Source organism: Neopsephotus bourkii, unplaced genomic scaffold (assembly GCF_033783945.1).
Source record: "Neopsephotus bourkii isolate Nb327-2 ecotype Australia unplaced genomic scaffold, CSIRO-AGI_Nbou_v1 NB_1574, whole genome shotgun sequence".
Taxonomy (NCBI): domain Eukaryota; kingdom Metazoa; phylum Chordata; class Aves; order Psittaciformes; family Psittacidae; genus Neopsephotus; species Neopsephotus bourkii.
Genome location: NW_026902050.1, coordinates 697246 through 841424, shown reverse-complemented (window position 1 = coordinate 841424; position 144179 = coordinate 697246). Strand labels below are relative to the sequence as shown.

Sequence of the window (144179 nt, the reverse complement as noted above, 5' to 3'; positions counted from 1 at the left end):
GATACATGCAGCCTCTTAAAACATTGTGCTCTTTTTCTACAGAAAAAATGTCCGTGTATTTGTGTGTGTATGTATTTATGTATATACATGCACACAGGGAATTTTTAGAATTATTTTGTGTGCGTACCATACGTTAATGTTAAACATAAGCAGCCTTAAAGAAATAGGTGTTGATAGGTGCAAGACGCCAACTGCAATTTTTAAGGTGAAACACACTAACATACGATGGAAATGAAGTTTCTATGTTTTGTTTATTAATTATTGTTTTGCAATTCTCGCTTTTAGGATGCTTTAAGTTAGTTGGGAGGTTTCCATTGCAGGCTGATGTTAACCTTCTTTTAGAAGGTAATGCACCACTTCAGGTCAGTGCTGCAAATAGTGTGTTCCTGTGTCTGACAATGGGTTCAAAGTAAAGTTTAAAAACCCTAAACACTGGTGATGAATATTAATGTGCTACTGTAACCGCAGAGAGGTTTCATTCATTTTTTGTCTCTGTCTTGACACATGAGGGTTTATCCCATGTGCAAAATATCTTTTTCTTTTTAATTGCCACTAAATTTTTGCCTTGATGGTAGCTTCTGCTGTGTAATGAGTTTATTCTTTTACACATTATTGTACCTGTTCAGTGCAAACAATCTGTATTGCTATTTTAATTAAATAAAACAAACAACAAAAGACAGAGCAAAGTAGAGACTCGAGGAGCACACAGCATGTCTCTCTTTGCAGCTGGTCTAATCTGATGTTCAGTATTGCCATAGCAACAACACCAGAGGAGATTGAGGGTCGACTGGAGCCTCTTCCTGTTGATCACGACCAATGGATTCCTAATGCAGAACCAGCACTTCAAGGATGTGATTTCCATCGCTTCTTTAGAAAAAAATAAAACCCCAGGCCTTACCCTAGTTTAATGTTATGAAGTGCTGTGTAAATGAAGTCAGCACAAAATTGTTCATCAGAATGGAACGTTTTTTAAGAAAAAGTTTGTTCCATGTTCAGGTTCATGCCTTTTAATGATCTGTTAGAGAAACTAATTTTACTGTTTTTTATTAATGAATTAACTAGCAAAAAAATTATTATGTTAAACATAAAACCAAATTGAAGCAAAAAACTACTTTTGGAAGATTGTTGGAAAGGTTTTGCTGTGAAGAGACTATGATCATTCTCAGTCTCGCAAAATGGAAATTACTTCAACTTTTAAAATATTTTTCTGATAAGCTGTAATTAGGTTCTACACTTCCTTTTATCATTTCTCTCAGAATTTGCATTTCCATTATAAATCTGTTAATTAAGAGAATTATAAGTTATCCTAGCCTAGATTTCTGCCCTACCTTTGAAGTTCTGAACCAGGAATATTTCACAACTTCTAGTTACTATTTGTTGTTCTTAGTGATGTACCAGTATTAATATTAGATTTTTTTTTTAAATCCATAAAAAATGTTGAGGTAAATATAAGATACCTTGTCAATATTTTAAAAGAAGAAAAGAAAAAATAGGTCTCTGTTGAATGGAAACCATTTCCAGTGATATGAAGGTGATTGAGAGTAATTTGCATTGATTTATAAAGCAGAAATCATGTTTCAACAACCTGACAACCTTCTACAATTAGATAACTGGTTTGGTGGATGAGCTGAGAGCAGTCAATACTGTTTATCTTGAATTTAACAAGGCTTTTGCCACTTCTTTCCACATTATTCTCACAGACAAGCTGATGAAGTATGGGCTACATAAGTGGACAGTGAGGTTGACTGAATGCTCAACTGCAGCATGATACCCAGCTGGAGGCCAGTGGTGTACTGCACTGGTCAATACTGAGGCTGATAGTGTTCAAAATAATGATCTGGATGGTGGGTCAGAGTGCACTTTCAGCAAATCTGTGAATGACAGAAAACTTGTTGGAGTGGTACACCAGATGGCTGTGGTACTATTCACAAGGGCATCAGTAAACTGAAGAAATGGGCTGACAAGAATCTCACATAGTGAAACAAAGGGAAATGCAAAGTTCTGCTCCTGGGCAGGCACAACTGCAGGCATTGGTGCAGGCTGAGGTCCAACCAGCTGGAATGCAGCTTTGCAAAGAAGGCCCTAGAGGTTCTGGGGGGACATTAAATCGAACATCAGCCAGCAATATATCAGGAAGGGTGTTGGCAATGGATGGGGGGATGTGATTCTTCCTTTCTATTTAGTACTGGTGAGGCCACATCTGGGGTGCCATCTCCAGTTGTGGGCTCCCCTCTTCAGAGGGTAGTATAATAAAGTGAAAAGCTATCCAATCTTTAAAAAGATGCTATGGTTGTCAAGATGACTTGAATTGTTTATTTTTTGGGCAAAGCAAATAAGGTTAATAAAAAAGGAAGGTGCCTAACTGATGCTCATTTGTGACATTGCAAATATCTTCCTGCAACAGTTTTCATTCCAAAATCCAGTGATTTAGATGTCCACTTCGTACCACTTAAATATCATCCCTTAAAATAATCACTGCAAAGATTCCATTAGAAGTCCTCAAACTGTGGAGCATCATTTAGCCCTGCTGTGCTGTGAATATTACAATGAAAAGACAGAACTTGAATATGGCAATGAAAAGACAGAACTTGCAACCTAAAGATTGACCCATCTTCTGTTTATTTAACCTTGGAAAAAGTAATTCTATATCAGACAAACAAAACAAAAAAAGAAAAGAAACTAGGAATGAAAAACTGTAGCACTGGTAGGGTGATTTCAGATTATATTTAGTTTGCTCAATGATCAGAGACTTAATTTCATGTTTGTAAACTAATATTGTAGTATAATGTAGGGCAAAAGTATATTTAGCTTTTCTACTCTTTCGTGAATCCCATCTGTACCTTTGTAATCTGAAAATGCAAAAAGTTGTCCATGAACAACAAAAAAAAGTTCTGTAAGATATTAAATTTATGGTGATCACCTTCTATCTGAATACTGGAAATTCTCTGAAGGTGCTTGGCAAGTGAAGGAATTCATAGCTGTTAAATTACATATGCATCAGCTGCAGTCTGTGGTTGACAAGCCGTGTTTCAATCCATAAGTAACAGCATCCAGAAATATCCCATGCTGATCTGTATTCTGTTAGGGAAGGTCAGCCAAGGCAAAGCCAGTTCCCAGATTCCTGGGCAGTAAAAACTGAAGGAAGGACTTCTTACCTCTCTCTCTGTAACTAAGCATTTCTTTTCTGTTAGATGGCCCTGTCCAAATCACTTTTGGTTTAACAAACTTGATCTGCTGCTTCTTTCCAGTTTGAAAAACACCTTAGACTCTCTTAAAAAGTGAAATATTATTTGTGTAGTTGTTGGAAATATGTATGTGAATGAGTAAGGATTTTCCAGGCTTTAATATCTTTTCCCCCTCTCTTGTTAATGGGACTCATACTCCATGATACGAAGAAATCCCTAGGAAACCTAGCTTTTCATGATGTCTGGCAAACCTCCAGAATGTTTCAGCTTCTTTACAACAAGAAATAAGCTTTCTGATGAAACCCATCTTTTTGGATGTGGAAAGGAGTTTCTGTCGCAAAAATCTGCTCTTCCCTCCAAGACAGGAAATACAGGAATATACTATTCCCTCCAAGATAGATTAGTTCCATAGTTATTACTTCCAGTTTTATTATTAATAAGGCATGATGTTGATCATTTTCTTGTTTCTTATTTAAACAATATGGTCATGCAGTTCTTTCTAGTAGAGGGTTGCGCTCCTTTTAATGTGTAGAATCTGTTTCCTGAACTCTTATTTATTTAAATGCTCAAACACTGCATTCTGTTTTAAGCTGTCATCTAATACCATTCGTTGGGAGAATTTTTGCAAGGATTCTGTCCCATTCAGTCACCTGAAAGAAGTAACAGAAAGAGCCAGGCCTGAAAAAACATCCCTCCAAATGACCACATATCTGGGAATGGAGACATCTTTAAAGGATGTCTGGAAACTGAGTTCAGTTCTTCTCTAGAATTATAAGGGATCCATTTTGCCTGTAAGGCACAACCCAGTGAAACATGAAGTTCAAAATGCAATGCCACAGCAGGAGCAAATGACAGTGCATCTGGATTCGGAGGAGTGCAGATGAAAGCTATCGTTTCTACCATTTGAGCAATGATGTGGGGCCTGTAGAGTTTTGGACTCTAATGATCCAGATGATAGGCTGGATTCTGTTTCAATGCAGTCTGGAAATGCAGAGAAGAAGGTCTCAAACTGCAGACTCCTGGTGTTGGATATTATTACTGCTGAACTGTTACTTCCCTGCATTTGTGAAGTGTGTGAGATGCCAGTGAAGAATATAGAGATGCATTCTTCCTTGCCATCTCTATTGGTCTATATTAAATCAATCTTACTGTGCTCCCATTTTACCTCAGTGGTTATAGTGTTGTAAGTAGTTACAAATTTTATTAAGCAACTACAAGTAGTGTAAGGTTTTATACTGAAAATTGATCTGCTAGTATGATCCTAATTATTTCTTTTCCAATGCAATCAAAGGGCTCTTCCTCTCCTAGTAAATTCTGACATGCTACCTCTAGCAATACTCAGACCGTTATGTGACATGTATTTGGAGAAACAATGTGGGTTGGTTACTCTTGCACTTGACACAGTGCACAGATTAGAGTCTACTCTTGAGTTGCTGCTTACATGGGATTACCATTCAGTCTCGACTCTCAGTGTCCCAAGCCTCTTGCTGATTTTTTTTTTTAATTGGATATGTCAGAAAGATTTAATAGCACTGATGTCCAGAGGGGATTTTCCTGCAAAACCAGGCCTGAACTTCTGAGTGTTTCTAACTGTCTTAAATTCAAATAATTTCTCAAGTTCTTTTAGGAAGCATACGGTTCCAGTGTGAGGTAATTGTTTTCCATCTGGACACTGTCTGGTGGTGGTATTTGCTGTAGTCATAAGTAAATAAATGAAAGTCAAATAAATGAGCACACATCTGAAAATAATTTATTTGCTGATTGATGGGTGGTAAATAAACTAGCTTCTTTCTTTGGCTAGATTAACAATCAAAATTGTGGAATGAGATATACACCAGCATGCAAAAGTCTGAAGTTCAAAGGCAGAATATGAGAAAGCCTCTAGGGACACCCAGAAACACCAAAGAAGTGGCAGACAAATTCCAGTTAATGCTGCCTCTGACCTCAGCAAGCCCCTAGCCGAAACACTTTAAAGCATGCTAAAGCCTTTCTTGAAATCCTGCTCTGGTTGTCTATCTGACCTCTGTTTTGATCAGCTCTCTGTAGCCAGTCTTTCAAGGAGAAGAGTGATACGGAGACCCAGAAGAAGTTCACTTTTAAAACTGATGATTCTGTCAAGGATGGACAGGAATAAACAAAGCAGAGATGGAAGAAAGCATGAAAAACGGTTGTGGTTGTGGCTCTGTGGAGACTTGTCAGACTCAACTCAGTGTTTTCACTTGTTCAAGGCGATATTTTCCCTTTCCCTTCTTTGTCCATGTGAGCTCTCAGCAAAGCAGAATTATCACATGAACCTTCTTATTAGTCTTATTAATATGCACTTTCACACTAAGTTGAATGTTTCTTCTGAATAAGTTCATCTATTTATTGCTAAGGTTCAATAGAAGAAAAGGGGACTATCAGAATTGTGTGAATGGGCAGCCTTGTATCCTCCAAATACTTCAAACCCATCTTCGGAGCACTTGCAGTGAATTAGGGAAAATGCCTGTGAAAAATGACTTTTTAGCTTGAACATTTGTACACTTACTGAACTGAATTTCAAACAGAACTCATTCAGATGTCAGACTCTTGCAATTAAAAACTGTGCTTGGCTAGCTACTTAGTTATTGCACACTTTATGGTGTGAGCTGCAAATTAGCTACTCAAAGTCCGCAGTTCAAAGGATTTGCAGGCCTAGAATTATTCACTGAACAAGATTGTGAATAATTTCAAATAATGAATAAATTCAATATACTTTTTGTTCTGTCCATGCATAGCCTCTGAAGAGGGAGAGAATAAAAAGAGGAAATCAATCAGATAAATTATTCATTGAGAATTATTTGTTCAGCTCTAATGCTTATGTACTTAGACAATATTTTCATTGGAACAGACTCTGAAGAGCTCTTCAAACTGCATATATCTCAGCCACAATTCATCTGTAAAAGGTTTTGAGGTTCTTGTTAAATGCAGATGCCTAAACCTAGTTGTAGGCAGTAGGATTTATCTGATTTTATATTCAAGTTCTTGACTAAGTTAAGCTACTCCAAGAATTATTTAACAGGAATTGTTTTGTAGAAGAATTTCTTTGTCCTTGCTGTTTCTCATTTGGAAACAACCTTAAGTGGTCATCCCAGCTCTGCTTGCTGCTGTCTGTCTGATTTGGCCGTTTCCAGTCCAGTGTGGCAACCTACGTGTTTTCTTTCAGAAATTAATCGTTTTCATCATGTAGTTAAGGAAGATCATCATCAGTAAATCTACCCCTATTGTGAAGAGCTACCTTTCTGTACTAATTGTCGTTATTGGAAAGGAAACTAAGATCAAGGGATTCAGTGACACATACTGTTCAGATTAACATGCTAAGCACCAAATACAGTTCTTCCTAAAATATGTTTTAGTTGTTAAAATAGCTTGTCACAATAGTAACAGATTCTGCTATTTATCTGGTACTCAGTCAATGCTGTATCTATTGAAAAACAGAGGTTGAGCCTTGAAGGGGATGTATTTTTCCTGCTTAGGGTAACCACACCTCCTTCAATATGAGTACCTTTATTGATCCATTGGGTCAGTGAGACCATTCAGCCTCTGTTCCATCTAAATACAATGAGAGAATAGAGAGTAAACCAGTGGATCTTGGGCACTGAAAAGGGAAGAACATTAGATAATGTAGAACAGATATTTGCTCTCATACTAATGACTTTTTAAGTAACTAAGAAGTTTTGTTGTTCTTCCTTCTGTCAAGAAGTATTCTGTTACATTCTACTTTACTTCTGAAAGCCAAAGAATTGTCTGTCCAAAGGCACAATTCAGGTAACTGTTAAATAGTGAAATACACAAATGAAGTAAAGCAAATGAATGAAGTAAAGCTGCTTCTTCTTGCAAGAAAATAAGATAGAAGTTCTCTTGTAGATGACACTTGTTAAATCCTTGCTGATTGGGAGCTGGAAAGTTATGTTGGCCTTAGCTCTGCTGCTGAGCTACCATTGACCATTGATCAAATCGCTGAAGTTCCTTTTATACTATCATGAGATGTTATGTTAAGGTTTTTCACTTACGTTGATGTAAGAATTTGGGAGAAGGATTATCTTTTATTTCATAATGTACAGAGTTTAACACAGTAGGGGCATAATCTTGATTGGGGTTTCAATGTGGTACTATAATAGACTTAATAAATAATACTTGACAGCAGTCTGAAGATGGAGGTATGGAAGGAAATGAGGCATAACTTTTGAATAAATGTTAATTCAAATATCAGAGATGCAAAGGAAGTCACAAGGTAAAGTCAAACTTTGTTTCTCAGGGCAATTCCATGATCTATGTGACAATAACAAAATGCAGTAAAGCATATTTCCATGGTTCTTCAGACCAAAATGCATGATGTAAAGATTTTTTTCCATGAAGTCTGTAGTCCAATTATCACTTCTTGTCACTTTCTGTCAGTTTTGAAGTTTCTTTATTTGATGACCATTTATATTGCTTAAGTTACCTATTGGCTCCTTATGAATCTTCATTTCATGAAAAACCTGCTTGCAATCGAGACAGATTGCCTTGAAAATATGTTACGAAATCAAATCTTCTCTTATTTTGTCGAGAATATTTAGAAGAAAAATATTTTTTAATACTTTATTTTTCTATAGTTTCTTTCTATTTGTGCCATTCAGTGTACTGTGTTGATTTCTTTTATTCCATTAAAAGAAAAAACAAACCCAACCTAGGTTTGCAAAAGTTGAAAAAATGAAGAAACAAACTTTTAGATTGTGTGATTTCCTGCAAACTGAAAAGTGGGTGAGTTTCCTATTAAATATACAGTAAAATGTCTTTTTTTTTTTTTTTTTTCCATAAAACTGCACATCTGATGGCACTTAGGTTGTGCTAATATTATTGTGAGGTTGCTGTCGGGACCTGTATCTGTTTCAATGTAGTTGGCAAAACTGTAGTCATGTCTGTTCAACAAGCACTAGGTCATGTTAATAAGTACTGTGCTCAGGTATACAAGGATTTTAAATGAAATTAGATCTAAAGTTCTCCAACTGTCCATCAGGCATTTGACAAACACTTTCTTCTTCCTTCTTCTTGCTAGAATGTTTTCCATTTTTTGCATTTTTACCATTTTCCAAATGACAAATTGGAAGTGTGGCCAGCTCCATGACTGGTGCATGGGAATCCTCTGGTTTAGTCTGCACACATGGTGTGTGGCTCTTCACTCTTTACGTCACTGAGGCTATTTCAGTGTGCCATTTAGGAAAAAGAAAAAAGGCAAGCAAAAGATAACACAAGACATTTTAAACTAGAACAGATAAATTAAAAAAACTTATTAAGATGCAGTTAAGGCTCTATAGTTGCTGCATACAGTATTCAGCAGAGAGCTGGTATGCTGGAATGGGTCTCCTCTTTCCCTTGGTATCACTTACTGTAAGTGCCTGGGGAACACCATGAGCAGCACACAGCTTCAGAAATACTTGAACGAATTTGATTAATTTTGCCAAGTGTTGCAAATGCCTGAATTTGCCGATTAACTTTCTGTTACTGTGTAATCTGTCAGCAGATAAACTGTTTGAGCAGACTGATTTTAGTTTAGTGATGGTCTGTAGGGTGAGAGAACAGGCCATTTGTAGGGGACCCATGCTGGAGGATGAGGTGAGCTTTGAGCTGTGTGTGACTCACCTTGGAGAAGCAAGTGCGTAACATTTGCATTGTTGCCAGCCTTGTAGCTACCCTTGACCTCTCTGTCTTGGCAACAGATTTTTACTGCTTCTGTTGTCAGGGGGCTTCTGTGACTGAGAAGAGATTCCAGGAGAATGACTGCAAATGACCTAGCTCCATAGCATACACTTGGCTGATGTCAAACATGAATTTTGTTGGAACTGGGTCCTCAAATGGAAGTTGTTTGTGCTTTTACTTCTTGTTCTTGATATCTGGGGTGGAATCAATGTTTTGCCTGAATCAGACACACTGGTTGATGACACAAAATTAACATCTCTGGTGCTGTTCCAATTCTAATCACTCATTCAAAGTATTGTTAAGAAAGTTTAAAATATAGCTTATGATTGCTGTACTCAATTATTTGCTTTAAAATTATATTCCAGCTGCTGTGATGCCATCAAAACTTTGAAAAATGTTCTTTGTTTGTGGTAGGTCCTGCAATAGTGTTTTCATGCTAGAATTAGATATTTTCTGTGAAAAGATTATGAAGGTGTTTGGGAGATAAATGAAAAAGAAGGCTATTTATGTTTTAACATTTTGGCAGTTTGGTCAGTGTAGGTGAAGCTTGTTTATAATCAACTGAAAGAAGAAATCCAATATTACACAGAGCAAATCCTCTAGGAAAAATATCAGGAAACAAAAACCACCCTTACTTTAAATCAAAATGAAACAAAGGTCAAAAGTTGTTTGTCAGAGACTCAGGAAAAAGACAACAAAAATGTATTTTTAAATCTACCTTGGGAAATTAATACTGAGCTAATTTTCAGGCTCGGGCTAGAAATATAGCACGTTGTCATTTTAGAATAAACACCAAAAACAGATGCCACAATTTCATAAAATAAACATGCAGTGAAAGGGTAACACAGACATTAGCAGCAAACTGAGACAGTAGCCAATACAGTATGATGAGAAGAAATACTCAGTATGGTGTGATGTGCGATAGAAGCCATTAGCCATATGGTACAGTGTGAAGAGGGCCTCTGTGACTAAGTAACAGTTGTATGTTATGTGGTTTATAAAATAATTATGCAATGGCAAGCAACTCTTTTATAATTATTGGCAGTTTCAAAATATTTCTGCTAATCTGGAGGCATTTACTCAGTTGATGGATGCAGGCAGTCTGCTTCTTGTGTCTCTGTGTAGATAGTGTGTTGCATCATCCTACTAAAGGCACTGACCTTTTTAGACATGGTTACTAGAGACTGTATTTGTTTTTATTTTTCTGAAAAGCCAGGGAATATCTGCATAATACATCGTGGCTGGCTTGGACACCCGCCAAGGAAGGACCCAGTCGCTACCTTTCTGTTATTCACTGGCACACTGTTGTTACCCTTCCTTTATTCATTGCATCTCTAGAAATTTAAAGTGTATCACTGGAAAACCTTAGTCCTCTGCCACTCTGGATGGTGTAAGGAAATGATAATTTCAGCAAATTCCTAGGTTTTAGATTTTTTATGTTGTTTTTTTTTTCAGGCTTATATGAGAGTCTAAAAACTACCAGCAACTGAAGAACATCAAACAAATATCCTTAGCTTAACCAGCAAGAAGACAGCACTAATTTCCTTTTCCTTTTCTACTGCGCCTCAAGCAAGCATATGGAAGACAAGTGCCTGTTAGATATTTGTTAAGTGCAGCACTTTTGCTTTGAAATGGGAATAAAGTAGTAAAGAAATTAGGTTTTGGGGAATCTATTCAGCTGCAAAATCTGATAGTAAGTGAAACTTGGCATGCAGAGTAGCTAGAGGTGCCCAGCTCCTGGCTGCTCAGCTCCAACATGGGAAGGTGAGAGGTTATGTAAATCCTCCATGCCCTATGACCCTTCTGTACATAAAGCAGTTGAATGGGAGTAAGGTAGGGACATGGGACTGAATGGCACCAGCTGGGACATCAAACTTAATCCCCAGAAGCAAAGCATAGATGCACATCTTGAAGAGGTCCACAAAAACATCTCTTCCTATCCCCTTGACACATACTGCAGGCCACAAAGCACTTCCCAGCTTCCCCCAGTAAACTTTAGATCTACCGTAAAAGACCAAAAGCCCCAATTGTAAAATATGACAGGAAGAACACAGGAGAGATCAAGGGCATTGCCAGTATAATGGTCTTTGAACATCCTCTGTCTGTCACACCCACATGGGTCAGCTCTTGCTCAGTCCTGGAGACAGTACAGATCAAACATGCTTTTTATTATATGCATCTGGTATATTGCTGCGAGTGCTCTAGAACAGCACATGTATAATTTCACTGTAGTAGGTAAGTCTGCCATCTAGGATTTCACTTTTGGAGTGGTTACTCAGCGTTTTCATAGTGCAGGTAACTGATGCGAGGTATAGCTATTGAACTAGCCTTATAACAAGGACATGTTATTAGAAATCATAGAAACTAAATCTGCTGCCTGCGAGATTTCTGAGAAGACTACAGTGCACTAAAATAAACATCTGGCCTATACAGAAGCAGCACAGGTGTAATTTTTTTTGCTGTGACTGAAAACATTTTGAAAGAATGCAATCCAATGACATGCTATTTGCCACATTTTAAAAACTGAGAAGGGATGTGTTCTTAAGTACAATGCAAGGATATAAATAGGAAATTGTAATATGCAGAATAACACACACGTACATATATATGCGTATATACATACTTTTTCTTATGAGAAAAAAGTGATTGTTCATCGATGAAAGCAGCTGGCATGACTGCTGAACCAGTTATTTTATTTTATCTGGTATTACTAGTGAAGATACCACTTTCATTTTTGCTGGCATTTGTAGTGTAAATGAGGAGCAACCTATTGTAAAATGATGCTACTGAGATCAAAGGAAGCAATTCCTACTACCAAGCTAAAATCATTCTGGGGATATGTTTTTGATTATGGTTAATGATGTAATCAAGCCAGTAAACTGCCTAGAAGTTGGAGTTGCAGCAGGCGTACAGCCTGCCCATTACAAAGCACCTAATCGACAATAATACAGAGGGAAAAAAAAGGTGTGATGTAGCGAACAAGATGCCAGTTAAATATTTACTCTAATGGTACACAAAACTGGACAGGTTTGATTAGAATACTTATGCCTATCTTCTTAAGAGGAGAATACTGAACGGTTGAGGGTTTAGCACAGAAAAAACCCCAAAAGCCAAAGGTGGAGAGCAAAACCAGAAAAGGTCATTTTTAACATCTTTGATTTCATTCTTTAAAGACCAATTACTTTCCTGTCCCCTGTGGGAGAAAAACATTCTTCTTCTTAATAGCAGAATCATTCTAAGACTTCTATGATTCATTTTATATTTAGCAGATTACAGTTTTGGAGTCATCAGGAGGAGCGAACCCAGCAAACTGACAGACCTGAAATCATGTCCTTTGATTGTAATTGACAGGGAAAGCGTTTAAGGTAAAGAAAAAAAATATTTTATTCATCTTTGATTACACTGTGATGTGATTTGGTGACATAATACAGCTGTGAACTGAGGCAAGAAAGGCAATAATTCCTGCTTGAGGCTTTGACATGATGTAGCCCTTTAGTCTTCTTCAAACCAATGCCTCTAGCTACAATAGTCCTCTTGATGGAGTCTAGACAAATAGATATACAGACTTTTACAATTTAAAAGGCAAACAGGTTTAAAATAACATTTCTCTAGGCCATGTATTTTTGTATTAAATGACTAAGCTGATACACATTTTTATCAAAATTAAATTTAGATAACCTGTTAAAATTATACATTGGATAAAAACTAATCACTTCAGAAGGGTCTAAGAAGTAATATGAAACTATTTTCACACCTACAAAACAACTGAATCAGAAGCCCTCACTAGAAGTCAAAGGTGCATTTATCAAGTTCACATGCAGAGGCTTTATTTTAAGTACTATATATGTCTTGTGGATACCTTAACTTTCTTAGTTTTCTTTGTATTTCATTCTCAAAATATCACTTTAATATTCTTATCAATTTACTGTATCAGGATCTTCAAAAGCACTTAACAGCACCTGGGTTACAAAACCCTTGGGCGTCTCTAAGAGCTCAAACTCTCTGTCAGGAAGAATAAAAAAATGTGAAAAGAAAGACAGTACAATAAAAATTTCATCACCAGATTTTAGCTGCCATAGGTGTGTGTGATGCTGAAGGGTGAGTCTGGCTTATATCAGTTACCTAAATTGGATTAACTTGGTGGGTTTAGACTGGGTATCCAAAGTGATATATGAGAAGTGCCATGAACCCAGTTATTACGAAGTTTTTCAGAATGAAATTCCAGGAAGTTTAAAATGTCTTGCTCATTACTGAAATGTGTGGGTAATAATTAAGAGATCGTGCATTTATCATTACAAAATGTGTTGCTCAATTCCAAAAGGAAAGTGCATTTTCATGATCATGATCAATTCTTGCTAATGATTGGGTTCCCTCTACCACACTGGGTTTTTAGACATCAGCAGTTAACCTATGGGAATAAAGAAGATGTTAGAAAATTATGTCACATCTTCAGGATGTGTATTACAGGCAGTTGAAAGACAAGTGATTTGGTAGTCTTCACAAATACTTTCTGATGAAACTGCAAATTCAGTAGCTCCCACTATCTGATATTTTTTATTCATGCCACTTTACAATTGTTTTTTAAAAGCTATTTTTCTAAAATACTTTGCAAATCCTTTCTGTTGTCTAGTTTGAGCTACTGTATGTAGTTATGAAAACATAAAGCATATATGCAAAAGAATAGTGTTCTAAGAAAAAAACACAAATGTTGTGAGAAAAAAACCCAAAGTTCATCATCAAAGTTAATCATCACCTTAAAAAAAAATTCAAAATTTCTTTTTGGATCTGTAATGAACTTTTCTGTATCACTGTTCTTTTCCTTTTTGTAGTTACATGCAGAAAAATAACATAGTTGCATAGAAGAGCTTCAGTTGCATAGAAGAGCTTCATCACATAGTAGTACCAGCTGAGCTGTTTTCCCTAATCTCTTCCTTTTATAATTGTCACTATGTCTAAACCACAGTGACCAGTTCTGTAAATAAAATCATTCAGACTCCCTGCCCTGTGTAGATGAATTGCTAATGATTTTAAAGTTAATTCAAATAGTGATGATGAAACTAAACAAGTACCACTAACTCAGACATAATCAAAAAACAACTGGATACTGTTAGGAATTTTACCTAGACATTAATTGTTCCAAGTCTGATGACCTAGTCAAATAAAATGCCGATATCTTTCCAGGTGTTTTCTTCTCTGTTGCAGAATGTTTAGAACTTCAGTTATATGATGCTGTTAAGGCACCTGAAAAATAAAAAAAGAAAAAAGCAACAAATCCAGTTAGAAAGCTTCAGGTGAGCTGAAAACTGTCATAACGACAAATGTGTAATGATCCACCCAATTTAATCACAGTATTTCAGAATTACTAAAAGCAGGATAATACCTGCATTGTGGAATGAACCCTTCAATGATCCCAGGTCTAGAAAAGGTAATTTAGTACAAAGGCTTGAATCCCTACTTAGCTCTTCTACATTCAAAGTTAGAATTACCCATCCACCAGGGTGATTGTCTGTGGAGTACACTGCTTGAGTTTGTCCTAGTCTTGAATAATTGCCAGTGTGCCATAAGAATGATATTCATGGCTTGCAAAATGTTAGGAGGACACGAAACTCTTTATCTATGTTATGCAAATCAAATAAGAGTGGTTTTTTTTTGTTGTTTTTTTTTTTTTTTTAAATCTGTTTGGTTGTTGATATTACAGTTTCAAAATCCAGAACCAAGTCCTTGTGGGAGGCCAGGCTTAACACAAGTGTTACGACAATGAAAAAAGTAATATCTAATAGTAGCATTTAATGACTAATACAGGTTTGGTTTTTTTATATTCACACAGACCTGCATGCTAATACATCTTGCAATGCTTTACGCTAGCTATTGTTATGAATAGGCTTGGAGATTCCAGATAGTACTCATGAAGGACATTCCACTCAAAATGAGGTATATCTTACTTTACTAATGCTATTGCAACATTTGTCAATTATATATATAAAATTAAGAAATACTGATTAAACTATATTAGCATAATTATCTTACATTTTTCACGGTCCATTTTTTATTTTATTTACAGTACAAAGAAAAAAAACACCCTAAAAATAAATCTTAGATGAAATTTATAAAGTTATAGTTAAAGAAACATTATCCCTAAAATTACCATTTGAATGATAAGCAATTTTGGGAGTAATTATAGTGCACACTCTACATTCAATGCATTCTGATATATGGATAATTACTTCTGGTAATATGCGTTAGTTAGATTTTATAACAACAATAACAATTTATTGCAAAATTAATTCCTTGGCACAATTTAACATTTATTGATGTGAAGTCAAAGTGAATTGATTTTATTGCAGACCACTTGTGATATGCTTTCCCTATGCTCCTGTCCTAATTGGTTATTATAGGTCATTTTGGTATTTAGTTTTAAAAATAAATTAATTTGGTACCAAGGTGCATTTAGTAAAATGGCAAGATATTTACAGCTCATGTGGTTTTATTTAAATAAAAAATGGTAAGGTAATGCAATCATCTTTGGTTATAAAGTGATGGATGAATTGAAAACATTTCTGAATCAGGTCAATGGTAGTGATGATTAGTGCATTGTTAATCAAGTTGCTGAGATTGCTATCAAAAGCTTTATCTCTTTCACTCAGACTGGTGAGAGGATCATGAATATTAAAGAGATTCAAATAGATCTGCACTCATGTAATATGGAGCACTACAAATGAAAAGGCTAAATGAACCCAGACTGTGACTTTATGCACTGATATATCTCTTAACTAAAGAGGAATGCCTAATCCATTTCTATACTTGTATTAGGCTATGTACATTGGAAGCATACAAAGAGAAAGTATTTCATGTACCATATTTGTTTTATGGGCTAAATACTTATTTACCACCCTATCAATGTGAATTAAAAATAGCTTTGAGAAAGGTTGTTTTTGGGTTTTTTGGGTTTTTTTTTTTTTTTGTAGAAACTATAGCTACTATAAACAAAATTTTAAATTCTACATCAGTAAAAATCCAGGATAGTGCACTTGAAATCAGCAGCCTCGTTTCAATTACACTGCTCTTATTTTATGCCTATTTACCCAAAATTAGGATTTAGTCCACTGTATAGTTTAATTATATGTCTGGAATGCACACTCACTTTAAATCTTAGAGAAAATATAACAAATAATGTATGTAATTACAAATGGATGGTGAAAATGTGTGGACAGTGGAGGCCTGAAACCTGCAAACATGCAGGTACATGCTTAATTGTGTGCTCCTGAGAAACTCCATGGAAGTTCAGATGGATTAAACAGGGAGACAAAACTAAGCAGATTAAATTTTGGAGGTTCAAAGCCTTCATTAAAACTAGTTCTTCATAATAAAATATATTCTTCAAAATAAAATATAAAGAACAAAAATCCCAGATGTACAAAACAGAAGGAACCACAATCCAACTTAATGATTATGCCTAATTTACAGCTAATATGTTAGAAAGGAGTTAAAATGGTAGCTGCCTTGCTATGGCAAGATACTGATTCTAGACTGAGTTCTTTTAAAGCTGGTTTAAGTAAGTGTTAAGAATATTTAATTTTATGTTTGTAGAGGCAGTAGAGATACCTTTGCATTACAGCAGTCTGTAGTAAAAATGCATCTCAGTTTGTCACAGATGTGCTTCTTTTTTTACTGCTAAGTATAATAGGTAAATCCTGATAAAAGTACTTTACAGAAAAGGCATGTAAGTAAGGGTCAGTGAAATAATAGCAATACAGTTATCTTGGTAGTTTTCTCTGCTGTTTTGTGAATGCACTGTGGCCATTGATTATAACACTTTCCAGTAATATATAAATTATTTACATAGAATTTACTAAACTTTTACTAACGGAAGCAGCAGGAATACTGAAACTTTAAAGGTTCTTGCAGCTAATCCTTGTTTTGCACATACACCGTGAAGACCAACCTGTTTTGGAGTGGATGAGTATATATAGACAAATTATATAGTGTGTGATTATATTTAAAATCATACCGTACTACACTAGTGGGGATTAATAAACAGCATAATAAACTGATTACTTTTCCTTTGTATTTCACATTCAACCGTGGTTTCCTTTGCATAGGGTGTAAGAAATAAAATATATGGCACAGGAAATCCCAGATGACAGCTTCTGAATCTGAAAATTTACCTTTTATCTGAGAGAAAAAAGCACGAAAACTTCACTAGCCAAAGCTAGTCTGCTAATTTATGTAGACCACCCTGAGCACACTGCACGATGGAGACCACCAAAGTCTCTTGTTACAGTTAAACTACACTGAGACACAGACCCTCATCCGTCTGTACCTCACTCCTGTTTAGTCTCTTCTCAGCATAGAAGCGTGCCATTAATGACCTCTTTGCCTGGCTGAAGCAGTTTTGCCACACTTGAACATTGTGCTGTGTGAACACATTCCAGACTCTAAGTAAACATATTAAAAAGCCCCACAGCTCTCTCATCATCTCCCTGACATCAGGATTTTTTACATCTTATTCTGAGGGAAGACCATGTTAAGGAAGGTGATTTTATACTTTGATCAGAAAAAAATGGAATTCCCAGGAGAGTTCATGTCTTTAAGGAAGGAGATACATCACTGTGGGTGAGTGGTCAGGAGAGATTTGTCTTCCATAGCCCTAACTCCATTTTTTATCTCTGAGTCTAGAAAGCTCAGAGGACTGGAGATCTCCTGGGACGTCATCCATGGTAGCTTAGCCTATTCTGATGGTTGGCTTTGAAGATGAGGAGTAAGACCCTTACTATAACCAGATATTCAATGAAGAGGCAGGCAGGCATACATCATGGTAGCTTCCCTTATTAAGTGAGCTTCTGCATTTTAAGCAGCTGGAACTCTTCAGGTAACCTCTTCATTGGCAAATCTGGTGTAACACCAGAGCCTTCAGTGAATTTGCCCTTATGTTTACCATGGCTGGAGGTAGCCCAAAGCACATAAACTTCCTTTCCATAAATTTGAATTCTGGATCTGCTGATATGCTTACCCCATCCAGCTGGGCCTTGTTCATCTTCACTGTCTCCCTGTCACCTAGCAGACTCAGCTGTAACTGTGGCAAAGTTGTGCCACCATTCACCTAAACCTTGAAAAAACCAGATACTTAAAAATGGATCAATAAGAAGATGAAAATAAAATGCGACAAGCTTTGTACACATAAGATGCATTTCAGAGAGTGATACAAATTCATTACACAATGAAAAGCAGGCAGAAATGCAGCTTTAACACCTGGGCTCAAACTTTTTCCATCATTACTGCTGGCTGTTAGCTAGCTGTCAACTGACTAAAGTTAGTCAGTCCCTCTGTCTTTTGTTGTCTTTGTTAATAGGAAATACTACAACAGTCCATGTAACTGGATGTGAGGAACTAGTGCTTAGTACTACTACATAGATAATAAAATATAAAAATACATATGTAAAAAAAAATTTGGGCCTGATTTATCCTGGCTCTTATTCAACAATAAATCTAGGTTAACTTTGCTAAAGTTGGCAGGATTAAAGCAGTGTACATGAATGTGAGGAATCATGTCCCAAGTCTAGAACATGCTAAATTAACATTTATGTGCTATTCTGCCTGAAGAACACTTCTGGCTCCTAAGTGCTAAGGTATTTGAAGTCATATTGGGAATCCACAGAGCAAGATATAGCTTGCATCTAATCAAAGAGTGGAAATAGTTGCTGAATACAGAAGCAGCAATATGCAAGGGGAAGAGGGAAGGAGGGAGACTTTATGATAGTTCCTCAAGGTAGCTGTGACAATCTCGGGTGTTTCTGGTTAGAGCTGTGTTTTAGTGTATCATTATTTTAAATCAGCATATTTCATATATGTGAGTAGGAAAAAGTTTAAAAAGCCCTCTCTGTCCTGCAGAGGATCCTTAAAAGATGAAGAACAAAACATTCATAAATCTAACCTGAGAAGGATTATTAGTAGAAATAATGAAAGAAAAATGAAAGTGTGGCTAGAAAATGTTGGTAATGCTGGATCAGCTCTGTATGCGTTAATACATGCAACTGTTTGAAGTTTGTAAGAAAATATAAGTTCTGTAGTTATGCTTAGTGTACAGATCATTAATCTAAAGACGTCTGAACAAGGGTGTTACCTTTGCCAATGATATTCTCTCCTTCTACCCATAAGATGAAGACCTTAAGAAAAGAAAAAAAAAAAAAGTCTAAGTCCACTAGCAAGCTCACAGAATTAAACCCAAATTATTCTACCACTTTCAAAGCAATGCCAGTGTTGCTAAACAAAGCATTTCACAAGATGTTGAACAATTATAATTGTATTTGATAATTAAGCAAATCTGGACTAAAGGTATAAATTCGCATAAAATAATGAAACTCCATGGAAGGAATGGAACTTAACTGATTGATATTGAGAGCTGAAGTTATATATTTACTTTTTCAAATTGCATATTGCTTGAATAAATCAGTTTCATTCAGGTTCTCAAGGACCAAGTTCTAGTCACAGTGAAGAAGTCTGACTTTATTTTTTCATGAAGAAGCAGATGGCATAACTAAAGAAGCAAACAGCATAACTAAGGAAATTAGTTATGTTTTCTGCTCTTGAATTTCAGAGGGAGCACTTTCAGAAGAATCAGTCTTATGAAGGTGAAAGATTGGAGGTGTTAAATTGTACTACCACACTTCAGTTTATGCTTTTTTAATGACATATTACTACTCAAAAGACAAAAAACACATGTGAAAACCCTCAAATTCAGTGGCATATGCTACTGGATCTTACTGAAAAGAGGTGTATGTCCAACACTATAGCAAGACAGATGATTTTTAATAGTCCTTTGAGATGGAAATGTCAAGAAATTCTTGTAGATAATGTAGTTCTCATCCAGTTCTTAAAACAAGCATTTAACAAGTTCAGGGCTTTATATAACCTAGGATTTGGCCAAGTCATTGTCCTCTGAGAAATGAATGACAGATTTATTCTAGTTCAATATAAACGCTTTTCTAGTTGCATCAAAAGGAAGGAATTTTTTCAATTTGAAAGGAATTTTCAAAGAATAATCTTAAGTATGACACAGTGTCAAAGGAAGCATGGCATTTTATTGTCCGGTGTTCAAAGGTTAGCAAGGCCATAAAAATTGTTTTTATCTGATGTTTAAGCCTGCAGTTTGTGAGTTAGCTTCAAGGCTGACAGAGTTGTGGCTCCCCCTGAGCCAAATTTGATCATTTAGCAATAAAGCAGCATTTGCAGAAATTCCATTACTTGCTTTGGGCATCACTATTTTATTACTATTTTCTCCTTGTCTTTTTTTTTTTTTGCTAACATAGTTCAGTATTTGTTCATCATTATCTATATTTATAAACACCACATTGTGATCTTGTTCCATGTACAGCTTTTTTTCCCCCAATACTTCTAATATGTTCTTCAGAGGAGTTAACTGTAAGTACATCTTTCTTGGAAAAGGCCTTCCAAAGTCTGTTTGCCTGTCACAGTGTTTGTGAAGAAGGTCAAGAAGATCTCAAGTAGCTTTCTCTTCTTTCACTCTAAAACTGCCTTTCCTGCACATTTTGTATGTGTGAGTCCATTGCTTATGCTCTTCAGTTGGCTTCAGGAGAACAATGAAATATGAAACAGGCAACAGTAGTGTCCTGAGTTCAGCAGTAGCAGTCATTTTTCTCCTTCTTAGTAGCTGGTGCAGTGCTGTGTTTTGACTTTCAGACTGGGAATAGAGCTGATAACACCGATGTTTTTAGTTGTTGCTAAGTAATGTTTACTCTGACCAAGGACTTTGGGAGCCTCATGCTCTGCCAGGCAGGAGGGGAAGCTTTGAGGAAGCAGAGACAGGACACCTGACCCAAACTGACCAAAGAGATATTCCATACCACAGCACGTCATGCCTAGTATGTAACTGAGAGGTACCTGGAAGGGCAAGGGACTGCGGGGTTGGAGGAGGTATTGGTCAGTGCTTGGTTGGGCTGGGGGGGGCGAGTTATTGGTTGGCAGGTGGTGAGGTGTTGTATTCTCTTCCCTTGTTATTTCTCTTATCATTATTATTATTGGTGGTAGCAGTAGTGGTTTGTGTTATACCTTAGTTACTGAACTGTTCTTATCTCAACCCGTGGGAGCTGCATTCTTTTCGATTCTCCTCTCTGTCCCTCCAGGAGTAGGGTGAGGCAAAGAAGGGGGGGGAGCGAGTGAACGAGTTGCCTGACTGATTTTAAACCACGACAGTTCTTTTTGGTGCCCAACGTGGGGCACGAAGGGTTGAGATAATGACAGATCTGACCGGATTAATAGTCACTTGTCACAATGCTGATTTATTGGCTCTCAGGGTTGTTCCTCTTGATCTCACAGCTTCAGAATGTTGTAACTTACTTAGAGCCGGTATCTGCTGTGTTAGTGTTTATCAAGTGTGGGGCTTGGGCTAAGGTTCCTGTCTCACTGTACTTTATGGCAATGACTTATAATACGGGCGGGCTCCAGCAGCAGGGTGGGACGGACGTGGCCATGGACTGGTCCCTGGCCGTCCGGCTGCTCCTCACTGTCCTGGCCCTCTCCCTCACCTCCGTCTGTGTGAGGCCGCGGGGAGCTGAGGGGGAGCGGCCCCGGGAGCTGGCGGTGGTCGAAGAGGCCCGGGAGAGCGGCCCCGGGGACCAAGCGGGAGCGGGAACGGGGCCGGAGGCCGCAAGGAGCAGCTGCTGGTGAAGGAGGTCAGGGAGGTCGAGGAGCGGGAGAAGGCGGCTGCCAAGCAGCGGGAGAAGGCGGCGGAGGAGCCAAGCCCTGTGGGCGAGCCCAGCCCCGTGATGGGCGAGCGCATTCCCCAGAAGCTGCCCACCGAGCCCCAGGAGGATGCAGGAGACCATGCAGCATTTCCCAGCAAGGCAGAGGAGGAAGAGGTGGACTCAGGAAAAGAGAAGCTGGTGGTGGGAGAGCCGGCAAGCACAGCAGCTACACCAGCCCCAGTGACAAGTACGGCAGCATAGTTTGAGAGTTCTGAAGGTTTTGAATGGCCTTTGGGTACCCTTGGGACCTGCCTGGTGATTGTGATGGGGATCAGCATGTTGGCACACACACAGAGTGTGTTTTACCCACCACCATTTTGTCTGATCTCAAAAGTTAATCAGAGTCAGGTTTGGGTCTTGTCTGGGATTAGATGACAATATAGGAGGACCAGGAGATTTTCCCCAAGGCTGGACAGTCGTGAGTGGCAGGGTGTGTGGGACAGCATGGGCAAGTATCTAGTCCACTGGGCCCCTCCAGTGCTTAGGAAGTGTCAGAGATGTAAGGCAGCTGTATGGAGTCCCCAGCAACAAGCTGCAGAAACTGCTGAAGGGGACGGTGAATTATTTTGAGCCTTGTGGGCCCATGGCACTTCAGGCCAACAGAACAGAGATGCAACTTAGAGATGGACTCATGATCGAGGGGTGGACTTAGCAATGGACGCTATTGCCCAGGTTATTCACGAGTGTGAACACTGCACACAGCCTCTCCTGCTCTGGAAGACTGTTACAAGAGATGGAGCCTGACATCATGGAGCAGATGGACTCAGCAGCTTTATAGGGACTGGTCCATGCACCACGATAAGAGTGCACTGAGTCAGGAGTGATGGTATATTGAAAATGCGGGATCTGAGCATGATGTGAATGGTATGGAATAAGGGGTGGATAATGTCCTGGGTTCAGCAGTAGCAGTCATTTTTCTCCTTCTTAGTAGCTGGTGCAGTGCTGTGTTTTGACTTTCAGCCTGGGAATAGAGCTGATAACACTGATGTTTTCAGTTGTTGCTAAGTAATGTTTACTCTGACCAAGGACTTTGGGAGCCTCATGCTCTGCCAGGCAGGAGGGGAAGCCAGGAGGAAGCAGAGACAGGACACCTGACCCAAACTGACCAAAGAGATATTCCATACCACAGCACGTCGTACTCTGGATGTAACTGGGAGTTACCCAGAAGGTCTAGGGCACTGCTGGGTTGGACGAGGTATCGGTCAGTGCTTGGTCGGGTGTGTGTGTGTGGGGCGAGTTATCGGTCGGCAGGTGGTGAGGTGTTGTATTCTCTTCCCTTGTTATTTCTCTTATCATTATTATTATTGGTGGTAGCAGTAGTGATTTGTGTTATACCTTAGTTACTGAACTGTTCTTATCTCAACCTGCGGGAGTTGCATTCTTTTCGATTTTCCTCTCCGTCACTCCAGGAGTAGGGGGAGGCAAAGAAGGGGGGGGAGTGAGTGAATGAGTTGCCTGACTGGTTTTAAACCACGACAAGTAGATAGGTGAAAACTACATCTACTTCCAATGCATCGCCAAACAAGACAGCTAATGCTGACGTCTTGTAAAGCAGCAAGCAGCAGTGTTCCCCTCTGACTCTGACTTTAGGAATCTTCATTCCTAAAGATCTATAAATGATCCTTATAGATCATTTTTTGTTCCTTGCCAGCCTTGTTTTGCATGGAGAAACCAGGCAGTCTGTAGATAAGAAAACTGGAGCCATCAGACAGGAAACAGCAGCGTGACATAAGGGAAAGCATAATCTCTGCCAGTATGTACAACGCAGGTGTAATGGCATTTCTGACAAGTGAAAAAATACCATGGTAGCTATCCTCAACACTAAACCAGTTAATAATAAATAAGGAAAGAAGAAGAAAATTTGAGCCTGCATTGAAATCCTGTGGAACACCACAGTGAAATTATTCTTCCTGAATCCAGTTCTGCTTGTGAAAGCAGTCAAGCCCCATATAAAGAGTGTTCTTATTTGCAAGCAAAGACTATGGCATTTCCTTGATCATGAAAATCCATTGCTGTTCTTTGCTTTTTGCTTTGTCTTTTTTTTTTTTCCTGTCAAAGCATGATTGACCTGTGTCTTGCATGCAAAACCAGGGTTAAGCCTTTGGGCAATTATTTCCTTTAGCAGATGACGTCATCTCATCAATAGATATTTCTTGACCATCAACAAAGTGATTAGTTTACTTTGGACTTCTTAGTTCAAAAGCATGTGTAGAACTGAGGGCTTTTTTTGCTTTTATTTGCCTTTTTTTTTTTTTTCTCCCACAGCACTGCTGATACTTAAAAAAGTCTGTTTAATCCATTCTGTCAGCAGTCTCATGAGTTGATGTCTCTGCTTTAGGCTTGTGTTGATTCTTTGGCCAAACCTTAAAGCTTCATGGTTTTTGATACAGCACTGAAACAGAAACTTTGATGCTTGTGAATGCTGACTGCATGAAGTAAATAATGTGAGAAGGGTTTAAATGTCTTAATTTCTTATTAAGCCTTCCAATCACATATAAAACTGAAGGCAAAGAAAAGTCACATGATAAGGAAATAAAATCCTATAAACTGAGAATATACTTAATGTTTTTAATCCCCATATCACACATCCAGAGTCTGTTCCACTCCATGGGAATACTTATCCTGATGTTCATACCTCACTATTTTTAATAAATAAAATATTTCTGTGGCAATCAGTCTGCTATCTGGGGATACACATGCACCTTTTATTGCAAAGAGGTAGACATTGCAAAAACTGAATACTAAGTTTATGGAGAGGGAAGAAAAAACACTATGCTCATACTTCATGGATAATCCAGTTCAGTTTGGAAAGACTTAGTGTTAGGAAGACTTAATGTTCCTCTGCATCAGGAGGTGTATTTTTGTCTTAATGCGTATAGTTTACATGTCAAAGGACATAACTGAAGGTGAGACGCAGAGTGGGATGAATTATTTAGCAAGGAACAAGATTAGTATGACATACAATGACAAAAATATTTAAAAAACCTCACATAAGAAACCTTATTTTTCACAAGTTGTTCTGTTCAGAATACTGGGGTCTCATGCGAACACCCTCCGTGTCTTCAGACTGTATTCTATCTTTGTCATAGTACTGGCAACTTCGCAATTACTTCATTCAATAGGACTTGTAAATGCACCCTTGTAAATGTCTGCCAACACCGGGCAGAAACTCCACAAAGGATATATGATGGCTTTGGCCTTGGTCCTTCTGAACCAAGGACATAACCAACAAGCTGCAACAACTATTTCCCTGAATAAATCTTGGATAGCTACTCTGTCAAGTACAAGACTAAATGAGTAGCCCTAACATTTCCTGATAGGGAGAAAAAAAATAGAAACAATCAGAGACTGGCTGCCTTTGTAAAAAATGTCTCAGACAGAACTTTGAAGGAGGAAAAGTAGGACATAAAAAAAAAAAAAAAATGCAAATAGTACCCTAATGATAACAAAGGAGTCACCATATCTCTAGGGGTTCAAGATGATGATCCTGATGGCTGGCTCTAGTGCCTTCCCAAGTGAAGAGAATAGAAATGATATTTTCAATATTTGTTTGATTTCTCTGCTTGCTTTTTTTAATTACCTCCTCCATTATTTTTAAGAGGTTATTAAGAGTAGTGGAGTGCATAAAATAATTTCCCATGTATCACTCTAGATCTGCTTTGGGGTGCATAGGAGAAAATGATGATTTTCTTGTGATGGACTATTTCTTTTCTTCCAGGTCTCTCAGAAAGCTGGGACTTTGTTTAACCAACATTCTCTTCAGCTGGTGGTTCTGCTCTGACACATCTTTCTATTTCCACAGGCCTTTTCCAACAGTCCAAGGGGTTAATAGAAATCTACTAAATGCCTTTAAAATACATTTCACGTGTTGTTGTGTCTGTTTCCTGGTGTGAATCTCTTTATTTTACTGAGCCTTTTAGACATCAGCTGCTCCCCTTGTACTGAGCATTTGTAATCCCTCTGATTTGCCTGTATCACTGGCACAGCAGTTAGATTACTAAACCTTTGGGTTTGTGTCTTGTTTTATATATGATTTAAAAATTCCAGAAGAAGTTAAATATTGCTGCTGGACCAAAATGGGTTTGAGTCGATTTTGCTGGTGGCCAAGACCCATTCCCTGCAGTGACAGGAGACTCAAGAAGGAAGAAGAGAGTGTGGTTTTGCAGAGATGGCGTTCAGAACTGACTGCTCAACAGAGGTGATTCACTTAAAGTGGTTTTCTTATTTTATTTTGATTCCAGTTATTTTCTTTAGTTTATTTGCTTGAGGCTGTGTTCCCTTCTTTACACAACTACTCTTTTATGCCCTCTAATGGCATTCTGCTGAACTTCACAATGAATGTTAACTATCAAACAAAAATGACTTTTTCATTATAAAGTAGACATATGCTTTGTATTGTGTCATTCACATGGAAAATAACACACACACCAGTGTACTATATTTTTACTTGATACAGATCTTAAAATGTATTCTGAGAATCTTTTTCTGGCTAGCACTTCATGGCTCAGATATAGCCAGGCTATTGCCTGTTCTCCTTTATGTATGGGTTGCATATCACAGAAAGTAGAAGGATTACTTCACTTTAGTGGATGCTTAGGAGACAAAGTCATAGACCTGCAGGATGAAAGGATACTTGGGATGTAGGAAGGGACAGGATGTAACCTATTAAGAGTAATAAAACTAGTATTTTTCAAATGGAAGGTTCAAAGAGGTTTTCCATTGCTTCCTGGATGTATTGCCCTGTTTCTGGGTGTTTTAACCCAAAAACCCACTACAAATGGTACAGTTTCCATATCTTCAGTGTACTTGAAAACATTAGGTTTGAAAGCTTTTAAGTTCAGTTTATATCCCAGGTCAGAAAGAAACCTTTAAAAACAGAATTTAGAGTGATTTTATTTATTTGTTTGTTAAAAATCAGGAAATTACAATGGAGCAGTGACAGTGAGAGGAAATGGCAGACTATTGAGTGACCACATGGCCAATGGAATGATAAAGGGTTCTGGCTTTGTTAGAGCACATCCCACCATGGAAGGCCAGGTGATATAACTGTCCAACTGGTTGGGATGTTCTGCTCCAAAGCATCACATATTGGTGCACAAAAGGTTTAACAAACTATCTGAGTACCTTTGTTCACCATACATCCATTGCTTTATTGTGTTTTCTGTCTAGGTAATTAACATGAGCTAATTAGCTTGGGGCTCCTGTGTTACTGTGGGAGAAAGAAATACTCATTTCCACAGATTTTTCAATCAAGCCCTTGTTCTGAATTAAGTATTCTGCATCCTTGTAGCTCCAGAATTGCTTCTGTTCACTTCTTCAAGGACAGGACACAGCATAGAGATACACAAATACTGTACACACACAGACTGTAAGGCTCTAAGAAAAAATATGGTGTTCCATTTATGCATGGCCCAGACATCACAGTTATGCTCAGGAAGCATAAGATTTAGTTCCCTCAGTGTAGGTAGGTAGTATTTTTCTTATGGAGTTAGTGCTGCATAAACAAACAGCTCGCAAGAAGGTGCAAAAATACTCAAACCATGTATCCTAATACATAAGTCTTTAGACAGCACTGGTAAGCTTTGAAAATGCGAAAAGGCAATCTTACAAAGAAGAGGTACTGTAAAACAATTGTCTTGACTCTTTCAATGCTCCTGTATATCTTCATTCCTAGACACCTTGTTGTAAGTTGATACTACTATGCCACTGTGAAATGAATGCTGTAGCTCATTATTTAGTTCCTGAAACATCTTTAATAGACAGAAACCCCCTTATGTTGCAAATATATAGGTAATGTAAATAAGTTTGATCTTGGTGTTTTTTTCTGATGTTACAACCTCTGTTTCCAGAACATCAAGATCTGGAGGACAAAGCAGGTGTTTTGTCATTGACCTTAGTGAGAAAGAGATCTCAGCCAGGGCATTTCACTTTTAGGCTATCTAAAGGATTCCGCATGTGAGCTTGAACTTCTGAGACTACTATTAAGATTGTGCTTTTCTGCTCCTCATGTTGTTGTTGGGTTTTGTAGAGGGAGTTTATGCACTCTCTTTCCTGTATTTGGGCAAGGTTTTCTTTGCTTGTACTTTGCTCAAGAAGAAGGATGGTTAATTTTCTACCAGGGCAAAGGTCAAGATTTTTCGTCTTTCCAGTATTCCCAGAAGAAAGGTGCTTTTGTGAGGTTGCTGATCCTGATTATTCAAAGCATTTATCTGCTCTTAGTGTACTACTTTTCACAAGTTTTCTGAAGAGTGTATTCTGCTGAGTAAGCAAGTTGCCTATAGTGTAACTTTATAGATCTCACAGTGCTCTATCTGATGCTTCCAACTTTCATTGTCACGTTTTCTGACTTTAAAAATAAGGAGGTAAGAGTTTAAACCAGTAATTTTGTATTCCACTTGCAAGGAGCATAATAAAACATTTCACTAGAGCCATGTCACTTTCAAGTTCTGTCTGTCTGAACCCATTAAATGAACAATGTTTTGTATTAGAGGGTGCACAGGAATAACACAGCAGTCCTCTTGTCCTGACAGCCCCAGAATAAGTGAGATTTTGTAGTGAGGAAGTGAAATATGTCCTTCTGGATTTATTGTTTGGTGGGAGGAGATGAAAGATGTCATTTGAACAAACTTCTCTGATTGCCACTGTATGTCAGATGGTTCAGTGACAATCACACCATCTTCCTGTCTAACAGAGAATCTTGGTCTATGTATGTTGACTATTTGGTCAAAGTGCTTTCTTTGTATGCATGTCTGGTTGCACTATCAGGTTGAGCAGGAAACCTAAATATCTATAAATTTCACATACAACCTCAGCCTTTCTGCAGGCCTATCTGGTGCTTCTGTCATTCCAGAAATGTGAGGACTCAATATCCAGAACAGCTCAGGATCAGGGAGAAGATAACATGCCAAATATGGCTATTCAAATTTAGTTGAAGGCACTCCCACTAATTTCCATTATTTGTTTTGTTTTTTGTGTCCATATGACCAGGGTCTCCTCCCAGTAGTTATCCACTCACAAACATGCCTGAGCCACTGCTTGATGGCGTTCACTTAAAAACATAAACAAAAAGAAACAGTAGTTCAACATTTTAACCTTATTTGGTGCCTCAAGGGAGCACTTATAACCTTGTGGTAATTTAAATAACATAGTGTGGGATGATGGCAGCAGAGAAGACAATGTATATAGCTAATTTTAAGTGTATTTGTGAGAGCAGAAGGCATATTCTCTCATTAACTTTGACTTTATAAATGAAGACTTGATAAAATATTTTGACATGCAGTAGTTGTATCAATTAAAGTCTGACAGAATCAGTTGCTATTTTGTGCTAGAGTAATGAAAACAGGATTTTTATTTGAAATTCCTCATAAGTATGTGAAGGCACTGTTCTGAGTTTTTTCCCTGTTTTAGAAAACAATTAATAAAATCAAAGTCTATCTTTTCTTTCAAATCCACTGAGGTTAAAATAGATTAGCATTCACTTAGTTCTCATTGTATAACAGACAGCTGAATGCATTCTCTCTCAAACAGCAGGGGAAAAGTGAAGAAAACGCAATTTAATTACAGTGCTAGTGTTAAACCCAAACTCGTTAGGAATGAATAAATATTTCTGTTGAAATTCTCTGGGTTCTGAGATTTATAACTTGGTGATAAGATTCTCCTAGGGCAGAATCTTACTGTACAAAAACAGCATGGAAACAAAAGATAGATATTTCTCAGAAACAGAGATGTAATAACTGCTAAAAAAGCAAAAGAGGATTATATTAATTTTATTGCAGTTTCGTGATTTCGGATCCATTTTATTATCAGAGCAGGAATTTTAATTTCTCTGCAGGCTTTCTGTGGCACTCAGCATTGACTCAGCTGCTGTAAATTGCATTATTCCACTGAAGTCAGTAGACCAATAGTGTTTAAGCTGTAAATTTAATACACATTTCCAGAGGTATCCCACTCCCAGAACGTCAGCTGGTTTCTGAAAATAAGAAGAGTTCTAGCCATCCAAGCAATGTTTTTATTTGGTAATATCTTTCTTACGTTAGCATTTAGACAGACAGCCATGTAAACTGCATAGACTCTGAAACTGACAAATCACTATTAAGGTTTATGAGTCCAAATAAGTTTAACATCAGAGGCATATATGTGCTATTTTTAAATGGTGGGTCTGCCCATTTCTCAAAACTTGCAAATATTGGTGCAGTTTCCACATTTCAGTTTGGAATTATGCAAGCACCAAAACGTCAGTATAAACCAAGAGTTGCCAAAAATGGCAGGATCCTTTGAGGCATTATGGCTCTCCTACATAGGAAAGACATTTTTCAGCAGTCCCTAATTTTCACAGTGAACTCTGTGACACTTGCATTCCCTAGCTAAACAAATAAATAAATAACCTGGGATAAGTTAAGTATGTTTTGGCTCCCTGAACACACCTAGTTGAGCTTTAGTGCAGAGAAATAAAGATTAGATTATTAGACTCTTATTATTTTAAGAGTTATTAACATTTTAAATAGTAACAGCAGCATGGGTCATCAGGAGCTGAGGAGCTAATTTTGGCTCTGGCAACTGCAGAGACAGAGCCGACAGAAACAAGCCAAAGATTATTCCTTTCAGCATCACAGTCCCTTCTTTATCTAGAGGAGCAGAAGGAGAAAGGGTAATTCATCACACCACAATAAATTACTTCTGCAGTCTCCTTATCTAGATAATTTTTGTGGAAATGTTTGCAAACTTTAAAAGGGAAGGGTAAGAGAGCAGTGACATAAACTAGGTTCCCTCTTTTTCAGCTGCTGGAGGAGACTGGAAACCCTTCAAATAACTTGTAAGAGATTTGTTTCTTTCCTCGGAGGGTTGACACCCATTCTGCTTTGAGATTGACTAGACTTGTCATTCTCTAACAAGTCTATTTAGGCTTGTCAGAAGTTGATGAGCTAATTATGGCTCATTAGATGTAGAAGAGTCTATATTTAAGCTCATTTGGGGTCGGGATGTGAAAGTTAATGACATAGTTGGAAGTAGAGGGAAACTACTAAGGCTGCAGAGAATCTATTCCTAAATTCTGTGAGTTTTCCAGATGCTTCCTGGACCAGAGTGGGAATGCAAAATAAGGTGAACTTTAGCAGAAAACTTGGAAAAAATGGTCTCAGTTCCCACTTTTACAGAATTTATATGGGAAATAGTCTAGTAATGAAGGAGATAAAGAGCATAGAACTAAGGCCATCCTCAGAAAATACAGTGTTTGGATAGTCTTCAGGCTGGGGAAAATGGGCAGGTCCTGTCAGAATCACTGTGGTTGTTAGAACTCGTCAGAACTACAACAAAAATCCTCTCATTCAAAATAGGAATATTCTGGGTGAGAAAAGCTTGAAGCAAATTAAAGGCTTGTATTGCTCTATAACTTCAGAAACATTTAATCTTAACAATGAAAACAGTATTTTCATGTTTAGTTATAAAAAAGGTTGTGCTGAGTTTGGCCTTTTATGGTCTTTCAATTTCCACGGGAAAAAACCTCTCTCCTTTCTAATTTCCATACCAGGCAAGCTGTCTATTGAGACAACCACATAATGATTTGATCTTGTGTTATTCTCAGGGCGTTCAGCAAGTCTGCATTGAAAGTTCTCAACACTTTCTGAGAGCCACTGTGGTTGAGTTTTTAAGACATCCCTACACGAAAATGCTCACTAAACGCTAACATTTAATAAGTATTATGAAAGACAAAGTGAAACAACAATAAAAAGTGATCTAAGCACTAGCAAATCACACTGTTTCCAAGTTGGTTGCAGTGGTGACCTGAAAACACAGGTCAGAGCACCCAGGTAGTCAGGATGAGTTAATTTAAGAAGGGCTGCGATGATCTTCATGCTCTCAGAATCCTTTTGCACCTAACCCCTGGTACCCACTACGCCACTCCTCCGTGTTTTGCTGCTTGAGGCCCAGAAACAGAATGCAGTGCTGTTTTACCTTAGTTTATATAATGACTTCATATGATATTACATTGACTACACAAATGACAAAATCTGGACAAAATAAGAATCTGGCTTTAATTTGCACCGTATTCATTTGTGTCCTTCTGGGGGTGTCTGAGTGTTAGCTTCTGAGTAATTTTTATTTCAAGATGAATAATTTCAACAGATATATTTTATCAGTTGTTTCTTGAGTGAGATAGCACATCCTATAAGTGCAGCATATGTACAAACATTTGTGCTTCTGCTTTCCCTTGAGTACTGCACATTTAGGTTTTTTTTTCTTTTTTTAGCATCTCTGATTGTTTTGATGATAACTACTATACTACTGTATTTGATGTTGATGTCCTCGAACAGATTCATTTAAACTGGTAGAAGTCTATAAGCATAAAAAGCAATATTACTTCATGAGAAATAATGCCAGTCTATCAGGGTTATCGTATCATTTCTGGTGGAATTGTTTTTCTTAATGCACAAGCTAAAACAGTGCACTGTAGATGATTGTTGTTGCTTGCAAATGTAACCCTTTACAAAAGTGTATTAATTTAAAGCTATATAAGCAGAGTTTTGTAGAGAATTATGTTTAATGTTTTTTCACTGTCTTTTATTTTTTTATTTGTGTTTCTATTCACAGTTTCTTTGAAGACAAGTGAGGAGAGTATGTTTGAATTAGTTCACAGATTCACTGCTGTACTGCAATTTCATAGGAATTTTAGGAAACATCTAAAGTAATTAACGGTTTTGTTTGAAAGTTTGCATGAAATGAAAAAAGAAATAATATCCCTACAACTATGAAAATATGCAATTTTTTGCACTAAATATACTTGGTGTACAGAACAAAGTATGCACACATTTAGGTTTATTTCCAATTACTTTCTTAGAAATCTGTACATCATCAGTAACGTTACAAATAGTTTCCCTAGATGTATAGGATAAACTAAAATAAAAAAGAATACCAAACCACGGGTGTTTTCCCTGAATCAGTGATTTTTACTGCTAAAACATTTCAGCAATGTATTTAATTTAATCATATATTTCCTACTCTTCCTACAAGTATGATTAAATCGATATGTAAGTAAATTAAGAATGAAATTGGCGGCTTTCTGTTCTATTTGTGAATTTTGAGAGAAAGGTTTACTTAATTTATTATGTTGTGGATATGCTGTAATCTGGTAGATGTATAAATAGGGAGCTCAGTATTTTGAAGTTGTGCTATGATATGAAAAATGGCCATCTTTTTAAATTATGGGATCTATTATTACAATGCCATCCTCTAATCTGCTACCAATTTATGTCAGCTTTCTGCATTCGAAAAGGACTCAAATCCTCTCTAAAAGTAGGAATCAGCTGAAGGTTTGTCTAGGCTTCATGAGCCCACTGCAATTAGGCAGCATGTGAATGTGTGCCATATGCATTTATTGCTCTTCTAAGCATGTGTTACTTTGATGTGTTAGGTTAGAAATCTAACTCTTTTTCTTGGGCAGCCTTCCTCCTGGGTCTTTATACTGCTTAGCAGTTGAGTCCAGACTTTGAAACACAGCCTAATTTAGAGGCGGATGCTGCAGCTGCTGCTGTCATTTCAGCTGATTTTTTTTCTGCTTTGATGTCAGCTTACGAGTCTCGATCGCTGCATCGGTCCTACAGCCACAGCAATTCGCCTAACGGATTCCACATCAATTTAAGTGTGTCTCTTCACCTTTAAATCTAATTTGGGCAGATCAACTCAGTGAGGACACACCACCGGTTTAGTGAAATGTTGAGTTCTCACAGAATATATTCTTCCTGGTCTGGAGGAGACACTGAAACTGCATTGGGTTGTTATGTTTAATGCCTGATTAAATGATGATGATACAAGAAGATTGATGCTTTTTTTTTTTTTTTTTGACAGAAGGAGGATGGGATGTTTTGCCAGTCCTGACTCATCCTTTGCATTAGCAGCTGTACACTACAAAGTGAGGTTTTTCCTCTGAAAGCTGCACTGTTTCTTTTTAAGATCTTACATTAATGGTATTTTTCCTCCTTTCCATAATTCATTTCCACGATGATGGTATGTGCAAAGACATTCTATCTCAGCTCCTCTTGCACTTGGGCCATATTTGGTTTTTCTTGATGCTCTCTCTTTCTGTGGCTGACATGAACTCAAGGATTGCAGGAGCCTTGATCTTTTCTGATGCCTTTGCAGAACGGTTTCTCTCAGTGAGGTTCCCTTGCACAGGACAAACCCTGCCTTCAGATGTGTGTGCATTTTCTCATTGATTTCAGTGAGGAGCAACTGAAATAGGGACATCTCAGCCTTCTGAGGCCCTTATTATTTGGCTTTTAATCTTCTTTAAGAATATAGACAAATAGTAGTTGTCTGACCCTTTTTAATAACTGAGGTCCTTGTGTCCTCTAGTATGGTGGCTACTTTTTCTGTAGTACAGTGGTGTTCCATATTAATTAATTTAATATGGAACAATAGACATTAATTCTATGCATTTATTTTATGGTTTTAGTCCTATTACAGATACCTCTGCTGTACTAATTAGATTTTCTCAACAGTGTAATGACATGTAGGATATTAAGTCTTTCCAGTACTTTCCTTACTACTAACATATTTTGTCAAAACTAATTTTTTGTCAAAACAACATTTTGGGTAGACGTTTTTTTTCCCAGTAGTACATTTTACTTTCAGTTTTTCAATAATGGGAGGGCGTCTTTTTCTAGGTTAGATACTATTAGAAAATATGAGAGACACAATGGGTGAGAACTTTAAAGGCTCAAGAGACTTAAAATTTCGTAAAGTTAAAATACTGAATATTTGAGTTCAGAAATTTCAACCGTTCTTAATAACAAGTGATGCTAAGCAAAGGCAATAAATTCACAATGATTTTCAATAAAGTACAATTTTTACAGCAACAAATTAATTCTTATCAGCATTGGTATTGACACTACTAAGAATGTTTAAAAATATTAGAAAAAAAAAACCCCAAACAAAATTATCCTGATCTGACATGACGCAATTGCAGCTATGAAAGACTATGCATACAAGTAGTCTTATTAAACCCTGGGAACTACAGCTTTGCTTATAAGCTTTTCAGGCAGCATCCTTAGGATGCTGACTCTCTCTTTTTATTGTGGGTTTGACAGTAGAGTAGGGGATTTGTAATGTTTTCTTTGTAGTGACAGAAGCTCCTTGCTGCTCAGTCTGTTAGAGAGAGAATCAGGTGGAAGCCAAGAAATCCTCAATCAAAACTATAGAAAACGTTTCAGAAGCTGAAAAATTAAACAAAAAACCTTCACTGCACGTCAAAAGCCAATTTGGACTATTTAGTTTTAAAAAATAATTTATCCTTTTCAACTTCAAAATCAGAAGACTGTTCACACCAATGTCTGAGAAAAGAAGGATTGTCTATGATGCTTCTGGAAGAGCAGCTGTATTATTAATTCCAATAAACTCTACCACAGTGATGAGAAACTGAGCAGCTGATATGTACTGGATCTATAAATGGGTTATTGGAGGTCTGGACAAATTGTTAAGTGTGATGGTAGGCAAAATTATCTCCCTGTTGCACAGTCTGTTGTAACAAGACAGATAAGGAATAAAAACGTATGCAGGTTGCTCAAGGTTTTTTTTTTTTTATTACACTTCAAAACAGCTGGTTGTTTCTGAGATACTCTGTTTTCATAAAAGACACCATGAAGAGGGAGGAAGGCTGCAGCACAAGATGAGCACTGTGAATTTGGAGGTCCTTCAACAGCCTGTCTTGAGGAGGGGGTATAGTTACATCACACTGTGGCAAACCCAGATGACTGTCTGAGCCAGAAAATCAGGAAAAAGCATTCCTGTGCTGGTGCTGAAGGTTTGGCTCTAAGCAGACACAGAAGACATGTTAGGAAGCAGTGGCGTTTTTTGCAGTGTCGGGTGCTCAGGAACATGTGATATACAGAGACTGTGTACCACTGAGTAACAAAGAGGCAGAGGTATTCTCCAGAGCAGAAAAGCATCCTTGCAGTACTGATGTTAGCTCCAGAAAAACTCAACAAAAAACCACCACTGATTCATGACGAATAAAATTTGTTAGAAAACATAACAATAGGACTGTTTCTTCAGAATCTGTTGTTTCATTGACAATGAAATACCTTACAATAAGTCTGGTTTCAACGTTTTTAGAATGTAATTACTTATGGTTTAAAAATACACATGATTAAGATTAAGTATACAAACAATGAGTAGGAGTCAAGACAAAGTATATTGCTGGGAACAAACCCAAGTGTTCATGTTCTGAAATTCTATATGTATTGAAAAGTCTATGTCCTGTTCTGCTGCAGTCTCAGGGAAAATTGTCTGTATTTCCTGAATCTGGAACATAAAAACCATCAGGAATTGGTCTCGGCAAGGTGTGGAATAATTTCCATTCTTGATGATGTCCTGGAAGTCACCTGGAGCCTTCAGAGATCAGCCCTAATGAGAAAGAATATGACCTTATCATATCAGGGCTTCACAACAGTCAAAATATAGCTTGACCTTCAACAGTAAAGCATGTCCCTTAGGCTAAATCCTAACAAGTCTTGCCTTCAAACCAAGGCAAAAGGCCAAAAATGCTTATCCAGGGAGCAGTGATAGAGTGGGAAAATGAGAGGATCTTTTTTTGGTTGGCAAATATCGTAGTTTAACCTCTATGTTCTTGCTGTGCCAAGCCATATAATCTCCAGGAAGCAGTCCTTTTTAATCGGCCAAGTGGCAAGCTGGCTCAGTACCTGTCAAGACTAGTATTCGCTGCCAGGAATTTGGATTAAGGTTTATATGTACAAGATGACATACCTCTCTCCTAAAGCAGTACTGATTTAAGTGAGTCACAACCAATAGCTTGATGTTACATGACCCTTGAGACCCATCCTGCATCTCACTGAGCACAGGTGTAGCAGGTTTTTGATTTCCCAGTCTGTGGGTGTATTGAAGGATGCAGGAAAACAACGCAAAGAGATATAACTAATACTACAGCAGCCAACATCAAACAGCGAATTAAAAAAATCAATTTCTTGTAATAGTAGGAACTTCTATCTTTTTTTTTTTTTTTTTACATTTGCTTAGCAGATGCCTGTTTTTGTTAGATTTTAGATCTTTTTTTTGACAGTCAGTTTTTGAAGAACTGTTTGATAATATAAAAACTCATTAACAGCGTTTGGAAGGTTGTAGTAGGAAGGAAAGTTCTTTTGTTCTGAAAGACACTGAGGAAAGAAAAGTTATGTGGAACTTACTGCAGATAGACACTGTTTCTGTCTGAAGAATTTTTTTTTTCCTCTGGTCTTTTTGTTCTTATATTCAGGTATTTATTTAATCTTTCTGTTTCATTAGAAAGAGTGTTTTTTTTGATGGGTTCACCAAAAATACATGAAAAAAACATATTAATCTGTGGAAGAAGAAAAAAAAACAGCAATTTTTTTTAAAGAAATAGTTCTTTTGCAAGAAATCCTAAATTCGTTAAAATGGCTATATATTTTGTAAAAATATTAAAGTATATAATATTTTTTTCTCAATATTGAGAGATACTAATATTTTTCCCTTGAGAAATATTTCTCCCTAGAGAGATAAGAGAGCATCTCTATGTAAATAATAAAAGGTTCGCTTTGTCTTTACAATGGTCAGAATGAGCCACCCAGTCTTTAGTTCTCATTTGCCTTCATTTGCTTTTTACTAAGGTCTCCTTCAGTGTGGTTAATAACCAGCAAGATCATCAGTCACTTCAAAGTGCTTTTGCATTCCATAGTTTGTTTTTTCTGCAGTGAGCAAATGGAGAAATGATCTGGTAGAAATCAGTTACATTATGACTCATCTTTTATGTGACCTCCTTAAGAGGCCTTTGGGTAGCACATGGGCTTTCCATACAATTATATGTAACAGTTGGCTAGCAAAATATCCTTTCCTGCACCATTCCTTGGCAATACTGAAAAGTCATTAAAAGCGTTTATTTGAGACCCAGAGAAGTGGAATTTTCCCTGATCAATGCTTTCTTTTTCATTTGGGTTAAAGACAGGTCACTTTGCATCTAGACCGATGTCTTCATGAGGAATAGTTGAAGTGACTTCAGATATGGTCTTCATAGAAACCTTTGCTTTCTTCTGTCAACCAGAAAAAAGTCTGAATCATAAAATTGAGGCCAGACAGCTAAAAGGTATGGGACTTCTTCCTCCTTGATGTTATGCATTACATCTGCTTTCACTGACCCGAAAACTACACAGCCATTGTGTTTCACTGGTGACAATTTGCAATCCTTAAGTTAATATGCATTAAGACTGTGCATGTTAGGGTTATTAAAACAAGAAGCAAGCCCATGAAAACGAACCCAAAGTACCCTAATCCTGGTAGGCAGAATTACCAACAAATTCCCTGAAAAGTGCAATTTTTTCTCAAAGATAACACTTGTTGATTGACTTTGGTCAATGAGCATAGACATGCTTGCTTATTCATAAGTAAAAAGAGTACTCGCTTGTTCCCTCAAAAGGAAGACATTTTTCCACTCAGGCTTAAAGATGATAGACTTTCTTGAAAGTACAGACATTTCCTTGTCAATCTGACAAGATACTATGTCCAACACTTCTTGTGTATTCCCTTCTGTTCCCACCTCTTCCATGAAGCACAAGTGGTGGTCTTGATGCATGTTTCACAGATGTTTCCCCCAGTCAGCTCCTTGGTTGTTTTTCAAGTGGCTTCTTACAGCAAATGTTTCCATGTGTGTATGCTCCTTGTTTCTGCTGACACCTTTTCTTTCTATAAAAACAATCTGCTGCTGTCTTTCAGATCTAGATAGAGACCATCCCATACCACAGATGCTGCATTTTTTTAGATTTTTTGGCATTGGTACACATGGTCAGCAGGCAATGCCTCCCTCCTGTCTGTTCCTCATGACTAACAATGTTGATGTTTTGTTCTTTCAATCTTATTTCCCTCTGTTACCCTACAGGCTCTCCTTTTATATATATATATATATATATATATATATTTTTTTTCTTTTTCCTGTTACTCCCTGTTTTCTTTGTACTAGTGGCCCATATGGGATCTCTTCATCTCTCACTACAGCTTGGAAGAAGAAAACCTCACACATTAACTGTTTTACCCCAGTAACCACAGGCAACTTGTATGCCAACTTTTGCTTGTGCTCCGGAGCTAAAAAAAAAATTTGACTTTACATTTGCTTTATACACACACACAAGCAAAATTAAATTCACTTTCTACAGCTGCTCACAGTACTGGTTACTGACTGACTCTGAAGAGACATGCAGAGATCAGACGCTACCATCGAGTTGATTGCCTTTCTAGTTTGCATGTAATAAAAGTTAAGCTAAGATTGTCTAGTCATTTCCATTCTGAAAGGTATTCTCATTTGCCTGCAATAATCTTTGCAATCAAAATTTTTCATATCCACTTATGACTGTGGCCACCAAAAGGTGACTGTAATCCAGCTTGCTTCAGCAGATTTTTGATACAAAAAGACAAAACACCTTACTTTCTCATAACTGCATTATTTGGGACCAAAGGTATTTGAAATTGCCATAGTAAAACTGAAGAATTGTGTTCAGTATTTTGCTGAATAAACTCAAGGCCTTGAAAAAAATTATGAAAAATAGTACATACTACTGTATGCATCATTATCTATACATACACATTTGTGCATACGTATATGCACACACACATTGATATATATATCAGTGCTGCTTTATGAGTATGGCAGGATTCACCTAGACAATTCCTTTTTCAATTTTAGCTTCCTTTTATTTTTTAGTATGCAATAATATTTTAATGTTTCTCCTCATATATTAGTGTGTCATATAGAGAGAACATTATCAGGGTTAGTAGTGGAAAATACTATGCTCTTTCATTCTACAAAAGAATTAAAACATGTTATCCACTTAGCTTTTCTTTATTTTCATAAAAATATTAAGGATGTTCTGAGAGAAAACTGGGAAGATCTTTACTTTGTCACTTGAAGTAAATTTAGGTTTTGAATTAAATCAGTGATGGTCCTTGACAGTCTTACCTGTAAATGTAGGGTAATTTTCATTCTTTTCTGGTATATGTATCTCCACAGAGATACATGAATACTGCCAACTGCCTTAATGAATTTGCATTTCTCACCCCTCTTATTCTCTCTTCAAGAACATGTGGTTGAGCACATTTTCACACAAAAATATTCTTTGACAGTCTTAAAACTCTTTTTTTTTTTTTCCCTATGTGGATAATGGAAACAATATTATATGATTTTGGTAAGTCACAAAATGCAGAGTCAATTATAGGTACAGACTGTATTCAAATATTTGTTCTTCACTTTCAGAAACATGGGCCAAAAAGGGCTAACAGCGGGAACAAATCATGTGATCTGATATTATTAACATAGGGTATCTTCACTTTATGATGCAGTATTATTTAGGATTCAAGTATAACTTCTCAGCTACAGCAGGGTGCATGATTCCTGAGTAGCTGTGGACTACATCTGACAATACTTTTGGAATGGCATAGAAGGTGCAGGAATCATGGTGTCTTAGCCTGAAGTTTAGGGAAGTCTTAATGTTGCAGACTGTTTAGATATCTATGTGGGAAAACCATAACTTCAAAAAATTATGATGAAAAATGTATTTCTGCTTTTAATGAAGGAGAGTGACACATGGTTGATGGATGAATCAACATGTTCATTACTCCCTTCCCTCTCTCAAGTCTAGCATGGATGTTTCTTACATTATGCTGGCAACATGTCCAGGCGCAGGGAAAAAACAGCCTCAGACCTTTTCCTTTTGTTTTCTGATTCTGTTTTTGTCAGTGCTGGGCCATATCTTCAGTGGATAGAAGACCAGTGAGTCAGTCCTGGGTGCTCTTTCAGTGCCCTGACTAATGTATGCATGATCATATATGCATTACTCCACATTAGGCTTAGATCTTCATTTGTCTAGGATTTCTTGAAAATACTCAAAACAGCAGCTTCCAACTTTGGGATTTGAATGATGGCCCTCTCTATTCTAAATGTATTTAGACTAAAATTGTGAAATTTTTCTCACACCTGGTTTTATTATGTATGAGTAAAGAGATACAGCTCTATATGTTTATCCTCACCTTGACTGCTATTATCTCCATGATTATGATAGCTTTTAGGAACCTCTTAAAGAAACTACTTACAAAAAGCTCTGTAGAAATGTCACACAACAAACAAACAGCCTCATCTGGCAAGAGCCCAATAGTAAAATGTTGTCCAGCTTGAAGCTAGCTGTAAAACCTTGACTGATTTCTCCAGGAACAGTATTTCCTTTGAGGTGATGAGCACAGTGAGCCAGGTGGGTAATGCAAGGAATGCATGTGCTTTCAGAAGAGTGGAATAACAACTAAAATAACCACAGTTTCAGCAAAGTGAAAAATAGCACTGAAAAGAAACAGGGGTTCATCAATATTAACAGAACTGGCAACATATTATTTGCCTAGCCAAAGATATTTGCATCAATATATAAAATAAGGAAATGTGAACCTACAAGTCCTAGGGAAACATTTGCAGCTGTGGAGAGCGTTAAGATTTGTTTTATTTGGTGGGATGAGAGAACAATGTGCAGAGAATAAAAACAACTGAGTTTTGAGAAGTGCCTTGGCAGCATTCAAACATTAGCAGTTGTCATCATCATAATAAGATAGAGGAAAACAAGTTTGTTTTTTTTCTTTAATTTAGTTTTTTCTTTTCTTTTTTTTTTTTACAGTAAGAATTGTCATTATATAAATGTATATTTTTCTATTAGCATCTTTCAAATCAAAAATGATGTTTCACGACATAGGTAGGTTTGTGTTTTTCTGAGTAATATAGTTTTACTAATAACCTTTCCAAGTAAAAGGTTCTGCCTGATTCAGTTAAACAGACTTTTTTTTATAAATTTGATTAAACAAAACTCATCAGTCCATCTCTGAGCCGTGTACCTGATTACACATAGGTATATGCAATATGTTATATGAAAGCAGTTTAGCTTGGATCGCATTGTGGCTGTAACCAAAGTGGTTTAGAGATAACGAGCTTGCATCCCCGAATACTTAGGATCGCAGTCTACTCTCTAAACTGATGATGCAGCAGCTGCATAATGCAACAATGTAATTTATTCATGTAATATGTACAATATTGCTGTAATAAAAAGCCCATTGGCGGTTCCTCTATTTCTCTCTATGAGCATCCTGTATTAGTAGCTGTGTAAGTTAGTCTTTCAGCATCTTCAAATTCTGGCTATATATAAATATCAAGCCACAATATTTTAAAAAGAAAAAACCCAAATAGTTTTATACATTGTGAATTGTGAATCTGCTCATGCTGAATTGAAGGCTACAGCTTTTTTGAACAGTGCAATATATAAATAGATCAGAAAAAAAAGTAAAAGAGACCCTAGTTATTGAACATTTTTTTTTAATCACAAATTCATGTAATGTAAATTTCATTTCCAAAACAAATGATGATGAAACAATGAAAAAAACAACTATTTTGTGTTTTCATGAGAAAAGCTGAAAGTCCACTGATCTTGCCAGTTTTCATTCAGTGGTGTTTATCATATGAGTATTTATATTAAATGTACATTTCTCTGAAGTAAATTTTAATGGTAACATATTAACTTTCAACAAGAGCTACATGTAAAGACAGTGATGAAGAGCATTACAACAGGCTGCTTCGAAATTAATCTGCCAGTTTAACCCAGTAACCGACATGCATACTAAAACACTGATGTGAATTGAAAATAAAATAACCACGCTTGACAGATATAATAGTTTAAGTGATTTCAAATTAACCACATCCCACTGACCGCAAGTGAAGAATGTGTTCATTCTCCTGCAATGAAACATGCTCTAGGGACTCATTATACAGAGTAGAGTAAGTAAAACCAGAGTGGAGTAATTGATGCTGAGGAGGAAGGAAGAGTGACAGCTATTTAATGATTTTCAAACTTATACATAAAGATATCACAAGCACTTAATATATTATTTTTCTCTCTCCAATCTAGAAATATTATAGGCTTAAATCTGTATTGTGCAGTAATTGCAACACTTGATATAGCTGTTAGGAACAGTAAATCATGACAAAGATGCATCAGGCAGTACATGAAAAGAGTGAATAACAAACCACTCTGCTAACATGTGCATCTATTATGGGTGCTGTATTTCAGTAGAACAGGTGAAACAGAGTCAGGGCTTATCTATTGTCCTAATTCCTCTGCCTGTAATTGCTTTTCAAATGGTAATGATTCCAGCTTAAACATTATGAAATCCATATTTACATGATTTGGTCCCTTCTTTTCACATACACTGAGGTCTTTAATTGCAGACAACCTATAGAATAGAAGATACACATGAACATAGTAATCCCTATCCTTTTCTTTTTCACAGGGAAGAGTAGCAGTTGCATATTCTATGTGTCATCTTTATGCTCTGTAACAATTCTTGTTTAACTCTCTAATATTCTGTATCTATGAGTAAAGTCTCACAAGCAACATGATTCTCACAAGCCAGAAGGTAAGAATACTTGATTATTAGCTACACAGTTAGCTGGACATTAATGTTCACCAGTAGTAGTACTAATAGTACTGCTGCTGGCAATAAAAGATGTAGTATTTTCTACAAAACCAACAAAATGAGAAACACATTAAAATCTCCATATAGAAGTATTTCCTAACTGGAATTATGTTATGTTTTTATGTATACCAGGAAGTGATTTACCAGAAAGTGATTTGCATTACATGTAACAAGGGTGGGGAGTCTAGGAGGAGCCATAACACAGTCATTACAAAATTTTTGGCTTATTTGACTTTGTTACCAATGGGGTCATAGACAAACTGTAAAACTTTTTCATTAATATGCCATTGCCACTCACTAACTCTACTTTTTAAAGTTATTTTGGCCACATTGGTTATGTGCTGTAGAAGGCAATGTTTTCAGCAAATAACATGCTTACAAAGATGATCATTATATGGTATCTTATATTTGATGACAGAAAGAATTTGAATGGTGTGGGAACCACTAAGAAAAGTTTCATTAGTATGCACAGTAGTTGTCCTAACTGATCCCTAAAAGAGGAATAAGAAAGCATAGTGTGGCTTGTGGTGTGCCTGGATGTGACACTCACGCATCCTGCTGAGGTCTCTGAGCCTCCGGACATTTGTGAATGGAGCAGAATTGGTCTGCAGGAGGACTTGTCAGTGCAATTGCACTGTCAGGACTGTATAAAGGCACTCACATGTAAGGGCTGGGTTTCTGGGTTTTGATCCAACAGGACAACTAACTCGTGCTGGTACTTCCAAAGTTGAGTGCAGGTTGCCAGATCCAGTTCTGACAAAGTCCTATTCCTTTCCTGGCCACAATGAGGATAATAATGGTTAGGAATGGAGAAGTGTCAGAAACCTGACTCGAGAAACCACCTGAAGTGGCAGAACTGAATCGAGAAACCCTTGAGTGTTTTGAGATCTACCTAAGAAAAGCAATAATCAAGAGGTATTGCAGCAGGACATGGATTCCAGCTGATTAAGGCTTTCATTTTTCCGTTGTTTGAACATCGCATGCTTGCTTTTTGTTAGATTATTTCATTATCCAAAGATAGCATCACCATGATGGTATACCCACTCTACACTAAGTTTAACTTTTGTTCAGTGACTGATTCAGAAGGAATAGGACCAATCATTTTAGGCATTATCTACTCTGGAGTGTAAGCAAGTGAAATAATCTAGTGGAATGCAATTTATAATGGGAAATTTATACCTTCTCTAATATGAGTTACCTAAATGGATTAAACTATCATTGTAAAAGGACCAAGTTTCCCACTGGCACTTTTTTTCCCTCCCATGTTCCTAATCAGCAAAGCGAGGACAGAAATACTCCTTTTGAAAGAATAACTTGTTGTGGTGTCTGTCTGCAAGTTGGAGATCTCTCATGGGAATGCTTAGGAGACCTGAGCATATATGTGCTGCTGTGAACTAATGAAGTAACAGCAGCTGGAAAACTGAATCTTCAGCAATAACTTATTATTAACAAGGACTTGGAGCTCTCTTGACTACCAAAAATAAAAGAAAAAGAAAACAAGAAAAAAATAAAAAGAAAGAAAAGTGTATACATGTGGGAATTATTCTTGTTCCTGAAGTGTTCAGAATAGATCAAACTTACACTGAATAATGATTTATTCTGCTGCCTCCGGACTGTGATCTGCAGGTTCCTTGCCTTAAATATTTTTTATGACTTGTTTGAACATATTAAAAGTCAACACAAACATGTATTTAAGCATATTCCTAATGGTGATGAACTTATGCTGAGGTATTAATAATCAGTTTTGTGTTGAAGTAGCTTTGCTAAGTGTTGCAACGAGGGGACGTTTTTGTCTACTTTTAGGAATCACAATCGTTTTCTAATTAGAGAAATCTGTCAGAAACCAGTAAAATAATTTAACAAGATGCAAATAATCCTCCTAAGTATCATTTAAATCATGTTGAAGAATGCTGAGTATGTTGTGGAAAGGTTAAACTGAAGCTAGACACAGCCATGACTGTTCAGCAAGGAAAGACTTTCATAAAAATAACTTCAAACTAATCAAAAAGAAGAAACATGGGAGCGAACTCAGTTGGTACTATTAAATCTCTTTACTTAAAACCTCAGTATCAGGGGAAAGTTTCTTGTCTTTCTCAGCCTCCAGCCCTATTTAGCAGCTTTTTTGCAGAAGAATCAAGAAGGGAAAATAAAGCCATAATTAATGGATTGTGTAACCCTTACTAGTATCCATGCCTGTGAAATGCAGCTTCTCATGTATATTTTCAACCCTTTCATAAAGTCTATTCATTCAGCAATTATTATCCAGCCACATACCTAGGTGGGGGGAAGGAGCTAAGAACATGGATGCTGCAGGTGCCAGAGGGGCTATGGGCAAATTTCTTTGTTATACACCAAGGACACACTCATCTCTACAGTCGACCCAATCCTGAGCAACACTATAGAAGACCCGATACATTTGGACATGAACATGGCATGAATGCAATGCTGCAAACAAATCAGTCTCTTACAACAGCATATTATAGAAGTACCATCTGTGCCAGTGTCTGCAGGTGAAACAAATGCAATTTTCAAATTAAAATCCCCAAAATGCCATACTACAAACCACAGCAAAAAACCCTCCTTAGTATTAAGGCTTTGCTCCTGTTCTCTCGCATCATTTTCCTGTCCCACCAGTGATGCACACCTTTAGGCCAAACATGAGTTGTGATAGGCTGTCATGCGGTTCGGGTATTATAGATGAAATCCTTCCAGAAGCAGCATCTGGCTCGTTTTGTAAGCTCTGCAGTCATTTGTAGTGATGGGGTTACATGTGCCCTAGGCTTTGTCAGATGGTTTGGCTGCTTTTCTCCATTTTTTTCTTCTTTTTTTTTAATTGTTATTATTAGTTGTTGATTGTGAGGAATTTGTACTCTGCAATATACGCCTAACTCGCCAGCAGTTTGCATGTTTAAATAAAAAGACCTATAATTAAGGCATTTTGAAATCCAGCCACAAACATGTTCTTGTTAGAAGTGTTAATCCTTAAGTATAAAACTACTTATTTCTCTCCAGTGGTTTGCTTCACATCAAGGTGTTGCCTGGCTGCCTAGAAGTTAGTGGTGGAAATAACCTCCTTGACTATTTTACTAGTCTGTACCTGGAATACAGGGAAATTTTCAGAAGACTATAGAGATGGTCAACATATTCCTAAGAGTTTTATCTGATCTGGTTTGAAATTAGGTATGTTTTTACCACTGCCTTCAGAAATTCAATTTAACATCTCTTTTAAAACAATACCTATGTTTCTCAGTTTTCCTTTCCCCTCTGTCATCTTATCTTGATTATTAATATTTTTATTCTTTGAAAAAACACATTTAATCCTTAAAGTAAATAAGGTAAATTCCAAACATGATTAAATGCATTAAACCAAATGCCTAAACTGTAAGTCTGTTCCATTTTTACTGTGGAACCTTTGTGTTATAAATGCACTTGATTACCTTATTGAAATCCTTATTTTAGAATTTAGGTACCTATTGTACCTCACTTCAATATCAGTGCTTATTAATACAATTATTAATACAATAGTGGATTGGATTAATAATCCAAATATTTATAGTCACTTTTGCTAAATATGAAAACAAAAATGCAGAGTATAGCATGAAGTTTGTGAAGCATGATAAAACTCAGTTATTCCTAGGAGCTTGTTTTAAATATTATTTTCAAAGTTTACAGGCAATCAGAGCAAAAGTGGAATAGGAGACAGCAAGATATAAATATGTACCAGTACCCAGAGAAATAATCCCATACTGCATAAATATATACCAGTCTTCAAATTCTTAATATATCTTTTACTGCCTTTTTGCTAATTTTGTGCTCCCCAAAAATGTTGTTCATGTATGAATTGGGCTATTCTTGAATAAGTAAGAATTGCCTCTAATGGCATACTTCTTGTCCTTCCTTCTCTCACTAATGTTAGGTGACACGGAGACTATAATGAAATTTATCTGACATAGAGCACAAAATAGTGTCAACATGAAGTGAAACTTTAACGTATAAAAACCTCACATCACATACATTTGTTCACAAAAGCTATTTATTTCTGAGCAGTACTAAAAGGAGAAAAAATTAAGACAGTTCAAACTTGATTGCTGAACCATACCAAGAAAAAGGTTAATGTCACTCCATTTATGTTTAGCATTCAGCTGTATCCATTGCTGGTTGAAAAGTTCCTCTGTAATGAGCTGATATACAGGTTTTTGCAGGCAATGACTCAGAGAAGAAGCCTATTCAGAAGACTGTTTTAAACAAATTGCAGGTTGATTTTGAGATGGGTAATGAACTCATTGAACTTTGCTTCTCCTCCTTAGTGTTTGGAACACTATCCAAAAGTGCTGTTGGAGTCCACTTGAAGGAGGAAGAAAGGATTGGGTTAAAGTTTTCAATGGAAATTTTTATTATCAGATAATCAATCATCCAACTGTAGCAATGCATGGTACAGAGGTGTAGGAAACATACATTGGGATGAACAATACACTGACATAAATTTCCATAATTAGTTGTTTGACAAATAAACTAAATTTAAAAAAATTGTTTGTGATTTCATTCAACTGCAATCCTAAGTCATGTCATTTAAGTACTGCAACTTCTTTTCCAAGAGTTTCCCTAAGATTTCTATTTTAAACTATGTATAAGTATATATATCTAAATTAGGCCAAATCATTCCTTGCAGTGAAATTATTTTATCAATGAAACGTCAAATTACATGGGATCCAAAATGTGATTAGTTTTGAAATCAGAGGTTTTGATCACTTTCTCATCAACAGCACTCATCTGAAAGTAAAAATTTTCATTCAAGTCTGCATATTTGAATCCTTTGGCCTTACATTTTCTTTTGAAATACTTTCATTTAATACATGCAATGTCACTACAGTTTAGTATTTTAGGTTTGCTAGAATGAAAATCAAGCTCTTCTGTTCCATGCCACTGATTTCTCTCCTTTAGTCTTGGCTTAGAGTCTCACATTATTTCTGTACTTTAAGAAAAGAAAGGCGTAACAAGAAGGTTTAAGGTTTGTTTCATTTAATCATGAATTGCTGTAGTGATGGCTTTAGACCATTTCTGATTACAGTTTTCATTTCAGTACCTTATAAACCACTCATAAAAAGTGTCAAAACTCTTTTTTTAAATGTTATTTCATTTGCATTTGTACATCACAAATGGTGTCAAACAAGTCTTCTTGAAGAGACTAACCCACCCCTGCCAATCTAGGAATATCAAACTTTTTTGCCATTTAAGGTTTGATTTTTCTAAAGTTAAAATGGTCTCAAGTTGTGGTCTGGAGTTGCCCAGATATTTATTGCCTATGTGTATCCATGTGGCGTGTTCACATAACCAAAATAGTTATTTGTGCCTACACAAATAGAACTCGTAAAAATATCTGTTTGCGAAGTCAGGCCTTTTTATAAGTGAACAAATGAGTTATTCTCATCAAGTAATAATTTACTGAACTTAAGCAGATATAAAGGGAGATAGCTCTGGAATAGAAAAGGAAATGACAGCAGAAGGTTTAGTCGAGTAGCTTTTTAACTTTAAAAAAAGCCTGCTGAGGTTGATGGGCAGAAAGGATGGGGGAGAAATGAAAAGAGGACCGAAGGCAGAGAAAAAGTAATGAGAACCAGTATCAAAGCAATAGAGTCAGTACCCCAGTGTTAGAGAGAGAACATTTTGGTGCTCCATTGGTGACAATCGCCTCTTATACCTTCAGTGGGGATGGAACAAGGGAGATGGCTGTTTGGGCTGTTATCAGAGAGGATAAAAATACCACAGGAAAACCCTGCTCTTGCTTATATCCTAATACCTCCTGGGCTCATTTAAGCTAAGAGGTGGTATATGATTAACAACAGGAAAAGAGGACAGAGAGGGTCCAATGCTTAAACAGAGCTTTTACTCTTTATTTTGCTATAAGTAGTCTATAAGTGGTTGTCTTTGACATTTCTGCAACTTGTTCCATGTGGGAAAGAATCATGGCTGAAGAGAATTTTATTTTTTCTATGAAGAAAATGATCAGGGAAGTTGAACATAATGATTTCATGCCGTGACTATAATGCAAACACATACTTAACCATCATTGTCTCCTCTTCATATAATAACTCAAACATCTGAATGAAAACATCTGTATTGTGCACTGAAACATTACACACTGCATTACAATTAGAAATGTGCTGAAGTGTTGGATTGGCTGTTTATTTATGGGCCATGAAAAGTAAGATTTTCTGCATTTCTCATGTACAGCTAAATAGCCGTAGGTAGAGTACAGAAAATTTTGGAACCCAGCAGTCACTCTGGGAATGACTTCATTATTCACCAAAGGAGGTTTTTCCAGCAGAGCTGAGTTGCTGACAAACAATAATAAACATTACTGAAAGTTGGAAACAAGAACTCAGGCATGTTGATTTTAACTGTAAAAAATGCTCACAGGGCATGGAGGGCAAAGTGCTCTCGAAATGACAAAGTACTACAATAGAGGGATCCCCATTAGAGCTGTGCACATATATTTTCTCTATTGACACAGAAGTGTTCAGACAGGCTCAGCAAACAAGCTGATCCTCCTAGCCATAAATGTCTTTACTTGTTGCCACAAGTATTCTAGAAACAGAAATGTATTTTTAATAGGCACACGAATGTCTCAATGATTAAAGAGACTCAGGTGGGGACATAGCAAACGTCTTGTTGGTATAACTTCTGAGAGCCTTTGTAGTACAAAAGGTATCACTATGTCTTTTTGCTGAAACACTTGACAGTTCATGACCATAGCACAATCTTATTCAAGATCACATTATATAATATTTGCTTTGTTTGACTGCTAATTTGCTTGCATGTGAAACAATATGGTTGTTTGAAAGAGCTCACCCTACAGTTAATTAATTTGCAAATAGCTACTAAGTTTTCTCCAAACAGAACAGAACACAATGCTCAGTAGGATTTTCTCTAGAGCTTTCTGTTTTCTTTCCCCATGGACTCTGGCTCAAAGTTTTAAACCAAGGAAGTGTAAAGTCCTGGCCTGTGCTTGTGATGGTTGTATTCTTAAAGAAGGACACAAAGAGTTTGTGGAGCCAGTTTCCCAGTGAGTAGCAGAATAAAGACGGCCTATGCCAACTGGGATTTAGGCTGCGATTGTTAATTTGATACCTGCTGGTTTATTCACGAGAAAGAATGAATTTTACCAATCAATAATTAAACTTAGTGTCATTTAATATTTTCTTTGCCATAGATAAGAAGCCGAAGCAATTTGAATGGCTCGCATTTTCTCTGGCTATTGAGGATATCACTTATTTACTAGCACAGGCCTGAGCGTCTTTGACTCTGCCACAAATTGTTGGTTGACTTTCAAAGTGGATTCAGATATCTCTCAGAGAGGTTGACAGATATGCAAGATTTCTGGTAGTGCCCCAATTAAACATGCATCATTTGCACTGATTTTCCACATGATTATATGAAATAGCCATGGAAAGACACAGTTATCAATCAGGAGACTGAAGGATTCAGGTCTGCACAATAGGGAAAGCTGAGGACAGGGAGAGAAGCCTCATTTTTCTTTGCTTTCCAAGAGCTTACTGGGGTACATGGTTATGACGGCAAGCCAGGTGTAACTGTGAAGTAAGGCTGATTGTATCTTTCATTATAGTGAGGACACCAAAAGCGCTTTCAGCCTCTAATGGTAGATTTTTGAATGCAGGGTAGAGGAAAGGAGATTTTAAAACAAAGGAATTCAGTTCAGCTCTTTGAAGTTAAAATAACAGTCTGAAAAATGTTTGCACTGTCCACAGTATCTTTACAGGCTGAATCCTTTTCTCTAATGTAGCTCTCAGTCCAAAAATTTTCAGTGGCTTATTTCATCGGGAGATGAAATAGATATGTCACAGCCCCCTTTAGGCCCTGAAGAAAATGCATCTCTTCTGTGGTCTGCCTGTGTAGCAGATCCCTTCTTAAGACCTCTTGGTGGTAGGTGATCCCAGTCCTTCATCTTCTGGCTGATTCCTCCCAGGCTGCCCTGATCTCCACCATGAGCGCTTACTAGGTTTAGTGAGCTTATTTCTCCCTCACTTGCTCATGGTTCATACTTTTAGTATAATTAATATTTCTCCCCTCTTTTCCCTAAGAGAAAGCTAAAAAGAAGTCATGATCCAGGCTGAATCTGGACAGCCAACATGTGATCAGCTTTCAGTATTTGCACTGTTGATCTCAATGCTGATGTTTGCTGTGAACCGAGGGGGTGTCTATGAACAGTTTTATTCCAAAAGATGTATTGTTCATATTTGGTTTTGATTATCTACATGTAATGAAAAGAGTAAGTCAGAAGCAGTAGGTGAAGACTTGGTGGAGGGGTGGATCTTTTTTGTCTGTCTTGGATAGCCCGGAAAACCAACTCGAGCCTGAAGTGCAGACCTGCATGATTGTAATATTGATGCCTTAATAGTGCTTCTCTACAGCTACAGGGTATTCATTGCCACTAATAAATCAGTTCTAGCTGGCTTATATTCTATTCAGACAGCAGCAATAGTTGTGCAGCTTGGTCTGGAAACCCACTCTGTAGCAGATACATTGTTGATAGATACTCTTTGTGTAGCCAACCCTTTCTGTGGTGGCTTAAAATATTTAGAAAGGGTTTTATGTAAAGTTGAGAAGGGAGTGTTATACACATTTTATCAGAGGCAATATTGTGTGATGTTTTGATCTGCTGGTCTTCCTGTCAGGGCCTCAGTGAAGATCCAACACACTGCTGCGAGCAGCAGTTTCTCTAATGGTACTTCCTTTGCCTACAGATGCCAACCTAGCTTCCTATGTATAAACTATATAGATATCCATCAAGCTCAGGTTCTGTTCGCCATGACTCCTTATTCGTTCCCTTCCACAGCAGGGAAGAGGTCTAACTTCCTGGTTGTACAGCAAGACACGTGAAATTGCTGAGAACTGACCAGAAAATTGCTTTCACTTTAGTTATTTAGCATTTGAGGTATTTATAGTGTGTGAGATGCACGAATGTTAAAGATGCAGAAGTCCTCTGGACATGTTATCACCACTTAAGAAAAATCATTCCCATTACTGTAAAGAATCAAGGTGTTATTTGTCTCTTCAGAATATTATAATACGAAATCTAAAATTAAACTCTGATCATTTCTATTCAGTCCCTGTATTTGCATGAATCAGATAATACACAATGTATAGCTTAATTGCTAGTCCTAATTATCTAGTATACATGGGTCTATTTTATGTAACAAAAACAAGCTGCTCCGTAATTCTCTGCTAGTGTGGGCTAGAATAACTCCATTGAACTCAACAAGCCTACGTCAGTTTAAGCCAGCAGGGAATTTAGCCTTAATATTCCAAAGAGCAATATGGCACATGATTCACTTTGGTTCACATTTTTCCCAAGCTTTTATGTGAAGTAATTTTATTTTTAGTTCAGAAGAAGAGAAATGTTTGTACAGACAGTATTGCATATTTGTACAGACATTCCCAGAATGTAGATATTAGGTCCAAAAAGTATCTTTTTTGTCTTCATAAAAGTAAAATGCAAAACAAACATCCTCAAAAGAGAAACAGAAGAGCAATTATTGTACTTGACCAGCATTATATTGGATGCTTTTGTGTTGTTGCAGCTGGTCCAGTATCTGCTACTGGTGATGGACCAGAAGGAAGTAGAAGTCAGTGACCATATGTTGATTATACTGTGTTACAATTTCATTTTACTGTACAGAAGACAAAGAATTTTGAAGACAACAAATTCAAAGAATTAGGTTAAGACAGATTTGTATGTAGAAGACTTTTATCACTCTAAAGTTGCTCAGTTTTGTGTTAAATTGAAGAGTCTCTTACTCAGGAAGGTTTTAGACAAAGCTTTCATTGATCCAGTGAATTTAGCATTTAGGAAGCAAACAGTTAAACATTAAAGACCTGGATTTTTGCCTGTCACAGTTTTCTTGAGTGGGCCTTTAGAAATCCTGTCAAAGGATATGAGATGTAGATTAGTGTACACAAAATGTCCCTGAAATTGCAGTGTTAGAGGAGATCTTCAGAAAATTTTGAAGACCATAATATTTCTTAAGTAATCATCACTGATGCAGCTAGTGATCCTGAAATTAAGAAAGTCAATGGTGGAAGCCGTAAGTTCCAAACTGCAAAGGAAACATCCATATAATTCCAAGGTCAAACCGTACAAAAACATCTTAAAAATATATCCTTTTTTTTTTCCTTTACTTCAACATGAAGTTTCAATTTTTATACTGTTTTGGCTTTACTTTTGAAGTCTGTTCTTTAAAAACAAAGTAATTTTCAACAAAGACATTTCAATGGGAATGCAACTTGTAGATTCAAATGACTGGATAAAAATTTGTAATGAATGGCTGTTATATTGCGGATAACTAGTTTTATAATTCTTGGATGTGCAGGATGCATTCCAATTTTTTATTATCATGGAATTATATACATTCTTAGTGGTTATGAACTTGTTTAGAACAGTATTTTTAATTTCAATAAATATATGCAAACTTCTAAACCCTCATTTTTCTTTTTATCCTGACTAATTTTAGAGAAACTGTGAATTTCAGTTTGTGAAGAAAAAAAAAAATAAATTTATACTTTTACCTATGGTCAGCATTTCATTATGCTGGTCAGATACCTGTGCCAGGTATCATGAAAACCAGCATTCGTTACTTTCTTTGAAGCCTAACAGAGAAATAACATTCAAGGCTTAGAATGCACCATCTGTAAACATACTGCATACCCACAGGCAATTACTGTACATTTGGTGTGGCAGTGTAGCTTTCTGTATTATTAAATAACTTTCTGAAAACCTAATTTGCAGTGCAGTTTTATGATATGAAAGGGAGAAGAAGAAGATTAGGATAAGAATTAGTTTCATTCAACGCTGATGGCTGTAGCTTTCAATATCTATAAATGTCTAGACAAGTGTCTTTCTCCCCTGCACACATACACAGCTAATGTGCGCAATGTCATGATGATCACGATGCTGAACTCCATCCCATTAGGATACTAATTTGATCTCTGGCACACCCTTATTACAAAACACCATAATAAGTATTCCTTTGACAGGAAGCTACTACACTTTATTTCTCATCTGATGTGAAGCTCAGTAAGAATACCTTAAAAACATTCATTGATGTATTGCATATAATACAGATAGATAGTAACACAAATATAAGCCCCCAAACTAGTGCTAACTTCATAATGCTTGTTAGTGCTAGAAACCCCATGTTAATTCCAGTGAGGTGTTAAGAAATAAAATATTTGTATTGTTATCTATTGATGATCACTTAAATACTCCCTTATTGTTATCTTGAATGTGCATAGCATAATTATGGGCATAATAATAGATCACGAGAAAGGAAGAAAGACCCAGAAATGCTGAGGAGGTTGAAATAAAAAACTTCAAAGTAGAGATTGGGTGCAAAGCTAAGAAACACAGTGCAGAAACATGCTGTCTCTCCCTCTCGGCAAGACCCAAAAGGCTACATTCAAGAAACATTATTTCCCTAAGATCACTGTGGAGGAATCAACAGAAAAAATGTCCCAGGGAAATTTGAATATAAGATGTGGGGATAAAGGCTGCATGATTTTTTCAGTCACAGCTTATTTTTCTGTCAAAAGTTTCTTTATTCATATTATGAAGTGGCATGATCTGCAAGCAACAGGAGGTCTGGGAAGCTGAGGATGGGTAAGAAATCTACCTCCTATGAGCGACTTCTTCCTTCTAAAATGGGATCAGACCAATGAAAAAAACAGCTGTAGGAATATTCTTGGAAAGAACCTAAGTGCAGAAACATTCAACATGAGTGTCTGAGAGCTGAGTGGAGAAAGAGGTAGTTCATAAAAGAAATAAAAGAAAAAAAGACAAAACATATGAAAAAGGGTTGGAGGAAGAAACAGCAAAACACTTTATTTGTTATGATTCTCCTGATATTGCTTGTATGTAGATGACCAGTCCTAGAAAATATATCATATTGCACCAATTCAGAATAGACACCAGAGATTATTGCAAGAGGAAAATTTGGTGGATGTGGTATCATGTGTCTGAGGAAGCCAGAAAATTATCATGGGGAGAGAGCCAGAAATTCCCAGGGGATATATTTGTAGTGTTGCATCTCAGCTTTCCTTATAGAAAGTGCAGGTTGATGACAACCCAAATGAACAGCTCTGGCATAATGCCACAATTCAGAAGAAAGCATTATAGTTGGAGGCACATTAAAAACACTCTGGGCTTTATTCCATGTTCTGTCAGAGCACTGCTTCAGTGGGTGGAGGCATGGATCTCCCGAGGCTGTTTGTGGATCCCGGATTCAATGCTCTCTAGTCCTCATTGCATGCAGCTTTAATTTATAGTATTGGCGTGAGATCGTGCAATGACTTCATGGCTGTAAAGTGCCCTCTGTAACAGAGTACCTCTACCACAGCTTCCCCCTTCCCAAATTGCCCTGGCAACCTCTTTTCCTGATAACATCAGGGACGAAGGACAGGGTGGCAACTGACCGCCTCTACACAGAAGAAAGTCCCAGCTGGTGTTAACCTTTACTATACAGTGGTCAGAGTCAAACATACAGTGATAAATGTTCACAGCAAAGCAGTGGATGTTTTCCTTTATACTATAGAAAGGACTCTTGTCCAAAAATATATCTACTTACATATTTGCTATATATCATTTTGCATGTATATTCATGCATGAAAACTGGCAAAGTTTGTATTCTGCACAAATAAATACTGTTTTAGCATCATGCACCCCCCTGCTCCCCCATTCCCTCTCTACCTTTGACTGTGAATAAAGTAATTTTATGCAATCTCTCCTATTCTGGGCATGAAAAAGTAAATGCTGTATTACCCCAACTTAGGTAACCCTTAGGATAATTTTTTAAGCAGCAGGAAACTAGGCTATCTGGCTGGGTAGATAATGATATCAGCTGCTTCCTTCCAAAACAACAGGTGCTTTGGCATAAAAATGTATATCATCATACTGAGATGATGACATCAGTTCATACTTCAGCTTAATTATAAACTACCTCCATTAATCCTCAAATAATTAAACATTTTGTGTGTGGTGCAAGGTGAAATATAAAAGCAAAAGGTGCCTAGCTGTTCATCACAGGGTTAAAATGTCAGTTTCTGAACTTGTGTCTGCCTATTTAAATGTAAACTTCTGCCTGATTGTAAGCATTTATTTATATTTTATTGTTCCAGCCAGGAGGTAGGTAAAAGTAAATATTGCTAAAATTCAGTGAAAAGTGGATGAAATAACTAAGGTATATGGATTAAAGTCTCATAGAGCATGTATGTGCATAAATATCATGCAGAAATAACAAAGATGTTCAGGATTGTGCTTTGTATGTACAAGAATAATTGGGGGAGAAGTCATGGTTCATGGCCTAACAGCAAAATAAACATTGCAGTGTTCAGTGTTTGTAGATTTTATGCAAGAAGATCTTAGACTCACATTCATAAGTAGTCCTTCTGAATAAAACAAGCTCTGGGCAAGCAAGCACAATTTATTGAAATAGTTTGAATAAAACTTGTAGAAAAGAAGTATTACTGAAAAGCAAAACCAGCACAAAAGGAATTTGACTCCTTTTTTAAATAGTTCAGTTCATACCGTAAGGAGTCACTTGAAACCTATCCATTATTTCCCTGCATTGTTTATTTGATATAAAAATCAGTAGACAGAATTGAGTGAGAGCTGAATTTGCAGACTAAAAGAGCAGAGGAGCATAGCAGATAAAGGATTATGTTTTTCTCCCTTTAAGTTTAAAATATAGCACTGACCTTCTTTAAAACAGATGCTATCTTCAGGAGCCAGATGTGTCTCCAAGCAAATTAGTTATAAGAAACACATCCAAGGACATAGCCATTTAAGAATCAATAAATTATGCATTTGTCATTTGTTATTGTGCGAACCTTATGCTGACATCTTTGACATGAACGAAAGAGTCTCTGTCCACAGTAATAGCATTAACTATTTAAAAGAGGTGGTTTTTTACCAAACGTGAAGTGGTTTGAAGAAATTACTGTTTATCACAATGTACATATACACACCTTAATTATTCATTGCATGTCCACTTACCAGCCTACTTCATGTTATGTAAGTTGTGCTAGATTAAAAAGTTAGAGGTCAGGCATGTGTCCTGTACTGCTGCTATTTCTATCCATTTGCACCTGAAACAAAGAGAATGACTCTTAACAATGATTTTCTTTTCAGACAACCAAAGCAGAAAAGTTTTGTCTATCAGTGGCACTTTATGAAAAATCCCACAGTTTTATTTTTCTAAAACCAAAAACCATGGTGGATTTTTTTTTTCTTTTTTTTTTGTGGGTTTAGTTGAAACATTTGGATGACCATATGGAACTCTTAGTGGTGCCATGGGACCATGCAGCTATGAAATCTGATCACTATCTCCCTAGTGACAGCTGGAGCCTTTACACCATCAGAAAATTTTCAGACTTCTAATTTGTCATAACTACCTCCTGTGGAAATAAAATATGTTATGTAGTTAGATATAAGAATCTGAGGCTTGCAGAACTACACATATCGTCTTCTTTTCCTTTTAACTTTCAAGCTTCAAATTGATTCCTTGCATCTTATGACTCATTGATGCAAGAAATAAAACACAAAACACAAAAAGAATACAAAAAAACATATGGGGTCCTGTGAAATGAGGGTTAGCTCTTCTGTATAGTTATTGTGGAGGATGACTTATTCTGAAAAACCTACTTATGTAACAAATGTTGATCCTTGCAGTTCAAAGTTTCATATGTAAGCCTTCTCTTCAGTTTTTCTCTCTCCCACTTTGAGTGACGATAAAAAAAAAGAAAAACAAAACTTTAACAAACTAAAGTAAAACTTTGCAGTGGTTTTTATTATATTTTTAACATATACATTCTTTCATCACCACATATGGCCCAAAAGGCACAAAATTCAGAATCACTCTTTATTAGTGAATCACAGGAGAAGGGGCTGAGAGCTTCCTGCCCACTGCAGTCACTCAGCTGTTCCCAGAAACCAAGAATCCTTTTGGCACTCAGAGATATAGGCATCCACCAGGCAGTCACTTTTGCAAATCATGGGGAATGAGTTTATTTATCTCTATATACCTCTCTGTGGGGGCAGATAATCTAGCAGAACTGATAATCATATATCTCCATGTTTATTTGTTGTGTAGCTTTGGATAGGTTTCTGGTCTCCCAGGCCATTTTCAGGAGCTTGTGAGACATAGGTCAGTGATTGTAAGCAGAACAAAATGTAAGCATATGTTATCATTTGCTTTTATATGGCTGTTCTAGTGTTCTACTTAGGCAGGCATCAAAAAAGCAACCTTATTGCTTTACCATGGATAGTACTGCTGTTGAATCATGCATGTGGTAGGTGCAGAAAAGAAGTTGAGTGTTGTGTATATAGTTGCTTATTGCACAAAGAAAAAAATGTGGTTGCAGTCCAGTATCTGGTACTGGACAGCGTACAGGAGGTTGGATTAGGTTAACACATCAATCTCTTATGTTTTGCAGTCTAGGACACCAGAACAAAATTGTCTTGCTAGTTAATGAGAGAAAATGATACTAAGCTTCTAACAAAGGATCGAACTGAATCTTTCTTCGAAGTCTTATCAGTCTCCACTAACATATTTAACCATGTAAGACAGTATGCAAGTAAGCTAGGAGTACAGATCAGAGACAATGTAAATAAATTCTTTGCGATTGTTGATTACAGTCAGAAAACAAAACTAAGGTACATCCTACTTAAATCCAGACTCATTTGATATAAAGAACTGGAACAAGAGAGATTGTGCAGCCCATGTAAAAAAAAGGCAACACTGCATAAAAGGCATTTACTGTTCCAGTATGAATAGTACAAGACAGTGTTAGGAAGATATTTGCTTACATTACCAGAAATGATAAAAGACTTTCCATTAAAAAACAATGAGGGAAAACTGTGCGTAACCCTAGGAGAAAAGAAAGAGACGGCAGGGATAACATCATGCTATGTAACAACCTGCCACCAACTTAGAAATGGACAATAATGACAAATGGACACAGGGGATAAAGCCCAAACACACTGTGAATTGTTATCTTGGGCAAATGCACAAAGTGTTGTATTTATTGTTGACAGTTACTCAAGGTATCTTCTTTTTTACACATCGACAGCATTTGTACAGTGTGTCATGCCAATAAAATATTTTTATTTGAAGCTGGGCACTGTCATCATTCTCTTTCTTTAGGAAACAAACCATGACATGCAGATTGACTTGGAAGCTCGTGTTTCATTACATCATGTTCCTCTGTACCCTGTTGATGCAAAGCTTCCTTTCAGCATCAGGGCCATTTCTAGCTACCCTGGAGCCCCTATGCATATCATCTATGCCATCTTTTAAGGCATATGAAGTACCAAGAGAGGGAGGGTTTGTAAAAAGAAGACTGGGCAGAACAGGGTCACTTACAGCTAAACATTTGTCAATCCATAGATGCAGCTATAGTAAGCATTTGGTAGATTTAATCAATGCATTATTAATGGAGTCTTAAGCCCAAACTGAGCTCAACTTGGGTCTGAAATGCAGCTGCTGTGGTCTCCTGAAGTCCTTATGTGTTAATCATGTAATTGTTTTGTCTTAGCTGGCTAGTTATTTGTGTACTCTGCTTGTTCAACTAACCAGGATGCCATGCAAGCAGCATCTCCAGGGATGAGTCTATGTGAAGATGCTCCAAATGGAAAGCCTGTGGGGTTTGCTTTTTGACTTTTCCCACTTGTCTGTGGCATCTATGGAGTAGTACCTTGTGGGTACCTGAAGGACTGAACGTTCGTATATAAAATCAGCCTGATGTCCCTCTCTGGGTTTGTACCATCTCCCATTGTCTCTGATTTGGTAGACAAAATTTTAATAATATTTTAAATTATTTTTAATAATATTTTTTGCCAAACTCTATGCTGATTTTTGGAAACATAGATCATGTAAAGGCAGGGCTCATTTTATGATGCTGAGTTCTTTCCCACATTTAGTATGGTGTTTTATTCACAATCAGAATTATTGTTATGTCCTTTTAAATGTATGATAGAATTTTTATCTTAGCCTTTTGCATATTTACATCCCCAGAACCAGATTTTAAGGTGTGTCCCAAGGTGGACTCACTTTATTGAAGCTGGCGATTTGGTCTTTCTCACAAACCAGTTTCACAAGAATATGAAAAAGTATTAGACCCTACTATACCACTGTTTTTTCCCCAGGTACAAATGGGCCCAAGTTTAAGATAGGACCCTGTTTTAAGTGGAAAGAATTACTGAAGAGCAACACTGTTTTTAAGAAATAGTGCATCTACTTTTAAGAAATATTTTCCTTAATCCTAAACTGACTGTAATAGATGTCTGATCTGTAACATCTGCATATATCGTCTATCACCTTTTCTTTGAGTAGCTATATAATTGCTGAAAAGCACAAAGCTGGACTGAGTTCTTTTATTAAAATACAGAATCATCCAGATGAGAACAAATGTTCACATCTTCATCTTATAGCAACAAAAAGGTGTTGAATTGGACTGAGGAGGTTTAATTACATGGAGTAAAAGATTTCTGGAAAAGTAGTTAAAATCTATGATACCCATTCTGGCCAAATTCCTGGTGCACTCAGCTGAATGGAAACTGTTATAATGTTGCTTAATTAATGCTGAATTGCATGATGATTGGCCTCAGCTCTCTAATTACTACTGGTAGTAGCTCTTCAAATTTTGATTAGTGGAGAGGTGAATCACTATCTTTGATGTGGTGAGGTAGCTTCTGCTGCAAATTAAAACTGGGTAGTGAGGCTATAGATTAATTGTGGGTATGTGGAGCAATTAGGACAGTCTACCTCACCCTGACTTCTGTCTGAAGTTTATTGCCTGGGGGAAAGGTCATAGAAATGAAACCTGAATTGTATAATTTTTTTGGGTGAGACCTGTATATATTCAGATGCACTGTTTTTGGGGAAAACTTCAGTCATTCTAATTTAGTCATTCTAATTCAAAACATACTAGATGTTGTTTTCTTCCTTGGGAACAGAAAGCGCAAATACCAGAAAGCAATCTGCTGCTGGGGAGGGGCTGAGGAGACTCCTTGGGCCACACAGCAAATAACAGCACCCATCTGGATAGCAGTTGCTGGGGGCTGTTTTGGGGTGATGTTAGTTTTGACTTTTCATTCTTGCAAATGTGTAAAGCTGTTTGATAGGAAGTTAACCAATGACTTCCAGAAATTGCACACCCTGAAGCAGTTGCCACAAAACTTGGTCATCCTCCTGAAGCTGCAAGGTGCTGCTGGCACAGACTGCACTTGGGACTGCTTTGCAAAGGTTTATCTTGTTTAGGTATGAACCTGAACCAAAACATCAGAATAAATACAGTGCTCTACTGTGAGATTTTAGTAACTTTTGTTAATGAAAAGTGACTTTTCCTAATCAAGTCAGTGCCTGGGTTAGAGTACCATGGCTTGCTTTTTTTTTTCTTTTTTGTAGTTTTCTCTCTATGCTGTGTTGCCATGTATTGGACCAAAAATCCAGAATAATGGAAAAATTGAACTAATTTAAAAATATCTATTATTGCCATTACTGTCTGTTCCTCTATTATGATTATGAATGAAAAGAATCTGACTTAAAGATATTGTAGTACGTTAATTTCTTTAATGCCCTGCCATCTCGTTGCCTGCTCCATATATGCTTCTCAGTTTTCATCTGCTGCCTGAATTTAGGGTTTGTTTTTGTTTCCCCTCTCCCCTTTTATGTCATCCTCTGTTATCAATTCTGATTTACTTCTTACTCTACACACTTTGCTCCAATCCTGTGACTTATTGTCATTTCTTGCCCTGATTTTTTAGTGGGAGCATGAGAAAATAGTTTCTACTGAAGCTGCTAAATATGTCTCTCATTTATTCAGCTGGTGGGAGAGAGAGAAGACGGAATGAGGTTCAGCAAAGTAGCCTTTGTAACCACAAGATTGTTTGCACTTTACTGCTGGAACATGCTGAGACTTGAAGCTTTTGTATGATTTTCATAAGTAGAGAGGATGTAATTGAACTTTCTTGCTAGACATTAAGAAAAAAAAAAGATTAAAATATTTATTTTCATCTTTTTTATACATGCAGACAAAAAACAGTTTTTGAAATCGTGCGAGTGGGTGCAATTATATAAACCTCTGTGCAAATAATGAGACCCCTGTGAACAATTTTAAAGAGAAAGCAAAAGCAGCGTTTTGCATATTCATTTCAGGAAAAAGCAATCTGCCTGAAACTTTTTACTGGAGAGCTTCACTCACCTACTGTCAAAACTGTTTTATTGGTGTTCATTTCTGATGGGTGCATCAAGCTGAAAGCCAGGTCTAAATAGCACAGGCAGAAATGAGACACCCCAGTGACGTGTCTTGAGTTTGCTTCTGCTTTTAATGAATAAAAAAGTATAGCCATTCAAATAGCCATTCAGAAAAACAGATATCTTCAACTGTTTTTTTTTTTTAGAGAAAGATATCTTCCTTAAATCAGAAAAAAGTAAATTATCTATTTTGTCACATCCAAGCACTTGCTTTTGTAAATAAAAGAGAGAACTTCATAAATGCAACAACACGAACATAACCAGTACTCATAGTTTTGCCTGAAACAAAATACCAGCACACAGGTAACTGGAAAAAAGCCAGAACTATATGATAGGAGCTGTGCCATCTCAGTGTTCCTAGAAATGAAAAGGAATGAAAGCATTAAAAAAATGACGATATGAAGAAACTTATAGGTTTGCATATTTATATATAATATATATTTATATATAAAAGTATGTTTATATGGATATAAGTAGATATGGCAGTAGGAAAAGTGCCATTGAAGAAGTGGAAAGAAATAGAAACTGGGGGCCTTTATTTCTGGATAGTCCTGCAAGGGTAGAATGACCAGAGACTGCAGGCTGGCAAGGGGAGAGGAGCTCAGGTCTGTAGCTGTGGAGTCATGTTTCTATTGAAATAATATATGAGAGAAGAGAGGCCAGTTATAACCATTAATCTCATTCAATTTTATTACAATTATAGCCCATGAGAACAAAATAAGTCTGTTGAAGTACATGACAGCAGCAGTGCATGAGTTCGTGCTTAAAAATATTATTCTCAATGTTGGGACATCTGGGCAGCCAGATCTAATCGTATTTCTTCACTGTGCCAGAACTAGAGCATCTGACAATGGAGCTATTTGTTCAGACATTTCTAAATAGATAGTGCCAGATAACTAACTGTAATCAAAACATTTCCTTTTTCTGACACTATTTGGATGTGTCTCCAGTCCTCAAAATCCTGTCATAGTTAAAAGAAAAAAAAGAAAAAAAGAAAAGAAAGGAAGGAAAATGACATGTTAAGCGTGAACAAGAGCCCCCCAGCCAGATTTCCTGCCCCACTTTTGATCTTTGTGTTGCCTGAGAATTGCAAAGGAGATAATGTCTGTTTACAGCTGCTGGTGTAGGATCCTCCAGAGGTCGGGTGGTCTCAGCAAGAACAAAGGGATAGAGCTGGGTCCTGCTCCTGGGATGCTCCCAGCTCCGCACCCACTGCCAAACAGTGAAGGCCATGGTGTGGCAAGGCAGGTTTCTGCTGACTAAAGCCTGATCTCACCTTCCACTCTCACTGCCCGTATGGTGTGCAGGGGGGCTGAAATGTCTGGTGAATCAGCAGTGTGAGACTGCTCACCTTTCCCCTGATACTGGTTGCAGTAGGCTGTCCGATAAATGCTGATGGGTTTCACGGGGTGCCTATTTGCTGTACCATTTACTTTTAATCACTTTCTGGTTTTTAGACCATTTTCTTAATTCCATTTGTCTTATCACACTTTATATTTTCCCAAGAGAATTTAATGGAATGTGGGAGTTGTCATAATAATGTCCCTGATCCCACATTTATTTTCCTTAGTTTGCAGGAATGTTAAGGCCAACAGAGAGAGAATGGAATTACATCTATTTAAATAATGCTTAGTATAGGTCAAGTTTTGATGCACGTGGAAATGAAACAGCAAAACAAGTGAAAACCAAGCAAAATAAAGCCTCACAGAGCATTGCTTGCTCTGCAGCCCCCTTCACCACATGCTGCTGATTAATAGGTTTCACTGATACTTTATGGCCAGTTGTTGAACTTTAGTTTTCACTTTTAGAAGTCCCATAAATAAGAGTTAATTCTGTGGCATTCACTCTACTCTTAGAAGCTTATTGCCCTGCCAGACTGGTATACAGGTTTAAAGCGATTTTCATCTTTGTTAACTGCATTGGAAGCAGTTTCTGATTTATAGTATTCCAGGACAGACTATTCAGAGGTATGTGAGTTAGCTATTTAAAACTATTTGAAATGTCATCCAAAGTGAATTGACAAATTTTGGACCTTTTTTTTTTCCGAAGTTTGAATAGCGCACAACTTTTTTTAAAGTTTCTTACTAAGATTTGCTCATTTTTCAACCTGTTCTAGTATTTTTTCACGTTCAAAATATCCATTTGTTTTGAAGAAAAATGTAAAGTGAAAATTAAATGTTTTCCCTTTTTGAAAAGCTACATTACCCTAACTGTTTTTATTACTGGTGATAATTTTTCACTTAGCTTCTTGCACTTTGGGTTGGACCTATGCCAGAACCCACTTCTCCATGTCACACGTATTGTGAGTATGCAGGATAGCCTGCTAATTAATCTCGAATTAGGGAGGTGTCTCAGTTATATTTCCTTCACGGAAAAGAAGTTGGCAGCAGAGATGTCTCCTGAAGCTGGTTCAAAGGAGGCTTCTAGATTATGGAACTGGGAGGAGGAAGAGGCACCTTCATTGCTTTCATACTGAACAGAATGTCTCGTGATGTATGGAGCTGTGTGTGATGGCTGTGTTCCCTGTGGCTTGTTTTCTGGTTACAGATTAATTTGCTTCATGTTCATCTGTCTGGCATGTGACAGTTAATTCATTTTCTCTTCAAACAGAGGCTAAAATTCTGCCATATTACTTAGGGTGAAATCCTGAACCAACTGAAGAAGAACCTTGCCATTAACTTGAGTGAGACCAGGACTTAATCCTTATTCTTTACCTCCTTGGGCCAAGCGTCATCATAACTGATTTACAAATACACCCTGCTCAATTCAGTGGGATATGGAGTAAAACTCAACTCAGAATTCAGTTTGCAAAGATTTGTAGTCTATATTCACTTTATAATGGCTATATGAAAATTATAGTGAGTTCCCAGACATTTTGCAATAGTCTGTGTTTTGTGCTTTAGTATGTAAATATATTATTCAATGACAGCTTATCTTTTGGAGGGCAAACCCCAAGATAAAATTATTTTTAAAAGTAATATGTTGGAGTAAAAAAAAAAAAAGCAGTGGAGGGTAAGGAGAAAGATAAAAACTATGTTAACTCAATTGATGCTTTAGGAGATATTTTAATTTGGCCCAAGGATTTTAGACTACTTCAATCAGATCATAACTGGGCCCTTTTCTATGAGTAGTCTTTTTAGATTAATTGTGATCAAATCTCTCTGGTATATTGTAATTGAGGAGATAGCACACTCTGTAAATGAAGATGGTAGGGTAATATATATATATTTTTTTTGGCTTTAAGTAACCATGCCTATATTAATTGCAATAAAAATCTTTTTGCAGCTGAAGGCAGGTTGGCTTAGCTAACAAGCAATTAAAACAGGCACAACTATCTTAGGGATGTGACACTTTGCCATTTGACAAATGTAATAAACCTGTGAGATACTTCCATCCCTTCAGCCTTTTCTCAGAAACTTTAAAACAGAATGGCTAGGTAAATGGTGTGTGGCTATTTCTTTGTATAACACAATATTATTAAGTTTGTGGTTGTTTTTTTTTTTGGGGGGGGGTGAGAGGGAGTAACATACTGCAGAGATTAACATTGTGTTTTCATCATTGCTTACATCTTAAGTAATGACTAGAATGAGCCTCTAACCTTTTAATGAAATTTGCAGGTTAAGTTTACAAATTGAGATTTTTCTTAGAAAAGGAACTTCACCATTACAGAAAAAAAGAAAAAGAAAAAAGTGTGTGTATGTTCTGAAACAGGTTTGGAGTACTCTGGGAGGAGGGGAGTCCTGAGGAGCACTTTTCCCGAAAGTGATGGGGAGATTTGAGGGAGCAAATGTTGTTTGTATGTGATGTGGTAGTAGAGAAATGGAGACTTAGAGGATGGTGGAGCTTCTCTTGTGGTCCTGTATGTGCTGCTGGAGTAGATCTGCACTTTCTGAGGTATATATTTTACTGAAAGGGACAGTTCAGGGAGTTAATGCAGCTGGCTTTAAAGTTGTTAGTAAAGTTAAAATAAAGTATATAGCTGAGTGCTTGCAGCATTTGGTTAATTCTAGGCCATTCCAGCATTTTACAAATAAAGTATGCCTTGTTCAGGATTTCTGACACAAAGCACCTTAGCATGACCCAGAGTGAGGAATATATTCCAGGTGACTAAAAGTATGAAAATAGCATGGTAAGCAAAGATGAGGCTATGACTAATCAAATTGGCTAGTGAAGATTCTCTTATAGTACAGCAAGTATTGAAATATGCACCAAAAGAAAGGTGGCAGGGCTAAATTAGTAAGAATGAGTCATTAAAGCTCTCAGGATGAGAAGGTAAGGAAAAGGGATGTAGGGTGAATGAAGCATAAAAATCTTTATGAAAATGCAATTAATCTTAAGACTGGAAAAGGACAGCAGAGCCTTCTGTTTTTAACTTCTGCTTTGTTGCTATAGATCAAGACACTTTTGTCCTGTTACCTTTTCTCTAAAGCAGTAGGGGGAAAATGAACCAGGTCTCCCAAAATTATAAAAGTGGCTTTAAAGTCTTGAAGAACAAGTAAATGCTACATGATTCCCATGGTATTTTTATGTTTTCTTGATTTGGGACTTTACAAATATAATTTTCAAAGTGGGTACTAATCCTGCATCATGACCTAGTAAATCAAATAAACTGAAGTCAGAAAGCTGATGATACTGAAGCAGTGGTGAACGAGCTATAAACTAATTAACTCTTCTGATTTCCCTCTTAATTGTCATAGTAGTGGGCTTGGAGTGAAAGACTAATAGGTAAGTGATGAAGTTTACAGTAACATAAATAGGAGGGTGAAACATAGGGATAACACCTTATGCAGTGTCCTTGGCAGTCTGCCCCTGGAAAAGCTGTTGTGCTGATCCACCCCTCCTGTTGGTGCCCCTCTGGAGTCTGCAGGTGCTAGTCCAAAGCAGCCCTCTCTAAAACGTGCAGTGGTGAGTCTGGGCTTCTGCCACTAACTGATGTGGTCTACAAGTGTGATTTTTAGTGTGTTTTGCTATTTGGTTGTTCAGACACAAGGGCTAAAAGAGTTTAGTATTACAAAACTTGTGGGAGTTTGGGATATTTTGTCTTCAACATGGACTTTCGGCTATTTCTGCAAGTACTGCTGTACATATTTCAGTCTATTCTAACTTGTATCCCCAAGGAAAGAGGAATTGAAAAATTGATGCCTCAATGAGGTCTGCTATCTGTGTAATAGTACAGCATCCCTCCTTTAAATAGTTGGCAAGACTGAGTATTTCTGAAGAGGGCAACCTGCACTAGACAGTGCTGGATCATTCTCTGAATTCCCCCCCCCCCCAGATTTCTGTAAGGGTTTTTATTGCGTATGATGAGAAGATGCAAGTAGCACATACGTTTGATCTGAGGTAAATGGATTGAAGTTTTGAAGGAAAAACAGTTTAAGCACTAGGACCCTACACTATAGGATGCAGTTCTTTGATTCTCAGTCTGGTTTTAGTGTTTAAGGAAGCCAGAAATGAAAGGATTCAACTCCAGCCCTGGACAGAAAGAGAGAGTATACTACTTTGGCCAGTCTGTTTTGTGCAACTCAATTAACAATATAAAAATACATTTCACCTGTCAAATGTTTATCTTCTTACTAATTGGCAAATCAACACCATTTGTTGAAAGTCATTGTGGCTCAAAAGTGTTTGCATCCACAAATTCCCTGTGCAGATTGCATTGCTTAGCCTTGCTAGGAGATGGCTTAAGTACAGAACAAGGGAACATGATAATGTTGCTTTCTCCCTTCCTCTGCACTCATCACCTCTCTTGCTGCAGTCATTCTTTTGTTTCCAGTTGCTGGAAATTTGAGAGGTTGGAGGGAGCTGCTGCAGTAGGCCTTGCCCTTACCCTCTTTGTTTCTGCTAGCCTTAATTAACCTCTCCTTAGGTTCACCAAATTTGTGATTATAATTTTTTTTTTTAAAGTTGGGCTTATGCTCACTAAGCAGGTTTTCTCATAGCTCTACTTGAAACTCCATTATTACCATTTTGAATGCTGCACTGTTTGTTCTAGAAACCCATCTTAGTAATTTATCCCATATCTCTATTTTCCCCTCATGGAAAATACAATTATTTTAATTCTTCTAATTGTTTTTCATTTCCTACACTCCAAATTTGTCTCTTTCCCCCAGGCAACTCTTCATCTTAGATCATTGACTGGAAAGGTCTTTTTGGCTCTTTTGTTCCTTATCTCTATTCCAAATGGACTAATATTGTGCAGTGCTCAATAAAAAAATAATTTAATTTGTTATTTCTTTCTTCATGCAGTTGCAAAATCGTCAGGCATTTAAGATGATTCTTTAGTTTTGGGGGTGCTAAGTGTGTCTCAAATGGAGATGTCGGTTTTAAAGGAAAGTTATGTGAAACTTTGGGTAAGAATGAGCATTTGAATGGTGACATAGGTATAAACCTGCATTGCTGTTCAGTCCTGCATACATCAGAAAATATAGGGCCTTCCTTGCTCTGTGAAGGAATAACTATCATGTTGTTTCACAGCTCCCATGGAGAGCAATCAGAGCATTATATTCTCCCTTTCTTTATTCTTTTAGTTATTTTGCTTAATCTCATGTAATAGCCAATTAACTTGATTTGCCTTCAGAGCTGGGGAAAAGTATAAATAAACCTGGCAGAAGAGTGAGGTGGGAAGAAGCACAAAGGCTGGAGTCACGTAGATGCCCTGTGTGAACAACAGGAAATCAACTGCCATATGGTCAGTTATAAATAGGGCCATCATACAGCCTTGTTGCTTTTGACATGTCCAGGTTCTGTGCTCAGGATTTCTATTTGCAGATTTTCTTACCTTTGCTCACCCCTTCTAGGTTTTTTGGGCAGATCAGGCAAAAGTTTTGTTGGAGGTTCTGGAACCAGCCGCTCTCCTCCTGTGGCTGGGAGCAAGGGTGATCTGCTTAGAGTGGGGAGTGACGTTAGCTTGGTGGTGTGACAGGGCAGAAGAGGACCATCACCCGAAGAGGTGATGGAGGCCTTAGGGCTGAATCTCCCAGAACAGCCATGTTTCCTTAGAAATGTCATTTTGTTACTTCTGGAAATCTTTTCCTGTTGGAAGTTTTTGTTCATGATTGCCAAATCAGAGTTTTAGCAGTTCATCTGGACTACTGTGTCTGCAGGTATGCTTGTCTGAAAAAAATGCAATTGTAATCAGGAAAGTGATTTGGAGGTAGATGGTGTGAGTTAAGACCTCACACAGGCCTGGGGACCCAGAGACGGAGCTAGTGCCAATATGCAAAGTGATACTCTTGGCAAATGCATCTTCCACGTCCTTTCCCTGGTATCTTTGTTTCTTTTCAAGGTAGAGTAGTCCTGCTTACAATGGAGAGATGAGCTACTGTCAGTTAAAGCAAAAGTAAAAAGAATGCTAATCATGCAGTCAACACAAAAGGTCAGAAATGATGATTTGTTTTTCTCCTTAGAAACCCTTAGTGCTGTGAGGCCACTGAGCTGAGGTTTTCAGGATTAAACCACAGATTGAGTTAACAATATTTGCCTGGGTCCTTCGTGCATGTGCTGCTGCATCTGGCACTTGTGAGCACAGCTAACTGACTAGTTTAATGGGTAGGACACTTAAGTGTGGTTCTAGGTCATAGGAAAATGTCAGGGTTTATTACACCTTACACCTTTTTTGTGTATTCCCTTTATTTTCTATGTAGCCCTGGTCTCATTTTTTCTTTGGCTCACCCATTACTCTTCCTCATTGATTAACTGAATTTCTGGATGTCAGAGAGGTTTTTGAGTGCCTTCACACAAATGATCACACAATCCTACTTTCTATCTGCCTGCAGACAAGGCAAGCACTGGCTTTGCTTTTGTTGAGTAACTTGAAATGCAATCCCTGCTCAGAGACTTGAAATGGAATTACACCCACTATATCATCCAAATTTGTCGTATATAAATATAGATGTTGAGATGATTAAACACATTAGCAATTTTCAGTGGTTTTTTAATTCCATCATTCATTATTTTTATTTTATGAACCTCTTTCTTATGAAACTTATTAAAATGTTGGTATAAATCTATTCTGAATTCCCTTGATGACTATGTTTATACAAAATGATATACATAATGATCTGCTTTTGAGACTGCATTAGAAATGTGCATTGGCTTTGTCAGTTTGTAACAGGCTGTGTATCACTCCCAAAAGGAATAATGACCAAGATTCTCTTTTTACATTAGGGAGCTGCAGTCACTCAGGCATGGATTTACCTCAGTCTGAATCTCACCCAGCACTTCCTACAGACTCCCATGGTGTTAAGAGCTGGGTCAGATCCTGCAGCAGCCAACCCTCCCTTAAGCAGATCAGAAAGCACCAGTTGTGAAAGGAGACATAATGGGCAAGATCTATTAACCAAGTTCTTGCTGCCCATAAGTTATAACTTTAAAGGAAACCATCATTTAAGCACCTGTGTAATCATTGGACAGGTACTTCCAGCAGCTGACCTTTTAGCTTTTTTTGCAAGTTCCTTCTGAGGTTGCCTTGCTTCCTCCATTTACTGTAAAGAGAGCCAAGACAAGTATTTCAGTTTAAACACCTAAGTAATCAAACAAGTAAAGTAAAATTACTTTAATTCCTTCCTGAGGAGTTTTGGAGCTCTTTTGACCTTCACCAGTTTGGCTCTGATGCTAGTTAGAGGTAGAGTCCCCCCTGTGTTTAGGTTTGCAGATACTCCTTTAAAAAAATGTATTTGGCTTCTGTTGCACCTTCACTATCTCATGAAAGGCACGTGGCTTTAAGAATTGCTGAGCAATAGACTGAAACGTGCAATTACATTTTGGATTGAATTTAAATATTAAATAATGAAAAATCATTGATATAAATGGGTAAATGCTTCAAGTCCTATTTTATTTTATTTGTAATCAAACCCTCATCTTGTTGAAAACAAACACATAGCTACCTAAAAGCTTCCTCTAAAGTGGAAGATCATGGAATGTTATGTATATATTAGTTTTTTTTTTCCCCATAGCCGTCAGATATCTGCTGAGCTAAAAGTTTTATCTTTGTCTTAATGGTACTCTGTTAATTTTGATTCCATTATTGTTGTCTAAATACCTTCCTAGTGCTGTAAATTTCTGGGACATGCAGCACATTGTGGTATGAAATTGTGTAACTTAATCTACTCCTAAAATAAATTCCTCATAACTGCATCTTTGTCAGCCCCATTTTGACCAGTTCTGTCAGGAAGCTGGTTCTGTATAGTTAGCATGGTGGTATTATCAGTCAAAATGGACCCATTATACAGCAAAGGTGCAAAGCAAGCGGAATGTCTTTCTGAACATGGAATTGTTTTAGATTTGATAAGACATTCTCCACAAAATTTCTAAAATTTACTGTGGGGCACTATGTTTTGATTCAAATGCATTTGGTTTGCATAATAAAAGTAATTTTTATTTTGACTCAACAGAATATTTATGGAAGTCTTAATTAGAAGAATCTTTTAGTAATCCTGTGAACAAAATACTTATCTCTTAGTTCATCAGTTTTTTAAAAGTGGAAGAGGGATGCCCTTTCCTTCTGCTATTACATCGGCCATTGTGCCATCAAATTAGTCATGCTGACAACTCATATGGCCTGCTGACCACATTTTCCTAAGAAAAAAGATTTTTTTTTTTGTTTTCTGTTTTGTAAATGCTTTTGCTACTAATTTAATGTCTTGCTGCTGAGAGAATTTCTTTTCCTGGTAATGAAGTGTGTTTTTTTTATTTATCTACACTAACCTTTTGTCTCCTCGCTACTTCCTTCTGGCCATGAGGTAGGAAAAACCCCCTTGTTGCAATGTCTAAGTTCTATACAGAATTGTGTGGGGCTTTGGTTCTATTTTCTTTCCTGTTTCATAAGGAAATATAGATGAGGAGGCAAATCATTCATAACAAACTCAAATGAGTAAGCTAAATCAATACTAACACCATTATATTAATATAGCTGAAAAAAAACCGAAGGTTCTGTTTTAATAATAGCTTTCTTAAATCCATATAATTAAAATGGAGCAAAAGCTGCATGTTTCCCTGAGGCCACAAGTGGTATATAGGAATTAGGAAAAAGAAATGCCAATCATACTGTTATTAAACCCTATATTTTTATGTTACTACTTGGTTAAATAACTGATTCCTAGGTGGAAATATACATATATTCTTTCTTGAATTCAAATGTCTTTTGTGTTTTCTTCTAAGCATGCCTACAAACACCCTCAAGCTTGGGTGAGAATAGATTGAATGAGGATTTCTTAGTGGGTCTTATAAAAATGAATGTTCTTAAAATATCCACCTTGGGGGGAAAATAAAAAGCTCTTTCTCCCGGGAGTGTCCTCTCTAATTATTCATAATTAATAAATAAACAAAGAGCTGTGTAGTTCTACAGCAAGTAGTCATTAAAAGGCTCTTAGAACTAAAAAGACTTCCTGGTCAGAAAGCAGATACCCAGCTGTGCTAAAAGAATGTAGGACTGAATCCAAAGAAATTTCCACAGAGCTGCTGTTGATGTTTGAGTTCAAGAGAGATCATTTAGGATTGGAACATCACTTTTTAGACTGTTTGAAGCACACGTGGTTTCACCCAAGCAATCCAACTTGATCCTGAACTCAGAGTGAAGCTCCTGATTTTAAGGCATCAAATGGAAGGTGTCTTGGTGTAGGCTTTGATTAATAACAGTTCTCATGGTTTGGAGAAGAAGGGATCATGTGTGGCTGGAACTGTGGGTAGCAGTCTAGGCTGCAGGGATTCACTGGATATTTATACAGTAAGATTTTCAGAGGCCTTGACAGAGAGGACTCGACAAAATGCAAAGGTGTCTAGAGACCGCATGCCAACATGTACAAAGTGTGCACCATGCCTCTTGGCACTGCAAACGCAGCCTCCATGGGAGGCAGGAGAGCAAACCTATTTTTCCTTCTGTTGGTGGATTGTAATGCTGAGAAAAAGTTGCCTTCTATACTTTGGCTTGAAGTGTGTCACAGCAATAAGTGGAAGGTGGTCTTATGCCCTTCCTGTGATAGGCTACCCCTTCCCTGTTGCCATATATCTCATGGCTCCCTGTCTCTTCAGGGCACTGACTGGCTCAGGATACCTTGCCCTCTTTCAGTGGACCTCCAGGGAGCCCAATTTTTCTGTGCATTCTCATGATTTGCTGTAAATTCACCTTGCTTTGTTATCGTTTACTCAGTTTGCAGAACCACCCCTCAGCTGTAAGCAGCTCAGTGTTGCCAAACAACTGGAATAAAGAATTATCCAGACTCCTGTCCCTGCAGAATAATAACTGTTAGTTTATTTGCTTCTGTACTGGACCTTCCAACCCCTACATGGTGCAGTGTGGAACAAAGTTTTCCTTTATTGACTTTAACACTACTGTTTCCTTTTTTGGACTGTTATATTGAACACTCCCTTGATATTTTTTGCTTTGTTATTTCCACAATAAATAGCTCCTTCAGATTTCTGTAAAAATAGCCCATATAGCAGGCAAAGAAAAGCCCCTGTATACTGTAAAAGACATGGGAAATATTTAGGCAAGCAAAATACCTTTTGGCCTGAATATTTTGCTCTCTTTAGAGCAACTTTATCCTTTTTCACTTGGATTGTGGTCAAAACAGAACATTGAACTCTGAAGCATCATTTTCAGTTCAGGTGCTAAGAAAAGTTTGTCCCAGCATCAAATTGTTACAATTAGTTTGGCATTCTTAAAAATAAAACATGCAACATATAAAGTACTTAAACACCCTCAAAGGAAAGTACCGTAGAGAGAGAGCACTAGGGGACTGCAGTGAGGCCCTCCCTCCTTGTGTTTTTAGTTTCCCTTGTCCTACACTTTATGTATTTCCCCTTCTTGAGTAGTCAGTAATCGGGCAGAGTGGAGACTGATGCACTCTTGAGAACCACTAGCAATTGAGTCTTTTTGTAGGAATAAGGATAGGTAGGTACCAAATGCAAGAAGGAATTGAATTTTTGTTCTAGTTAAGACCTAGGTGTAGAACATGAGGACAAGAATCTGTAGTAAATCCAGAAAAGACTTTTCTTCTTGGTGAAGAACTGCAGTCTGTGTGTGATACTTCTTCCAATCTGATACCCATAAACAGTCATGACATGAAAAGAGAATAGTGGAGGAAGTCAGGGCTGACATTTCAAACATTGGAAATTTTTTCCTTTTTCTTTGAGGAGATCTTTAACATAGAACTACTAGACCTTGGCTTCTGAGCAATGCAATTATATCTCCTAGAAACACCTGTTGAGAGGAATTTATTAGTACTTATGGGGGAAAAAAAAAAGGAGCTTAAGGTGTTGACCTCTCTTATTAAAATTGACTTACTAGTGTTTGCACCACCTGTTGCTGCAGTGTTTAATCAGTCCTTTTAGACTGGCGTAGGTATTAGATTAGTACCAGATGTTTCCAAACTTTGCAGTTATTCCAGTCTTTAAATTAGAGCTCCTTTAGAAACCATTAAACAATACAGCTCAGTGCCTTCAACTCTAAGTTTTGAGAAGGAGAAAAATTACAAGTTACTATTTCCTTATATAATTAAGAATGACAAATTGTCAAATAGATCAGAAGGATCTTATTCTGAGCTTTGCTATTTATAATACCATAGTCCTCCTCAGGAAGACAGTGACATGGTAGTATGATGAGTCTAAAAACTCAACAGAGGAAATGTGTGTAAGGTGCAAAAGGTCAACTTCTCTTAATAGTTTCAAAGAGACAAACCTTGTCACAGATGGTGAAGAAAGACAAGATTTAGGAGTGTGGTTTAACTAGTCTGCATGTGTGTCGACTTAACATCTCTGAGAATTGAACTTGTTTTTCAAGACAAGTGTACTTCCACAGCCTGTCCTGCATGAGGGAGGTCCCTCTCCCTGGCCCTTGACTAGTCCCGGAATCACTGCTGTGAGCCCAAGTGCTGGCTTGTGTGGGAAGAGAAGCATTGGGGGACTATGCCTCTGACATAGACACTCCTTCCTCAGCATCCTCAGCTGTTTTTGACACTAATTCAAGTGTCCAAGTGCATTCAAGTGAATCAAGTGCACTACAACAGCATTGATAACAAGAAGTGGCACTTGGACAGTCCTACCATTACACGTGGTGGATTGTGTGTGGAGGTGCTTCTAGAAGGAAGGCAAGGAAAGGGAGAAAAAGGGTCCATAACTGGTTCCTACATCTGACAGTAAAGCAAAAAGTACCTCCATCTCCCTTAAAAGCTGCAATTCGTTCAGATCAGGATCCCTCATCACTCACAGCACTCCTAACTCCCCAGAAAGGGGAAGGCAGAGCGAGGCAATATACCAAACCCTTGTGACTGTAGCCCTTGTGCCCAGTTAACCTTCCTCTTCCCACAGCCACTTTGAAGTCTGAAGGGCTGGAGTGGGATCTGCAGTCTGTCATATATGGGAACAGTATTTGGTCCAGTCTTTGATCCTAGGTTCCCTAAAGGTAGTTATTAATAATGAATAATTAGCAACAGCTCCTGTGAGATGCAGGTGACTGCAGGCTCTGAATTGTGTAGCACAAAGGACAGGAGCAGCTACCTCTGTTTTAGCAGGAGGTATGCCTATTTTTTCTTTTAGCACCTGTCAGATTAGGCTGGCAAGCCTTACTTGCAGTGTGGTGTGGTGTAGATTCTGTTTAACAAGCTTTACAGAATGAATTTTTTCTTTAAAGACTGAGAGGCACTTGGGATGTTATTTTCTTTCAAATTGATACCTTCACATTGCAAAGGAAGCAATAGAAATGCTCATGCTTAAAACTTCATATTCTGGGTCTTGTTGCTTGTTCTTTAGTTGGGCTACAGTACATTGAAATAACAAAGTTGTGGCAATGGAAAATTTATTTTTACCATGACAAAGACTTGCTTTATGACTTACTTATGTGAAGTATTTTCCTTCTTCCACAGTTTTTAGAGTGGGCTTGAATTTCTATTTCTACACGTGCATCAATAAAACAGTATAATGCTACAACAATACTACAGTGTGGCAGGATTAAAATAGGTAGTAGTACATCTTCACTGCTTCCATTTTTAGGGAAATTAGAGACACAAAGGTAAAATACCTGCATAAATGTGCAAGTTACAAGAATAATAATTTTTCTTTACCTGTTAAAACAAAACGAAATGTTGTTGTTCATTGCAATGCAAGACTAACTGGGAGTTGGAAGGGTTGCATTGTGTACAAATGTGTGCAACACTGCTTGTATCTTCATGTTTTACACAGTCTGAAAATATCTTTTTTGTTGAAAAGTAGTACAGTAAGGAGCAGTGTGTTAAAGCACGTATATATATATATATATGTATGAAATCAGATCCTTTCTTATGTACCCCTTAGGGGTGTAGGTGTGTTTTTTTTTTTTGTGTGTGTGTGTGTGTGTGTGTTGGGTTTTTTTGTGTTTTTTTTCTTTTTCCCAGATACTCTTTTTTTTACCTTTTCCCTGGTAAAAGTTGAAACATTAGAGGTAATATCACAGAAAGGTGTCATGCAACTCTGAAAAATATATTCCACCATAGCAGTTCTTGTTTAGAACATAGGTCAAAGCTGACTGAAGTTACTAGGAAAACTTCATGCTGTCAGTGAACGTGGATGCTTGATAATCACATAAAAGATTTCTGCTTGCATAAAGCAACTGTGGATTCTTTTGACTGTAACTGGGCAGATTATTCACAGTAAAGAATTAACTTGCTTTTTGACTCAGTATCCAGTATGATCTAGGCCATTTGATGACTTGTATTTTTTCTGGATGCAGGATATTCTCTTTTTCTTGCAGGTTAGGTCCTCTATAGTGAAACAACATATATGTGAATGAAATTTTATGTAAGAAAATTATCTACCTGAATATATTTTTCTTTCATATGTTCTTAATTAAAACTTTCTTTGGACAAACTTTTCTGATATGTTAATGGAGGCAGTATATGAACTGTATAGACTCAACTGAAACTTATTTGGAGATTGTTCTGTTCTCTCCACCATGCTTTTTTGCTCAGTTTGTGGAGGGTACTGCTGTACATAAGTCAGTAACAAAATTTTCCAGATACTAGTCTGTAAAGTGTATAATATAGTTTATTTAGTGTATCACATAGTATACTATAATACAGTATATTTATATAAATAACTTCATAAACCTACTGAATTCAATTACACTGTTTTGTTCAAGCCAGACAGAGGTGCTTCCCTCTAAGAACTTAGCTAGAGCTTATAGACACTGATAAACTTGTAAGACAGTATGTTTTGAGAGACCTTGGTGTGCTAAATTATATATTTCCACTTAGGGAATTATTCAAGAGAGCAGTAATAGTGTAAGCCCATAGGCGTTATGGTAAGTACATTCATCATGTCAGAATGGTTGTATTTCTTAAAGCTTTATTCCCATCTTTGGAGAGCTTTTAAGATGTTTTCCACTTGGTTAACTGTTTTGTTTTGTGAGCTTTAAAGATTCAGTTATTAGTTTAGGGAATTTAAAACTAATGTTAAATCCCAAACTGTAAAATATTGTATCAAATGTTTAGATTGGTGTGAGCTGAGTTACATGGAGACATGTAGTAATACGTCTTACACAACACAGAACAACTGTTATGGCAGCACTGTTAAATGGAAGGTCACAATATTTCATACAAAGTAAGTAGTTTTTAAGAGCATATTTAATCCAAGTTTGGGTGATAGGATTTTACAATGCTTTTTATTACATGTCACCTAATTTTAACAGTGCCAGGTTTCATGCTATGAAATTGTCCTTTACAACATAACAACAACAAAAAAGTTTTAATAAATGAATTCATGCAAATAATTTTTTGGCCACAATTGAATTTATTAGAAATATAGAGAAATCTGTTCAGTGATTAAGTAGGAAGCTGGTTACTGTTCAACTCCAAGGTGTCATATATAAAAAGATAAATCTTACTCTACTCTTCCCCTTCAGTACACCACAGAAGTAGTAATAAATGTAAAAGCATGAGTCAATACAAATGACAGAAATATTGGGCACTGAGCTTTTTGCTAACAAACTACTTTTTGTCATAGTGTTGAGTTTGGGGGGGGTGATTTCTGTGGGGTATTTTTCTTTTTTTTCCCCCAAGTAATATGGGTATAAATAAATGATTTGAGATGTTGGAGAAGAAAATACTGATATTGCAACATAGTAAGAGCTGCAGATTAGACTATTTGGCTGTTAGTGACCACAAAACTTTTGGTATCCATGAATTAATTATCATGGAGAGCATGTGGTTTGTTGCTATCAGAAAGTCATTTTTGATCTGTGTTGCTGCTTTTCACAGCTCTAAAGTCAACTGCATAAATTCCCAAGTTTTCTATGGTATTGTGCTTTAACCCCAGCTGGCAACTAAATACCACACAAGTGATGAGATAGAATCAGAAGTGAGAGCTTGTATGTTGAGATAAAGACAGTCTAATAGATAAAGCCAAACTTGCACGGACAAGTAAAGAAAGACAAGGAATTCACTCACCACTTCCTGTTGGCAGACAGGTGTTGAGGAAGCAGGACTCCATCATACTTAACAGTTACTTGGGAAGACAAATGCCCTAACTCTGAACGTTCTTCCTGCGCCGGTTTTATAAGGGGAGCATGAGGTCATATGGTTTGGAATATCCCTTCATTCAGCTGGGGTCAGCTGTTCCAGCTGTCCCGCCTCCCGACTTCTTGTGCACCCCAAGCTTACACAGAGCCAAGGCCTTTCTGTTCCTCACACCACCCCACCAGCAAGTAAGTACTGCTCAGCAATAATTAAAACATCCCTCTCTTATCAACACAGTTTCCAGCACAAATCTGAAACATAGCCCCATACCAGCTACTATGAGGAAAGTCAGCTCTATGCCTGTCAACACCAGCACACAAGGCAAATTATTTTGTTGGGTGGCATCTCTGGAGGTTTTGGGTCAGTTACTGGTAAATGCATCATTCAGGTAAATACATCATGTAGGCCATCTGATCAGGAAAGGTATGCTTCAGGCACCCCAACTCAGGACCTCCCTATGCTGTAAGGCAGATGACAGTCCCAGGAAACCTGGTCCCTGCAATGTCCTCATTGGGCTGTTTGGTGAGAAAATATTCTCAAAAAACTCATAGGAAATTTCTGCCAATAATGAAAATACCTCTGGTGGACAACAACACCTCTGTGTGTCTTTGTCCTCTTGCCTTGAAGCTAATGCTCCTCTGTCAACACATCTTCACCTTTGCGTAACATCTGTGAGTTAGGTATTGTGAAAAGAAGACGCATAGCATAGTGGTGTGGTTTTATTTATTTTTTATTGTGTTTTTTAAAATTGATTTTGTAACCTCATTCCCTGGTGTAAGTTGCCTTTGTCCTTTTAGTTATTATTGATATTAGACCAAAAGTTACTCTATTTTCTCAAGATCTCTGGTATGAAGCACAACAGAAAAGGGCAGCCATGCCACAACTCACTCTCACTGCTTCAAAATGGTGTTCCTAATTTGACTGTGGACAGAAGTATCAAGACAGACAATGTTTATAGCAAGCTTTAATTATCTTTCTCTACACAAAAGCAGCACATAAAATTTTCATCTGTATCAGGCCTTCCATAAAACAAAAAGCAAACAAAATATCTACATAACAATCTGTGGTTTATAAATGAGGATTTTTTTTTCTCTCTCCTTCAAGTTCACATTTGTCAGCCTTATCCGTGTTTTATTATTTGTTCGGTTGTTTTATTTTTTATAAATACAATTTTAAATTATTAAAGCTGTGAATAAAATGAGGACTAGAGAAATTGGGTGCTTTTTAGGGTGGAAAAAAAATCAAAGGAATAACACAGAAATGGAATATATTTGTGGTATTTTTCTCTGATGTGCCAAGCAATATAATCTTTTGTTATAGAAAAGGAAAGAGGGTAAAATTCTTTTTGCATTGTTTTGGGTAAAAGCAAATATAAGACTTTAAAATGAGTTTGCCAGGAAATAAATTCAGCTTCCTTTAGGCAATATTTTATTTTAGTACTGACTGTAGATTTCATCTGAACTTAATAAAGGTTAGATCTCTTAAAAGCTTTCATCTCATCTCCAAGTCAAAATCCAGTTAGTTCTGTGGGATTCTGAGTGCACAAAAAAAGTATATTTGTAAATTGATTCTGTAGCTCAGTATCTTTATAGATTCAGAAGTTTCATGACACTGTAGATGAAATGTCAAATGAAACAGATTTGTGGATATCAAAAATAATTTTGAGATTTCAGAAAATTTTTGCACCAAATGGGTATAAAGTACTTTTGAATACTGTAAGGCAGGCTTACACCTCCAGAATATCAGGTAATAACAGCTGAATGTGGGATGACTGCATTCAAGTCCTTCCCAAGTTGGACATCTGAGGCTAGAATGTCTACCCCCTAAACTACTGCCTAATCCTTCCAAATAACTTCTGTTTTGTACCCTAGATAATCTGATATTCAATGGAGGAAGTAACCTGAATTCAATTGCTCTACTACTCAACCACTCTTCTACTCCCATGAACAGAAATTAATCTAATATGGGACAAAATAGTTTGGATGAGTGATGGAGGCTGGCTCTGTAGGCTGCAGGTTTGGACACTTTCCTGAAATACAGAAAAGCTAGGTTCAGTTCCCTTCTGTGTGAAGTCCTGTTCTGCATCTCAGGTGACCCTGTTTACCAGCCTACAGTTTATGCAAGAGACTTGTATTATGTCTCATCTCACTTCATCATCTTTCTCAGATATCCTTTTACCTGAATTTAATGAAAGCTTGTGAATGTTTCAGTGCTGAGAAATAGCATTTTTCAACAACAAAATTATTTCTGGAAGCTCTGTTCTGGGTGGCTTTTCAATTAAATTCAAAAATTTTCATTCCAATGAAAATTCTTTCATCTGCTTCACTAGCTGTATAATTCTGTGGAATAGAAAAGTTACCTTTAATCCTCTGCTCCTACTGTGTATCAAAAAGGATAACATTAAAGCATCACCCACAAATAGATCCACCATAAAAGGGCTTTACATTGATTTGCTAGGTTACTATGTAAATTTTTTTTTTATTTTTTTTTTTTTTTGTACTAGAAAGAGAAGGAACTATTCTTTTGGTTTGCAAGAATTTGGAAGCATTTCATACTCTGTCATTATATCTTTCAAAAAATAAACATAATATAAAATTGTTTTACTTCCAACCTGTTTTGGTTGAATGCGTTTGCAAAAACCTTTGTACAGTGGAACAAATTTGGATGAAAAGAAAACTTCCCCCAAAATCAAGTTACCATCTTTTATTGCCTTCTGTAAACAGTAGTCTCAAAGGGGAATTTAAAAGGCTGAGTTTGGTAATTAAGTTGGCTCGTTTGACTTTGGGGTTTTCTTGAGAGACATTTGAAGGAGATAAGTTTTTGGAGGGAGAAAATAAGATGATCTTGCTCAGAACTGTCGTCCAAAGATCATACCTTTTCCAGATACTGTGAAGGAGCAACAGGAAAACTAATTTCCTAATTCACACCATATGATTTCAGGAACTTAAATTATGTGGATGAATACCCTTCAAAAGGATATTTTACAGTGGTGTTGCAGCATTCATAGTGGGGGCAGTGCTATGAAAATAAAAACTTTTCACAAATTGCCTTGGTACTTTCAGTGGCCATCTAGTTTTTTCTGTACTTTCCTACAAACATGATGTATTTAGAGGTATAACCAGAAGAAATAATTTTGGCTATTGACTGATTACATATTCAGTAAGTGGGTCTTCGTTATTAATTGCTTTGTGCTTAGTACATGAAAGTACTTCACTAAGTAAACAGGGAAGAGGGATATTTGTACTCATAGTATGAATGTAACTGGATGACAGTGATGTTTGGAGCATATACTAGACACATAATTGAAAGGAGGCATAAGTCAAATCATGCATATGGGCATTAAAATAGTCTTTAATTACAGGAATATAATTATTGTCTCCCATTGGTCAGGTGCTTAAGTTGTCAGAATTAATTTAACTCAACTCTAGCTTCTGGAGGTCTTACACAGGTGTTTACATATGGATGTATATGTAGAGATAAGGAATAGAAAATATTTTAAGACTGCATTCTAGAATTTTGTAGACAATGTTGGAAGAGTGAGCTTTTCCAGGAATAATTTAAATATGTTGAAGACAAATAGATCTTAAATCTTTTCCATGCATGAAAAGTTTCACAGGAGGTGGCCTATGGGAAAGAAGTGAAAGGGGCATAAAACCTGGCATGACCAGCAAAGCAGAAGACATCAAAATATTATAAAAAAGAACCAGAACAGTTGGGTAGCTTGGCTGTTTGCTGCACCTCTGAATGGAGAGATTGTCTGGTATAATAAAATCATCTGAGAAGCTGACACCATTGAACCTGTAACTGAGGGGGATGATTTTGGCTGTTTGAGTTTTGATGCCTGTTTTCCAAGAAATAACTCATTTAATATTTTGGAGAGAGTTAGAAAGGATACACAGATTACAATATGTATGTTGGGAACAATTTTATATGTTTGAATTCTGAGAATATTAAAGTAGGAATTTTGTAAAAGCAGGGATGTGTGAGGCATTTCCTAAATAACCTTCATAATAGAAATGCTTAAAATTTTGGACAGGACTGTTGTAAATTTGATACTGTTTTTTATTTTTGACACACATCCTGCATTTTTACATGTACCTTTTTACTCCAGAGACAATAAAGAACAAATATTTGCTGTGAAAGGTAAACATAAGACAGCAGAAGAAACAGATGAAGGTGGGAATAGAGAAGAGACTAATAGTAATAGAGCCAGTAGTAAAGCACTGTTGTCCTGAACCTCAGAAGGCCAAGGCCTCTAGACTTCAATTATTCCTTGGGACTTCTGCGCATGCAGCAGCTGTTGGAATTTCTTTACCTTGTGAATGATTGGCAGATTATTTAAAGGCAAAGCAGATACTTCTACCTAATTGAATGCAAAAAATTAGTTCGAAAGGTCTTTCCATTGCCCCTTCAAGTTTTGGTAGAGCAGCGAAGGGTAGTGATGTTGAAAAGAACATGCATATTCCATTTGTACCATCTCTTCATCTAATGGCAAAACATAATTATTTTAGTAGAGGTAAACTTTTGTGCTCCCGGGAGTGCTTAAGTAATTTTTGGATTAAATGGCCATACTTAGTTTTCTCTTGTAAGTGGTGTCACTCCACACTCAACTTAATTACAGCTTGTTTGAGTAAGCTTCTGTGTAATGTCAAGTTTTCCCAAAAGGCTCTAGAAGGTCAGCAAAGGTCTGCTGTTAATACTTTCCACAACAACTGAAAGGTTCTCCTTGTTTAAACAACAGTCAGGGAGAACACAATTAGATACAATTACCTAATTCTTCTTGTAGAGTTCAATGGCAACTGCCAGAGTAGTGGAACAGTAGAGTTTAAGAAAGATGTTGTTTTGGAGAGTAAGTTTATTGAAACTCTTAACAAAGTAATTGATCTTGCTTAGCTAGCTTACACACCACAGAAGAATGAAAGCATAACAATTTGGGAAAAAAAAAGGTTTTAAAGAAATCTCAAGTTGGAAAAATCCCCAACTTTCAGAAATTCTAGCAAGGCCATAATTTAAAAATTCTGGCTTCAGAAATTGACATGACATGACATGACGGATGAGATAAACAGCTTCTGTAATCTAGTGCCCTGCACCTGGCAGTTTCTAGAAATGGCCTGCATGCAAACATACGATTTCTCTATCAAAACAGACTTATGTTCCAGATAGTCACATAATTGTTTTGAGCAAGGCAAAGATATTTCAGACAAAGGTGAGAGGATCTCCTTAAATTCTGACTGCTATGGGCTGTCTTGGACTCTTTGCCTAATGCTTAATTTGGTTCTTGAAATAGTTGTTACAACTGATTATTTTTAGCCAAGTTGAACTAAAGAAAAGGGAAAAAAAACACCCCAATGTAGGAACAAGCTTGAAAGAAAAGATTGTATTTCAGTCAAGAAAGATATATCAGTTTGCATAAAGCAGATTTTTTTTTAATTTTCACTACTGCTTGACTGTTTAATGAAGGCAATTTCTACGCCAGTGCTTTCTGATCTCCTTTCTGTAATCTGTCTCAATCACTCATGTAACCTGTCCATAGTGAAATACTGTTGTTTTCCCAGTTACCCATATTAGATTTTCCTGAAGCAGAAGCATGACAGTTTCTTTGTACCTCAAAGTGGTCTCATTACCCAGATTTACTTCCCTGTACTTCCCTGGATTTATGTCACAGTTTTGTTCATAAGGAAAGTACTGAGTTTTCAGCAATTTCTTATTTTGTAGTAATTTAATGTCCCCTGGGTCTTACATTAAGGTAAAGTACTTTCTATATTTCTAATAAAAATAAATGTGATCAAAGCAAATAATTCCAAGTGAGGAAGCATCACTTATTTCTACAATGATATTATGATATCAGGTGTAAATTTCTGGGAGCTTGAAAGTAAAGAGTTTTCCCTTTTTTATTTTTATTTTTATTTTTTGTTATTCTTCATCTGATCACTCTGGGATTAGTTTTCTTACAAGCAACTCTTCCTGGCAGTGCTGGCCACAGCAGAGAGAGAAACAGAGCCAGAATGCCTCCTGCTTTTTTCCCTTCTGACTCCTTTGAAGACATCCAGCTTCCCACAGGGAGCATGTAAAAAGCTGTCTCTGGACTCCTTGCAGAAAGGAGCTGATTGCTACTCCAATACTGAAAGAAACCAGGCAGGATGGTCTCCCAGAATTAATCAGTGATATAGATTTTTATACATATTTTTCTGTTAATATTATCAGATTTAATATATACGTAATGGCACAACATGCATATATATATTTTAATCCAGATGCTAACTTGTTAGCTTGTAGGATGTAGCCAGCTGCCGGCAGTGAAAGTGGAAGTGCTCATTTAGGGGTACCACACATGGAGTGGAGTCCTGTGCTTTTGTCTGGGGTAGTGCCCACGTGCTTCAGCTGCGAAGCAGTTGGACCACCAGTAAGACTGAAAGTGTAGACTGTGTTCGATGTCTGTGTTCTTCCTGAGACTGCAGAGGCAAGTGCTGGCTGTGAACGTGCTGGTGTGGTGTGGACACCTGCCTACCAACAGCAGCGCTCAACGCACCAACTCATTTTACATAGGCTGCTGCACACCTGTCAAACAGCAGTAAATTTAATTTACTGTCAAACAGAGATGGAAGCCGGATACACAGCAAATGACCCAGTGGGACAAACCTTCAGATCACCTTTCCAGTCCCATGGGCCAGCTATTTCTTACTGGTGGTTTCTCTGCACTTTAAAGACATTGACATGTGTTTAAAAAAAGTGGAAAAAAAAAAAAGGCATGTGAATGCAAGCCCCTTTTATACTCATCTGGCAGTGCTTTTAAGTGTTTGTGACTTAAAAGGCAAAAGGACAGGTCAACTTAATATTTTTAGAGAAAGTTTGTGGCATACTGATGTCATGAGATTTAGAGATGAATGATGGTTGTTCTCGCACAAAGTCATTTGTGAAGTTACAAAGTAGAAACATCCAGTTGAAACGCTTTGACAAGGTAATGAGAATTATTTTCCATAGTAATAGATAATTTCTTCCCATTGCAATAATATTTGAAGTGATTATATCCAAGGCATAAACTACAATGTTCCTTCCCCATACGTATGTACGAACCCTTTTTAGTTTTATGTGATCTGAATGTTAGCTAAAAAAATTCATTTTTATTTCTTGTTGAGATTTCAATGAATACAATTAATTATAATTTCACCTCTATCAAACGATGTTAGTTGTCTTCATTACTTTCTGCAACCACTCTTCATGTCAAACCATTTGATTGAACTCCAGCACTCTTTTTTTGTTTTGTCATTTCAAAATAGTTGCACATTAATGTGTTCCTTTTCTCTAAAATCACTTCTGTGCCATCTAGATTAATTGTGCATATACATGAATAGATCTATGAACGCATGACAATATATGTGCACCTTTTTTGTTTAACTTGGGATGATCTGTGTGTGCTTAGATGTGTTTAAGTGGACATTCTGCACATGCTGCATGACATTAAAGCATGTAGATTGGGACAGTAACATAGAAAAATTCCAAGTATTGAAAAGCTCTGACTTTAAAGGTGATCCTAAAAGAGGTGATGTTAGTATGATCAAGCTGAACCACATAGTCAGAGCTTATGTCACTCATTTTTCAGTATGATCTGTTGGCAAGACTAACAGCTTAGTGCTGCAGTCCCAAATTTTTCTAAAGCTGTCCATGATACCATGAACAGTGTCAGTAATAGGTCTGATTTACATATTCCCATGATATAATGTATAAACTGCATCTACTCAAAGAAAATGCTGTCAATTGTGGTTTTCCCCACCCACTCGGGGGGGGGGGGGGCGGGAATCACTCCCCCCAGTGAATCTTTCTTTCTGCTGAGGAAAAAACACATGCTGGAGCTAAATATCAAATGCAATTTTGAAGTTTCCACCATTTGGTCTTTCACTGACTTGTTTCTGTGCAAGTGGAAAAACTTTACATTGTGTTTGACTGCCATCTCTACACCTTTTTTGACTTCTGACTATATGAATATAAATATGACTGTAAAATGATCAGTATATGCAAATGGAGAAGTTTGTCCCAGAGATGGACAACTTTTAAATTCTGCTTTAAGATCAAGTATTTGTGTTCAGTTCGTACTGCACAGGTCCTGCATCTGCAAAGCTTGTGCAAACAATTCAGAGACTTAAACCTGTGGGATACCTCAGAAAAACAAATCTGAACGAACTTGTCCAAAAAATGGTCACCATAGATGTGTGAGGACAAATTCACTCACTGTAACTGTCTCGGCCTATGGGGCTTATAGAAGCAGAATGGTTTTGGTTGGAAAGGACCTTAAAATCATCTAGTTCCAAACCCCCTGCCATGGGCATGGATGCCTTGCATTAGACCATGTTGCCCAAGCATCGAACACTGCCAGGGATGGAGCATTTACAACTTCTTTGGGCAATATGCTCTAGTGTCTCACCACTCTCACAGTAAAGAACTTCCTTGTATTTAACCTGGCTTCACAAAGTTGTGAACATTTTGGCTTGGCTTTCAGATCTCTTTTATTTTCTTTAATAAACCATTGCTAGATGAGAAGTGTTTCTCATGGGTGTGTAAGGATAGGAAGTATATTGTATACCTTCCTTTCCTAACATAAGTATATGGTAGTCGCCTTTGCTCTGTGGAAGAGGGACAGAAATGGGTTCTCAAGAGTAGCCACAACACAAATGTTGTGTTCTGGCACGGTGGCTTAATCTTCTGCCATCAATGATGACAGAGCTCGTTCCTGCCTCTGGCACTAGTAGCCCTGCATTATTAATGCATATAGGACTGTGAAGTCAGAGTCACTGTATGATCTGTACTACACTGTATGTCAAAACAAGTCACTAGCCCTCAAAGATTTGCTTTCCTTGGAAGAACCTGTGGGATGCAACATGAGCCAGACACATGCTTGCTGCAAAGGGATTCATAGCTTGTTCCACAGCAGTGCTTTTATCTGAAGTGCCACAGATTAAAAGACATCAGTGAATTAGTTATAAGTTGGCTTCAGTGAGTAAGGCTGCTGAGTGTTCCTCCATACACATGCTTATAGAGCAAGCAGGATGCGTTGATTTCTGCAGAAGCAGCTCTTAACAGATTTTTTTTTGTTCTTTAGTTTTGGAGGGAACTGTTTTATCTGTAAATACTGTGTGTCTGGGAGACATGAGCAGCATCAGACTTGCTGTCTGCAGCTTTCTTCTGCCAATCAGATTCTGGAGTGTGTTTCTGTCTGGAGGTAATCTTTCTTGGTCTTTGTATTTTGTAGCCTGAAAGAGGAGGAGGTGCATTTTTTTCACTAATTCTGTTGTCATTTCTCTTGCCCTTAGGATTTTCAGTATTTTCATAGCAGTGCCGTGAGACTGTGTGAGGTTTTATCAGCTTTAATAAAAGCAGTTAGTGTTTCAGAGGGTGCTGCCTGCTTGCATCTGTGAAGGCATTATATAAACAATATGTCATTTAGTAAACATTGGGCTTGTCCAATGGGAAAAATAAACAGCAAAAAATGCAAACAAAACCAAAACCCCCACAACATGTTATCTGCAACAGTTTTCTCTGAAAGGCAGCGTTGATGGGTTGGTCTTCAAATGACAGGTCCATACAGCAGGTGTTGTTGGCACTGTGATGTCATGCAGCCCCCCCCCAAACCAGTGACATGCAGCATTTATAAAGGAAGAATCTGATCATCTTTTACTCCTGTTAGTCATTCAGGATGATAATGGGAGACACGCACCACTGCTGCAGTTATGCTGGAGAAAAGGTAGGTTTTTGACGTGCTGCCAGACACAGTGGGTAGTAAGGACTGGTGGATGGCTATTTCTTCCTGGCGCGAGCAGCTGAATGCAAGCCCTGTTAAAGACAAAAGCAGGACAAAGGAGAAAGGACTAGACAAATATGATTTGTGTCTGTTTCTGCTCACTTCTAGGTGTGGACTTTCAGATGTAAATACAATAAAGGAAAAATAGAAATAAAAACAGAACAAACTCGTCTGTCAACATGACTTCTATGACAGATTTTTCTTGCTGTTCAGCAATGATTCTAATTCAATTGCTGGCTGCTGTGAAAGAGATGAGATGCCAGAAGCAGAAGCGCTGCAAACCAGAACAAAAAATAATTACTAGTAGAAATGTGCTGCAAATAATTCTCTTGAAAATACAGTTGCATTGTTCTATGTTGCTTATCCCCCGAATATTTTTATTTTCTAATCACTGAATAGAAACACATTTCAACAGTATGAAACTTTGCACCTGATGACATGCCTGAAGATACATCTGAACAGTTATGCCCAACTTAATATCATTATATTCAGGAGATTTTAAAATCTTCATCAGACAGGCTTTTTGGAAAGAGAAGGGGAGGAGGAAAGCGAGGAGTAGTCTGTTGCTTTTTGCAGGGAAAATTGTTTTGTTTTGGCTGTGTAATTTATGCCCTAAAATCAACTAACATCTAAGCATGTTTCTGAACATGTTTCTTTTATTGAATCTGGTCTGTTTCAAACTGGAACCTGGATGTACTTTAGACCAACAAAACCAGGTGAAACAGGAGTGCCCTACCTCAGTTACAGTGCTCAGACAAGACAGACTGCCTGTGGTTGTGGCTTGGCTAAGGACTCTGACCAGAGGTTGTAATTAAGGCAGCTGTAGAGCCAGAAATGTGCCAAATTCAGAGTGGGAAAAGCCTTCTATTAAGCAGAAAAAACTGTGTCTCTCATGTGTGGGAGTATGCCTGATGATGGAGAAAGATGAATGCTTGGACCTTTATAATGCTGTGAAACAAAGACATAAGATGGTGGGTAATTGGGAGCTTCATATCTTCATGGGAATTGTTCTTTGCATGGCCCAATACAGTTGACTAAGTAGACTGCCAGAAAAGCACCAAAATGCACCAGTATAAGGGGTAGGTTTTATTCTTACTGTTTTCCTGATTGGGCCAGCAGATGGAAATGGAGATGTGATCATTTATCTTCAAAATTGCCCTAGTAATCTGCAGTGTTAGCACAGATTACGTTATAATTGCTAGAACTGGAATAAAAGAGATTGCGGCATCTGTAAAGCTAGTGGTAAATTTAAAGGACATAAAAATCAGCTCCATGTCAGGGGACATTCTCACTAGTATATTACATTTCATGTACACAAATGTAGTGATGAAAAAGCAGAAGCTTATGACAAACATCATTTGAATTTTATTGTTGTATTTTCTCTGCAGCTGGTCTATAGAACTCACTATAAAATACAGCCTTCGCAGCCCACGTTGGTGCAGCACAATATTGTGCAGAACCCAGCCCGAGACAATGAACTGAATGGCACAGTCCTGTCAAAACTACCATGGGACAGGGTTTTTTTTTTTTTAGTGTTCCTCTCCATACAGTGGTGTTTTTTTTTATTTCCCAATTAAATATCACTTCAGTTTCTAAACTATTTAATTTCACAGTAACAGATTCAAGTTTCTAAGCTACAGGCAAAGAAAAGGAAGACAAGCTGAGACTAAAATTAAAACAACGAACTTAATTGAAATCTTGCTCTTAATTAATCAGTCTTATACCTACTATGGAACTGGGATAAGGTTTTATCAGACATTTCCTTACATGAGAATCAGGACCCAAACAAATACATGGGTCCTGATTAATTGCTTTTAAACACAGAGAGAAACTTCAATCTAGTGTCAACCCCTTTGACACAAGCCAATCCTTCATGTAAACTGTTTAGCCAGGTCTCTGTACCATGATTTTACAAAGCTAATGGATATGTTCTTGTGCTACTGAACCACATGAAAACCTCTAGAAGAAAGATTTAAGTGATGAATATTTCCTTTAAACTTCAGACAATAAACTAGAGTGCCTATAGTTGCTCAGCGTAAGCTACAATATTATTGATATTCAAAGAAAACTTCATAAAGTTCATGTTGTTCTTTCTGCTAAGAAATCAGTCATTCACAGTGGAAAGTGCTAGTGTACATTATATTTTAATTTTGCTTTTCACTTAGTTTTTTGGTGTTTTTCAGGAATTGTTGAAAATTTCTGAGAAAAGTTTAATTTTGTTCTCTGTTCCACTACAGACTTATGCAGAAGTTTTCTACTTTGATCTTGGTGAGAAAAGATTGCCCTTATAATAGCAGCAACTGCAGTGTCAGGAATATAAAAGGGCATGGACTACAAAAGATATAATATAGTGTAACATAGGTGAATACAAAATCAGCACTGTTGATTACATTCTCAGCTATTTCACCGCACATTTATCATCATCATAAAACAACAAAAGAAGCTGCCGAAAATGATACAAGCCAATGTTGTTATTTTGTGTGCTGTTCTCGGAGCCATACAGCTCTGGAAGAAATCCAAATAGTAACTAAATTGAATAACATTCTGCAATTCAAAGGGATTGTGATAGAAAATGGCAGGAGCTAATGAAATATGGTGCAAGTTTAACAAACATGATTTCAAGATGGGATGTTATTGCACAAACAGCAGTAAAAGCTCTTCATAGAGATGATGAGCAGACTATGACTGCAGTAACACTCTATTGCAGGAAGATGACATTTTAATTTAGCTGACTCTGCAATCCTGAGGGTTAGATTTAGCCTGTTGCTGAAGACTGCACCTCCTGCTGTAGCAAGAGACCTCATCTACTGCTTCCTCTGAAGAAAGTGGCTCTCAGCTGAATGCCTTTGTGAGCACTGAGTCCAAACTGGCACATTGGATGTAGCGGCTGTAGCTCCTCTAATTTCTGCTCTTAGGCAGTTGGATTAAAAGCTAGCTACAGGTTCTTTCCATTATAACATAACTAGCTGCAGGACACTGCTGGAGCACATTTCAGCACAACTGGTTGTTAAAATCACAGATGATTTCTGAACTGGCTGTTGGAAAACATCTTTGGCAAGTTTTGCTCTTAGCTGGTTCTGTCTCCTCCCTGGAAGCTCCATTCTTAACTAGCAGGAGGCTCTTCCCCCTAATCTACTTAGGCACTGGCCCGAAAGTATTCACTCTCTATCTTCTCTCTCCGAGTCTCTGTGCTGTCTGGCATTCTGGCCCCGCTGCTGGTCAGAATGATTGGCAGGAGCTTGGCAACTCATCTATATCATGCACTTTGAGCTGGACCCTCAGACTTACACTTTGTAGAGTGATGAATACCACTTGGCACATTAATCTCTGGAGGTTCATCTTAAAACACCTGAAAGGCTCCTGATTTTCAAAGAGTGCTATGTGCAACCAGCTGCAGATAATTCACTAGTTAGCTGTGAAAATTCACTAGAGAATTTACTAGTTAGCTGTGAATACCATCTGAAGAACTTTCGCATAGCAAAATTAAAATTCTTTTGTAGCCCATAGCATTCTGCTAATTATTTTGCTTTATATTTTGAAAAACTCTTTTGTGATAATTTGAAAATCATGTGTTCAGAAAGGACAAATTTCACCATTTACTTACTTGTGCGTAAGTGGGCAGAACCTGCCCATATCATTTAGCAGGATGAAGTATACAAGTGGATGGTGCTTTAAAGAAAGGGGGACGATTATTTTATTTAAAGTTGTCACAATGCCATTCACTGCTTAGAGAATTAAACTGTTTCTTTAACCTTGGAAAACACCTTAAATGTATGGAATGAAACCAGATTGTGCTGCTTGCAGTTGTCTCTGTTGTGCATATGTCTGGTACTCTGATGCATGCTAGAACATCAAAGTAGCATTTCTCTCTTTTTGACACAGAACAAACAGAACCACTTTTACTCTGAGTCATCAGACAGATGTTGCTTTGTTGACAACACGCTACATACACGCTAGCTACAGCACATGTGGACCATCTTCTCTGACATCTACACAAAGTTGAAGTACATTTTCTTCAATAATACAGTAAAGGAAGCAGGCACTGGCAGAGAAGCTCAGACAAAGTGTGGAGGAAGAATAATAATTTATTAATTATCCCGGTTCACTCTGACCTGAACTGGATACTAATTAAAAGGTAGAAAACCAGTTTGCAAGTAAAAAGGATTTCTCTCTGATCTGTGTGACTGGTGGGTGGATGACTATAGGTGGAGGCTGATGATCAGGTTAAGATTAAAGAACTTATTTAGGTTCCTAAACTTGAACTGAACTGGAATATGTTAGGCACATATATTGGGATGGCAAGCAAGAACTTTGTTTTATTTATTTATTTATTTGTGTGTTTGTTTGTTTGTTTAAATTTGGACCTTTAGAGTTAAGAAGTACCCAAGAAGTACCTGATTAGTCATGAAATCTGTGGCTGTGGGAGAGTTGGAGCACACTTGAGCCCTTACTGTATAAAATCCTTGCAAAAGCAGATCCAAGGGTGAAACTCTGCAGTTTCTTTTGTAACCCTTGTGGTGAGGACCCAACATGGAGCTGTCAACAATTATGTATATACAAGGGACTAAAGAGAAAGCTCTGGGACTACTGCAGGCTTAGTTACTACTACAACCTAATTTTCTTTTTCCAGAATAAAAAGAGGAAAGGAGTCGAGATCCTTAAATTCTCTGAGTTTACTTCTCCTTTACTCTTAATCTCATCATAGCAAGGTTGTCTCTTACATAAGTTTCAGATGAGATTGGCAGTATTTAATTTATGCTTTGAATTACTTTCCAGTGGTTGCAAAGACGAGGCAAAATCAAGGCTTCAAGGCTTCCTGTCTACAAATGCTAACCATAAGAATATTGTCTAAACAGTTTTGTTCATCTCTATAATTACTTAAAGGAGTACAGCATAAATATGAAGTAGGTGTAAATCTCTAACATTTCACACTTCCCATTTGCACAGATGATTTTTATTTTACACACAATATAAATGAGATTAAATAGCTCCTAAAGCTGTACTGTCTCAGAAAACCTGCTACAATTGTTGGTGTTAACTGCTTATTAGTTTGCTTGAATACCACCAAATTTCTTAATTGTCCTTTGTCCAATATGTAATACTTTACAATGCTGTGTTAGTCATAACATTATAGTTTGTAAACTTTGTCAGTGTGAATCTGTTAAGTGCTCAAATATGACTTTTCTCCAGTAATCTTAATTTAAATAAGAAAGATAACAACAACAACAAAAAACACCGCCACCCCAAAACCAACCAAAACCAAAACAAAACCAAAACCAACAACTGTCTACAATAAATGATGTGATGTCCAGGACATAGAGTTGAATTACGATACCCATATTTGTAATTATGCACGTGGACATTCACTGCCCTAAAGTACTCTGAACCCCCCTGGTATGTTTAGCATTAGCAAACCCTCTGTCTTTTACTGCTCTATCATGTTTACACAGTTTTTTGCAAGTGTTAGCATGTATTAGGATAACTATCAGCAAGACTGTGTAGACTGGAAGCAGTTAGGGTTGCTTAACCAGTGTTGTCAAATCACACGTCATAAAAATATTACGGTCAAATCTAAAACAGTGAGAAAAGAAAGGCTTGGGTATAACACAATGTCTTCGTAATATAGCTGACAGAAATGCAGTCCTCTGAAAGTCTGCTTTGCATAGTGCTTGGCTGCTTTGCTGGTGTTGTTTTGATAGCTTGCCAGTGCCTTGTAGATATGAAATCAATGTAAAACATGCTGCTAGGATGAGCTACCATGTTTAGCTCAGTAATCTGGAAGCATGCTAGTTTCCTCATCATTATATTTTCATATGTGATTTTCTGATGTATGAAATATTACAGGGAAAACCATTTGGGTTTTCATTTGTTTACCACTGCGGAGCCCTGGTCGGTCTGTTCTGTCCCCTGTGGATATAGCAATGGTTCAAGCACAGGCATGCTGTTGTGCAGACCAGCATTGTGCAACACAATATGGGCATTTTGCCCCAAATGCTTATAGTATAAAATAACATTGAAAATATCATAAATCTATGTCATGCTATGTAAAAATAGAGCTGTCAAAACATTTTGAACATTTATCTTTATTATCAAAAGTCACCTTAATACAGATTTCTCTCAAACTTGTCTTTCCTCAAACAAAGAAAAAGCATTACTGTTCAATTTTTTTCTTTTTACCCTTATTCAGAAGAAAAGAATAATGAGGGGAGAGTGTGGAGTAGAATAAAAATGGGGAAAGTTACCATGCAAGGAAAGTAAAAATTCTAATTTATAAAGCTTGTGAAAAAGTCAACTAATCAAACTCTTTATTTTCTAAAGAGAATAGCAGACGCTTTATTATCATGGAATTTTCTCAATTTTCTAAATAAACTGAATAAGACTTTTACATTACCTTAGCATGGATTTTCACTGAGTCACAAGGTATCCTCCAGTGATTTCTGTTAATTATACTTTTAACAAAATTAAATTGTTTTATGAAGACCATATAGCTAAATGTGTCAAAGACTTCTAGGCTTTCCCCAGGTCTTCTCATGAGCCTGTCCTCTAGGAAAACAGCCTGCCAAAAAAGCAAAGTATTTCATATTAAACAGGGAAGGATTGAAATATGGTGGCTGGAGAAAGGGGACTCATCAGCCTCAGGATGTACTAAAGAAAGAGTGAAGTTCTGAGGTGCTTTGAAGTCTTCGCTTTGTAAACTGCTCAGCCATTTCCACACGTATGGAAGGATCTGTAAGACACGTCACCTGGGATTTATTCTTCAGATACATGGCTGGGAAGGTACAATATTTGTAAAATACATTGGATCTCTCCAGAGAGCAACATCTAGAGATATATGGAACAGCAATTTTGGGTTTGTTTAGCTCAGTAATGTGTCTCCAACACTGGTGAGCAGTGTCTGTATGAAGAAATGTGTATGCATATGCCTATAACCTTGATTTTTCATGGAAATAGGGATAGGTTTCTTTTGGCGATGATGATATTCAGCTAATGCGTATACTACTCATAAATGAAATGAGGAGAAAGCAGCACACGAAGGATCACATTAGCTCTCTCTTAAGGAACAGCCTATAGAGCTTTAAGAGGAAGATGCCAGGGGATTTCAGAGGTTATTTATTGGACCTGTAGGATTAAAAAGAGAAAAAAAAAAAAAAAGCACAAATGCAAGATGTCCTCTCTCTCTTGGGTAAGAATTGGTATTTTCCTCTTCATTGTCCTGGGGAGAGAGAGGAGTACAGGTGAAATTACCTTGGACTTGTGCTCGGGGGGAGGTGCAGAAAAGGAGGAATTGCAGAACTCAGGGACCCCAGGAACACACAAGTCTTGAAATCTTGTGGCACTGAGCAGCTGTTCCCTTCTATTACTATATTTACGTATATGTCTGTTACTAATAAGGATGTAGTTTAGCAGGGAAAAAAATGGATAATTTCATCAAGAAATGTTTTTCTGTCTCTTACTGTTTGAAGCAAATAAAGCAGCACTGAAATTTAGCAGTCTGTTATATAGATTAGCCATCTAACATTTCTTCTCCCTTTTCCCATGTGTCTCATATATTTCTCTTGTTGCTGGTAATGTGGCATATAATGTAGCAAGAAGGTGTGCTACAGAATTTGTTTGTTGGCCACCTCTCCAGTAGAATATAATAAGCATAACAAAGACAGCAGAACACGGCACACAGCTTTCTGCATGCCGTTGTGTTGATCTGGCATCTGTCAGTTTCTGAGAAATTAAAGCCAAGCACCAGAATTTGAATTGGGGCTCAGAATTACAGCAAAAGACACGACTTTGGGCCTCACTGTGCTCAGCAGGGGTCACGCTCCACAGCAGATGTACCAGAGGGAAAAGAAAACAGATGTAAGTATGGAGAGACTCAAGTCTACACAGTGAAGCTGCTCCGCATTGCTGGTGTTATATGGTGTTATATATGGTATTAGAACAACATTACGGTGGGGTGTTGTAGTTTGGTTGTTATTAGTGAGTATCATTGTGTGCTGATTGCAAACACTCAAGTGTTCAGAAGGGGAAATCAAGGATCCCAAATGGGGAAAAACAATACACAGGAGTCTAATATCCTTAAGAGGGTAAATTATCTTTTCCTTGAGGAAGCAGAAAATGTTAATGGCAAAGCCTGCCAAGACTTTTTCTAATAGAAGTAAATAAAGATGCAAAAGATCATTCCAGTCCTTTTATGTGCAATTATAATATATCACTTGTTCTCTTACTGATCTGTGCAATCCTGGTATGACAAACCAATCAACGCACTGTAGAATATTCCATTGGTTTTATGGCTGGTGAATCAGGAGAAAAGTTATTTTTAGTTTTAAAAAGAGCTGTAATGGAACAGGAATGAGCTGATAAGCGTGTGCCTTTCAGGAATCTTCCTGGGAGTTACTGGGGCTTGGCTTGTCATCGTATGTGAAGTCATACATACAATCAGTGCAGATTATTACCAAAGTGTCGCTGAGGACATAGAACTGTGCTGTGCCTGCCATGGGGTGCAGCTAGCTGACTGTTAACTATTGAAAGAATTTTAGATATGATAAACATATCAAGGTAGCCTTGCTGTATACACCGCAGTGGCAGGTACTTCGTAGGTCTCCCCACACACCAAATTAAAGATTATGTTTTGAATGGCTTCAGTTTATGCAGGTTCTGTAGCTGTTTTGGCAAGGCTGTGGCCAGGTTGTTTAGATACTCCTGTGCATCACTGACCCTGGATAGCTGAAACATCTTTTGGCAATTTTTGGTCAGATCTGATGTGCACCATGGCAATCAGGTGACTGTGTAACCCTCCTTTGGTGGTCCCTTCAGATATGTTTTGCCATGAGCGCAGGAAGTCCACAAGCAGGATAAGCAGAATTCCGAAGTGTAAGACAGTTACTTATTGGAGAAGACACACAAAAATAATCAGGATCAACACCCTATCAGGCTAAAAATTAGTTTGCTCACTGCTTTCTGTAAGACACAGAGAATCTTTGCCAGGTAGGTAGGGAGATACTTGTGAGCTGTGCTTCCTCTGAACTACAATGTGGGCCCTCTCGCCCCCTGGGGAGAGGAGACTACAGCAGGTACACAGGCCAGAGCAGCCCAAAGCCCAGGCTGCAGAGATGGAGTTTGAATTATGTTTGCACATATTAGTCCTGGGCCCAGAGCTCAAATTAATTGTGCTATGTTCATGAGACTATTGTTGTGTGTAAGTTCTCCCAGGAGTGTGTGCTGGGTCTACCACCAGCTGGATGGCTGGTGCAGCAGGTTAAGATGACTTGTTTAATGTAAATTAAAGCTCCAATTTGCTACTGTAACAAAAGTCTACCTTATATGGAGCAAAGTGGCAGAGCTTGTAAGGTAGGCCGTATTCTTGCTCCACTAAAATGGTTTCCTGTGTCTCTATCATAAGATGACAGTGATCTCTTCCTGACCATGGAAAGTTTGCAGGGGTTACTGGTAATAAGATTTGCTCAGTAGGTTTGTTTGTTGTTTTTTTTTTGTTTGTTTATTTTTGTTTGTTTTCACAATAGCTTAATAAGCTTCTTCCCCATCTTACCCCATGAAGCCATGGGCAAGCTTTGCCATCTCGAATGCTGACTAATGATGGGCTGAAACAAACAACCCCAAAATCTAATTGTGCCATGAGATTTAGATTTTAATGATAAGAAGTGGGCTTTTGACTAAATTTCCATCAGCTAAATGGAATAATGCTGTGTATTACCAACAGTTATTTAACTTTGCTGCCAGGGCCTCTTAGTCTTGTGTCAGATAATGCAAAATCTTGTGACCCTGGTAGGCTTCTGAAACAAGAGAGCAAGGAGTCAGTGAACTAAATGGAAAGAGCTTAAGGGAAGGGACAGAACAATATGACAAGCATTTATGAAGCAGAAATTCTCCTGAAGAGGTTGTTAATGTTAGAAAACCTCTCTCTGTTCTCAGAGGGGTTGTACAAATGTTCATACTAGTTGCTCGTCTGTTTTGATTCCTAAAAGCTGTTTAACCATGAAGTCTGGGGACTAGAAGCGTTATGTGTTGCATTGTTCTCTGGAACACTTTCCCAAAGATGTATTTCTTTTGTATTACAAAGAATTGCTGTAAGTAAGAGAAGCTCTGGAGTTCATGTGCATGCTCTGGAGTTGCTTTGCTCTGAGGACAGTGTAAAGGAACAAAGGTCAGGCTGAAGCACACCTTGTCTCTTCTGGAAATATATGTAATGGTTGTAACTCAGATAAAAAAATGCAAAGAGTACTGCAGCTTCTTTTTCTCTGAAGGAGTCATGCAAGGTACTTTTTAAAGTGTAAGTAGGATTTGGCTTGCTCTGAAGTGAATGGTAAGATATCCAATGATTTCAAAGGGAACATGGTTTTGTAGTATGCAGAGCTTTGCAGGACAGGATTTGGTGATTTAGACTTAACTGGGATTTTATTTTAGTTCTTTTAAAACATGTAAAACATCCAAATGCAGAGGAAACAAAAAAGGGAAAGAAGAATCAGTAATGGTGGGGGTTGTGATGTGCTCAGCCTCATGCTGATAAGCAAGATAAATTCCCTCTTCAGCAAATTGGGCACAACATATTCCCTCACTATACAACTAATGATTGAGATACCATGCTGTAAATATGGTCTTTTATACTCTTGCATTAGATGAGGAGGTTTCCCTCATAGTCCTCCAGATGCAGAGCTTTTTGAAGGCAGGCTGTCACATCCTGCAGTGAAGGAGCTAAGGTAAATAGAGTGTGAGGTTAACCAGGGGTCCAAGAAGGCTACTTGGTGACACCAAGGCAAGTCATTGTAACTTCTGGGTAAGACAGGAAGTTTTGGTGTCAGGGCATCATGAAAAAGCAGGAAAAAAAAGGACCATGCTAGCTCATGGGCAGGTAGACTCAGGGATGCCAAAAAGCCCAGCTCTGCTGGCCCATCAGAGCACCCTCAGCAAGTGATGGTGAAGGGAGCTCTGGCTGGTGGAAGGAAAGAGACATTTTGGTGATTGGGTTCATCTCCTCCCTTGCTTCAGTAGCATCTCTCATCTTTCGTCTTGATGGCTATGTCAAAAGTAGGAACGTGTGAGAGGTGTAAAGAAATGTGAGGAAAATACCTGTACCCTGCCAGCCGAGCTAACCTCTGGGTGATGCTGATGATCATCCAAGTAACAGCAAGTAGCTCTTCTGTCATGTGACAGTGATGAAGCAGGAGGCTTCCTGGGATGATGCTCCTCTGGTGTGTCCAAGGTACATCCTTGCCTCATCTTCTTTCATTTCAGAAGCACATGAGAAATGTTGTGTTCAACTATGTCTAAAATGATTAATATGTGCTAAATACAGTATACCAGGTCTGAAACGTTAGTTTGCAGCACAACCTGAAACCAAGTTGAATCACTGTGAGAATTTAACCTAACCCAAGTAAAAACCTTTCAGGCTTATGTAGAGTTTTCTTGTCTCATACTGTGAATATTCACTGTGAATATTTAGAGGAACTGTAACCCATTGGAGGTTCCCATAAGCACGCTTCTGGCCATGATGTATTTTCCCTGAGAAATGCTAAAACCTGTGTTTTTCAAATCAGGTTCTTATGGCAGATTTTAAAATTCACATTTGAGTGCCTTATATACATTTCCTAATTCTAACTTGCTTTTGTAAAAGGCCATCACTTGAGAAAAACAGAAGCTAATTAAATAAGGTGTACAAATGTGGATTTAGGTGGCAAATTTTAGGCAATACTGGGTAAATAAACATTCTTAAAGCATTACATGATTTTGAACTATATAAAAAAGTAATGCCATAAACAAGTTTAGACTTATTAGCCTAATAATACCAGAGTGGTACCTTTCTAAAATCTCCTTATGTAACCACCTAGGAAGAGTACTGCTTCTTCCTTGCCCATAACCTCATGGCTAAAATCACCAGTATGACATCATTAGTTGAGAATGATATAGCTCTTTGTATTAATGGTGATCCATATGAAGGGCACTGTTACCAGAAGGGTAGATAATTGCATGTGTTTCGTGGCATTATATAAACACAAACAAATACTCTTTGGCTACTGAACTGCTATCAAGTGTGTATCATTAGATTATGCAATGTTTATAAGATCACCACAAATACCAATTAGTATGGGTGATGAAGTGGACATTTTCTGTGGAACAGTGTTTGCCACCCCTATTCACAATCTATAATGGTCTAATCAGTCAGTCTGAAGTGCTGTGCATAAAGGAGCAGATCCTGGTTCTGTTTCAATGAGTTTATACTGTTTTCAAAGAGAGTTGCACAGATCTATCACAGTTAATGGAGCTATACCAATTTACACTGGTTAAGAACTAGTAAATGCTATTTAGGAGAAATTAGTACTTTTAAAGTTCTTCTGCTGTTCTCCTGTCACTGGATTAAAGTTTCATGGTATAAGAATGGCAGCCATGAACACCTAAGTTAAGGTCAGATGATGGCCAGAAGAGCAGATGTACAGTTGTTGGCAATTTCACTGGTTCATCTCCAAATATGATTTCCAGATGTACTCCCTTTGCTTTAATTCTTCCAAGAACTATTTGGAGAAGTTTTAAAAATATTTTATTGTCTTAGTTTTTATGACTCTAGTTGATAAAAACAGTCCGTCTTTACCAAGCATACATTGTAATATCCGACTACTTTGTGGCAAAGTGCTGTGGTTTTATTTTTATTGTATTTTCTAAAATTAGTATAAACCATAGAAACTGAAAAAGCTTCTTGGGAAAGGGGGTGATAAAGATAAAAGAGAGCAGCATTTAGTTTTCTCCCCAACCAGTTCCAAATGTGCCACTGTGCCTATTACATCCCATAAACACCAGGGCAAAAGCACCAGCTGCTCATTACTCTCGGAGGAAATGCTATTTCCTCTCATTTTGGCACAAACTACCCCCCAAAAGGAAAACAGTCCTAGTGAGCTGCAGCTAAACGTGAAGTCTTTGTAATGGTGTTATATATAAACGAAGTGATGTGATATGTTTCTCCTGACAGACAATCCCTGTAAAAATATAAAATAAAAAGATGCACTAAACCAAAGAGCGTAAAAGGTGTTTGCATTTGAAATTGTTTCTGGAAGGATTTTCCACTAGCTCAACCATAACTGTTAGTCATTGGGTGGCTGGATAAAGACAGGCAGGGAACTAAGCACCTTTAATATGTTAATGCCACTCTGAGGTCTCCTGCTAATGCCAGTTAGAGTGCAATATCTATTAAAAAAAATAAAACCAGCTGAAAAACACTCTTCACTGCTTTACATTAAATGGGAGGCATATTGAAACATCATTAATATTTGAGATGTGCTTTGATTTAAAACACTCATTAGTGCTTCCCAAGTATTGGAAAGCAAACCAGAGGGAGAGTCAGCACTCTTAAGTGAGGACTCCTGAGGGTCCTTGAGTTGTTGCTCATCCAAACACTAGCCTAGAGCAGCTAGAATCCATCCCACACCGGTATAATCCATTTTTATTAGATAAATGAAAAGGTGAATTTTCTATTTTTTTTTTTGTTTTTCAAGGACCACAGCTGCTGCCTGCTTCTTCTGTAGTTGAATGCAACTCCCCATGACTGTCTTCACCGTCCCCTCTTTTCCCAGCTTGGACTGCCCAGGTGCATCTGAAATACAGGTTTGGAAAGAAAAAGAGAAAATCCAGTGGTTTCACTGGTGCCAGATGATAAATAGAAGAGATTGGCAGTTGCTCTTGAAAGGGTCAGGGTGTAAAAGATGGAAACCAAGAAAGGTATATCAATGAAAGGTCTTTTATAGGACAATCTGTATGTGGATTTGGGAGAAAAGGCAGTAAAGTGACTAAGGGGGTGAACAGCAACTGGGAAGGAAAGGCCAAAAATCAAATACAATGGACTATATCTTGAGAGGTATCTGCATGGCACTTAAATATTGTTCTAAGACATGGGTGGACACTAGAAAGTAAACCGCAAACCATCCTCTCCCCACTCCCCCCCTCAATGTTAAATCAAATGAACAGGTTGAACCAATTTGTAGAAGAATTTCAGACACAGTTTGCTGCCTTTCTATATTAGGAGGAGGGAAAAGTAAATCCAAAAGTCAAATTGCAGTAGTTACTAGCTAATAATCTGAGTAACCCATCTAAAAGGTTGTGAAAACATAGCAGATGCCAGTAGGATTGAAATTAAAGCACATTCAACTCAGAATGCAAATAGTTGCGAGACCATAAGATTTCCCTGAAGCTCTGGCAAACATTTGTCTGGATTGATATTTTGGGCACTGATCTGCGTAGCATCTGATTGTGAGCTCAATATGAGCAGTGCAGAAAGGCAGATTTTTTACTGAAGAAAAAAAGGCTGCCTATTGCCTTCTGTGAGGCTGAGACACGACTTATAAAAGGCCTTATGGTGCATTTCCTCGCTTTCAGTTGGTGGGTGGAGCCTCCAGCCCCAATTTCCAGCCCCAGGGAGCTTTGCAGCACAGCGTGGCATAGTGAGGGTGTGTTCTCCAGCATTTCTGTCTGCCAAACACATCCCTTAGAGGACAGTGCCAGAGGCCCTCGGTCAGGCCAGTAGCTAATGTAAACCAGAATAATCCCAATTCCTGTCAGCCTTGAAGTAGTACTCTGCCAAAACACATATTGGCTTTTGGTTTTGGAGCTGCCAGAGAAATAGTGGAAAATTTTGGTACTTTGCTAATTCTGCTTTTCTTTTTTCCTTCCTCAATTGGTAGCACACCAATGAAAGACTGGAATGAGTCCAGCACCTTATTTTTGAATGGTAGTGCAGAGGTATCTTCCATTTTTGGTAGTCATAAAGATGTGGGTTAAAAAGTTGTTGTGAATTGTGACCTAGAACAATCATCTCTGCTAGCTAGTGGGTACAGTGAGCATGAGCACATTTTAGTGATTGGGTGCATGTGTGTACTTCTACCTGCATGACAGTCCTTCAAACAGTGTTTTACAGAAGCATCTGGGCATCAGACATGATCCTGATTCCCTGTCATTTTGCTGCTGCTCATTGCAGACTTAGATTAGACTACAAAAAATTGTTTTCACTTTGAAAAGAGTCTTGTCCCTTCTAATTAGAAATATAATAGTATAAATAACAATTTTCTGTTGCCTTGGTGTTTAGAATGTGTTCATATCAGATAGACAACTGAATCTTTATTCACAGAATTTAAACTACTAGAGCTTGGTGACTTATTTTTCTTATTGTAGTCTCTGAAAAGGTGCTGAATTTTCATAAAAATAGTTCACGTAGTTTAAAAAAAAATGACTTGTTTTTTAAAAACTGTTAAAAATAGTTAGCTTTTAAAATTTGAATAAAGATTAAAATGAGTTAAACCCTGAAAATTTCTTTGAAAAAAATCAGAATTTTATCAGTATTGTAGGGTACAGTTTTTTGCAAAAATGAAAATGTCATGAGATATTAGTTTTAAAGACTTTTATTAAAAGGCTTGGATTAAAAACTGAGCCTGTGTGCACTGCTAATTACCCATGTACCATGGTGTCTATTGCAATTTGTGTCAAAGCCAGTCAAACATCCAGGAACATCGGTCTTATTGCCCGAGTACATAAGACTAAAGATGCAGGGAGTTAAATTTTCCTTTCTGAGGCAAGATAGCATTTCTTAGTGCTGAAATCCACTGACATGGAAAGACAGAGATGCTTTCATTGCAGCTAATGGCAGTGTACCTATCCTGTGAGTAATTACCAGTCTCCAGTCTTTGGTGCTTCTCTGCTCATGAGACTAATGTTTATTCAGAACAATAAATATAAGGTCTATGACACTTTTAAAGTAATGTTCAGATGTGTCTGTGTAACCATGGATGAGTGGTGCTAGTAGTTTTATGCTTTAGTAAACATATTTGACTCTCTGAGTGCTCCAGGGACAGTAGTGGAGTGTGGCAGATGCCGGAGAAGCTGTAATGATTTGCAATTTTGGATGAACTTGTGGTAATGGGGAATGTAATGACAAGGTAGGGGTATCAGCTTTCATAAGCTTCATTTTCTGCCTCATACAGAATATTAATGATTCATTTAGCATTGATCTGTACATATCTGGAGCACAGATTTGTATCTATAATCTAAGAGACTGGTTAATTTTTATACCCTCATGCTAAGTAAATCTTACTAGTGCTCACAGCTGTCTCTGTGTAGTTAATGACCCTGAATAAATTCCATTATAATTCCTGGATACTGCAAAGGATTTTCATAGGAGCTGACACCCTGCCCACCACCAGCCAGCAGCCCAGGTGTAAACTAGCAGTCTAGCCCCTAGGCTGAGTATCTTCCACAAGGCGTTGAACATTATGCGCTATCAGATACTTCAAATGGGACTTTAATGCATGCAGCCTCCCAGAGACAGGGCTACTTTTATCTCAGTCCTGTACAAACCTCATGCACATCTTTAAGTTTATCTATATAAGAATCTCTGTGAAAGTCAACATTGCTCATCATATACATAGTGCTTAGCTTGTTTTCTAAACATCTTCAGGTTCTGTGTTTTCAATTTCAGCCAGGTGAGAAGAATTTATTCTCTATGGGTGATGCTTTTAAACTTTGTACTGACTTGCGAAAGAGAAAGTATTTTTACCTGAAGTAATAATTTCATCTGTTCTGAGCAATGAAGTGCCAAATGTAGTGGGTGGGGATAAATTAATTTTTGCTTATTTTCTTTGTCACAGGAGAATGGGAACATTTTTGAAGGGGGCTACTTAGTGCATTTTTGAATACAAGTTAAAGAATTGTTTCTTTATTTGAAATTATAGATACTTAACAATCAGACACAGTAAAGTAAGAAAATGACTGTGGCTTTGGGGAAACAGGTTTCTGACCAATAAGAATAAACCTGGTACTGATAGAATGGAAGATCTGTATTTAATCAATTTGATCAAATTTAACCTTTACAAAATTGGGCTTTGCCAGCATAAGTCATGCATGCACCTGCTGTGCAAAAGGTGGAAATCTTCTGTATCTAGGAGACTACAGCCAGCTAATCAACTTTAACAGTATATTATTTTCCTGTTTTAAAAATTTTTCTTATCTAAATCCTAGGGACTGACTAACAAGAACACAGAGTACCTGTGGTGCCTTTTGATTTACAAGATTCTAGGCTCAGTCCATGACTCAAATTTATCTTGTTCATAAAGGCATGAGCAATGTGAAATTTAGAGTAGCTATCACAAAAGTGTAATAAAAGAAGTAGCTGAAATTTTCAATTTAGTGATGGGATTAAAATGAAATAAATATCAGAATAGTGACTATAAAATAACAAAAGGAATTATAAACATTTCCTTTTGTGTTGCATAAGAATAGTCCTTGTCAGGTGCTACAACTGTCCTTGGGACCAGGTTTAGATCAAATTCATACTGTCTAGCACCCGACTCTACAGCAGGAACTGCTGATGTCAGTGTCACCATCTGTAAAGCAAGAAGTTATACAATGGAATTGAAGATGTAGAAACTGGCTTTTCATTATTTCAAAATGTTTTCCCATCTAGAATCACTATCATAGTGACTCCACTTTAGTGGAAGTACTGTGTCTGTTTTTCCTATCTGAACCAGGGAATCTTCAAGATTTGCATTATAATGAAGATGGACTGGGGTAGCAGTTCCATAATGGTTATTGAAGCCATGTGTAGTACATATAATACTGATATAAGTCAATAGCATCCTCTTATTATACTCAGAAACCATGAATTTTTACAAAAAGCTCAATAAGAAGCTCAAAAGTAGATAGACGTAATCCCCACTATGTTTTTCATCATAATTTTAGTGACAATCCATACTAATCCTTAAATGTAACTGTCCTGGGTTTAGCAGGCTTCAACTGCTGCCAGCCCAGCACCGCTCACTGGGAGTGAGTGCACGAGCTGTCTGGCTGGGTTTAAACCGTGACAGCAACTGAGGACAAAATAAGAAGAGGAAATCAAATTTTCATCTAGGACCTTTTAAAATGAAAAAATTATTTAGGCAGCTCAAAATTACACAAGTAACTCGGCTAGCATGATTATTCATAGGTGGTGAGTCAGGAAGCAACTTTAGGCAACATGGATAACTTTGCTTTACCCTGGGATTGCAGAGAAGAGAGACTTACTATTGTAATATGTCTCACTGGAGAATTCCCTTTCACGCTTTGGACTGGTTTTGCTGGCTGTGTAGACAAATCTGTCTTTTGTTTGTTCCTCATGGAACAGCCTCCAAGCAATTAAATGAAAGCAATTTCATTTACTGTTTCCCAATTCACTAGAGTATCGGTATTTTTCATGTAATGTTCATGTCCTTTACTGGCTCATGAATATATACCGCAATGCTTTATAAAAGCAGTAGAGAAATTCCTCTATTTGATCTAAGTGGATAAATGATGTGTTCACTAGATAAAATTACAGTTCTGATTTATCACAGGTTTACCTAAGTTTACCCTTAAATTCACTGCTTCTGTTTTTGCCTGTGTGGCCCTGCTTGGGAGATTCTAAAACATACAGAGAGAAAAATACAGTACAGACCTTTTTTTAATTCAGACGAATTTATCACTCTTTTAGTCAGAACCTAAAAACTGACGTGTGAACACATTAGGAACTTTTTCTCCTGCACTTTTCATGTTACTAGGGCTATAAAGAACATATTAAATGATGGAATTCCTCTGATATTCCAGAAGCATGTCCCAACAGTCTTACAGAAAATCTATTCTCATGGGTTTTCAAAGAAAATAACCTGATCCAGATATACATTCAAACTCTGAGAATGAATACAGAATGAAACAGTGCTTCCTTGGTTCATCTTATGGGAGTTTATGCTCAGTTTGAACCAGCATGAGTCATTTAGAAGTTCAATATTAAAGCAAAATAGAGAACTTGAGATAGTTCATTTTTCTTCTTGGGAGCTTTCTATCTAAAAGTTCCTAATAAATTGCTTCAGAAGGCTTTGGAGTTCCTATATGAAAGATACACATACAAATGTCAGGATTAGTGTGGAACAGTTTCGGGGCTTGGTTTTGCCTGGCAAGTGCTTCTTTCCGCTTCCTCCCAGCTTTTTCACTGTGAGAATATAAATATTTGGAAAACAACAGGTGCTTGAGTAGTTTTGGGGCTTTTGTTTTTATTTTTTTTTTTTTATTATTATTCCATGGGAAACCAGCTACAGTGGGTTTTTTTGCTTGTTTTAGTTTTGTGGTTTGTTTTTTTTTCCCCCCTCACAAACAGAACCAATCTTAAAGCCACTGTCTGCCCTGAATAAATCAAAGAAAATAGGAAGATGTCTTGGGGCTTACAGTAACATCCTGAAGCTAATTTCCTTAATGCCAATATAAATATATTGGTAATATATTTATGGTCTATCATTAATATCCTTGGCGGAATGTAACAAGATAAGGGTAAACAATAGAAAAATGAGATAGATATACTGGTAGTCTGATCTAATTGCCGTCAAAACCAGGGAGTGAAGAAACAATTCACAGACTGTGTGGAAAAGCAGGTATCTGAAGATAATATCTTTGAAGGGGGAAGAAGTTTGTCAGTGAAGTATCACTGAAACAAAAGATCTATAGGGCTCTTATTTTTACTTCAATTATAGCCTATAGTAGAGATGAATCAAGAATGCCATATTACCTCTTCCATGATATTTTTTTAGATTTCTCATTTTCCTTTGTAAACAGAGCTGCTGCTAGTCACAATAAAACAAAGGTATTTCCTAATGATTAAATTTTGTTTAGTGTTCAGAGTCAGCGAGTGCACAGTACAGCAACGTGTGATCATTGTGCAACAGTTGGAACATATCTTGCTGTTGCTGTGTCTTCCTCACGATTACCATCAAAATGCTGTGTTGGCAAAAACAGCTCACAACGCCTGTGCTGTCATGTTGGGAGAGGTGATTTACCATAAACTACAGCTTTCTTACCTCTCCATTAGAATATTCCTCTATTAAAAGTCCGTCTTTCATAAACCCAGCGTTTTTAATAGGATGCTTTTGACCTTACACTTTGATTTTTGTTCTGGGTGTGCAGGCCTATAGGAGCTGAGCAGAGAACCTGTAGCACCCTCCAGCCTCTTTCTGGGAAGCCCTGGCCAGAGTTCTGAGGGTAGTTGTAGATCCGTTAACTTTCAGTTTGAGGATTTGGTGGAATCACCTGTTTATCCTATGATCCTATATTATTTAGATCAAATCATCAGTATTTCAGAGTTTTCTATAGTATTCCATTAGTTTCAGAATTTTGATATTGCATTTTTTATCTATCTTTAAATTAAAGGCAAAATTCATAGTGCCCACTGGAATAGGAATTCTGGGTGCAAACCAGATCAACTACAAAGGTGGTATTATTGCCTATATATATTATTGAGAAAAGTGAGATGTTTGCCATTCTCTGTGCTAATTAAAGTTTTTTCATTCATGCATGGTAGATTCAGCATTATTACTATCCTTGCTTGGCACTGTAGTAAAGAGTGCGTTATTGCTGATCAAATGACCGATTTACAATTTGTAAAATAATTTATAAAACAGTTAAGATCTCTTGAGCCTGAAGCCTGACTTTAGAAATAACTTTTATTTAACTACAAAAGCTGTGTACTTTTGAGGTGGGAAAATTCTGAAATTCTTACTAAATTTAATTATAAAAAGACATGTTTTTTCTCATTCAGCTGTCCTGTAAGAGTATTTTAGTGATCTATGTTACTATCAGGAGAACCGATAGCAATAGCATAATAAAATTCACGAGACTGGTTTGAGTAAATTTTTAGGCCATGCAGAAATGGTAGAATGCTAAGCAGACAAAATAGGTTAAAGCATTAGCTAATGGATGACTGCATGCAATATCTATATACATTTTAGGTGTCATTTTGGGTACGCAGAAACCTGTGGAACAAACAGATCAAAGCAATTGAGGCAGCAGTTTTGAAAAGACGTTTCACTAGAAGAATTTGACAGTTTTACACTGTCATTTTTAATTATGTTTTAGCAGAGTGAGTTTATATTTAATTTTTGAAAATATTATTTATTAATCTAGTATTAGATTTGCATCATTGGCTCACCATTGCATATGGTGAGCCGGCTTTACTTTAAAATGAAAATTAAAAAATTCTATTTGGATTATCTTTTTAAAAGATTCTTTTTCTTCACATAGATTCTTCTTGTTTCCACTCTGTCTAAACTGATGTGGTGAGGTAAAAAGCTCATTTCTTTCCAAATGAATATATAATTATGCTAGTACTAAAACAGTTAACTGGATAGCTGATATTTACAAAAATCTTCAAATGTAATGACTTCAAGTTCTTTGTTGAATATTCATTAAGTATCCTTTTCTCATAGGGCTTATAAATCCTATGAAATGCAATACATACACACTTTAAAATTTGACAGAAAATACTCATATTTCTAAGATAAAGGTTTTTTTCTTCTTTAAGCACTCTCTCAAATCATATATAATCAGGAACATTGGCAACACTGCTGCTCAGAGAAGGACAGAGTGAACATCAAGAAATCCAAATGAATTCAATCCCATTAAATGTAATGGTGTGGTAAATCTCACTATACCATCTGCTGTAGAAGGCTGAGACACTATTGGAATTCCACATCTTATTTACATAGCAGATAAGAATGTGTTGGGAGATTTATACTGCGAATGAATACCCAGAGACAAAACTAAGTTTCTCGTCTGTTCACATCTGGGGAACATCTACATCTGTAGAGCATTATACAAAAACTACTGTAAGTTAGCCTTTCTGTGAAAGACCCTGCCACTTCATTCCAACATTACCCATTAAAGTAAAAAAGAACAAAACCCCAAACCAACAGAAAACAGTGGAAGCGTTCCTGGAAACATTGGTGGGAGCAGAGCTACTTCATCAAAAGAAAACATAACCTTCCCTAAATTAGTACATATTTCTGAAGGAATTAGCATTGAACATTGCAACGGATAGGTTGTATCATATTTAAAACATCTGTTCAGAAAACACCCTGTGGCAAAACATTAAGGAAAATATGCCACAGATTTATTTTTTCCCTCTCTTGAAAATTCAGATTGACACTCTTAGTTTTAACAAGATCATAACTTTCATTTACTTAATACTGAAATAGAGCTGAGCTTCAGCCCAGTTTTGAACCAGATGATACCACAGGTGTATCTTGCACAATATATGAACTGTAGAGAAACAAAACGCTGCACAGTAGCGTCCACCTGATATGCTCCTCGTTATTCATTACATTTAATAAATCTTGAGCTTCCTTGGGAATGGCATGTCCTTTGTGTACATTGATTGTAAAACCCATCACTTGTCAATTCAGTTAAACATTAAAGTTCTAATACATCAAAAGTGCATAGGGGAGCTGACCTGGGCTAAGAAAGCATTTTATGCAGGAATATTAATAGAGTTCTGCAGCTGCCTCATGTACTTCAGATTGGAAACCTCTGAACCAAAGCCAATTGACACTAACATATTTGGAAAGGAAGATGCTTTTAAATTACCTCCTTTCCATTTAATCAGACAAGCAACCTCTGAATCCCAAGCCGTAGGTGAATGTTTAAGAGAACATTCTTTATATAGTTAGCTGAACCATGCCCAAGAGCACCCACTGACAGCTTTCCTATTACCAGAAGGACAATGAATCATATGAACTTTGCTGACACACATGCTATAATAATTGCTACATTTTCTTTTAGAATATATCCTTGGGCTCACTTTTGGCCTCACCTTAAAGGTGACAGCTTGTAAGCTACATAACATAGCCTGCCACTAAATCATCAATAACTGTTCATAAAATATCCTGTAATAATTTAGCAGTGCATTGGTACTGATCCTAATGGAATCGGACATCAGCAGTTATACTATTTCTTCCATGGATTCTGGATACTTCTACTGAACATTTGTTAAAACAGTTGTTCATCTACAGTGTACGTATTCCTGCCAAGCTTCATGAAAATATTTTTAGTCATTATTTTTTAACATCAATTCACAGTAGAAGTTTGTCTTTTCTGTTTGGAACTCACTCTGGTGCTATATAGACATCATTGTTTCATAAACCATACATAGTTATGTACATTAAAATAGACACATTTGCATTCCTTTCAGGTTAACAGCCAAATTTTTGCAACAGCTTTCCAAGCAGGAACACGGAAACAAGAAAAAGATCTTGTTTTTTCTATGTTCCAGTCCTATTCATCTTTTCAAAAATATACCTTAACAATCCACATTCATGTCCACTTGATTTTTCTCCAGTGAATGCTCTAAAGCAGATTTCTGGGAAGTACTAGCACATTTTAGATGGTAATGCAATGCTAATATTAATCATCATTATTAATATATGTACTGTTCCATTGGAATAGCTTCTGTTCAAAAAAAAAAATCTTATTGGAACAATATGGTCATTGCTTTTTCCTTAATCATGGTAAACATTTGTCAGTAGAGCTGGTGACAATAATTTCATCAGAGATTTATAAAAGATTTTTGTCAGTATTTGGAAAATGTGGCCCGTCTTGTCCTGGGTTTCCTTCCACTTCATTTTTTTTCAATTTGCAGAGCCTTGTGGGTTTGTGATATCGCCTGCAGGTATTACCAAACCTGGCACATGGAGGTAGAAACAACTTTGCCACTCCTTGCAGGCTGTGGCTTTGGAGGTCGGGAGTACCCTGAGCTCATCCTGCCTGGCTCATCTGGATGTCGCCGAGGAAGGTCAGATGCCACAGGGGGAGTTGCAGGAATGACAGTCTCAGGGTATGAATGAGTGTCACCAAAGCTAGAAAAGGAGATGTGAAAGTCGACTTATCAGATGCATTTGGCTGAATTAATTGCTTGCTACAGTACTTATCTGCACCTGGTTTAACCAGCAAAGTTCTATCCCTTTTAGCTGGGCTACTTGTGCAAGGTTCTACACTGAAGGCTTCTGTGATTCTGTCTAAACAGGATCATAGAATCTACTAGGTTGGAAAAGACCTTTAAGATTGTCAAGTCCAACCATTAATCAGAGCTCATGTGTCCAGGAGCAGGGCACAGGGGACAGAAAGCCCTTCCATGGGCTGCCCCAGGAGCTCACACTGCATCCAGTCTGGGCTTCTGCTGTCGGCACAGTGCACAGCTAGCAGGCAAGCTGGTCTGGGCAAACATCCATCCATCCCCTGCTCCAGGTCCTGGCAAGTGTGGAGGCTACCTCCAGCTCAGCTTTGCAGGCCATGTATGTAGCTGCGGATGTAGGTAGATGTAAGTAATGTTTACATTATAATTCCATCCAATCATTCTGAGGCTTGAGACTTTCACAATTTCAATTTGAGAAAAAGTTTCCTTTTTCTCCTTCATCTCCTTGGAAGGTCCTCCAAGAAAGATCTCCCTGATGTCTTTCTTGATCTCTCCAAATGTAAGGTTGCCACAAAAGCTCCAGTATCCATCAGTGTTTTACCAGACATTCAGGAGTTTTTGATTTCCTGAGCCTACATCCTGCCCACTCAGAGAACTTTTCCAGACTGTGACAACTCTCATAGCAACAGCAATTTCCTCTGTCCCTTGTCACTAGACCTGTTATCTTCAACTCTCTGGCTCTTTCATTTTCTCCTCCCCACACTGTCTTTTCTCCTGTGTGTGCGTTTTGTCACCATCTTTCTTTGAACAAATGCATGTATAAATAAATATGTGTAAAAACATGTATGAGTAAAGTATCATGGTAACTGCAAGACTTGAATGTGACTTCTTTTTTCTAACTCTTCATATTGTTTATTTGCTTACGCTTTTTGCTTATGTTGTTTCATACTAACATCTTGATTTATTGGGCAATGCTATTCAAATAAAAATGGACATATCCCATGCAAATGTAATTCTTATGTTCACCTGAGCTATTACTTATTTCCTTAGCCAAAAGTAAGAGAAACTGTTTAGTTGTCTTTAAAGAACATGTTGAGTCCTAGTGAACGTTAGGCAGCCGATAAATACAGGGGTCATAAAGCCCCTCCAAGAGGCAACGTCTTTTTGCCATCGAAGAGATATGTCATTGCCATTATGGGCAAGGGTTGCAAAGACTACCTAAGCATTATATAGTTTTCTGCTTTATTTCTATGATATAAACTTAGGTCTTTTTTTAATTTTTTTTTTTTTAAATAAGGATTTATATCCATTTTATGCAATCTTTCTTTTTTTTTTTTTTGTCTACAGAGTACCTACAATATATGCAGTTATCTTTTTGATAGAGGTTGTTTTGAACTCAATCTGATGTTGAATATTTTAATGTTTTGTGATAATATCTACTATCTCTCCATTTCACATATTTTGTAATGTTTTCATAACACCCTCCTTATGCAATTGCAAGTCTTTCTCAAAACAACTGTTTACTTTGCAGGAGGGAAACTGGCTTTGTAGCTTTTAGTTCCTCTAATACAAACATGAAATAATCAGATACAATACAATAATAGAGGTAGTGCAGAGAGTAACACTGAATACACTACAGATCCTGTGTAAAGACCTTACTGTAAGAAAGGAAGAGAAGCAGACAACCAACAGGAAAATGTTTATTCAGCCATAATATATATTTTCTATATCTTTCTCTTTTCTCTTAATTTAGTTTGCAAATAATTATGTACGAAATGACTTATCACACTTCTATCTTTGCTGTCAGTTACAACAAAGACCTTAACAGTTGGCTGGCTTCTGGCTAATCATTACAGAAAATACACGCTAATGAATATTATTTTGTATCTGTACAATCAGGAAATAATGGTCAGTAGTCAAAATACTGAAGTTCTCCAAAAAATATGTAAGAGAATGTAGATATAAAAGTGTATTTATGCTTTCTAAACAGATTTTTTTGCTTTTTCTTTTCTCATAGCACTGGAAAAATGACAAAAAGTTTTTTGATAAGCCTGTGTGCAAAGCAGTGAACCATAACTCAAACCTAGACAAAAACCAAAGCTGGAATCCATTATAAGTTCAAGCTGTATTCATTCATAGATTTTATTTATCGTTTTCATGCTTCTAAATATCCTTCTCCACATGCAAATCAATACTTTTTGCTTTAGGTCAGCTAGAGAATGGCCTGGTTTATGCTTGTTCCCACCCCTCTGGGGTTATGGAAATAAGACAGAAAATCCCATTTTCTATTTTTGTGGTTGCAAAAATATATTGTTATAGAATTCTGCTTTTTCAGCATTATTCTTCCAGAATGAAAGGAGGTTGGGTGGCCAGCTGTGGGTGGTGCAGGTGGCCATAGGCTACTGCTGAAGTACAGCCTCAAGACCATAACATTTATAGCTCCATCCACCCCATAAGTGTGGTTGGCTATCTTCAAAGAGAAAAATAGTATCAGATTTTGTAAGACAGATTGAATACTCTCAAGTGTTGTACATGTGTTCCAATTGCTAAATGTCACTAGAGATGCCTACCAGTCAAGACACTATCAGATGACCATGGAACAGCCAATATGCTTATTCTGCTCTGGAATATTTCAAGCTTGAAAAGCTATTTTTTAAAATAGAAAACATAAATCCTCCAAAGCTGATGCTGAGCATAATCTTCCTTCTGAAATTAAACAAAAGGTACTCTTGTCTTCTTTATAGTCTCCATTGTAAAGAGAGGATCCCAATGAGGACAGTGATTTTGGCTCAGAAATACCAGTGTAGAGTAATAAAAATGTATTCTACCATGTGGAATATTTTTATATAGGCATTGTTCCACAGACTTTCAAATGTTTTGTATGCCTGTGAAAAATACAATGCCCTGCTCTACCTAGCCAAGAAGCACAAGACTCCATCTTATTGACTGAGGGATGTCAGCAGTAAGCATATTAATACTTATTCACACATACAGTGTTTTTCTTATGGCAGTCTGACATTAACTACCCTGGGGAAAATCTTAGGGTATTCCTAGTGAAATGGCACAAAATAAATCTAATTTTTAATGGAAGCTTAGATCTCTCCAGAGCCCTTTTTTCGTCCTGAGGTTTTAGCCATGCAGGATGGAGCCCATTAAACAGAAGAGCAGTGAAACAATGCTGCAGAACAGCACATGTTTACTCATTAATGAGAAGTTCTATTATAAAACTGGACATTTCTTGCGGGGTGGAATCTTTTCATTCTTGGTTTTGGAGAAAGGTGTGGGGGGGGAGACAGCAGAAGGAGAGGAGGAGGAATCCTTTAATTGTTAGAGCAGGTTTTAAACTGACAAGCCTCAAAGGCAGAATACTGACTCTTTGATCTTAAAAGGGTTGTAAAAGGATGGTTTCACTTGTGTTTATTCAAATATTTGCAGGTAAACGCTGATAATCTAAACTGAGTCAAAGCTGCAGAATTTAGCATAAGCAGTTTGCATATCAAGAGCCTCAAATACCAATTCAGAGATCTTAAATGTTGTCAAAAACTAATCATAACTTGATATTAACTTGGGGCTTTCCTATGTATGGAAGTCTGTGCTCAGGAAATGGAATCATTCATTGGCAACCAATAGTCTAACAGATGTGCTTCAGCCACACAGAGAGGACTGTGTGGTAGCAGTAGCTACATGCAGTCACATACCTGGTGGTTTGGGGCATATCAAGAGCAAGAGGGCAACCTGTCAGGGCAGAGAAGAGCTGATCTGATACGCTGTGCATCCTCACCACCAGCCATTATCCACTGGAGACATTCTTTGGAAACAGCCTGTAGCTGATCCTAGTTAATAGCTGAGAGAACTGCTTCTAGTGAGTGCTCTTGTAGACAACTTGCATTTTGCTGTTTCTGGGCCAAGTTGTTAATTCTTGAATTACTGGATTCTTGACAAGTTTTTTGCTATTTGTAATTATTTGTATTTCAAGTAAAGGTATCACAGTTTCTAAATTACTTGATTGTCTTCAAAATCTATTTTTAGCACTTAGTTTCTGCTACTCATCTTACAGCTAATGATTTCTTGGCATAATTTGGTGCCTGTTAGTTGACTGAAGGAATGTACATCCTGCATGAGCACTGTGTGACCTGTTTGGAAGTACAGATCCTTCATACTTCCTTTCCAAAAGTCAACAAAAACGATCCCTGTTTTGGAGGTCTACTGTTGCACAAATGCTGTGCACTGATGAAAAGATACTATTAATTAGCACTTATCAAGTCAGATCATGTTTACTGCCCAACTTAATAATGTAAAATAAAAAGTTTCAGGCTCATGATTCCCTTGAGGAAGTGTTTAGGACATCATCATGTACAAAATAGACTTAGGAAATCATTTCAATTTGTGCAAAAATTTGCAAACTGCGCCTTTTAGTCTGACCTGATATCTCATTGTGTGGGAAGAGTAGCTGATTACAGTGCTACAGAGATAGGTCAGAACTTCTATTGTACATTTCTGTGCATTGCCCATTTGCTTCTTACAGGGACAAAAGAGATCTGTATGACTAAGGCCCGTTCTGGGCACTAGAAATATATTAATGACAGGCTCCCACATAAGGAAAAATTAGCAACAGGCATCTGGCTTTTTCACCTAGTCATTGCTTACTCAATTCCCTCTTCAGCTGTTTGTCATGTACAAGATCTTTCTACTTTGATTGCCGCAGGGTGGCGTGTGCAAAGTTTGAGCTTGTGACATTACAGGTTTTTCTTCAGGGAATAAAAATTGTGTGTTATCAATCAATACAGGAACTTAGTAAATCGTAGATGGTGAGTGTAAGTTTCAGTTCTCTATAACTTGGTCTCCATGAAAAGTAAATAAATGTCTTCCAGATCATGGGTGTTGGGCTAAGATTTGCATAGGAAATTAGGCATTGAATAGGAAATTAGCTACCTTTTTAAAGACCTAAGTCTTAAGAAGCATGATTAGAGTTGTATTTATATCTAATGTTCTGAGTTAAAGTTTGCTGCTAGTACAGTCACATTAAGCCATAATTGTATTTGAAATTATTTAGAATAAGAAGACCTTTGAGTAAAGAGTAGGCTCTTTTTAGTTCAGTAATTCAAGAAAAAAAGTAATTGTTGGACAGGGTAGGAAAGCAATTTTTAAGAGTTTGTGGAAATTCTCCCTCCGATTAGAAGAGGAGACTAAAATTATTTTATCTGAAGGAAGGTCTGCCAGCACTGGGAGAAGCCAGAGTGCTAACAGAAGCACTCAGCACTTACCTAACACCAGCCCTGCCCTCTGATGACGGTACTAAATTCCGACATTCAGAAAAACTTCTCTGCTGGTGTTACCATAGTTCCCTGAGCTCAGCACCTGCAATCCAGCTGCCTCCCCACTGCGATGACTCATTGACATTTCAGCACTCCACTTCGTCCACCTTATTGACTCTCCAGCTTCCTGCCTTATTGCTTTATTCTCTGGTTCTCTGCACACTTTTCTGAGTCCATCCTACCCATCTTTTAGTAGTTAGATGTCCACAGCTCATCTGACTCCAAATTTTTCATTTGCCTTATAGGATGTCTTACTATAGCTTTCCCACTGCTCTCCCCATACCTCTTTTCTTCCTTCCCAGCTCTTGTCCACAGAACACACCTAGAGTGGTTTGAATATCTGGATGTTACCCCAAGTTATTATTCTTGCAAACACAATATTAAGTAGTCAGCAAGTAGTCATAGCTGGTCATTAACAACAGTCAGTGTAACCCTGTTCCTGTCTGACCTTTCATTTTCTTTTCCTTCTTTTTTTTTTTTTTTTGAGTGTTTTCTTCTTGCAAAACCTAACACAGACTTCCAAAGTAGAATTAATCTGGTGTATGATTTAAGTAAGATCAGATTCTGGGTGGAAGTGTCTTCACAGTAGTAGGAAGACTATTAGATATTACATGCGATTAATTTATATCAATGAGAGTGACTAGTTATAATGCAGTAGCTTGTTTTGTTTCTTGCTAATAAGGAATTGTAGGCTTAATACATGCCTATATAAGAATATGATCTTTTGACAGATTATTTTACATATCACAGTATAGTAAATTTTATTTCAGCTGCAGTGTAATTCTGTATTCCATTAAGTTCCATCTGTGAAATACCCAAAATCTCAATTTCTAATACTTTAAGAATTCTGAACACCTCAAGAAATTCTGCTCATGAGTCTTAATGACAGTTCTTGGACTAAATACAAATGTGTGAAGAATATGAATAGCCACTTGCTGGCTGTTCAGTCTCACTAAATGTAAGTGAATTTATCATGATATGGACCTTGGAAGATTTAGTCCCATGTACCAAGTCTTGGGGGATTTCAACAAAATCTTAGGCTTTTGATCCTGCTGGTGAATGATCATCTTAAATACATAAGTAATTCAACTGACTTATCTGGGACTGCTCAAGCCCCTAAACTTGATAGCACAGTTGTAGGATCATGGCCTTAACATGGGGGAGAAATACTTCTGTGCGGATTTATTTCAGTTCGGAAGTATTGTAATTATAAGTCCTTGTGAATGAAACTAAGACTGTATCACCAGGTTTATGGCATTGCTTCACTTTACAGTCACTGTCATAAACCTCAGATTAGTATGGTTCCACTGTGTATACTTTGCACATTCTTTCCTAAGAATAAGTTTATGATAAGCTATTTTCTCTCTTTTTTCCATAACAGTTTTTGTTACATGATTTCCAAATTTTAATGCCTAATATGATCTTTGAAAAGCTATAAACTTTTAACAGACTTTAACCATAAAGTGAGTGAATAAATTGCCAGGGAGCCTATGGTTTGATCCCAGGAAATCCTGATTAATAGCCTTTAGTGTTTTTTCAGACCACCCGGAATACATTGTGAAAAACAGTTGAGTCATTTTATGGCCATTTAGACTGTAATTCAAGCTACTAAATTTATAACATTTTTTTTTAAACTCTAAATGAAGACATAAGTATTTATATTTATTCATATAAGAGCATATGCTGAACACATTTCTTGCTCTGTTTAGTTTAGTCTTGCAAATGTGTAATTCTATATTTTTGCTAACAACATAAAATCTATTTAGGATATAAAAAGAGCCTAATCCAAACTTGCTGTAATTAATGAGAAAGTTATTGTATTCATAATATTCCTATTGAATTTCATTGATCAGAACTTGTACATTTAAAAGTGGAACTAATTTTCATGCATGTTTTAGGAACCTTCTCAATAACATTTTTCAGAGGAAGTGGAAAATGTAAAATAATTTTGCAAGATAATTTGTCAGGTAATCCTTTTTCTCTTTATTTAATGTGTGGTTTATTAAAACTGTTTTAAGAACATGGTAGATGCATTTTATTCTTTGTTAGTTGTAATATCAATCAAAAGAAAGGTATACTTACTGTTGTTTTAAATCTTGACATTACTAGTCAAGGTCAAAGCATAGAGATAACTGGGTCATTTTGGCTTAATAACTTGGGAATCTTTGGTGCTGATCACCTTACAGAAACAATTCCTTCATAGACTATATTTCCAGAAACTTGAATGGGTGTTGATTCTGAAATGGGTCTGGACAAAGGTGGTCAAATATGGCCTGTGGTACGAAACTGCTCTGTCTATATAGAAGAGGTTTTCATCTACATGTGCTGTGTTCATGTGCACATACAGAGAGGCTGGATTTTTTCTTATTAAACATGGGATTCTTTTGATCATAGAATTAACAATAATAACATAGATGTAAAAGAAAAGAAACAATCTTCTACAATGCTACTACAGAAAGCTGGTTATTGAAAAATAATTTTCATATTGTGCAAAATTTAACAAATTCCATTGAGCATTAAAGAAAACATATATAAACCTCTGATAGTTAAGTAGCTGAAATAGAATATATTTGCATTGTCTTTGCAATATGCTCAGATTTGCTTCTATTTTCAAGTAGAAATAAATGATTTTCCACATAATAGAAAATTGAGTTTAGTATTTCTAAAATGCTCCTAACATAGAGAAAGGAACCACATTCTAATACTAGTGCTTATCGCAGCATTTAAGGCATCACCATCCCCCCTCAAGCTTTCTATTCTTAAATAGAAAAGGAAAAATCGTATTGTTTTCCTAGGTTCACTTTGCCTCTAGTGATTGATGTAGAATTTTACTGCCATCCAATGGCAAGGACCTATTATAGCCTAAGTAAATGCCTAATGGTTTTTGATCAAATTGCAGCCTAGGGAATTTAACTTATGTAGTACACTTAGAACTTACATCAATACATCTCTGTTCGTTACACAGTGAGAAAGAAATATGACTACAGTTTCAATTTATTCTGTTTCTTAATTCAATTTTACCCTGAATTACTAATATTGTGGTACATAATTACCTAAATGAATAAATCAACCTAAGCTACTCACTAAAAAGAACATTAGTGTATAATATTAATTTTTGTGTGTACCTTGTCATGTTGGTTTAAAAGATCCCTTTCTTTACAGTTAAGAGCTTTTTCCTAGTTGGCAGAATATCTTTTTGCTAAAATATTCTTCTCTCTTTTCCTTATCATGTCTGGAGACTTTGCAGTTATTGTGCACTAAAGAACTGCTTTATGACTCTTGAATGTGTTATAGGTGTTTTTTGTGCATTTTTTTTTTCCTTTTTACTCACACACAAACTCCTTAGAAAGACAACTGCTTAAAGCTATGATCTGGAATATATGGATTTTGGTATACTTTTATTCTCTATGCTTTTCAGATTGAGCTTTGACTGGCTGTTCAAACTAACAGTCATTTTTTGGGGTTCTAAGAAGCAGTCTAGCATTAACACTTTTTTTTTCAAGTATTTATTTTAGAGGGGAAAAAATATAGATACATCTAAAGGAAACAACTTCAGATGGGCAAGGACATTGAGCAAAGCCTCCATCTTGTACTGCAAACAAAAAATTGCCAAAATTAGTGTCTGATAAAGAAAAAAGTCCTATCATAATTGAGGAAAATCTAAATTTAGAATAAAAGTAAAAATAAGTAACACAGGAAAAGAATACGCTGTTATTTCTATTGTTTCATTCTAGCTGTAAGACACCTCATGTACTATCACTTCATTAGGATTGATCTCTGCTGTCTGCTAAAGCAAATGGACACACTTCCAGTGACATAAAAGAGACCTAAACCATGTCCCAGTCATACATTTGTATCTGCTGCATGGATGACTACATGTTGTCCCAAGTGTATTTCAATTCAAACATTTGTAAAAACATTTTTTTGGCTTCTCACAAAGATGCAACCAGTGAATATCTACTTTAAGCACCACAACATTTAGGAACACTTTGTTAAATGTTCTGTTGATCTGTTGCCATTATTTAAATTCTTTTTAGCAGCTCTGTCCACAATCACTGACTGTAAACATAGCTGTACAGAAAGATTAATCTTTGATTAAACTGCATCATTAACCTGGAGCACTCTACAGCCTCTAAAATTATTGGAGATCAAAAAAGAAACAGAATATAGCACAAAGTCCCAGAAGACTCCAACATATGCCTTATTTATCTATGCCTTAGACAAATTCTACAGCTACAAAAACAATTACAAAATGAAAACTTTCCTTCTATAACTGAAATACATTGATGCTAATAATAACAAAGTGTTTGGGGTTCATGTGCAGAGAAATGAGCAGAATGAGTAAAACCATCAATATTAAAATGGATATGTGTATGCTATTTGCTACTTTGGCGCTTTAATTCTAAAAAGATGGGTGCAATAGAAAAGTACACAGAGAAAATGAGAATCATAGAAAGTAAGATATTGGTATTATTGTATTTTTTTCTGTAATTAATATCAGGACACCACAACTGCACTTGGAAAACACAGCTCACTTCTCGTATTGCTATATTAGTAATTGACTGGAAAATGAGTGAAAATTTTCTCTACACTTTCACATTTGAAAATTGAAGTTTTATGCAATGTTGATGTTCATAATCTTTAAAACTGGTAGAAAATAGGTGTAGGTTGTCAGGGTATCTCGACATGCAGATATGTTTGGTTTCCTCCCTCAGAATTTAGATTGTCTAAGAGCACCAGTCTCAGAAAAGCAGTGTAGGTGGGTACAGCGCATGGGTTCCTTCTAGGGAATATCCCTTTATTGTTAGCTAAGTGGCTAACTCATTTTTGAAAATGTTCTTATTGCTATAGTTCTGAATGTTTTTCCAATATGTGCTTATGTAAATTTATCAAGTGAAATCCGTTTTAAATTAATTTGTGCAGTTTTAATACTCCAAGTCAATATGTCTTTCACAAAGTAGATACTTTCTTCTGTTCCTCAAAAGTCACTTTATCAGTTTCCATAAATGAATGGGAGAAAAAACTTTATTTCAACCAATTCTTGTTTCACGTTTTGAATAATAGGTTGGTTTCGTTTTTTTTTGTTTTCTTCTCTGTGCTTTGAAGGGAAAGTCTGTGTGACAGTTAACAAAGCTGCCCTGACTTTGTAGCCCACATTTTATGAGACATGAGATAACATGCTCTCTGCATGGGTCTCCATGAGTTCAGCTGGCCACAGAACATAGGCAGGCTTCAGGAAATGGAGACTTCTCCCCGACTTCTGCACACAGATGTGTATCTGCTAGTGGGGGGCACCACAGATCACAGGCATAGCACAAAGAGGGTGTTTGGGAGCTGGTTGAAGTGTGCTTAGGCGGATTTTGGGCTATACCATTGCTCTTGTGTCCCTGCCAACACAAGCAGAGCTGGTAAAGTGGAGACCATGGAGAATACAGCCTGTAGTATTTGTAATGAGCTACAGTTGCCTCTGCTCAGCTATTTCTCCACTGCAGGAAATATCGGCAGTCTATCCATCCATGACTTGTTTTGGCCAAGAGAGGAGGGGAGCCTTTGTGGTGACATGAGGTGGCACATGTAGCCCTGTCACCAGCAAGAGGGAGCACCCAGCCACCACCCCGGAAGAACTTTCTGCTCATCACCACCCTCCTTTCATTCTCCTGAAATGTTAATGCATATTCAAACAATACACGAAAATAGCTGGAAGACAAACCACCACCGAATCGCCAGCCCTCATTCCTGAATAAGCCGCTCACAGTCAATTGCCTTTTTCCTAGTTTAATTTTCTTTGTGCATATTATAATGCTCTGTGTGCTCAGTGACAATCACTACGGTGAAGCTGCATTTCATTTCCTCTGACCACTAAAACTGTGATCTGCTTTACTTGCCTGAAACAAGTATCATGCACAGATTTTAATTATTTAGTCATGATTTAGCATGCATGATATATGGGTATCATTACCAATGGCTGCAATATCTCTTGGCTATTTAACATGAGGAAGATGCTCTTTGTTATTAACATCTGTTCATCAGGGACACAGACCTTCTCAGCATTACTAGCACCTTCTGTTTTTGTCAGGAGAAGGGAAAGTGATCAAGAGCCTCATCAGAGCCTAATTTGGCACTGATGTGTTTTCCTTTCTCTTAGCATAGCCTAGATCTAAATTGTCCCTTAAAATTACAGCAGCTTTTAAAATACTGCTCAATAACTAGATCTGACTAGGCGTAGACTAAGATGGTACAGATAGAAATCTAACATTATTTAAATGTTATGGTTGTGTGTGGGCTAAAAGATGAAAAATAAGTTCATAAAAGACGTGGTGGAATTAGAAAATAAGATTAGTGAATTGCTTTAGCCATGAAACCATCTTCTAGTTATGAAAAAATGGCTAATCTTATTTTTCCCCCACTAAGCTCATTCTAGATTTGATGCAGCCCAGTAAAGGCCTCACAGCAGAAATGTCCCCGTCGCATTTACTTTGTTATTATAGCAGACATTTTATTAAGCCTTTTAAGGACATATCTTCAGTTCACAGTAAAACAAGGCTCTGGTTCTTTGCTGTTTTTCTCCAGTGAGTTTACAGCAAAGGCCCCGAGCCATTTGTAGGAGGGTGTCTCTGCTAGGCTGCTTTCCAGGTGGGTTCAACCTGAAGGGATGGATGTACTTTGAGGAAAGACTGCACTTGAACCTTTTTGCAGATCCCTCTTAAAGCAAAGGTAAACAAAAAAAGGGATTTCTAAGAAAGCATTCGATCCTGTAAGTGCTGCCAATACCAACTGAATATAAAAATGTTTGTGCTCCAGACTATTATCTTATTTCTACCTAAAAGCATCAAAATCTGATCATGTAGATAAAAGAGTAATCTTCTCATGAATATACTGTACATGATTAAAACTCCAGCTCCCTATGGTTTAGACCTGGAAGACATTTTAATTATCTATCTAACATCTTGCTATTTCTGAAATTTTGACTGCAAATGTTTCTGACATAGTGTTTCATGGAGTATCCTTTCCTCATACTGTGCTTTTTTTATGCTCCAGATGTACAGTAAACAACAAAAGCTTGTTTTATCTTTTACTCTCCATCAGATGAAAGTGAAAGATAACTGAAAGAAAAAAACCCACTTTTAAAGAGTATGTTTTAATCATAGATACCCTGCTTATAATCTAAAAGTCCCGTAACAATCTCAAATGTGCTTTACCAAATAGACCCAAGCTACACAGAACTGGAAAACCCAAACATTAACACTACTGTAAATAAATAAATTAATAAAAAATCAGCAAAGAAAAACCTCACCACTTTCTCATTTTGCCAGGCAAAAATAGTAAAAATTTTGCACACAATTATTTTTTTAACCAATTTTAACAAACCAGTACCATCCTATCAAAAACTAACAACACAGAAAAAAAAATTGCCATGATAATCATAAGCATGTTTTTTGATTCTGAGTATATAAGTAAGAGCAACTCAAATGCCAGTGTGATTTTCCAAATGTAATGCAGCCTACAGGGTAATACTTCTACTAATAATTTGTGAGAACCTAAATGTAACATATGAAAGGCAGATACCAAGTTTACAGTGAAATGCTTTTAAAGTTTATATTAGAGTGACCACATAAATAGTTTTAAAGCATGGGGTTATTATATATTCTGAATGAGAAATATGAAGTAACTTGGACAGACTCAATCTGTGCTGAATGCTTGAGGGTTTTCTAAAATTGCCATATCACTTTAAGCTAGAGTAATGGCCTGATTGTTTAATATACTTAAAATACTGTCAAATACTTTCTCAAATTTCCTAGATTTGTCCCTGAGTTTAACTGATATGAAGCAAATGGCTGGTAACTTTCAAACCAGGTTTTGACCCATAGAAAATGTCTACACTATGAAAATGTATGCAGTAATAGGATGTGTGAGCTGGTGAAGATTTTAGCTTGCAAGGCAGTACTGTGCTCTGTAGCTTGTCTAAGCAGGGTTTAACTTTGTTACCCAAGGAGTATTCGCTGCTGCATTTGGCAGCCTCTCACAGGATGTGCTAGCTGAAGCACAGCAGCATGAAAACATGCCTGGCATCTGAGCCAGTCTTTGTGGCAGCTGGCGCCCAGACCTGTGCCAGCACGGGCTGTGTTTTGTGACACTTCAGTGTTGCTGTGTCTGTTATCTTCAGTCAGGTGAATAGCAAATTCATGATTTGGAAACATATTTGTAAAAGAAGTCTCTGAACTAGGGATGTGGTTTGTGAGATAGGTCTATAAATATGACCTTTTCACATGAGAAGAAGAAAACCAAAGAAAAATGAACTAGTGAATTCATATGTACTTTGTAAAACTGGATTAACCACTTTGATGATAATGTAGTTTGTGCACAATATGTACTTCTATAAATTAATCAATTGATTCTTACATCCATAACCTCATGTTGAGCAGGCATGTATCTTTAGAAAACCTGCTTTTTAAAAAAGCAGTTATGTCAAACTCGTTTTATATGATGGTCTTGATCTGATATTCTGGTGCTCGGTACCAAATGTGTTCAGCAGAAGTTATTAAGTTAAGCACTATTAATAGAAAAATAAGCTCTATTGTTATTCTATTTGCATTGTTAACCAATAGGTGCCTGTTAATAACTCTAGCAGGGAGACCTGGGGGGAAATGATTGCTATATCTTTTTGCTGCTGCCTCTTTTATGCTCACCTGAATAAAAATGGGACTTCAGAGGCTGATGTGATCAGCTTGAATTGTGACTTAGTTGTGCCATGGGTGAAGGGGCACCCTAGGGCCTCCTGCGTGTATTACCTCAAGCACAGCAACACAGACACTGCTCTCAGAAGCAGGCAAGTGCAGCTGGTCTCCTGCACATAAGGCCTCTATGCCTGCTAGATCTATGATGGCTGCATGTATGCTTAGCTCCAGGGTTGTCTGGCTGTGTTTCCAGAGAAGGAGGTATAGGAAAGATAAGTAATCTCAAAGCCAGTCAGATCCAGCTGGGGTCTGCTAAGTCAACACAGGTTGTGCTCATTGAACTAAACATGTGGAAATCCTCTTTTGGCAGCAGCCAGATTTCAAAAGGGCTTTTTTGGATAGGTATATTACTGTATTAATGCATGGACCCATTAATATCTAACACTGACTTTAATATAATGAACTCTGGGAAACCAGGTGCTTAGAGCATAATGCAGGTATATCAAACAGCTCTGCATGAGCCAGTTTGATACAGCAAAACTCATGCCGTTTTGGAGTTAATCAGTTAGTCTAACTGAACCAAGGCTGATTTTTCACAGAGATGGCAAGATACATGTGTACTGTGCTGGGTTTGAATTTTTTAACACTTTTCTTCTGTGGACTTTTGCACCAACAATAACCAAGTTCCTCATTCTCAGAGAATGAAGTTGATTGTATTTCATAGAATCATAGAGTGGTTTGGGTTGGAAAGGACCTTAAAATCATCTAGTTCCAAACCCCCTGCCATGGGCAAGGGTGCCTCACATTAGAACATGTTGCCAAAGGCTTTGTCCAGCCTGGCCTTGAGCACTGCCAGGGAAGCCACTTCTTTGGGGAATCTGTTTCACTGCCTCAGCACCCTCTTCCTTATTTCTAACCTGAAATTCCCCTGTTTAATTTTGAACCTGTTACCCCTTATGCTATCACTACAGTCCCTGATGAAAAGTCCCTCTCTGGCATCCTTGAGGGCCCCCTTCATATATTGGAAGGCTGCTATGAGGTTTGATGGCACACACACACATTACATGCAACACACTGTGAGTTGCTGCTGAACTGCTCTAATCTACACAAACTGCTGTAGCAATTCCTTTAAGCTGAATAAATGCGGCGTATTTGGAGTAGCTTCTGAAAGCACCATGTTCCACTTGAAAATATTAATTAACTGCTTCTTCCCAAAAACACACCCCAAGCCTTGCTCTCCTTGGGGCACAGGAGTATTTTAAACATGTATCTGGGGTAAAGACATTTTTAAAAAATGTCTTGCGTGCTCAGCTCTGATTTGATCTATAAGTTCCTATATTATCACACTTCTATAGTTCACCTGCACTTATGCAAGTTTTGGTAATTTGGATGAAGTCATAAGAGTTTTCTGAGCTTCTGCTTCTGCTCAGCATCTGCACATCAGGCCACATACAGAAGTCAGGCATGCAAGATTTTGACCATTAATGCTGTGATATGGTAACAAGTTATGGGGCTATTAAAATTCACTATCTCTTAGCCAGGCAGCCTTATGTTGACAAAAATAAATGCAGGGAATTGAATTTGCATTAGGCTTTTTTCCAAGTGTATATATATATGTATATATATATATAAAGCTTTAATCAATAGACTAATGATAGCCAACCATGATAGTGCCTGAAAAATTCTGGGATAACCCATACATTTCATGCTCAGAATGGAGCATATTCACTTCTGAACCAGGGTGGCAAAGGTGCTGAGTTGTCACCTTCCCTGTGCCATCCGTGAAGGGTTAACAGCAGCACTCAACCTGGGAGCTCTGTGCACCTGTGGGGCCCAGCCCCACCCCTGCATGGGGCTATCAAAGCCTGGGCTTGTTTGGTTGTTGGAGTAGTAGTGAGGCATCTCTGTGGGTTGGCCAGGAAGCAGTTGACTAGGAGGCTTTCCTTATGCTGCTTTGGCTTCAAAACCTGGAGAGGTTGACTGGAAGTGGTAAGTGATTTACATGGATGTCATAGTTGTGGAGCCATGCTGGGTAATGGAAAACTGTGATGTTTTAAAGAGGTGTGGCAATAAGCAAGAGAGGTTTGTGAAGGAGAGAGTTCCCAGTATCAGGTTAGTCTGCTGTAGTGGTTATTCCTGTGGCTTCCAACTTATTTCACATCAGGGATTCTTAGGAGTTACATATGGCTTTGGTGAGAGGGGTTGTTTGGCAGAGTGGAGGAGTGGTATTCATTCATAGTCATCATGAATAGGAAGAAGCAAGTGTGGACCTTCAAAAGGTTGCTCGTGGATTTCCTGAAAAACAAATTTCCAGGAGCAAATACTGTTATATTATTGAAAGATAAACACTTAACCAGTCAAGAAAAACTAATTGCTGTAAAAAGTTTTATATGGATACTGTAAATGTAGTGGTGATGTGGAAATGGAGGGTTAATTTTTGGTAAGAGCTTACGTTTTGGCTGGGATAGGAATGGTGAGTTCCTGGTTTTTGATCCAGCTTTGGATAAATGTTACATAATGTTTCAAATCTAGTGGAATCACAACAGTGTGGAGCTAGTTTTCTGGTGCTGTATGGTGGAGCTGGGTTGATGTGTTTGGTGGTTTTTTCTTGTGTTTTTTTTTAAATTTAATTTAATTTTCTATTTTATTTTATTTTTCTTATTTAGTCCGAGTTGTGAAGAATGCCAAAGTAACAGCAAGAAAACAAAGTTGGTGAAGTTCAAGTGGTAATAGGTCAAGTATCCAAATATTGTCTTCTGTGGTTTTTTTTCCTCTTTGCTCTGAAGCACCTTCAGAGCTTGAAAGACATTTCAGTCTACTTAATCATTGCTAATCCAACAATTCAATACACTGAAAATTGTTATTTATGCCATGAAATTGCTCTAAAGGTTAAAATGTCGTATGTGCCAGCACAGCAAGTTTCCCTTGAGGTTCTGTCAGAACTGAATTTAAATGGCTTTGAGTCCAGGTAATTCCAGGCCAATTAGCTTCAACCACACTGAACCTGGAAGGTGGCCTCATTCAGGAAGTGGCAAGTTTCATGCCTAGAAAACCCCACTCATATTCTGCTCCAGGGGCTGGGTATAAATCTTTAGTGTTCTCATTAATCTTTTAAGCTGGGGAACATAAGCATCTGGTAGCTTGCACTTTCAGAGCTCGGTAACAATGTCTCCAACTGGTTATTTCACTTCTTTTGTCTATAATAATGCCCCATTTCATTCCCCATGTATTATTCATATATGTCTTAAACTTAATCACCAACCCACTAAAGTTAAAATCACACTACACCTGAGATATAAACACCATCACACTGGATTTGAGAACACAATATGCCTTATCATAATTACTCCCATGCTGAGGTAAGGTTCCCACCTTTTTTTGTGATGATGCCAAGGCTTTTCTGGTTATCAGTGCCTTTTTGTACCTGTAGAACAAATGCAACCTTTTACGGTTCTTTTCCTCTTGGGTCCTTTCTTCTCTACACAGCCAAATGTGCTGACTTTGATTGCTGAAATCACTGTGTGCACCCTTCATATATATTCACCCGGCAGAACTGCCACAGGGCGCTCCTCGTGTTACACAGGGAACATCTCCGGCAATAAGCCCAGGTAATGTCTTTTGCCTGATCTGGCAGTCTGAGCACTGTGCTCATCCTGCCTGGCAGTCCCTGTCTTCATTTGCTCCCCAGACAATTTTCTGGTTTCAGAAGTGAACAAAGACACTACTATTGACTTGGCAGAGTGTTTCTGCAGACAACTCTTTGGTATTGTTGGGATGGGGATTATAGCAGCATTCCTGTGCAGTGGGACAGTGTGTGGCAGTGGACTGGCAGTGTGCCTATGTTTGTGTGGCAGAGGGGTTCTGCCAGAGCCCTGAGCATTCGTGTTATCTGTGGCACCATGGAAATAAAGCTGGTCTTGTAGGTTGGTCTTTCTGTTTAATTACTGAATCTTGCCTGGAAGTCTGTGGACTGGCTGGCCTTTTACCTATTCAGAGTCATAGGTTTCCACAGATACTCGCTGTTGGTTATCTCTGTAGTTTTCTGAGCAGCATAATTTCTTATTTGTTCTTGGTTTCCTAGTCTGTTCATTACCATGTGCTACGCAGCTATCTTGAGTTCTGATGATGCCTCCTTACAATACATATACGTAAATACATACATAATATGTATAACACATATACGTATATAAAAGTAATATAATAATAATCCATAATTTTTTTTAGGGTGGACAATTATTGCATGACTATATTTGTATCTTCAGCCTGTATTTTTGTCAGGCCGCATAACAAACCCCTGGTTTTGGAGATGGGTTGGGGAAAAAGTACTCGAAATTTTAGGCTGGAAGTAATCACATTTAAGTGGCCTATGAGCTGCTTAGCTGTAATTTATTTGGTATATAACTAATAAGTATCAAACATATTCAAATAAAAATTGCTAGAAGTCTGTCATTTGAACATTCTTTAACTTTTTTTTCTTTTTAATGGAAAGCAAACCCAAGTTAAATGCAAAAAAAAATTAAATTAGAACTGGCTTGTGTCTGTGTTAAACATGAAAATATTGATGCTTTGTTCAGTTTCTCTGTATTTTCTCATGGTTTAGATGAAGATATTATGTACAGTTGGTGTTTTATATAAAAAGCTAAATTTTTCTCTGACCTTTGCAATATGTGGGGTCAACAGTACATAGATGGAGTGAAGAAAATTTTATTTGGATTTGTTGCATATCTATAATTAAAACCACTAATGTTGTTCTAATGCTTCCTTTGTTACAGAAATCACAGTGGTAAGCGCTACATCTCACCTTATGTTATCCTCAAGAAGCCTTTCATGCTTATGTATTTAATTATCTAGCTTTCTTTTAATGTATTTGTCAAGCAATCTTAAATATATGATTGCAATACCATATCTTCAATAGTATCTCCCCATAAACAAATGTGCTTTTTGACTACAGCATTGAGAACTCCCTCTGGTTGGATTCCCAAACTGCTCTGCAGGTTGCTGGCTACAGCAGACTACCAAAACAAATCTCTTACCGTGATCAAGGTCAGAGCCAGGTCAGTCATTCACAGAATATTACATCTCTTCTTGGAAGCAGGAAGCATTTGATATTTGATTTCCCTATGCACCACTCTTTGATGGATTTTCCTTTTTCCTGCAGAGGGAAAAAACTGTTATGTTAAAACTGTTATATGTATTTACATATAATGACTGATATATATTTAATAATGATAGTGCCCTGGAAAACCATTAAGGAAATGCATCTTCTGGCTCTGCAAAAGTATGCAGTATGTTATTCTGCTGGAGTCTAAGGTAATACTTTGTGGAAAAGCCCGTTCACATGAGGACACTGGTCGTAGTGGTTTACATTCACATCAGTTATTTCAGTAAATGTTTAATTCCCAAATAGACTTCTGCAATGATTTATGAATGATCTAGGAAAGGAACATGGCTACCAATTTAGATAGTAAAATTTAACTTGGTTACCTTGTTTATTATGGTAGGCTAATTTGATAGGGTAAGATCAAGGCTTCAGTTTTCTGTATATGTATCTACAGCTACGGAAAACTAGCTGACTAATGCTGTGGCTGAAAACTGAGCGATGTGTATGCATACTTCAAAATCATTTGCTCTAAAATTTTTGTACCAAAAGTACCAAAAAGCTTGCTAAACCTGTGGAGGACTTTTATTTTTCTTTGTTCATTTCTCTCAATTTTTGAATTCAGAATTGATAGTTTGAAGAGTTTTTTCCTTGAGTTTGACTTGCTTCAGTTTCTACTCCCCTCACTTTTAAATGCTAGAGCTACCCATGTTTTCTGATACAAGGAAAAACTAAAGATCTAGACAAGTTGTGGCATATGTCACATCTTTAGTAAGAAAGTGGTCTCCCTGTCAGTATGTTGTAAGTGTTGGGCTGGAACAGAGAAAAAAGCTGGTTTTAGGAGGTCAGAAATGAGAAAAAAAAACAAACCCAGTTAACTGAAATAAAATTGCTGTCTGTGGCAAAATCAGCTATGTGTTACTGAAATTCCAAGATCATGTGAATGATGACAAAGCATTTTTCTGAACTCAGCAGCAATGATAAACACTACTCCTTGGTAGACCATACTCATACTGCAGTGTGAATTCTCTCAATCACAGAATCATGCAATGCCTAGGGTTGGAAAGGACCTTAATATCATCTGGTTCCAACCCTCCTGTCCAACCTGGCCTCAAACACTGCCAGGGATAGATCATGTCATAGTCTTTCATGAAGGACCTCAACACACAGTGAATACCCAAAGGAGACCAAGATCAAAGTGCATTAAGCTGAAGAAAGACCCTGGAAAGACCAAAATACATGTAATCTAATTAATTTTAGTTTGCAGAAGTGCTTTGGTTTTACTACTTGATTTGTATGTTGCTTAGACACAACTTGTGCTCCAAGTGCTTGAACACATAGAAAGATGGAATTTGAGGGATTAACAGATAGTGCTTAGCAGAGCATTATTTGTGAAAGTGTATAACAAACCATGGAATATGTTAATTTAAAAACTGTTACTGGAAATCTTGTGTGCAACTGATTAAGCTGTATTGTCAAGCTGGACAAAAAGTATTGATTTTTGTGGGCTTTTTGTTGTTTTTTGGTGTGTGTAAAACTAAGACAGCTTAGGCAATGTTATTCGGATTGCAAGCACTCCAGCATAGTAAGAAGGTTGCAAGGAAGAATAACAATCTAAGCTTATCTTCTGGTAAGTAGAAAGAAAAGTAAGATTAAAAATTTGTGGATCACTCTTACACCTTACATGAAGGTAAGCACTTCATTTTTGTACAAGTAAGCTCTATAATTAGTGTAATCCTTGTTTACACATAACAAGAAAAATCTATTTTTTCCTTATACCTGATCCAGATGTTTCCAATTAAATAACCCTGAGCCAGATACCGCAAACAACACAAAATAATGCAATACACTCTTTTAATGCAACAGCCTCCTAAATAACAAGATCGCTTGACTATTTTTGGTTTTAGGCACAGCTCAAAGTAAAGCTGGGCCTGGTCAGGATAGTCTGTAAATTGCACGTACCCAAGAGAAGCTATAACCCCCCCTGTGCTGCAGGCCTATGTTTTCCTGTTTCCACTATCTGTACTGGGAATGAGTCGGATGATGACTGAGCTAGTGTAAATCATGTCATATGTGATGTACCAGAGGAGACAGGCAGGTATTTGTCTCCTGTTGCTTCGCCATCCTAATCTGGCTGTGCAGAAATCCTGCACTGTGCAGTTAGAATCTTCTACTATCTTGATAGTGTGTAATCAATGATAAATTGTACTTATTTTGGCATTTGTCTTGTTATTTATGAGAGATTAAGACTAAAATATGAAGTAAATCCTAGTTCAGAGTGCCTGTAATGGATGGTTGGCTTTCTCTTATTGTTGCTCATAGTTCTTTACTTGTTGTTAAAGACTAAAAAGGTAGAAGGAAATTGCCTTGGAAGTTTTTATGGCTCATTACCTTCCTATTTATTTTCCTAGCCTCCAGTATCCTGGCCAAGATGTTAAAAGTCTTTGTTTTTTTGGAAAAAATGCTAAAACCATAATCCTCACTAATTTCTTTGCAATTTTATGATTTAACTGACCAGGAAGCTGAAGTTCAGGGATGCCAGTCACTTTCCAGAGTTATTTTTGGATAGAGAGACTAATGTTCAAGGCAGGCATGTCAAGTCTTTCTCAAACATGGTGACTGTCTTCCAGGAAGCTATGGATGTGATTTTTGACACATTAAATCAAAATCTGAAAACGTAAAGACTGTATTCTATCTAGGAAACCTGTCGGTGCCTGGTTACTGCAATAAATACAGTGGTCTTTCATCCAAACAGCTTCCTTCACTGAAAAAGAAACACATAGATGCACATAATATACCTTTTTGGTTTCTTCAATTATGCTAACAAGCTTCATGCTGAGAAAGGATTAAGGCTGGTGGACAATCAAAGACAATGCTTCTTTCTTGGTAAAAAGGTGTGAAAAGATATAGGCACTAGTGCTGGAGTTATTAGGCATACCTGCAGGAGGCCATATGACTAAGTTAGGCCATGAGAGACTGAAGTATAGAACATGCTTAGTCACTATTCTAAGCTCTTCAATGACATCTTTAACACCTTTTGATTCAAAAGGAAAAGCCACAATGCAAATATTCCCCTGGCAGGTTCTGCTCAGTGTTTGCAGCTCAGCAGGGCAGCACGACACCTGGCTGAGTAAAATTCCCAGTGGGAGACCTACACTCGCCCTGCCAGCAGGGCACAGGCACCTGCAGGCGCTCAGAAAGCAAAGCTGAAGATTAAAGAGGCAGGAAGGTCCTATGGAATAAGCCCTCTACCAATTTCATTCTGTATTCTGTAGTAGGGGAGAATTAAAAGGTAGAATCAAAAGAAATGTTATGTAAGTACCTCTAATACTTTTTATTAACCTTATTATTGCTTCTTTGGAGAACTTCAAAGAATAGCCAAAGCAAGATGGTCAGGGTAGGACAAAATTTCTTGTTCAATTGCATTACCAAGCAATTATGACTTATATTTTAAAATAAAACTTATGCATGCTTTGGCTTCCTTGGTATTTTTTTAAAGTCTTTCCTGAATATATTTTACTTTAATTTCAATCATAAAGATTAGGAGATTGGATCAATTTTATATCTTCTTTGCAGCTGGCTGTTTATTATCTCTTTAAATTTATTCCTAACTTTGTATGTGCAGCTCTTTTTGGAACACCATAACTATATCTTGACTGCTTTCTGCTTATGTGCACTATTGATACTAGCCTGTGAAACCCAGTGGTGTCCAATTGAACTAATCATAAAATACTATGTAAACATCTCCCTGCATCAAGGTTGTATATTAGGTTACATTCCACACAGACAATGTGAAATAAAAATATTGTAGCTGAGAAATGGGTATCTAATACAAATGTTATTAATGTACCTCCCAAAGACTGCTCAGAGGCAAAGGTGACCGCAGGGGCGGAGGTAGATGGTTACAGGCTGCCTTCTCTAACATCTGTGTAAATAGTGGAGAGGTGGCCCCTCTGAATTACAAGGGCTGCAGTTTCAAATATTAAACTACAAAAAAGTCTGTTACTGTACTAAAGAAATTGCCTCTAGTATCTTTTCTTTTTTCTTCTTGGCTGCTGGTACTAAGGAAAATACCAGAAGACCACCAAAGAAGAAAGGGGCAGGAAAAGGACATAGGCATAATGAGTGCCAAGATTTAATTGACACAGTAGCAGCTCGTACTGTCTGTTCTCTTTGTGGAGATGTAATCCTTTGCATGTTGATAACACAGTACTATATAGAACTGACTACTATTCAAAAAAATAAAATTTATTCTTTAAAAAATATTCTTTTCCCCGAAAGCCAATAATCCTGAAGAGTAAAGCTGCTGAGCAGAATGTTTAGAAAAAGTTTTGATAGTGAGGAGAGACAGTTAGCTGTTTAAAAATAGCCTTAAAAATTATTGTTGCTGTAGAAGCACGAGTAGTCTAGAGGAAGGATAGACAGGTGGTTTAAAATGGGAAACTAGGACATGGAAAAACTATGTTTTGTCCTGCCTTTGCCCTGTTGCTATTTCCTGAAAGACTGTTTGGTTGCAATTCTGCTATGCCTGATTTTTTCACCATCAACTTCAGTTTATGTTTGCAAACAGGTGTTGAGGACCCCAAGTAAGAATGCAAATCTGAGTGCATGCTACAATTTATAAATTGCTCCAGAGTGTGTTTTAAGCATGTATGGAAGGAAAATGTAGTTGAATATAAATGCAGCCTGCTATTTATGTAGGAAGAAATCACCAGTTCTGAATTTTAACATTTCCATTTTCTCTTCAGTTGATAGAAACATTGATACAGTGAGGCCTTATGACCAGTCCAAATATGCAAATATCAATAAATAACAAAATTAGAGAAAATGTGAAATTTTCCATTGCAAATAGTCACATCATCTTAATATTAATAACAACTTCTGATTATAAGTCATTTAGGTGAAAACTGCTTTTTGTGCTAGAATGGTTAATAAATTTGGGCAGAGCGTGGATAAGAAAACTGGCTGGATCAGGACTCTCTTGCTGCACACTAGAAGTACTGTGGCCTTATTTTAGAAGATCCCTTAAATGAGACAATTCCATGAGGTACCTGCGGAATTTCTTAAAGGAAATTGTGAGGTTTAGTAATGATAGGGAGAGATTTTTCCCTGGATTTTTAATCATCGCTGGGACTTGAGTCCACTGCAGGTGATTTACATCCATAAACGCTATTTTGAATACTTCCATCTCCCCATCCTTGTGTTTTTTACATTTTCCTAAAAAGTGTATATTTCAGGGTAATCCAGGTTTAAGTTGGACAAAGCCTTGGGTGGCATGGTTTAGTGGGAGGTGTCCCTGCCTATGGCAGGTGGGTTGGAACTAGATGATCTTAAGGTCCTTTCCAACCCTAACTATTCTATGATTCTATAAGTTCAAGTCTAGACAGAAGCTTACATGTTCCAATTTCTGTTGGGGAAGGGAGGAAAGGCACACAGGCACAGAAGGAAGTATGACACAAAATTACTAATACCTCAGTGATAAGTTAATTTACCTGGTTAGTGCAGGAGTTAAATTGGCTTTTAACAATTGGAGGTAGAAGGAAAAAAATCAGGAAGTTCACAAGCACGCAGATATAACTGCTTTATGCACAGTATGTGGTTCTTCTGTATAGAACTCTTGTAAGTTGTACTGATGATGGTCTTCCCTGTGAAAGTGTCAAAGGAATAGTATAAAAATAAAAACAAACAAAAAACCCCAAACCAAAGAAACTGCAGATAAACAAAACAAACCCCCCCCAAACAACGAACAACCAGATCATCCAGCACTCACCATATACAACTGTCCTCTTATTTCCTCAGGGGAAAAAAAGAAAAGCTGACCAAAAAAAACCCCTGAAACAAACCAGAAAACCCAACCCAAACACCCCAACGTATTTTAATGGTTCCTATTACAATATTTGAAAGTTAGTTCCAGAAAGGTATAAAATTACATCTGCAATAATGCCAGCACTCTGTACATATTTGAAGATTTTGTTTGCCAAGCTGGCAGAAGGTTGGTCAGAATAGTGTAACTGAATTTGAGTACAACATTTTTTAGGTCCGTATACAATGTAGGTATAAAGTGAATGCTGTTGATGAGCCTCATTGCTTAGCAGTAGTGTCACAATTCTTTTCCTTCCACTGTTTGCTAGCTTTGATTTCAGTGAAGCAGCTGATGACTAGCCATGATGTTATCCAGATGAAGGCTTTTAAGCAAAATTCAGCAGGTATTCAGCTCAGCTGTAGCCATTCAAGGAAGGCAGAGTAAGATATGAAATAAAATCCCCTTGTATTTAGGAAGCAGTCTAACTACTGCACTAATGCATAAAAAAAACGGCTGGCTACTTGCAGGACACTTCTATTGGAAAGATAATTGCTGTTGTAGGTGCTGGGCTCAGCAGCCTGTGCTGACATGGGGTGAGAGGCAGGAGCACCCTTTGCTTTGATGCCAAATGTTTGTGGAGGTGTGTAAAGGTGTGCTCTGGGTGCTTTAACATACAAGTATGGGCAAGACCAGGCAGTTGTGTGCGTGTCTAAAAAAAAACAACCAAGCTACAGCAGGTGCTGTGTTAAGGGGCTAATATGTTGAACACCTCTGCAGAGCAGGCTGTTGAGGGAACTGGTCTCGATCTTGAAACAGTGTTGGCGAACTGGCAGCTGGTTTCTGTTTCCATCTCACAGTAGGAGGATTGGGGTGAACAGCACAAAAGTGCCCTGCTGCTATTGGATGCCTCTTCCTAACTACTTTCAGATAGGTAGAGGATCTCTTCTTCCTCACACATGGAATAGCTGCTGAAATACTAGTACTGAATACACTGCCTGCTTTTAGCTGAAGTTAAAGCAATATTCACACAACAGTATGCTGCTCTATTGACAGGAACACAATCATACTTTTTATTGTATCACCATTTACAACTTTCAAAATTTTTAATTGGAAGTTAATGATGTATGGCTCTTCTAGTAACTAAATGAATATTTGAACTGCTGCAACTTGCTTTAATAATTGTTCAGCTAATCATTTAAATTATCAAAGATCTTTACTTTTGCAAAGTCATATAAATGCTAAAAATTAAAAATTAATCAACCTGATTTACGTAACTAAAAGCTGCCATCTAATGGATATTTTCCAATAAAGAAGACAGCAGTAATTATGCTGAAAAAATATTCGTTCTTGTAGTTTGAACGATTATAGCAATTTCCACCAGGGGATTTCGCAGTCAGGTTCCAGTTCTGGGCAACAGTGATTAATATAATGGTTATTAATGAGAATTCATTTTTGTACATCGAGGGGTGTTTGGGTGTCAGTGTTCCAAAAGCAATGTGGTTAGCATATTAATTATAAAAGATAGCTTTGGACTGGTGACTAAGTAACTATATTGATTTTTTTTTTTTTCTCATTTTCTGTAATGTGAAAGGTCAATTAGACTTACAGAAACAATGGAGCCTTCACAGCAGGGACTATCATTTCACTGTGCTGACATCTTTTTAACCATGTACAAAGTTCATTAAATGTGCAAAGGTAGTAATGTTAAAAGGAAGAAAGTGATTGGGTCAGAGGTCACAAACTGTGGCAAACTGACAGCCTCTTGTGGATTACGCCACGGGAGCTAAGTAATAGTGAGAATTGCTTTCCGGTTGCCCACTGGGACTGAGGGGAATGAAGTCATAAGCAGCTAATACTATTGGGTTAATTAAAAGGAATATTGACAGCAGCTTTGTTTGTTTTGTGCCGAATTGGATGCTGTTAACCAAGTATTTTATTGGTTACATAATATTAGTGAATTTTTGTCTTGAATAACAGATTGACAAATTTTAACATCTACAGTGTCCAGTAAAAATGCATTGAACCAAACATGTCTGACATCTGTACAGTCTTGTATTTCACTGTCTCCCTTTGCATTACATGTTGTCAGGTGAAACTTATTCAAGTAATTTTCCTTTCCATTGAAGTCTCCTCTCCCAGATGTTAATGTCCAGGCCTTTTCACAGGAAGGTAACTAGCAGCCAAAACTCTCCTCTTCATGAGATAACGTGGCTTACTAAATATAACTGGAGTGTCTTCTGTTCTGTTCATTTGCTCAAGCATTTATAAAGCTTTTAGCTCTTTTAGCTAGTCTCATTCAAAGCATGCTAGGCAAACCAAAAATCCCATCTTTAAGGACAAGATGTGTCATAATTTAGGACTTGATTTGATTTGTAGTATTCTAATGTTTGTAGAACAGCTGAGTAAAGCATTCATGATTATCCTTGTGAAATTAATAACTTTAAGAGCACATCTGTGAAGATTTCAAAACTGATTGCCATTGCTGCATAAAAATTACAGGTTTTTGTACTATATATTCAAGAAAATAACACATTTTATAAGTTTTCAAAGTGTTTTCCTTCACTGGAATGCTGAATATGCTAGATGTGACTAATTTGCTTGTAGTTTTCATCTGAAAACATCAGGGTTTTTGCTTTTCCATGCTAAAAAGAACAAACTTGATGTGAAGTCTCCATGTAGCAATATGTGTCTGATTGCTTCGAATCTTGTGTGATCGTTCTTTGATTTCAAAATGAGCTCAGAGCTGGCAGCGCAGTGAAGATGTACAGGTAGACTTCAAAGCTGACTTTCTTCTTCCGTTTTCTGTTCTGACACTACTGTCCCTTTAGTTTGTTTTGCAGAAGCCTACAGTAATACATACTTCAGTATTTGATAATGTTGGCAAAAAAATGAAGCAGAAATATAATTACTCTCTTCTCCTTTCATATCTCAATTGAAAAACAGTGAAGATCATGTCTTTCATGTAAAAGAGAGGAGCATTATCAACTGTATTTAAGAAAACTGTAAAAGCATGTACTATTGTGATATAGCCAGGTTGTTACAAAATAGTAATTTCTACCTTTTAAAAACTGATCCTATTGCAAATCATGAGGAGTGCTTGGAATGGTAGGAGACTCAAGAGGAATGGCACATCCAAAAATTATTAGAATGTCCTGTTTATATCTTAAGGGTTGGATGACTTAAATTGAGAAAAGGACAAATTTGATATCTGACAGAAGCTAGCCTTCAGATAAACAAAATGATCTTTCTGCGCTACTCCAATTAAATAGATATACAACTGTAGACAGCTTGTTTGGTAGTTACACAATTGTGAGGGTGTGCACTCTGCACACAGTTTCAGTTCATTAATAACAGTCACCTCATTTCTTGCAGTGACTCTTCTCCAATACCTTTTTTTTTTTGGCAATGTATGAATTAAAATGAGCCCTTCATTTTGGCCTATAATCATTGTCTTGTAAAAATGCGTCCATTCAAAGCATCCAGGAATGTCTTGTAATATGTTTTGTGCCATATGTCATGTTAGGAGCAAGTGTCTAAGCTCCTCAGAGTTGTTAAGGCTGGTTGCACAAGCCCTGTCAGAAACAGGGACTTGGAGCAGCGTCTTGCCCACCATTTTGCAGCTGTATAGTATACTACAACAGGTATTTCAAGGCAGGGTTTTCATGTCCCAGCTTAGCATTCCAATTGCAAATTCATCTGCTTTTTTCCTAAGAACTGAGTGTTACGTTGGTTGAGGTAGGTTCTAACAAGAAATAAAACTTTTCTTCTATAAAAGCTGAATAGTAATTGTTTAGTGGAAAGCTCAGCAGACATAAAGAACTCAGCAGACATAAAGAAGGTGAGATGGCAAAGCAGCTTCTTCTCACATATACTGAGTCTCTGAGGTAAAGAAATATATTCATGTTCAGTGGATAAGTACTGTGCTCTAGAGAGAGATAACTTGACACTTGTATTCACATCTTTCACAGTTCTCATCTGCAAGTGCTAACTTTTGACACCACTGCCTGTGCGTGAAGACTACTGATGGCCAGAGTAATACACAGTTGCTGTCCTCATATGGTAAGGCTGGCACCTGAAACTTCTATAACCCTTCTAATGAAATAGCTCCATGAGTTTGCACTCCAAGCTTATGTGATCTAATTTGAAGGCAAGTAAGTGGGTCATATCTAGTACCTACGCATGAGCCCTCTCATTAGTGTGCCTGTTATCCAGTGTTGTGTAGCATATCTGCAGGGGTGCAATCTTGCCTCCGGGTGTCCCTGATATTTGTGGTTACTGATTAGTTGCTGCCACTGGCTCTTCCTGATAAATTCCACATGCGGAGGCTAAGACCTGCTGTAGTCTTATGTCATGATGCATTGAAAATGTGTAATGAGTTGCTTCATCAGAAGAACTAATTTTTGTTTTCCATAGCTACTTTTTAAAGTTATATGTCTGACTTGTTGACTGAGATTTATGTAAAAATACAGCATTGCCTAAACTCCACCTGCAGCATAGCTTATACTTCAAATCTGCTGCTGCTTACAAAGCATTCTTTTGTCTCTACAGTAGATTTACACCTGAATACCAAGTTTGCTGAAAAAGAATGGGGTGCAAAGGATTATAAAACTCATCAGATTAATTAATCTCCCTTTGTACTGATCACAAATGAAATATATTCTCATAGTGGTAAATTTTTATTCTGAAGTGATCAAAAGGTTTTGCCCTAGCGCATGTTAGTTCATTTAAAAACAAAACAAAACCATGTGGACCTGTGAGCTCCACTGCACCCTAGCACCCTGTGTGTCTGCAATAGATGAGTGTAAGCCATCTCCAAACCATCAGCTGTAACTGCCTGACAGATGCCCCAGTGTGCCAGCACATCACTACTGCTTCCAGACAAGCAATGGATCATACATTGCCTCCTGAGCTATAGATGTTTCCATGGTGGCTCTTCAGCCAAGTGTTGGAATAGTTCATGTTCAGTTAAGTCTTATAAATGCCTAGTCTGTCAGGGAGACCACTTTGACATCCCATGGCAGCCTGCCTTTCAAACAGCCTGAGATTTATAGCCTTCACAGCAGATACATTGATTCTGGGGGGAGATGTGGAACTCTTCTGTATCAATCATTCTACCCTGTCATATTTCTGAAGCTTCTTGCAAACAGAATCTTTCACTTCTTTTTTGATCATGTAAGCGGAAGTAATCATTTTTTCTGGAGATTCTCTGTTCTAGACCTCAAAGATTCCCCCTTTCCCCTCTCCTCCATTTTAAAGAGTATTTATGGAGAAAGTCCTCATAAGCAGAAAGCTCTGTCACTAAGATTACAGCTCAGCTGTAAGGTGCATATGCTAGAGTTAAAAGAAAATAAAAATTGCTATTTCAGACATAATTACTTCAACATGACCCTTCTGTTGTCCTTCAGGGTGATGTCACAGTTTTTTCACCTACAAGTAACTACTTTATTTCAATGTTAAGGGGGTCCACAAGGCAACTGGAGAGGGAGAATTTTTACAAGGGTGTGTAGGGGTAAGACAAGGGTTAATGGCTTTAAACTGACAGAGGGGGGGATTTAGATTATACTAGGAAGAAGCTCTTTACTGTGAGGGTGGTGAGGCATTGGAACAGGCTGCTCAGAGAAGATGGGGTTGTTCCATCCCTGGAAGTGTTCAAGACCAGGTTGAATGGGGCCTTGAGCAATTTGGTCTAATGTGAGGTGTCCAAGCCCATCGCAGGCTGTTGGAACTAGATGATCTTTCATTACTCCAACCCAAAACATTCTATGATTCTATGAAATGAAGAAATTATGCAGACTACCTCCCAATTCTACTATGATGTGATGAGCTTGAGGAGAAAATTTATTTATTTGGGAGGAATATGACATCCCAATAGAACTGCACAGCTGGTTGTTACTTTTTCATGAAAAGATAATGGTGTAAAATGAATAAGGAAAAATTTGGTAAATATCTGTTCTTTAAACTTCTGTTTTAGAGATGCTGCCTTAGTGAAGAAATAGCTTTTCATCACATATTTCTAATTGAAACAGTGGAGACTGGTCATATTAAATTGAAGCCTTATGATCCCAGGCCTCTCCACCTTCTTCATAAAGTTGTTCAGTGACAACTTTTAATTTGCGAGTCAGTTACACCTAGTGGGTTGTGCTACTCTTGAACCAGATCCTCAGATGTGTCTTCATTTCTTAATTGTTCAAAAGACAATGAACCAAATTGTGGTATTTTCTTGAAAGGAAAACTGTCTGGTTGCCATCACACTCTGGGGGAGAGGAGGGGAAAGGTTGTGTTACTCATGTGTGTTCTGATTGTATTCTTCTCTGTTCATCTTAAAAAAATAATTGTGAGCCATCTGCAATGGTGAAACAAAGTTCTATTCTCTGTAACCTGAGAGAAAATGACCTGCTGGGTATCTATTTTCAGGTTCACTCTGCTAGTCTGTACCACTGTTCATGAAAAGAGAGTGGTAAAAGTTGCAAATTCCAAAAGTAAAAAAAGTGCACACACTGGTAACCAAAAATTGATGGAAGCATATGTTTTCCCCTTGTTCACCTTTATGAAAGATAATACCAGAAAACATGGATTTTTTGAGATTTTGTAATTCTAAAATGTCACATTTAAAAAATAAAAAGCTAAAATTTAATTTTCAGATTTAAATAGAAATGTAAAACACTTTTAATTACTTCCAGATACTTAGACCTACATACAAATGCAACCTACCAGGCCATTCTTCTTGATTCAGTATCCTGACTCTGATCAAGGTTGGTATTTAAAAGTAATGGCTAAGTTATGGAGTGAACTGTCCACAGGGACA

At 37.3% G+C, this 144179-nt stretch overlaps 1 long non-coding RNA gene across 1 annotated transcript; it reads left to right on the top strand.

Annotated features, from left to right (window-relative positions):
* Nucleotides 1-66111: 66111 nt before the first annotated feature.
* Nucleotides 66112-122181, top strand: LOC133222062 (uncharacterized). The gene is made up of 3 exons (XR_009728172.1): nucleotides 66112-66192; nucleotides 119697-119765; nucleotides 121533-122181. It is a non-coding gene; the product is annotated as an uncharacterized LOC133222062 (long non-coding RNA).
* Nucleotides 122182-144179: the final 21998 nt, after the last annotated feature.